Raw genomic sequence first — 144179 nt, forward strand, 5'->3', positions numbered from 1 at the left:
ATCAAGGATTGTGGAGCCATTACATTCAGATTATGAATTCACAGTCCTTTTTGTGCTTATAGAAGAAGTGGAAAAGGTACCGAAAAAAACAAAACAAAACAAAGAAGAGAAAAACAGCTGGGCAAGATCAAGTGTACACAGAGGAGGTTTGTACTGGTGGTGACACATTTGTGTCCCAAGTTGTGTCCCGGAATAGACTCTCAAGGTATTTTAAGGAGAAGATACCAAAGGGGTAGAAAAAAATCTCAGGCCTTATTGCCAAAAAAAAGGCAACCAAGAAAAGATCAATAACAATTTGCCCATATGCCTACTTTTCCATCTAAATAATACTTTTAGGAGAATAATCTCCATATGCACTGAGGACATCCTTGGATTGAGGTGTTAGAAGCAAACGGGCTTTCACAATTGATACTCCATAGTTGACTACAACTTTACCATTAGATAAATGACTGAAAGATTTAGAAAATACAAGTTCCCACTGTACTTGTTTGGTGACTTGTAAATAAACATTTGGTTCAGTAGCAAAAACACTGTAAATGCTCTACCACAACAAGGTATCTACCATGCAAATGGCAAAATTATACAAAATTCTTTAAAAACTGTAACAGCAGAGGTAACTTTGTTTGATTCTCTTATCATTACTGTCAAGTGAGGGATAAAACAGGGAGATATATGTTTGCTTAGCTGTTTGCTGGATCTAGCACAGAAGGATCCAGTCTCAGAGGAATTCCTGTAGAGAATGAGATTCTTCAGATGTTTCTTTCTGGGGGTCAGGTCATTATTAAATGCATACCATGTATCAGGTACTATGCTAGGTGCTAGGGCTACAAAGCTAAAGACAAAATAGTTGCTGCCATTGTAACATTTTGATGATTTCTTCAAACCTTAGGCAGGGCCTCTTAAATGTAATCCATAAAAGCTCAAAAAGAGTACAGCCTAACTATCCACACTGAAGTTACATGGATGACCTAGAGAACAGAACTGAAGAGGAAGAAGTGTGCTGAATTGCTTTTGGGAAATTTCAAAATTATTTGTTTAAATTTTTATTGGCTCTTGTTTTAAAATCACTTTCATGTCATAATATATCTTCCCCCTCCTCCTTCTATAGAGCCATTCATTATAACAAAAAATAAAAAATTTAAAAGTTTAGCAAAACTGACACTAAAGTCCAACATTATATTCTTCCCCTATAATCCCCAGCCTCCATAAAGAAGTGAAAAGAAGTACAGTCTTATACTTCTGGTGACCAAGCTTGGTTATTATAATTTCATAGCATTCATTTCTTGTTTTGCTTTGTTGTTCTTTTCATTTCCATTGTTGTTTTCATTTTGTACGTTATTTTTCCTGATTACTATGAACTTTATTTTGAATCAGTTCATATAAATCTTCCTACTTTTTTTTTTAGCAGCCCCAAACTTCTCTGTGAAACCAAAGATCATTTTTAAAATACTAACATATGATGATATGGTCATATTATTATGAGTTGTGAAACACTATAGCCAATGAAGAATTTAAATTGTGGAACACCCAAATAGCAATACAGAATTACCATAGTGGGAATGAGCAGACTATAATATCTTATGAATCAGGAATTATAAAAGAATTGTGTGAAGAATGTCATTTTAAAAAGTATGACTAAAAATGATAGGTTGGCTTTGTGGACCACTGTATAGTTAGTCCATTGAATAAATACATTAATAGATATATTTAGCACAGATACTGCACATGGACAGTGACCTGGGCCCATAACTGAATCAAAGGAAGAAAGCAGGGGCAGCTAGGTGGCACAGTGGATAGAGCACTGGCCCTGAAGTCAGGAGGACCTGAGTTCAAATCTGGCCTCAGACCAAACACTTGACACTTACTAGCTGTGTGACCCTGGGCAAGTCACTTAACCCCAATTGCCTTAAAAAAAAAAAAGCAGAGTAAGATATATTTCGAGATTGCATAGTATTCTTAATGATCCCAAGCTGCTCCCCGATACCCAAAACAAAACAAATCCCCAAATTTTTAAAATTCCATATTCTCTTGGTAATGTTATATATGGTTATGATTTTGGAACACCATAATTTCTAAAGAATCCAAGTTGTAATAATCTAAAAGACAATGTAGAGATGAATGGTTGATGGAAGTAAGCGGCAGCACATTTGAAATAATACTTTTCATAAAAGAATTGGTGTAAGGGACTTTTTGTTTTGGTCTAAACATATGATTCATCAGTAGAGGGAACTCCAAGTGAGAAATTCCCTTTATATATGCAGGTAGGCTAGTATTATGAAATATATAATTTTATAGACACCTGGAGCACTGGGAAGTTAAGTGATTTACTTCGTGTCATATAGCCAATAGTATATGTCAGAGAATCATGCTGCCTATTGGCATAAGGGAGGTAATTTATAAAATGTATGATTGCAAATGGGATTGGGCCAAACATAGATTGCAGGAATTGGATTCAGGAAGACAATGTCCAAATCTTATCTCAGACAAATCACTTATAACCTTTATTTTAAGGTATTTTGCAAACTGTAAAGGACTATATTAATGTCAGCTATTATTAGTGTTGTTGCTATTGTCATTATTATCATTATTCTGATTGTAGGATATTAGATGGACAGCCTTAATACTGGACTGGTACCCACTGTGTTAATGAAGGAGGACGAGATTAGCAGCCAGTAGACCTGGGTTCTAATTCCAGGTTCCACTTGCTACTAAATCACTGTATAACCTCGGGAGAATCTCTTTACTTCCATGGTCCTCAGTTTCTTCCTCTCTAAAATGATCTCTAAGGTACTTTCCTATTCAAACATTCTCTGACTCTAGACCTAGTCAATAAACTAGAGATAAGTGTTTTAAAATATGGACTGGATGGTATTTGCTGGTTACAAATTTATGACCTGTTATTAAAAATAGTGAAGAAGCTGAGTGAGTTGCTGCTGTTCCAGAGGAGGCCCTAAGAATTAACAGAGCTAGTTAAAGACCTCCATCCAAGTGCGATGACCTGGTTATCTCTATAATAAGGTTAGGACAAATCAAAGGCTGTCTTTCTCACATCCATGGGTAAACTTATGGAACTCATTATCTAAGAGACGGTACATACTAGAAATAAAAACTGATTCAAAAGAAGCTTAAATAAATTACTGGATGAAAGTGTTTGATGCCATTAATTAAAGCTTAGGTCTAAAGAGCAAGGGATTATTGCTACTTTCTTTAGCACTTCATTTTGGCAAATTGTTTTACTATGGTGCCATGCTGCCTGGGATTTGCTTGTCAGGTGCCTTCTGCTGGATTCTTACTCTTGTAATTTCTCCTAGGTCTCACAGATTCAGAGAATTTGAGATTTGGAAGAAATCTCAGCAGCCAGCTAGTTCAACCTATACACAAAAGGAATCTCCACTACAGCATATGTGGCATGTAGTCATCCAGATTCTATTTGAAGACCTTCAAGGAGGGTGAACCACTACCTCTTAAGGCACTGCATTCTACTTTTGGACAACCCTAAATGTTAGGAAATTTTTCTTGACATCACACCTAAATTTGCGTCTTTGAGGTTTCCACATAGTTCTGGTGTGAGTCAGAACTAATCCAATCCTTACTCCTCCATATAATAGCCTTTCCTATACTCAAAGAAAGTTATCATATCCCTCCTGAGTCTAGTCTTCTTTTCTAATTCTAAACATGCCTAATTATTTTAATTAATCAGTGTATGTCATGGACTTAAGGCCCTTCACCATGCTGGTTACTCTCTGGACACTCTCCAGCTTATCAACATCCTTATTAAATAATGGTACCCAGAACACAAAACAATATTCCAGATGAGGAGGTCAAATAAGGGCAGAGCATAACAGACCTATTACTTCCCTAGTCTTGTCCCTTATTGTAGTCCAGGATTGTATTATCTTTTTTGGCTGAATCACTAAAATCTCCAGATCTTTTTCAGAACTGCTATCTATCAATGCCTCTCCCATTTTATACTTGTGAATTCCATTTGGGGTGGGGTGGAATATCCAAGTGTAAAACTTCACATTTTGAATTTCATCTTATTAGATTCAGTCCAATGTCATGATGCTTTTGGATCCTGAATCTGCCATCTATTAGTTCTCCCTTCAGCTTTCTGTCATTTTCAAGATTGCATATCATCTATGCCTCTATAAAAGTCAGTGATAAAAGTGTTAAAAGCAAAGGACCAAATATAGATCCCTGGGGCTCTATAATGGGCATCTGTCATTGTTGGCATTGAGCCATTAATAAATACTTTCTTGAGTGCATGTTGCAGGTTTCTTATAGGACATTAGGTCTGTTCTTTTAAAGACTCTTTAATCTCTTATCCAGTCTTGGCATTGATGGTAGTTCAATTCGAGTTTTCTTGCTTTGAATCTGGCTATCCAGGATGCTTAGGCCTTTGGAATATACTTCTCCAACCCTTAATTAAGGGTCTAGAAGTCTTAGGCTTAGGTTAGTAATTTCCCCCTGTGATTGCCCAGCTCAGTCATTCAGTTCACTCCAATTCAATTCAATTCAATTCAGTCAGCTTTTATTAGGCACTTTCAGTGTGAAAGGCACTCTGCTAGGTGCTGGAAATACAAAGTTATGTATATGATTGACATAGGTCCTGTTCTCAAAAAGCTTACAATCTCATGGGTGGGGTGGGGTGGGCTATTTGGTGCAAATACACAAATAGCTATCATACAAGGGAGAGTGAGATAAGTACAAAGAAGAGGTCTGGGCAAAATACAAATTTGAGGAGGATGAAAACATTTTCACCTCGGTATATGCAGGGAATACTTCATAGACAATGCTTCATAGACATGTAGCATCTGAGTTGGGCCTTCTAGGAAGGGGAGGATTCCAGCAGATGAAACTGAGGGAAAGTTCATTACAGATATGAGGTGTGGAGTGAACAAATGGATGGAGATGGGAGACATAGTAGTCCCATAGAATGAAAATATCTGTGAAGGGGAATAATAGGAGATAAGCCTGGTTAGATAGGATGGAACAATATTCATGGTCTCATGTGCCACAGTTAAGAATTTATATTTTATTTAATATGCAATGGGGAACTGCTAAAGGTTTTTGAACAGAAGAGCGACATGATCATAGTAATGAATTCAAAAGATTATTTAGGCAGGAGTATGAAGGATGGAAGTGATAGATTGGGGGCAGGAAGACCAATTGGGAGGCTATCACATTTTTCTAGGTGACGAGAAGTGAGAGCTAAACTAGGTTATTTCCAGTGGAAATAAAGAGGAGAAACTAGAAGTATCAGGTCTTAGTTCCTGATTGTATGTTTGATAAAGGCAGCTAGGATACACAATGGATAGAGTGCTGGGTCTGGAGTGAGGAAGAATCTTTCTGAGTTCAAATCTGGCCTCAGACACTTATTAGCTATGTGATCCCTGGCAAGTCACCTAACCCTGTTTGCCTCAGTTTCTTTATCTCTCAAATGAGCTGGAGACAGAAATGGCAAACTACTCCAGTATCTTTGCCAAGAAAACCCTCAAAAGGGGTCACAAAGAATTGGACAAGACTGAAAAACGCCTAAACAACAAAAATGTTTGATAAGTTTATGAGCCTAGAAAATTGCAAATATAGTGATGCCATTAACAGAAATGGAGGAGAAGGGTTGTATTTAGGCAGAATACGATGTCTTCAGTTTTAGAAATAGTCAGTTTGAGATGCCATAAAGACATTCAAGAGGAAATATCCTTTAGGTAGCTGGAAACAGGATTTTGAGAACAGTTTGAGAGTAGAGATAAAGATTTGGGAGTCATTTGCATAAAATGATGATTAAATTGAAGGGAGTATATGAGATCACCAAAGGCATAGAAATGATAATTAAATTGAGGAAGCTGATGAGATCACCAAGATAGGATAGAGAGTGAAGAAGGATTAGAACAGAGTTTACAATCTGATATTACTTACATTGCTAGCAGTTCTGAAGGCTTCTTCAAGGCTTGGAGTATGGTAAGGCCCAGCAAGATTAGGCAGAGAAGAGGGAGGAAAATCAGAGAACTAGAAGCCCAGAAAGACAACAGGTCACATTGTTGAATGCCACAGAGAGGTCAAAGAGGATTAGGACAGAAAAAACCCATTTAGTGATAAGGAGATTATTAGTGATCTTGGACAGAGTGGTTTCATTAGGGAGGTAAAAATGAAAACCAGATTGCAAGGGGTTCAGTAGTGAATGTGGGTGTTGAGTAAGGGAAGGCAAGTAAAGGTGGACTACTTTTTCCTCTAGCAGTTTGGCAATGAAGGAGTACAAGAAGGAGAGGACAGGAGCTTGAGGAGGTGGCAAATGAAGGGAAGCCTGTAAGGCTGTATGCTTATTTAATCCCTATTCCACAGTGTTTTTGTCAGGAAAGTGCTTTGAAACTTTGAAGTTCTCTATAAATGAGTCATTATTCATTGTTATCATTATTGTAGGCCAAGATAGAAGACACTGAGCAGGATAAATTGAAGATGCATGAAAAAGATGATGAAACAAGGTGACAGAGGAGACAGGAAGATATGATATTTAAGGTAAAAATGAAGGGATGAGCTGAGAATAAAGTGAAGTAGAAGTTTGGGGAGGCCACTGAAAAGATGAGAAAAGTAGAAGAGGGAAGTTGAGGGATGTCCGTTGTTGGAAAGTTTGAGTTGGAGGTAGGATTGGTTACTTCAGGAAAGAAGAGAAGGTCTGCGGAACAGCCACAGGAAGAGATGAAAGGGTTGCCATGCAGCAATGCTGGTCATTCTTGGGATTCCTCACCCTAGACTAACTGGCTGTGACTTGGACAAGTCCCTCCTGACTCTACCAGACACCAGGTGAAATTCTTCCCTACATAGACCCCAAAGCTGTTTTCTGGTTGAGGCCTTAATTTCCATCACTGCCGTTCTGTAACCTTTTTTGCTATGGCCCTTGGGAAGGTCACTTTCTCCCTTTGTCCTTTCTTTGTCTTTTTTTAGCTGGTTTGCCTAAAATATATGGATTGTCTAGATGAAATGGTCTCTTCTGCCTGTGTCCCACAGAGGACTAGGGCTTTGTGGCCTGTGTCAACAGACTTGTGGGCTTCCATATAGTTCACTGCAAATCCTTTCCTTCCAGACTAATCTTTTCTTCTTTTATCCTGTGCCCCACCTTGTGACTCTGCCCTAGCTTCCCATTTGATAATTAAACCGACAGAAAGATCTTAGGGTTTTTCATTTATGGAGAGAATATTTATTACCAAAGGCATTGCGTATCTTTTTTTTTTGCTTCCAGATATAGGATCTAACTGCTTCCCTGTCTCAGGGTGGGGAGTCAGCCCAGGGAGGATTGGCAGAGGAGATAAAGAGGCAGAGGCTCAGTAAAGACAAGTTAAATACATAGAAAGATATTTGGATAGAAAGAGATGAACACACAGAGGTACGATCAGATTGACAGAATGGGGTCGGGGACACCTCAGACATGAGCTGAGAAGGATTTAGAGGCAGTGTCAGAGAGTGCCCTGAGATGATTCTGTTATGTGAAACTACAAGACGCTGAGATGTAGCTGGCTCCTGGAAAACAAAAACTAAGAGATGAGTGAGTGAAGGAGCCCAGTGAAGTCAAGCAAAGCTCCCTTTACTCATTAGTGAGTGCTTTGGGTAAAGAAATGGAAGATTTTTTAGAAGTCTTCTCACTGTTACTTTCTGTTTCTCCATTATTTTACCATGTCAGTTTCCTGCGGGTTACCTGTAAAAACCTTTAGAAAATGTCACAGGACTGTGTACGTTTTCCTAGGCCCAGGAAATGAGTACCACAGAGGTGGGGATGCTGCCTTTTACTTTCTAAAAAGGGCAACAGGTAAAGAGGAATAGGGGTTGAAGACAATATGGTGGATGGAAAAGAGTTGGCTTATTAGCCCCTGGGGTCTTCAGGGAAGAAGAAAGAGGGTGGCAGCCAAATGAAAAATATCCCACCCGGCACCTCGAGAGAGAGTGAGAAAGCGAAGAGTGGCAAGGAGAAAGAAGTGGGGATGAGGTAAAGCTGTGGGACAACGACAAATCTGATTTCTTTCCCACTCTATTACTCTAGCCCCACCAAGCCATATAGACCTGTCCACTCCCAGATAGAGAATTTAAACAATAAACGTTCACTCAAATATATATAATTTCCCGTGAAAATAATTTTACTGAAGACAACAGTGCACAACCAAGATTGACCTCTCATCTCTCCCAAGAAATAGATTTGAAAATGGCTTCATGGTAGGGCACTCCCCATCCTAACCAGCTCTGTGGCCCAAAGTTCAACAGTCACCTTACCAAAATAGCTACATTCTCAATTCCCAGGACCCTTAGGATAAAAGGGATCAAAGAGCCATCTATCTCTTCTGGTATTCACCCCAAATGAAATGACATCCCCTCCCAAGACACAAATCCTAAAGTGCCACATTAGCCCATACGGTGGGTCTCCAGAAGCCAGGCTTTGCCCCTTAGTGCCACAGTATTCTTCAAGTTATTCCCAGAGAGAGGTTATAGTAAAGTGAAGACCAGAGTTTTGGGGAAAGAGGAGTTTATGGTGGTATGGGACCTGGAGGGAGGTGGGGCAGGGATCACTGGAAGAAGAGGAAGGGAGTTATGTTAACTGTGAGACTGTAGGGGATATCGAATGAGCTCTTGATGTATTTAATTTCCCTCCTCAGGCTGAAGTAGCCATTTTTGATGGGAACAAACCAATTAGATCCCTAAGAGTAGCAGGGTATCACCCTTTCTTCTCAGAGGCCCCATACTAAGACTTTTCATCTCTCCTCCTAAAGTTCTGTGCTTGGCTAGGGGTGGCATCAACATGCCTGGACTTAACCTGACAGTTGACACTCCTCAATGCCTCTCCCTCAAGTGTGTGTTTGTTTTTGGTTTTTTGGGGGGGGGGGTGTGGGTGGGGGTGGCAAAGATTCATCAGGCTGCTCCTTCCTGGATCACTACCTCAGACATTTGGGTTGAATGGTGTAGAACCCCCTTCCCTAACCACTGAGAAGTGAAAGGACTGAGGGGAAAGGTGATTCTTCAGTTGGCAGGTTTCTTACAGAGTGATATTTCCCCCCAAATCAGGTGTGTGCATAGAATTAGGGGGGGTCCTGGTGACCCCCCCAGGATCTTTCACGTATGGAAAGAATAGTTATCACCAAAGCCAAAGGGTGCCCTTGATTTCACGTTCTTTCCTGAAGTGATGAGTGCCCCAAATCCTTGTTGGTGGGCAAAGGCATAGGCTGAACGTCGGGAGCTTGCGCGTCTCAATGTCATCCGGGCTGGGGGTGTTTCTGGTTTCTTCATGAGTTCATAGATCTTATTGAGAACGTAGAGTCCAAGAGCAAGGGTGAAAGGCAGGAAAGAGAGGAGTTTTTCATAAGTAAAGGGGCTCACAGGCAGCATGAAGCCCTAATTGGGTCTCAAGGGCAGCACAGACCAGTTGGACAGACACAAGTAACAGGGAAAAATCAATCACAGGTTACAGGTGTCAGGCATTGTGATACAATGAAAAGAATCATGTTTTTATAGTCAGAGGACCCAAGTTCAAATACTTCTCCTTACTACTTGTATGACACAGGCATTGCACTTTTGATTAATAAGCCACTTAATCCCTCTGGGCTTCAGTTTTTTCATGTCAAATGAGGGGGTTGTATTGGCTGATCTCCAAGGTCTCTCCCATCTCTAAATCTATGACCTTATGATCATAACACGTTAGGCATTACCTAGTCCAATCCATTTGTTTAAAGATGAGGCCCTGTGTAACCCGGGGCAAGTCACTTAACCCCATTGCCTAACCCAAAAAACAAAACAAAACAAAAACAAAAACAAAAACAAAAACAAAAAAACCCCAAACAAACAATAAAGATGAGGCCCAGAAAGGGGAATTGACTTGCCTGAGGTTACGGGATGAGTAACAGAGCCAAGATTTGAAGTCAGGACCACTGACTTCCCAATGAAATGCTCTTAAACTACTATGGCCATAGTTAGGGGACTCACAGGCTTCAGGTAGACACAGGTGGCGGTCACAGAGGAAAAAGCTATATGAAGCATGGGTCGCAAGAGCCATGTGCCATGAAGGGACATAGTGCGCAAAGAGACAAAGATGATGAGAAGAGAAGGGCCTTGGGGAAACATGAGCACCAGAGGCCACAAAGACATCTGAAATACAATGTTTCCCCTGGTCTTTAAACCAAGCAACTTTCCCTGGGCTGTCCTTTTCCAGCTACAGGGAGGCCAGGTGTTCCAGATTATGCTGCTTCATTCAACCAGAGGTTCAGCTCTAGGGCCTTAGAATCTGAATCTGCCTTTTAGAGGGAGTTGGATATATGAGGAAGGAGAAGGGGTGCCTTGAAAACTCAAACCTCTACAGTACAATGGGATCTATATGCCAACATATGCTCCTATTCTAGTCAGTCTGGGCTTCTCATTGAGAAAAATACAAAAACAAACAAAAAACCCAATCCTGTTACTTTTGCCTTAGAGCCCTACCACATTCTGTAGAACCAAGGTGCCTGCTGGGTCAATGGATAAAAGACCTGGCCTTTATGGGATGAGGGCATGGCAAATAAAATGGAGACCTGGGGTACCAACGTATCTGTCACCTCCCTACCCTTCTTTTGCTCACCTTTTCAACTTTGGTGGGCTGAAACTCCATCCGGAGGAATTTGTATACGATCACGGGCAGTGCACAAAGAGCCACAGTGAGAAGAATTGTTAGCCACACCTGGGGCAGGATCAGGGTGTTCCGAGCTGTGCCTGTAACCCCACCCCACACACACACAGAGCCTGAACCAAAGTGCTTGGGAAGGGAGGGCAGAAGTTGAGGACAGGGAATATACTGGTAGTGACAGTACTCCATGGGTAATATTTGTACCCAGTGTCAGGGCAGGGAATAACTATTCTGTGGGACATAAGATGGAAACAAACATTCTTGAGGTTTCCTTCATACTCTAAATTGAATCTCAACTGAATTCTGTATACTCATAAACCCACCATTAGCACTTATGGTTGCCTTTGTCTTGCCTGTCAAAACATAGTGCAAAAGAGAAGACAGGGAGACTTGCAACTTCTTCATTGAAGGAAGGAAGAACCCAGGAGTATCAGCTATGAAAATAAAAGTGATACAACATGACTATTATGAATATGTTTTGCATGATCACACATGTATAACCTATATTGAATTGCTTGCCTTCTCAATGGGGGTGGGGGGGTGGAGGAGGTGGGGAGGGAAGAAGGGAGAGAATTTGGAACTGAAAGTTTTAAAAATGAATGTTAAAAATTGTTTTTGCATCTAATTGGTGAAAAATAAATTATTAAGTAAATATATTTAAAAAACCCAAATAACCAAAAAAGCCTGTTTAAAAAAAAAAAGAAAAGAAAGATGATAAAGAGGTGAGGCAGGGTTTATGCTCTTGCAGAAGACTAGAATGAGGAAAATGAGTTAGTGAGAAGGAGCAAAAATAGAAACTAAAATGGACAAGGTATTTACATTCCCTTGAGTACCAGGGATGATTTAGGTCTTAAGACTCTTGAGAAACTTAGTAACTCTTTAACAGTCCTCATTGATGGAAAAGGGGGTTGCTGAATATATAGTATGAATGAGGGATAATTGATGGGTAGTTTTGGTGCTCTGTTGTGATCCTTACAATGTCAAGATCTAAAGGAAGGCTTTCATCATGGGTAGACTGCTGTGGAGGGTTTTTGGGCAGACATACAAGAGACACAGGATAAAAAAACTTGGCTGGGTTGTGATCTCCACCTACAGATTTGAGTATCCACACCAATGAGATCACAAGTACTATGAAGTAACTTTATGTTTGCTATTTTTATCCCTCCATATCATCTTCAGAAAACTTCCAAGTGTGCTTGCTTCAAGGAGGGGAAGGGAATGGTGCACTGTATTCCTTTCTACAGGGGGATTAAGAGGAGGAAAAACTGAGCAGAAGCAACAGAAGTGATAAACTGGCTAGTCTCTAGGGCAGGGCTTCTTAAACTTTTTCCACTGGCAACCCCTTTTCCTTTGGGCAGTGTTAGTTGGCGGGCATGTGCAGTGTAAAGTGCACATGCTTTGTGTTCAGACCAAGGCTGCAGTGAAGTTGCTTTGATGCAACACGGCAAGTGCTTCCAGAACCACCTCTGATTCATTACACGTTTGCTTTCTTTTTTTTTTTTTTTGGGTGAGGCGATTGGGGTTAAGTGACTTGCCCAGGGTCACACAGCTAGTGAGTGTTATGTGTCTGAGGTCACATTTGAACTCAGGTCCTCCTGCCTCCAGGGCCAGTGCTCTATCCATTGCGCCACCTTTGATTTTTAATTAATTTTTGGTTGTTGTGTGTTTAGTAACCTTTTACTGTTAAAATTTTTTGCCACCCCATATGGGTTCGTGACCCATAGTTTAAGAAGCTCTGCTCTAGGGTCCATTGGAGAAAAGGAACAAGAGCTGGCCTAGGATTCAGAACTATTTTGAGGGGGGTTGTAATACAATGAGACCCTGGAGCCCAAAGGAGTGGAGTCAATTAGCATTGAGTCTCTCTCCTTCCCTATGAAATCCCTTTTCTTTGACCTAAGGCCTGTCCCAAGCCCCATCCTGAGTTCTACCCAGGCTCACCCATGAATTTGAACGTGTGAGGGAAGAGCAGACACAGGCCATCACTGTAAAGGAGGAACATGAGGCTGAAGTATAAGGTCAAGCTGCTCCAAATGAAGAATTGGTTCACAGCTGTCCAGTAGGCTGTCTCCAGGCCCATCTGAAAATCATCCACCTGAGGGTCAGCCCCTTTCCTTCCTTTGCTGTAGGCCAGCCCCCTGCCCCATCAGCCTCCCCCCAGCTGGCACCCCTCCCTCCCCTACCTATAAGTCTCCCTTCCTCCCTTCCACCTCCACCTCTCCCATCACACCTGTACAGTCACCAACACGAGCAGGGAGGTCTGCACTATCAGGGCAAAAGACTGGTAGTCAGAGATGTCCTTCCCATTGCTTTGCACTGAGTTGTAAGTAGATCCGTAGGTGATGAAGAACAACACCAAGGAGCTGTAGATGCCATACAATATACACTTCACAAATTCCTTCTTGTTGAAGTAGAGGTTGCATTGGCCTGGTTCATAGAGCTCAGGGAATCGAAGGCTCCACAAGTCATTCACATCCTAGAAGCATGGGTTTGGAGCCATGAAGTAAGAAAACCACGTTCTGAGGATCTCTTCCAGGCCCTAAGCATCTTTCCTGCTCACCTTCCAGGGCTGAAGAGAGGTTCCTCCTCCCCTCCCAACCTTCAGGAATATTACCACCTAGGATCTAGGGATCTACATTCCAGAGTCAGACGCCTCCCTAGGGCAGAAGGCTCCTTCAAATCACGATACTAGGAATTATTCCATAAGGAGAATCTGAAGAAGCAGGAACAAGAAAACAGAAAAGTCCCCATAGTCCCTCCTTAAGCCCTGTGCCCTCAGGTCATACTGAAGATCAAAGCAGGGTTAGGGGAGTCAGGATGGGAGAAGGGCCACAATAGAGGTGGTACACCCTCAGGTCCAAATGTCACTCTGATTTTGCATTCATCTATCTGGATGAAGCAATATGGTCTTAGTAGCTGGAGTGCCTCCTGCCCTGGAGACTGAAGCTCTGGGTTCTAGCCTAAAATCCTCTCTAATCACTAGTTACGATATTGGACAAATCCCTTCACCTCTCAGTCTTGGTTTCCTTTTCTTGTCTATCTCAGAGAGTTGTTAGGTACTTCAAATAAAGGAATGTATGTGAAGGCACTTTGGGGGGAGGGGGGAAGGGGGACAACAACAACTATAAAATGGTGGGTCTTTCTACTGCCTCAAAGGCCAACTTATCATAGTCCTCCTCCCTTCTGCTGAACCCCCCACCCCCACCCCCAGTATCTCAGTGGCTTAGCAGGAATAGAATGAGGCTATTCCTGGAAACACTTCTGAGTCAGTGTTGACAGTAAGTTGGGGGCTGTTCAATGAAAGCCTCAGCCCTGGTTAGTCCTGACTAACAAAGAATAAGGGTAATGGAGCCTAAGACTGATGTAGGATCATAGGATTCAGAGCTGTCCAGGTGAGAAAACTGTGGCCCAGCATCACATAAGTGGTAAAGTAAAAGAGTTGGGATTTGAACCCAATTCTTTTGACTCTGAATCCAGCACCCTTTTCACTGTAATATGCTAATGAAGACCTAGGGTGCCAGGTCCCCTGGAATCTTCCTTCAGTTTCAATTTATACAATGCCTTCCAAGTTTGCAGAATATTTTCCTCATAATAGGTAGGAATTCTATATATGTGAGGATGAGGAAGCTGACGCTCTCAGAGGTGAGGTGATTTTCCCAATGTCACAAGACTAGTAAGTGTAGAAGGCAGGATTCAAGCCCAGTACTCTGAGGATTCCAAGTCTCGTGCTCTTTTCCCCACACCCCACACGCCTCAGTATATATTTGAGTTGTAACTCTCTTACAGAGACTCTGATTCAGCCCCTGTTGATCAGGGTTGGGGGGTGCTACTTCTGAAAGTCTTTACACTAGAATTTCCAGACCTTCAAGTTGTTCCAGAGAGGAATTCCAGGCCAAGGTAGAAGATGTAACTTTCCATTACTTATAACAAGTACAAATTTCTCAGACTATTTTTCAAGGTCTCTCACTCAACCTTCTCTGACTCATACCATCTCATCTTTATATTCCTTACATGATTTTCTACTCCAGCCAAACTCTGATGCTCTTCTGGGGAGTAGGACAATTATAGGCAGATGGAATGGGTTAAACTAGCCTGGAATATTTTTCACTTCTCCTCTTCAGTAATCCACATCCTTCCCCTCTGAAATCTCTTCCCTAGTTAACCTCACTTGTCTTCTACACTGTATCCCCTCAGCACTTAGGGACTCAGTTACAATATGCCATAATTTCCACCTTTCTTTCTAATTGTGTATTATACTTTCAGGCAACCTAGATTTACATAACAGATACATCTGGGTAGTGATTCTTACTTTATAGGAGAATTGTTCTTTTTATAAAGATTCATTAAGGTTTTTCCAGCTCACGCACTGCATTTAAAATAATTCAATTTAGAAAAATTCAGTTTACACAACTATTTAGAAGCTCATTTCGAGCTACTATGGACCTTGCTCAGCCTCACTCACCTGAAAAGCCACCCCTTCCCCCTTCCTAGTTCTGGCTTTGGTTGAGAGGACCTGGTATTGCCTGGGGATTGTGCCTGGATCTTACCTGGTCAAAGAGGCTCATGGCCAGGACAGGGAGAGATGTGTAGATCAAGTTGTAGAAAGCTATGAACCACTCATCGTAGACGGTCTGCAGAGACACCAAGGACAGAAATCAGACTAATCTCTCCTTACTTATCTCATATGGCTGTTCTCCTTTCCCTAAAAGCCTGGGTGGAGGTGGGGTGGGTGGGCATGTTTCTATCTTTAGGGTGTGACTTGGCTATATTGGCCACACCCTTAGCACAGTTCTGCCTTTCATAGATCTTAACTGGGCAGAAAGCCAAATTCCTGATCTAGGTTTTTTTGCCCCCAGCTTTCCAGACACTATGATCCTTCCCAAACTGAGAGCTTTATCCCATTGCCTGGGTGGTAGCTATGTTGAAGGTAGAAGGCAGACAGGCTTTCAGGTTTCTCAAAAACTACTAGGAGACTACATATAGATTTTCCTGAAAGTGTCCAAGGTTTTATCTATCTGGGAATAAAGGAATACTGATTATGAGGCTTATCTTTTGGGGGGAAGGGGAGAGCAAGATAGACAGGCTTTTGGAGATCTTTAGCAGTAAAGACTTAGAGCCCTCCTTCCCTCCCAATATGACCCTTGTTTTTCCAGTGCTCCAAAATTCAATCTATGCCACGTAAATGGTTGCTAACCCAGTTCCTCTTTCTTCCTGGACCATTTTTAAATTGCCGTCCAGCTCTAGCTTTGGAAGGGGTGGGAGAAGTTGCCACTAGGAAGGCAAGAAGTATGGTGCCCCTGCCTGACTTTTAAGCCCTCTCTTAAGGCCATTCCTGATCTGTCAGTTCAGCAGGTCTCCTCCAAGGAGTCGTGAAGTTCCTGTTGATAGTCATGAAGATGTGAGAACACCATACTCTGATTTAGCTTTTTCAGGACATGGAGCTTTCACAAATTCGAGTCCAGGACTGGGCAAAACAGTGGACTGAATGGCCTAATGCACCCTTTCTCTCCTACCTATCCCCCACCAAGCCCTGCTTGAACTATCCCAGAGCCTTCATCGGGGCTTCTCTGGGTTCTGGATATTTTTAGATTAAGAAACATTTCAGCTTCAAATGTAGGGAAATTGATTCCAGTAAGGAACAGGTAATTAGGGGAGAGTAAGGAAATTAGGGTAGACCATGGCAATGATACTGGTGACTAAACTGAAAGTCAAGCCCAGAGGTCAGAGAGTCCACATTAACATTTGCCTTGATCTGGTTGAAGGCACGCCTGGGAGTACTGTAACATTGGTGCCTGACTTACCTGTGCAGAGAAGCCGGAGAAGAAGCCATACCAGAAGTGCACCAATGTGAAGGCAAAATTTTTGTAGAAGAAATAGCGGAGGAATTTGCACATCCGGATATAGGACCAACGACCATGGACCAAGAGTAGGCGCTTCAGAAACTGGAACTGGGCAAAGGAGAAATCACTGGCAAGCATGGCTTGCATCCCCTCCTGGCCACTTATGCCCACCCCAATGTGGGCAGCTGCAATGAGAACCAAGCAGTTCTTTAGCTACTGCACCTATTTCCAGGGCCCTAGGCTGGTTCAGGGTGAGAAAGAGTACTAAAAGCATAATGTAGCCCTCACCTGAACCCACTAGGTACCCTCAGCCCACCTGCTGACAGGGTGTGACATACTGGATAGACTGCTGGACATGGCAGTCAGAAAAATTAGGGTTTGACTCCCCTACTAAGTCAAGTTTATTTAATAAGCCATAAATAAAATTACCCCTAGTATAATAGAAGAAAAGCTTATCTAATGCCTGCAGATGATTTTCTTTTTTTATGCAGATTTTTTCCCAATGGAAAATGAGTTAAAGGAACTTTTAAGTTCCCTTACATATTTGTAGGTATTTTCCTCTAATCACAAGCATTGAAATACCAGTTTCTGGGGAAGCTTAATTTTTTTCTCCCTGACAGGAATTGTTCGACTTTTCTGTTTGTTTCCGCTCTACACTGTCTTGTCAGTTAAAAGGCAGAGACTTGACTATGTCATTTGCTGCCTGAAAAACTTCCTACTGCTTTTGGGATAAAATATAAACCTCCTAGGCTGGTCTTCAAGGCCCCCCACAATATGGCTTCAACCTCTCTTTCCAAGTTTATTTCACATTATTCCTCTCAAGTTTTATTGCTAGCTATTTCTCATACTTGGCATTCCACATTCCACCCGCATGCATTCACACAGGCTATCCCCCAGGTGAAGAAAGCCATGCTTGCCCCCATGCTCTCGCTCTCCCCCACCCCCCAACCCCATTTCTATCTTTTAGATTCCCTATCTGCCTTCAAAGTTCAACTAAGGTGTCACTGCTTCCTATGTTAGTACTACCTGAAGAATGGTAAGGAAGGAAGGGCAGCCTGACTCCCCAGACCCCAACTTGCCTTTGATCATATTGACATCATTTGCTCCATCACCAATGGCTAGTGTTGCCACATGCTTGTATTTCTTCACTAGTTCTACCACTTGGGCCTTCTGCAGAGGTGTCACACGGCAACAGATCACTGATTTGCACATACAAGCTGTCCTTAGCAGTTCCAACTCCACGTTCTCCTCAAGGGCATGAGCCTGTGGCCCCAAATACACACATTTACTCAATAGGCTACTCAATAAACCCCTGGCCTTTACTTTTTTTGTGTCCCCCACAGGATAGGCCTCCATACATAAGGCGCTTTATTAAACACTCTTAATGTGACAGCCAAATCTCTGATCAGCCTTTGAATATTGAACAAGCCTCAAGGACAGGTCTGTGTTCCCTCATTTCTGATCCAACCCATATTAAAAAATGTTGCAGACTCATACTCAGGGTGAAACCAATGAACTGGTTCTCAGATACAGATACTTCCTGGACCTGGTGAATTAGATTCTACCTGAAGAACTAGGACATGGGGACTACAGTAGATGCAAAAATTTTAGATGGGAAGAAGCTAATTCTCAGCTGTTCTCTGAGAGAGGGTATTTTCAGAGAAAGGGAACTATTCTAAGCTCTCTCAATTACTTCTGCTTTGGGGTATTACTTGTGAAAGAGAAAGGTGTGTATATGGCAATAAGTTCCTAAATGGGCTCCCTTAATGAAAAGGAAAGGGGTTACAGCTTCCCATTACCCACCAGACTGTGGCCATCGATGACTAGGCCGTAGCTACCATTGGCCACTTCTTTAGGCACAATAAAGGTCTTCATTTCTGTTCGAGTGAGGAGGTCAGTTACTGGGTCTGTCCCCAGTAAAGAGCCAGGTTTCATTTTATTTCTTGCTGACCTGAAAGTCAAGTATAATTGATCAGAACTGCTCTGTCTATATATTCTCTCTGTAATGGCAAAAGTTCCTTCAAGATCCTAGGACCCAAGCCAACCATAAACCCATGCATGCCCACCAGTATCTATTTTTTTCAAAGTCCTTCCTTTGTACTAGTCTCCATAACACTCCAACTTCCCTCTCATGTCTTTCTAAGAACCTATTTTTTTCTCCTATTCTGTCCCCTAACCCTTCATATCTTTGCAAATGGTTAAACTTCCCCAATCTTTGTAGTAGGTCCTCCCAATCCCCCATTTCACCTCTTTTTCTCAATACCCAGGGGACCCCAGAGGTCGTAATATCTATTTTCTCTTTCATATTCCTCAACAGCTTCTCCCTCTTCCCCAGTTTTTTATCTGCTTTCTGTCAAAAGGTTCTTCTGACAGAGAGCCTTTCCCAGGCTCTACATTTGAGTGAAGACACAGGAGGAAGGTAGAACCCCTAAATGCCAATTAGCTAGGCTGACCCAAGACCTGGCCATAGGATGGTAGTAGCTGGGGCTGCCCTCCTGTCAGTACCTGAGTTGCTGCTGGACCATACTACTCTCCTTGGCATCTATAACGAACACCTCATTCATATCATCACTTAGCATATTGCAAGAGTAGCCAATGTTCACAGCAGTCTCTGTAGAGAAGGGGATTATGTAGTGAATGAGTAGGAATGCATGGAAGGTACCCAAAGAGACATCCCATCCTCTTCAGTGATCAGGCCAAGTCTATTCTTGGCCAATTATTCCCTGGCATTTAGACAATATTACCTTTGGATAATGCCCAAGTACCACCAAATGACTGAATTAACTTACCTCTTATAGACAGGTTGTTATTCATCAGTACATTCCTATCAGGTATCCTCTATGAAGCTTTCCCTAACTGCCTAAGCATACACTGATTTTTCCCTTTTTAAAAATACTGTTGTAGTATTTATAGTCTACTTCCTAGTCTAGCATTTCAATCAGCATTAAACACATCATTGAGGTTAATGGTAGGCTAAGTGGTATGGTGTGTCATATAAGGTTCTGGGGGGCATCTTTTCTCTCCCTACATTTATTTGAGGGGCCAAATCCATAAGGAAACAAATTGTCATCATTTTCAGTCGTGTCTGATACTCTGTGCCCCATTTGGTGTTTTCTTGGCAAAGATAGTAGTGTTTTGCCATTTCCTTCTCCAGCTCATTTCACAGATAAGGAAACTGAGGCAAACAGGGTTAAGTGATTTGCCCAGGTTCACACAGCTAATAAGTGTTCGAGGCCAGATATGAACTCAGGAAGATGAGTCTTCTTGACTCCGGACCAGGCATTCTATCCAGTGTGCCACCTAGCCGCTCAGGAAATAAGTAGAGACCAATAAAGTGCTAGATTATGTTATATAGACAATAGGTGTTTTAGAAATTCAAGGCAAAGTGGGTCTCAGTGAATTGGAATAGTTGATTTCAAAGAGGAAACAGGATTTGGAGTTGGACCTTAAAATATGGTAAAGAGACATTCCAAGCAGGGGGAACAAGATTGGCTAAGGTCCAGAAGTAGTTCTATGCATGTCAGTGCACAGCAAGGAAAACTGGGTTGACGATGGCAAAGAATATGTTTTGAAGGGTTATGAGAGATAAAATGGTGGGTGTCAAGGGTCCTAAAAGCTAGACAGAAAATGTAGTTTATTTTGCAGGTACCAAGTTACCTACCATCATTATGGTGAATAGTGAGCAGGCCTTGGAGTCAGGAAGATTTGGATTCAAATCATTTCTCTGACACATACTAGCTATTTGGCCCTAGACAAGTCCCTTCAACTTCTTGATGTAACTTGTCGTCCATGTAATCCATAAAGACTATTAAAGTTAAAGGTAAATTGTTCAATTAAATCCATGGAGGGATTATTTCATACTGAGAAAGCTCTGTACCAATGAAATCACAAATCCCCATCAAAAAAACAAACCCAGGTGAAGGTGTTTGAGCAGGTTGCAAGTGTCATGGGGTAGTGTGAAGCCTAACCCTGCCTTATTTTTATTGTTATTCTAGAGAGCTTGGCATTCCTGCTAAGGCTATAGGAAGACTAGGTATTGCTAATTTGAAAAAACTATAAGGAAATACATTCCCATTAGAAAGTATGCTGTATCCAAGCAGAACAATGAAAAGGCACCTGTCAATTTGTTATCATCAATAAACTGTTAAATTATTTTATCTTTTTCTGTTTTTAAATTAAATGTATTTTTTCTGGTTACATTTTAAGTTTTGAACTGTCTCCCTCAGTCTCTCCCCATCCTGCACTAGAGAAGGCCACTATTACACACACACACACACACACACACACACACACACACACAAGTGTAAAACCATACTATGCAACTTCTGTTTATCAATTTTTTCTCTGGAGGTGGACAGTATCTTCCTTCATGGGTCCTTTGTAGCTGATTTGAGTATTTATAATAATCAGAATAACTAAGTCATTCACTTTTGTTCTTTGAACAATATTGTTTGTTACCATATGCAACATTCTCTTGGTTCTGCTCATTTCACTCTGCATTATTTCATACGAGTCTTTCCATGTTTTTCTAAAGTTAACCAGCTCATTTCTTATAGCACAATAGTATTCCATCACAATCACATACCACAACTTGTTTGGCCATTCCCCAATTGATAGGTATCTCCTCAGTTTCCAGTTCTTTGCCACCACAAAGAGAGCTGCTATAAATATTTTAGAACATATAGGTTCTTTTCCTTTTTTCCTGGTCACCTTGGGAAAAAGACCTAATAGTGGAATTACTGGGTCAAAGGGTAGACACAGTTTTATACATTTTACCTTTTTCAGAATATTCAAAAAACCCTATTAGGCCCCTGAGCATTCCTGACTCTTCCAGCACTTTATACCCTCAACTGTCTCCTAATTTTGTTCCTTGTTCTCCCTGCTAACCTTATGCCATGCTCATTTGATTTTGTTTCCCTAAGATTATAAAAAAAAAAAAATGCCCTGCCTTGATCAGCAAGATGGAATTGCTTCTTCATGACATGAAGACTATGTTCTCTTTTAATGTTGCACGGTATCATAGAATTTGAAAGTTGGAAGGGACCTTCAGCAGCAACCTAGCTCAAACCATCCTTGATGGGAATCCCTCCTATGACATAGCCAACAAGTGGTCATCCAGCATGGGCATGAAAATATCAAAGGAGGGATCACTTTCTTCTGCCTGGAAGCTGTGCTCCTCATAATGCAGCCCAAAACTGCATTAGCTTTTTGGCTGTCATCTTACACCGCTGGCTACTGAGCTTTTAGCCCATGAAGACCTGCAGATCTTTTTTAGAACAACTGCTACCTCTCCTATCTCATGCTGTGAAGCAGATGTTTTTCTATCTAAGTGCAAAACTTTATACTAATTCCTATTGAATTAGATCTTTTTATATTCAGCCTAATGGTATAGTCTGTCAAGATTCTTTGGGATCCTGACTCTGTCATCCAATATGTTAGCTCTCTCTTCCAGATTTGTGTCACCTGCAAATCTGATGAGCATACCAAATATGCATTACCTAAGCCACTACTAAAAATGTTAAACAGCGCAGACCCAAGTCCAGATCCCTAAGGTACTCTACTGGAGATCTCCTCCTATGCTGATATTGAACCATTAATTTATTAATTACTATTTGATTTTAGTCTTCCAAATAAGTTCTAAATCTATCTAATACTATCATCTTATCCACATCTCTTCATCTTTTCCACAACAGTATGAGGTACTTCATAAAAAAAAAACTTTGCTAAAATCTAGGTAAACTATCTATTGCATTCTGCTCATCTACTAGGTTAACAATACTGTTTTGTTTTTTTTTGGGGAAGGCAATTCGGGTTAAGTGACTTGCCCAGGGTCACACAGCTACTTGTGTCACACAGCTAGTTTAAGTGTCAAGTGTCTGAGGTCGGATTTGAACTCAGGTCCTCCTGTCTCCAAGGCCAAAGCTCTATCCATTGAATCACCCAGCTGCCCCACAATACTGTGAAAAAAAGAAAATGAGGTCAATCAAGCATGATTAATTCTAAATCTTTGAAATCCTATCTAGATATTTGCCAGTCATCTCTCTTTAGTGATACTATCTTTTAAGAATCAAAATTAGGTTCACTGGCCTAACGTCTGCAGACTCTGATATTTTTCCTTTTATGAAAATTGAGATATTTGCCCTTCTTGAATCTTGTGATGCTACTCCTGTTTTCCATGATATTTCATGTATATTGACAACAGCTCAGTGTTCATATGTGGCAGTTCATTCAGTACCCAATGTGGGAACTGAGTGAACCACACCAACTCATGACTTGATCCTGGATCTAGCTTGGTACCCTTTCTATTCAGTTATGGGTCTAGTCCAATTTCTGTCTTGTGAGAAAACGTTATTCAGTTATGGGAATTGTGACAAAACTTTATTGTACTGTTTGAACCTATGCTGCATGGCTGAGAACCCTAAGGAACTAGAGTATGCTGACCAGAAACCCAGTCAGATCTGAATATTGATACAACGACATCTCAAGCAACTCATATGTCTTATCTGAAAACTGTCCCTGTACTGGTCAATCAATTACTATTTTCTTGTTCCTTTGATCGAATAGTCACTTGAGAGGGAATGGGGCACCTCTTTTTTTGATTTCAGGGAATTGTACCTATTTGCTGTCCTCCCAACTCAGAAAGCCCCTAATCTTTCCTCCAATTAGCAATCAGATTACCTAATTTGTATCCTGGTTTATATCTTGTTGATCATGTTCTTTTAATGCATAAAAATGTCTTTCCCTGTATCTGGGGTTGAATGCCAAGCTGAGGAAGGCCTGGTCCCAATTTGTTATGCAATTGTCATGTGTTGCTTAATAAATTGATATGCTCAGAAGCTCAATCCTCAGTTATTTCAGATTTCACCCATCACACCAAGGATATAGTTGATCTGGGCCAGGTGACTTGAATTCATCAAAGGTAGAGGGGTGCTCTCTTATTATTTCCTTATTTATCATGGAAGCATGTTAAAACATTTTTATTTCAATTGAAAATATTAAGAAATAATATTTTCTCTAGTTTAAAAAGCCTTTCCAAATGTTTCCCTTTTAGGGAAGTGGGTAAAATAGAAGTTAAGGCCTTTCTCTTAAATGGATTAAAGGTGATTACTTATCTCTAGACTTTGTCTTCTCCATTCCCTGAAGCAAAGAAGCTGTGACCAACCCTAGGGAAATGCTCTCTTCTATTATTTAGAAAATTGCCTAACAATCTTAGAGAAGAGCTGAGATAGGAATTAGGTAGTGTAGTGGCTATTATTCTGGAATGTTAACCCCAAATGATATTTTAACATATTTTAGTCTTTTCCTTGTTCAAGATTCATATAAATGTTTCAAATCATCTTGAGGTAGACATGTATGAGGGCATAGAGGGTAGGTGGGGTGGTGCAGGGACAATACCAGTTTGCTTATTTCTCTCTATAAGTTAGATATGGCTTAGATTTAGAATTAAGTTAAATTGAATAAAAATTCTTTCTGGTAGAATTGTGCCTGAAACACAAGAGTATAGGACATCTATGTGTCTTTTTTTCTTCAACACTTATCTTGACTATTAACTCCCTGTTAGTTACTTTTGTTTAGTCATTTCCAGTGTAAAGATCATCCTCCTTCGCAAAGAAAATAGAAACAAAATAAAAATTGAGCAGCATTGCCTTCTGTGTCTTGCCAGTTAATAAATTAAGGCCCTGTCCCTTTTTTGATCTTCTTTTTCCCACCAATGTAGCAAAACAAAAACCCCACCTTTTGTTTTCATTAGCTTCCCTCACCAGCTTCTGCTTTCTGAGCTATAGTATTCCTGACATTTTTATAGGACTGCACACATTCTTCTATTTCTACTCTGTTCCCTTGCCTTGCTCCCATTTTCTGTACATTTCTTTTGAAAATCTAAGTTGTTGAGGCAGCTAGGTGGCACAGTGGACAGAGCTCCAGCCTTGGAGTCAGGAGGAACTGAGTTCAAATCTGACCTCAGACACTTGACACTAGCTGTGTGACTCTGGGCAAGTCACTTAACCCCAACTGCCTCATTTAAAAAAAAAAATCTAAGTTGTCTGGTGACTTCTTTGTGCATCCACACTGGTATCTTTGGACAAATCACATGTTTCCAGGTCACTGGAACAATTTCCCTGTCTTCAGAATTTCATCCTTGAGCACCTCCCATACCTCCTGGCCTGACTTCCCCTGAAGCCCTTTTGTCTATAAATTCCTCTATCTTTCCTCTGAACCAATTGAATTGTGTGTCTTCTTTCAATTATAAGTAATAAGGAACAACAGCTTGGCTGAGCTGGAAATGTAGAGTGAGGAGTCTATTTTTTTTTTTTTACCCCAACAGAAAGCTCTGCTTTGGGAAGAGTGAAGTTGTAAAAATCAGTTAAAGCAGCCTTATACTTGTCAGGGTGTTAATCATCCAAAAAGTTTGTGATGAGGATTGTGACCAGGGTAGTGATAATGGGAATGGAAAAGAAGGGTATGGATATTGGACATTTTAAAGAAAAATTGACAGGACTTGGTGAGCAAGCTGGGCAGGATTAGAGCGAGGGAGGAGTCAAAGATAACAGATTTTTAAGGCTGGGTGATTGCAAGAATGGTGGTGGAAGAGAAAAATGAGGAGGTTATGAAGATGCCAGATTGGCGAAGGGGGGGATGTGTTGATAAAGATGATAATTAGATCTTGTATATTTTGGCTTTGAGGTGAGAGTAGGACATCCAGGTGGAGCTGTCTGACAGACAGGTAGAAATGCAGAACCTCTGCCCATGAGACCATAGTTTTATTTTCTATTCCATGAGGATGAGTCCTGTCTCCCAAATCAGATTGGGCCTTTGTTTCACCCTGCCGGTGGAATTTACAGCTGAGGAACAGTAGGCCCTTAGTAAGGATGGAGTGATTTGAAGGTTAGAGCTTTGGAGGGAGCTGGGGCGGGAAGCCACTCACTGTAAGCCTGCAGGCTGTCTTTACCTTGCTTGTCTCCAGTCAAAACCCACATGTTAATATTTGCTTTGATCAGAGTGGCTATTGTCTCAGGCACTCCATCTTGTAACTTGTCTTCAATGGCTGTGGCCCCTAGCAGCTGGAAATAAAAAAGCAGGTCTGAATTCATTCTAGGTCACTTTAATCTGTCTAAGTTCTGTTTCACTGAGATCAAGCAAGGATTCTCTTACCCCAACTCCCATAGACCAGTCTGCTTGAAAGTTTTAAATCAGTTTGCCTCCATCCTTTGACATTCTATACCCTGGTCATCTTGGTTTAAATTATATTCATTGGTATACAGCTACATGTTATAAGGGTAGGGCACTAAGATGTTCAGTTTTATTTACCAACTGAAACATAACTGTTGAAAAGGCTGGCCCACTAGATTTGGATCTCCTAGAGATCCTGCATAATGGCTACTCTGGGGAAATTGGGACACGTCCAGTGGTATAGAATTCAATTCAATGACCAATATGTACCACTTCTCAATACATCTGCTTAATAATAATAATGATAGATAGCATTTATATAGCATCTACTATGTGCCAGGCATTTTAAGATATTATTTCATTTGATCATTTTTGCTCTTCAACAAATAACATTTTCACGTCTACTTCTCAGAATGAATTGCTTAACACATACCATCTGTTCCTTAATATACATCTTCTTAAAATACATCTGTTTCTCAAAACGTTCAACACACATTCAGTTCACATCACACACATGATGGTTTAAGTGGAATGAACACTAGATTGCATTCCAAAAACCTGGTTCTGCCATTTACTAGCTGTGGGATGTTGGCCAAGTCCTTAAAGTTCTCTTAGCCTGTCTTTTCCTCATTTATTTATTTATTTTAAGTGAGGCAATTGGGGTTAAGTGACTTGCCCAAAGTCACACAGCTAGTACATGTCAAGTGTTTGGTCTGAGGCCGGATTTGAACTCAGGTCCTCGACTTCAGGGCCGGTGCTCTATCCGCTGCGCCACCTAGCTGCCCCCAAAGACAACATCTTTGTTTTTTGTTTTTTTTATTTTTAGGCAATTGGGGTTAAGTGACTTGCCCAGGGTCACACAGCTAGTAAGTGTCAAGTATTTGGTCTGAGGCTGGATTTGAACTCAGGTCCTCCCAACTTCAGGGCTGGTGCTCTATCCACTGAGCCAAGTGGAGCCAGAGGTGCTATGGTTAGGAAATAACCTAGTAGGGAAAAGGAGTAAAACTCAGAATTAAAGTGAGTAGATCATCTGAGGATTTCAATTATTCAAGAAATTCTGAAATCGTTTAGATTTAGGGGATAGTACTTTTCTGATATTTTCCCAGAACTTTTCATTGTAGTGGCTTTGTCAAGAAATAACTGAATGGGGCAGCTAGGTGGCGCAGTAGATAGAGTTCCAGCCTTGGAGTCAGGAGGACCTGAGTTCAAATATGGTCTCAGACACATAACACACAACACTTACTAGCTGTGTGACCCTGGGCAAGTCACTTAACCCCAATTGCCTAGAAAAAGCAAAAATAAATAAATAAATAAACAAAACAAAAAAGGAATCATTGAATCAGAGTGTTAGAGCCAAAAGAGATCTTAGGGATCATGTAGTATACAACCCCTTAATTTCACAGATGAGGAAATGGAAAGCCTGAGGTGACTAGGGTATTGAGATAACTCATGTAAGTAGTGACCCCTTCTCTTGTCTTCCTACTCCTGTTACACGGACCTGACAGATTACAGCCATTTCTCCCCTGACCCTTGAGCCTTCCTTCCCAGGAGAAGTCCAGTCCCTGCTCCCTCAGACCAACCATCATGTCTTTTTCAATCTCTTCATAGACTAGTCCTAATTTTTCCTCCCGATCTTCCATGGAAGTGCTGGCTTCATAGTGTTTTCGGCTCCAGCTTTGGAATACTTTCTCATCCAGCTCTCGGAAGGCCACAGCAAGCGTACGCAAGCCATCGCTGGCAAATTCCTGGAAGACATATGTGTTTCCAGAGAAGGTCAGGAAAGAACCGAGTCCTTTGTGTAGGAACGATCAAGGGCCAGGATTTCTCCTCCTCAGCCGGAGGAAAGAAAGATTGCATGCTTGATGAATAGAGTCCCTGGATTAGTGTCAGTCAGCTTGAGGATTTTAATTCTCCCTACCAACCTCTCGGGAAGAAAGATATTATAGAATCTGATGTGTTGCCACTGATATTATAATACTAATATTCAGGTTTATGGGCAACTATTTAAAAAAGGAGTGTCTATTATACACATAAGACACATTTAGATGTATATGGTTAATTATCTCAGTTGATTTGAGAATGATACTAACAAGACCAAGCTCATGGATTTAATTCCTGTGTTATCCAGTTAGACTTAATCTGCTCCTAGACTGATCCCTACCCCCTGTCAACTATTTTGCAAATGTGGGCCCTTGGTCACAAAGATAACGGGACAAGAATGGATGCAGCTCAGTGCTATTGATCCCCACCAGTGGAGCCACAAATCAAAATACGTATCCTGTGTATCATCTTTTTTTATAAGAGAACAGCAAACGTACATGAGCACATTTCTACGTTAGTTCTGTTGTGCTGAACTGGAAAACATTAACTTTACCAAAACAGGGCAAACAGAAGCACAATACGTTAATTTGCTAAGTGTACTTTCTTCTCGGTGGACATTTGTGGGTGTATGGCTTTAACTCTGTGGCAATAAAGATATGAAGCCTGTAGGCATTGAGAGTTCTCTGGCATCCCCGTATTGTTGGGTAGAGAGGTGATAAAGCAGGGAAAAAGTGCAGGCCTAGAGGAAACTTACCTGGGAAGTAAGTAATGATGGTGGCAAAAACTAGTTCTGCAATCGACCTAAATATGGGTTCTATATGGGACTGACAACATACTGATGTCTGATACAGGCATGCATATAGAGTGACATGCTGACTGCACCTCCTACTTGTGAATTTTCATAACAAATATTCAGTTAGGGGATAGAGGTGCTGCCTTGCTGCCATTCCCTCCCTGACTCACAATTTATTTCGCTATGCTCACAGCCTTGTAAAGTGCTGGCTGGAGCCCAAGGCTGTGTTTTTACATCAGGATATGAATTAACCAAACACCTGCATATGCCCACAGTGTGAATTACATGCTGTCCTTCATAATCTGAAAATGAAGTTCATTTCCTTGGAGATGATAGCCTGAGCTTTCAAATGCCTTTCATTTGGATGATGAATCTAAGGTCATGGAAACCACTGTAACTCAAGGCTCAACAATAACCTCACAATAATTACTTTCCCACAGCAATGTATGACACATCAGCTGTGGCCTTGGTACAGGCTAACCTGAGGCTCCACTAATTCTTAAGCTTCAGGTCTAGTCCTGGTTCTCACAATAACTAATAAAGAAGCCAGAGCCCTCCATTTCCTGTGCCTCAGCTTCCTGATCCATAGAGCTGAATGGAGTACAGCCCAATAGCTGCTAAAAGCTATACTCCTAATTTTGAAGGCTGGGGACTGAATAAAGAAATTAACCATGACATCTAAGGATCAGATTAAGGAATTGGGTATATTTAGTCTAGTGAAGACTATGTGGGTGGGTATTATAGGTTATAAAAATTCTGAATAACTGTCATATAGAAGAGAGTTCATATGTGTTATGTGTGGCTCAGAGGGCAAAAACAGGAACAGGGGAAAATGCCACCCTGCCAGGGAAAATAAGGCAGCCAAGTGAAGATGACTCTGCTTTGTGTCTCCCTCAACAGCTTAGTCCTGCAGAGCCAAGAACTATGACTCCTGTGTAATTGAGGTATCAGCAGCAGAAGCTACAGCAGATCTTCTGGAAAGGCAGAAGCTCAATCAGAAGGAAAGCTGCCCTTGACTGTCCTCATTCTGCCCTGTCTAGCCCTGATTCTTCCAATTTATCCTCATGCAAATTCCCCAGGAATTCAAAAAGATAGTGTCCACTATGTACTACCTCTAGATATGCAGCATCCTGGTCCTTCTAAATTTTCTTGCCCGTTTGGCCTGTTTCTGTGTTTGACTCATAAAAAAGTATATTTTTCTATTTTGACTTGCTCAGGCAGTGAAGGTACTGATGTCTTTTTGAGCTTTAGTGTGTCAGGTGAATCTTCACCTTCTTGGTCATTCTACCCACACTTCAAGCTGTGGACAGCATTCTGCTGGTGTTCCCCACCTTGTAAACAGCTGAATCCACATGACAATGAACATACACACCCTTTGATTTCAGATCTAAGCATTCTTCCAGCCCACCTCAGTCCACTGAATCTTGGCCCAGCATCTCCCTGACAAAATTTCTAGGAACTATGGGGAACTTTCCAGTTTCTTGCCTCAACTATGGTTATTTGTACTCTTCTAGACTACAAAATTCAGTACAGGTAATCTGAAAGCAAGATTCCTTCTCAGTTATTTCATTGATCAGGTAGCCTTGTGGACCATAGTGTATATTAATAAGGAAAATTTCATTAGGACATTTTGAGGACTCCCTGGAGATTTCTAGTGGGTACCTGAATATTATTAATGAAAGGGAAGCAAGGGAAAAGTTCAATAATGATTTGATAGGGAAGGGAAAGGCACAGAATTTAGAAGAGATATGGTAGGGTATTTTTGGGAATTATAGGCAGCCAGAGAGTAGAAAGAGATAGCTGGGCCCCTGAAGGAGAAGGTGGAACAGTTATATGAGAAGGACATGTTTCTCAGAGCTGGAGCTGCCTAAAGGTTTGCCTGTCCCTCAGTCATTTCTAACCTTATATCTGATTATCAATCCTATATTTGGATTCATGACAGCAGGACTATTGTGAAGGGGTGCAGGCTTAAGGAAATCAGTATTTCCTACCTCTTCATACAAGTAAAATCAGGTTAAAGTGAACTTCAGTGGTAGCCTTGAAGGGTAGTTAAGTCATAAAAAGATATCCTAAGGGAAAGCATAGAAAAGAGTGAAGAGAAGTAAAGGATTAGTTACACTCCCTTTTCCTTGCTGATAGGGATATATACACATACTCATCTATACACACATATAAGAGGCTCATGTCCTTGCTTAGCACCAACTGGGAGAAGTATGTCTCTCGTGTGTGTGTATGTGTGTGTGTGTGTGTGTGTATGTGTGTGTGTGTGTGTACCCAAAGCAGAAGTATATAGGACAGCCTTTGCGAAAATAGGAGATTGATAGTAAAATTCCCTTTGAGACTCGGTCCCTAACCTCCTAGTGGGAAGCAAGCAGAGCAAATATGACTTGGGCATACACACCTTCAGACACTACTCTTTTCCTCTACTGAAGACATTTTCCTCACTCCAAGTTTTAGTCCCAGTGCTTCTCAGTATGTGAGGGTCTGCCCTAGGAACTCAGTTACTGATGTTCTTCTAATAGATTATAAACTCCTTGAGGGCAGTAATCAGAGCTTATTCATCTTTGTATCTTCCCCAGTGCCTTCTATAATATTCTTCACATGACGCTGAAATATTTGCTGAATTGAACTGTGCTCTCACCCTGCTTTTTACAAAATTAAAGAGTTGGAAAGGCTCAGTTTGTTTGGTCTTCCTCACTCCCATAACACACAGAGAGATGTATGTATGGCTATGCAGACACAGAAGCACAAGGAGTAATGAACACAGACATACACAGAACTGCAAAAATATGCTCATATTCAGACATACACGAACAGATATATAGGTATCATACATATATGCATACATACATATATACACTTATAAATATACCTATCTATTTATACAAGTATACATGGACACAGACTCACCAGTTCCCCAAAATATGCATATGCACAGATATGTACAGACACTCAGATGCATACATGATCCATCCAGCTATACTCACATCCAAGTGTCCCATGGTCACATCTTGGAGGGGTATGCAGGATGGGTGGAGCAATTCCCAGATGATGGTGTCAGCTCCCTTGCAGAACAGCATCATCTTACCTTCGGGTGTCTGCACTATGAACAAGTAAAACAAGGGCCATCATGATCCAAGTTCTGGTGTGCTAAGGAGTCACCCTTCTGGGAAGGAAGAGGGGGAAGGCTGCTGGCTATGAGATCTAGTGCCGTCCCTCTGACACACCTATGAGAAAAGTAAATATGGTCACAGCTTTGGCCCCTGGTGGGTACCGCAGGTGCACTGCCATCTCATGGGGAGTGAATTACTTAATGGTACTAAGGAGTCTCATCCTTCAAAAGACTCAAGAATGCATGGCAAGTCTTAGTCCCAAGCCATCAATTTCAAAATCCAGAGTGATGTCTGAGTTTACTGAGAGTAGAAAGTAGAGAGCTACCCATCATCCTCCAGAATATGTGCTTCTCCAGCTTTTCTCTCTGCTTTGTGAGGAGCCTGAAAATTTGAACTTAAGGGATGACTTGCCTCTGAGAATAACAGGGCTAATGTTGCTATCTGGAGTACCAAGGCGTGGGGCAGCTCTGGAGTGTATGTGTGCGTGGGAGAGGAACAAAGACAGACCCACAGAATATATGTGATAGCGGGCCAGGGCACCTACCAATCACAGACATCCGCTTTCGTACATTGCTGAAGTCCAGGATAGCTAGGAGCTCATAGACTTTTGTGACACCCATTTCCACTACAGTGATTGTTTCAGACGTTCGAGAGCGAAACACAAAGCCAAAATTTCTGGCAGCAGTGACAAGGGCTCCTTCATCTGGAGACTGTGCCTGATATACCAGTTCTCCTAGAGAAAAGAAAGGAGAGAGCCACAAGCATTAGGAATGAGCACTGGAGACCCACCTAGGCTGAAGTGGTTTTTTTTTTTTTATTTTTTATTTTATTTTTTTGATTGGGCAATGGGGATTAAGTGACTTGCCCAGGGTCACACAGCTAGGTAAGTGTTATGTGTCTGAGGCCGGATTTGAACTCAGGTCCTTCTGAATCCAGGGCCAGTGCTCTATCCACTGCTCCACTTAACTGCCCCCTGAAATGTTGTTCTGCGTGAGCTCTTAAGGAGCACATTCAGTTTTGGAGGGCCAGGCTGCACCCCAATTCTGGGTCTTTCTCCCTCCTATATTCCTAATCTCTATGACCACCTGAAAATTAAGCCTGCTTAAGTTACTACTTTCCTAAGTACAGTGCAGCTTATTCACACAAGACATGGTAGGTATAGGCTAGACTATCAAAAATGTGATGACAAAGCCACATAATTGAGTAGCAAACATCTTAGAACTTAGGATACAGAGGCAACTTTGATCCCAGGTCATCTACCCACCAATGACGTGACTATCTCAAGCTCCAGTTCCTTCTAGTCTCAAACAGACACACAGACCAATGGGGAATGAGAAGTGGACCCTGTCCTCTGGAATACACAACATGCCTATTCTGGTTTGATGTGTTAGCAGCTGTTTCAGTGCCAGGGTAGAAAACATGATTCACAACCATATTAATTTATGCTTACACAGAATTTTAAAATTTACAAAATGCTTTCCTCACAATAGGTTACATCATGCAACCAATATGCCTATTTCATAGATGAAGAAACTGAGGCTAAGAAAGATTAAATAATGTACTAATTGTATACATAGCTAGTAAGGTCCAGAGGCAAGATTCAAACTCATATCTCCCAATTCTCAATTTAGTGCTTTTTCCATTATGTCACATGAAGGAGAGAATTGCCAGATATTAGAGGGGAAGGGTCCCTTGAGGCAGTTAATTCTGCAATAACCTGCTCTCTGAATATGGGCCTAGAATTGCAAGCTCTGAAATAACCATCTTCATACTGACTAGGCTAGCAGAAACAACAACCAAAGGGTGGGGTCCCTATGCTGATTCTTATAGTCTATGCCTCTCTCATGTTCTAGATAGAAATACATGGATCTTCCTTCACAGACCTCAGTTGCAACCACTGGTTCATAGGTAGCATAGTCAATTTCTGCTGCAAGGGCCAAGTTCAATAATGATTTGATAGGGAAAGGAAAGGCATGGAATCTAAAGGAGACATGGAGACTCAATGAGACTCTCCAAAGGAAGACATCTTTGGGGGTTATGGACAGCCAGAGGGTAGAAGGAGGTCGCAGGGCCTGGCCCCTAAAGGAGAAGGGGACCAGAAGGTGAAGAAGTTATTTGAGAGGAGGTGTTTCCCAGGACTGGAGCTGCCCAAAAGTTTGCCTGTCCCTCAGTCATTTCTAACTTTAGCTTTGATGAGCAATACTAAAGAGACCCATGAAGGCAGCAATATTGTGAGACGGTACAGGCCTAAGGAAATCACATGGTGTGCCCTACCTCCACAATCAAGAGAGACTGGACTGAGAGTCAGTTGATGTGAATTGGCTTCCTAGCTCTGTGTTTAGGCAAGTCTGTCCTCCTGCAAGTAGGGACTGTTTCATGTTTTGTATTTGCATAGTACCCGGCACCCAGTAGGTGTTCAATAAATAAATGCTTGTTGATTCATTAATTCCTTATCTACAACAGTGGAAAGATACTAATATTTGTACTACCTATTTCATAGGGTTAAAGCCTATATAAATAAATGTGAGCTGTTACCGTTTATCCTTGGTATGTAGCTGTCAAAACCCCTGGGGGGAGGAGGGGGGACATAAGTCAGAACCATGGCCAGTAATCTGCTTTATGGTTTCACAGTCTGTGTGTCTGCCCCATTACTTTGGCTAAGCAATACTTCAGGTTGGTTCCATTTTCTTTCTTTCTTTTTTTTGGGGGGGGGGTCTTTTCTCCCCAATTAATTAATTTTTAATTTTCAACATTTGCTTTTGTAAGATTTTGAGTTCTAAATTTTCCCCCTTCCTTTCCTCCCCTCCCTAAGATGGCATGCAATCTGATACAGGCTATACATGTATGATCATACTAAACATATTTCCACGTTAGTCATATTGTAAAAGAAGAATCAGAACAAAAGGAAAAACCATGAGAAAGAAAAAAAAAACAAAAGAAAGAGAAAATAGTATGCTTCGATCTGCATTCAGACTCCCTAGTTCTTTCTCTGGATGTAGGTAGCATTTTCCATCACAAGTCTTTTGGAATCATCTTGGATCATTGCATTGCTGAGAAAAGCTAAGTCTAACAAAGTTGTTCATTACACAGTGTTGCTGTTACTGTGTACTGTGTTCTAGTTCTGCTCACTTCACTCATTGGTTCCATTTTCAGCCTGCAGCAATATAGTAGATGGAACAAGATGTCACCTTTGAGCTGTCCTAGCCAATTTATAGCTAGTAATGTAAGATTCCTACGCTCTCTGACCTCAGCAATTTAAGTGATGCAGCCCACAGATCTCTGGACTTAGAGTCAGGAAGATCTGAGTTCACATTTAGCCTCAGACTAGCTGTGTGACTCTGGGCAAGTCACTTAACCTCTTGTTTGCCTCAGTTTCCTGTAAAATGGGGATAACAATAGCACTTACTCCCATTGTTGTCATGAGGATAAAAGATGATATTTGTAAAGCACTTTGTAAACCTTAAAGAATGATACTTATTATTGTTGCATATTGTTTTATTTTATATTTCTCTTAGTTAGTCTGTAAAACTTAAAAACCTGATTTTTTTCTCACATAAACCAAGACAAAGACAAATTTGTCCACATGTGTATGACCAGAGGCTATATATGGGTATGTAGAGGTAAAAGACAGAGGGAATACCACAGACAAATATGGGTTGCTGGCCTATTCTAGAATTTGTTAATGTTGTTTCTCCTTCTGAGTGATGATCTAGGTGGCATGCTTACTAAATCAGTGGGTACTTAGAATTGGAAAGAGAACTAAGATACTTAATGACAGATACAAGATCGAGAAGTATCTAAACAGGCTAAGCTGGTAGGGTGAAACTAACAAGAAATTCTGAAAATCACAGAAGACAGTAATAAAATTAAAAGAAAACCATTCCATTAATAAATAAAACTAGGAGCTGGTTTTATAAAAAAATCCAGTAAAATAGATAAACCATTGGTTAATTTCATTAAAAAGAAAAGAAAGAAGAAAACCAAATTGTCAGTATCAAAAAATGAAAAGGCTGAATTCACCACCAACGAAGAGGAAATTAAAGCAATAATTAGGAGCTATTTTGCTCAATTATATGCCAGTAAATCTAACAACCTAAGTGAAATGGATAATATTTACAAAAATTAATTGTTCAGATTAACAGAAAAGGAATTAAAATACTTAAATAACCCCATCTTAGAAAAAGAAATTGAACAAGCCATCAATGAACTCCCTAAGACAAAATCCCCAGGGACAGATGCATTCACAAGTGAATTCTACCAGACATTTAAAGAACAATTAACTGCAATACTATATAAACTATATGGAAAAATAGTTGAAGAAAAGAGTCCTACCAAATTCCTATTGCAACACAAATATAGTGCTGATACCAAGAGTCAAAATGGGGATATGATTTAGACATAAACAGTGATATCATAAGCAAATTAGGAGAGCAAGGAATAGTTTACCTGTCAGATTTATGGAGAAGAAAAGAATTTATGACCAAACAAGACAGAGAGCATTATGAAATGTAAAATGGACAATTTTGATTATATTAAATTAAAAAAATTTTATTTAGTATTTTATTTTCTCCCAGTTACATGTAAAAACAATTTAAAATTTTTAAAACTTTGAGTTCCAAATTCTCTCCCTTCCTCCGTCCCCACCCATCCTCATTGAGAAGGCAAGCAATTTGATATAGGTTATACATGTGTAGTCACACAAAACACTTCCAGAATAGTCATGTTGTAAAAGACTAACTATATTTCCCTCCATCTTATCCTGCCCCCTATTTATTCTATCCTTTCTCTTCTTTCACCCTGTCCCTCCTCAGAAGTGTTTAACTTCCGACTAGCCCCTCCCCCAATCTGCCCTCCCTTCTATCATTCCTCCCCCCACCTCCCATCCCCTTCCCTTTGACTTCCTTGTAGCCTAAGATAGATTTCTATACCTAAATGAGTGCGTATGTTATTTCCTTTTAAAGCCAATTCTGATGAAAGATTCACTCACTCCCTCTCACCACCCCTCTTCTCCTCTACTCTTAAAGCTTTTTCTTGACTCTTTACCCCATTCTACCCCTCCTTTTCTCTTTCTCCTAATACATTCCTCTCTCACCCCTTATTTTTTAGATATCATCCCTTCATATTCAATTCACATCTGTGTCCTCTGTCTATATATACTACTTCTAACTACCCTAATAATGAAAAAGGTCTTATGAGTTACAAATATCATCTTTCCATGTAGGAATGTAAACCATTTAACTGTAATAAGTCCCTTATGATTTCTTTTTCCTGCTTACCTTTTCATACTTCTGTTGAGTCTTGTATTTGAAAGTCAAATTTTCTATTTAGCTTTGGTCTTTTCTCAAGAATGCATGAAATTCTTCTATCTCATTGAGTGTCCATTTTTTCCCTTCATGGATTATACTCAGTTTTGTTGGGTAGGTGATTCTTGGTTGCAATCCTAGCTCCTTTGCCCTCTAGAATATCATATTCCAAGCCCTCTGATCCCTTAATGTAGAAGCTGCTAAATCTTGTGTTATCCCGATTGTGGCTCCATGATACTTGAATTGCTTCTTTCTGGCTGCTTGAAACAATTTCTCTTTGACCTGGGAGTTCTGAAATTTGGCTATAATGTTCCTGGCAGTTTTCTTTTTGGGATCTCTTTCAACAGGTGATCAGTGGATTCTTTCAATTTCTATTTTACCCTCTGGTTCCAGAATTTCAGGGCAGTTTTCCTTGATAATTTCTTGAAAGATGATGTCTAGGCTCTTTTTTTGATCATGGCTTTCTGATAGTCCAATAATTTTTAAATTATCTCTCCTTGATCTATTTTCCAGGTCAGCTGTTTTTCCCATGAAATATTTTACATTGTCTTCTATTTTTTCATTCTTTTGGTTTTGTTTTATAATTTCCTGATTTCTCATGGACTCATTAGCTTCCATTTGCTCCATTCTAATTTTTAAGGAATTACTTTCTTCAGCGAGCTTTTGGACCTCCTTTTCCATTTGGCCAATTCTACTTTTTAAGTAGAATTACTTCACTAGCTTTTTGGATTTCTTTTGCCATTTGGTCTAGTCTATTTTTTAAGGTGTTATTTTCTTCAGCATTTTTTTGGGTCTCCTTTACCAAACTGTTGACTTGTTTTTCATGATTTTCTTGCATCACTATTATTTTTCTTCCCAATTTTTCCTTTACCTCTCTTACTTGATTTTTAAAATCCTTTTTGAGCTCTTCCATGGCCTGAGACCAATTCATATTTTTCTTAGAGGCTTTGTATGTAGGAGCTTTAACTTTGTTGTCTTCTTCTGAGTGTATGTTTTGATCTTCCTCGTCACCAAAGTAAATTTCTATAGTAAGAGGTTTTTTTTTTTCTATTGTGTGCTCATTTTCCCAGCCAATTACTTGAATTTTTAACTCTTTGTTAAGGTAGGGCTCTGCTTCCAGTGTGGAGAGCAAACTGTCCCAAGCTTCAAGAGCTTTGTGCAGCTGTTTTCTTTTTCTTTCTTTCTTTTTTTTTTTAAGGGAATTGGAGTTAGTGACTTGCCCAGGGTCACACAGCTATTAAGTGTCAAGTGTTTGGTCTGAGACCAAATTTGAACTCAGGTCCTCCTGATTTTGGGCCAGTGCTTTATCCACTGTGCCAACTAGCTGCCCCACATGCAGCTGTTTTCAGAGATACTTCTAGGGACGTGTAAGTTTTCAGTTCTTCCAAGGTGGTATTATCAAAGGAGAGGTATTTACTCCTCTCCTGGCCTGTGCTCTGGTCTGTGAATGACAATAAGCACTCTTTTCTACCCTGGAACTGTGAGGAGGGTCCCCTCTCCACTCCTGTCACAAGCTCTGCTATGCTAGTGCTTCTCCTTGCCCCAGGACTGTCATCCAGGACTGCGACCCAGACCCAAGTATGGGCAAAGCAACAGAGTCCTGCCTCAGTGCTAGCAAAGAAACCCCTGTAATCTCCTTCTGACCAGTTGTTCAATCCCTTTACTGTCTGTGGGCTGAGAGCTCTAGAGCTGCTGCTGCCTATGTTACTGCTGATTCAGTCACTTCAAGGCCTGCTCCTGGTTTGCTGAGGCTGGGACTGTGCTGGTGTGGCCTGCTTTGGACTGCGCTCCTCTCTCACCCAGGTCTGACAGACCTTTCCTGCCGATCTTCTAAGTTATCTTTGGCATCTGTGGGCTGAGAAGTCTGGAAACCACTACTGCTGTCAGTAATTCAGTCCCCTGAGGCCTGCTCTGGGTTTGCTGGGGCCTAGTCTGCACTGTTGTGGCCTGTGCTGCAATGCACTCTTCTCTCAGCCTGGTGCAACAGACCTTTCCTATCATCCTTCTAGGTTGTTATGGGCTGGAAGTTTGTTTTGCCCTGTCTTTTAGTGGGTTCTGCTGTGCTAGAATTTGTTTAGAGTAATTTTTTAAAGGCATTTGGAGGGGTTTGGGGGAGCGCTTAGGCGAATCCCTGCTTTTACTCCACCATAAGAATACAAGTCATTTCCCAATAGATAAATGGTCAAAAGATATGAACAGGCAGTTTTCAGATGAAAAAAAATCAAAGCTGTCTATATTCAAGTGAAAAAATGCTTTAAATCCTTATTTGATTAGAGAAATGCAAATTAAAACAACTCTGAGCTACCACTTCACACCTAGCAGATTGGCTTGTATGATAAAAAAGGAAAATGATAAATGTTGGAGAGTGTGGGGAAATTGGGACACTAATGCACTGTTGGTGGAGTTGTGAACTGATCCAATCATTGTGGAGAGCCATTTGGAACTATACCCAAAGGGCTATAAAACTGTGCATACCCTTTGATCCAGCAATACCACTACTAAGTCAGTATCTCAAAGAGAGTAAAAAAAAAAAAAAAAAAAGGAAGAGACACTATTTGTAAAAGGTTATTTACAGCAGCTCTTTTTGTAGTGGTAAGGAATTGGAAATTGAGGGAATGGCTGAATAAGTTATGGTATATGGTTGTAATGGAATACTATTGTGCTATAAGAAATAATGTGGGGGGGCAGCTAGGTGGTGCAGTGGATAGAGCACTGGCCCTGAAGTCAGGAGTACCTGAGTTCAAATCCGGCCTCAGACAAAACACTTGACACTTACTAGCTGTGTGACCTTGGGCAAGTCACTTAACCCCAATTGCCTAAAAAAAAAAAAGAAATAATGAGCAGGATGATTTCAGAAAAATCTGGAAAGAACTATATGAACTGATAGAAAATGTAGTGAGGAGAACCTTGTACAGAGTGACATCAGTACTGTATGGTGATCAACTCTGAATTACTTAACTATTCTCAGCAATATAACAATCCAACAGAATTCCAAAGGACTTATGATGAAAAATGCTATCCATCTCAAGCAAACTACTTTTTTTATCTATGTCTTTTACAACATGACTGATATTTGAAATATTCTATATGATTACACATGTATAACATATCAAATTGCTTACCATTTCAGGGAGGGAAAACCGAGGGAGGAAGAGGAAAAATTTGGAACTTAAAAATTTTTTTAAAAATTCATGTTAAAAATTGTCTTTACAAGTAATTGAGAGGAGAATGAGATATTATTTTTTTAAAAAGAAAAACACCGAGGGATTATAATGCATTACAAGTTCATATTACCATCTTTAGTATGATGGGGCATCCAAAAGAGCTAATCTGATTTTAAGATACATTACTAAAAGAATAGGAACAAAAAAGAGGAAGATGATAATTCTGTAGTACTCTGCACTGGTGAGACCACTTCTGCAATACTGCTATAATGTGCCTCACTGAATCTTCTTTTATCCAACTTAAGTATCCTTGATCCTCAAATAATAACTGATTACCTTCCTTTGTCTGTATTATGATTTGTTCAGTTCTGGGCACTTTTCTTTCCTTCTTTCTTTCTTTCCTTCCTTCCTTCCTCCCTCCCTTCCCTCCTTCCTTCTTTCTTTCTTTCTTCCTTTCTTCCTTCCCCAGGCAATGGGTTAAGTGACTTGCCCAGGGTCACACAGCTAGTAAGTGTTATGTGTCTGAGGCTGGATTTGACCTCAGGTTCTCTTGAGTCTAGGGCCAGTGCTCTAACCACTGTGCCACCTAGCTGCCCCTGGGTACTATATTTTACAAATGACACTGACAAGATGAAATGCATGCAGAGGAAGGTGACCAGAATGGTAAATGAATTGGAAACTATGCCATGGTAGGACAAGTTGAAGGATCTAGGGTTGTTAGTCTGGATATAAGGTTTGATGGGGAGGAGGTACATGATAGTCTCCAAATATATGAAAGTTTATTGTGTAGGAAAGGGATTAGATTTAAAGGCAAAACAAAGACCAATGAGTGGATGTTATAGGGAGGTAGATGAGATTTCTCTGTAAAGAAAAATCTTCCTGATGATTAGAGTTGTCCCAAAAACAGAAGTTCTGAAAAGATAGTAAATTCACCATTACAAGAGATTTTCAAATGGAGGCTGGATGACCATTTGTTAAGGATGTTACAAATGTTACAAATACAGATTAAGGGTGTTACAGCTGAGATTTATGATTTGTAGAGAATGGACTAAACAAATGACTTCTGATGTTTCTTTCAGCTCTAACAGTTTATCATTTAATCCTGCTAGAAATACTTCTACATAATGAATAAAATGCAATGAGATGAATTTTTTTCATGTAATTCATAAACTGACTCTGAAGGAGTCAAAAACAGAGTTTTTAAAATTTTAGAGCAATGGTATCATTTTAATGGCAGAATTAGAGAGGCAGTGTCATGTAGTGGAAAGAGCATTAAGATCTCTAACACATATGAGCTACATTAGTTGGAGTAAATCATGTAACTTTTCGGTTCTTCAGTTTCTTAATCAGTAAAATGGAAATAATAATGCCTATCCTTCCTACTTCATTGGGCTAATATAAGAATCTCAAAATGAAATGAATGGGAAAGCATTTTGAAAATCAGGTGTTACATAAACAGAACATATTATTATTATTGTTATTATTTTTCCATGAAAACCCTACTCCAATGCTTGATCATATTACTGAGGTAACACTGTGCTCCTGAAGGCTACGCTGGTAGAACATCAGCTCTCAGGCCCTTCTTGATCGAAAAGTTTCCAATATTGAGAACAGCACTTGGAGTTGTAAGGAGTCAAGTCCAACCTTTCTGAGTTTTAGTTTGCTTACCGGTAGAATAAATGTAACAACACTTGTACTATCTACTTCACAAGCTTGTAGTGAGGAAATAATTTTAAACCTTAAAGCACTACAGCAATGTAAGCTATTATTATTATGATCTCAGCGACTGACTCTTCCTTCCCTTCCTTTCTTCCTTCCTTCTTTCTTTCCTTCTTTCTTTCTGCTTATCTATCTATCATTGGAAGACAACCTAGGTTTTTAAAGAGTTTCATTACCAAAAGGTTCGTTACAAGCTGATTATTTTTTTTCAGCCACAAAAATTCATGAAACTGTTGACTTAGGCATGGAGAAGAGTTGCTACCAGGAAGCACAGGACCTATGCTAAAGAAATCATAGATTCTTTAAATGTAGTACTTAAGTGAGTATAATTATTACTGTTAATAGTAACTCAAATTTATTTGTCACTCTAAGGTTTATAAAGAACCACATAAGCAGGTAATCTCTAAATGTGACATTTTGAAGGACAACAGTCATTTGCATGTATAAATTCTGTTGTGTTATGGAAGATTCAGTCTCATTGCTTTACAGTGATACCTTGCACAAAACTTCAGATAAAGATTAGATAAAAGATTGTTAAAATATGATGGAGACATAATGAGCTGCTATAAGAAATTAATATGTTTAGGGACATACTTAAATTGTGAAGTACTATTAGGGAAAGCAATCTTGAACCATCTTTTGGTGTCCCCACAATAGACAGGCTCTTTAACTGGTGGGATCTCCAATTGGAGGAATTGATCTCAAGGACTCAAAGCCTGGCCCAAAGCATGGACTTTGTAACTGGACATCATATGACCTCAGGTCCCAGCTCTTTTCTTACCTTCCACCTTCTCTTCTGACATCACTGTGTGACAGAGTGAGAGGGAGAGAAAAAAAAGGTGGACCATAGTATCTCCTTTTTTTACGGCTTCTACTAAAGTCTCGTCATAAAATGAAAACTTAGGGTCAGCCAGTTTGTTGTAGGAGAAGTCAACCTTCTCTGTTTCCTAGAACACAAGGACAAGAACAATTATTCCAGTCAAGGTCTCTTAGGGAAATGCCTGGATTTTTTAGTTGACCTAGACACTCTAATTTCTAGCTCTGCGGAGACATTTCCTACCTAGGGGCCTTCTGAGCACGTTCTAATTCTTTTTTTTTTTTTTGCTTTTGCTTTTTGGTGAGGCAATCGGGGTTAAGTGACTTACCCAGGGTCACACAGCTAGTAAGTGTCAAGTGTCTGGGGCTGGATGTGAACTCAGGTCCTCCTGACTCCAAGGCCAGAGCTCTATCCATTGTACCACCTAGCTGCCCCCACCCTCTAATTCTTAAAGCTCATTTCCAGGAACCAGCTCTATCATCCTGTTGCTTCAGGCATCTGCTAGGTCTTTCTCCTTTTCGTTACATCCTCTCTTGCCTTCACCAGAATTCATTCTAATAACCATCTTCTGTCTCTCTTTTGCATTTTTCAATCTTTCCTTCTCTACTTGGTTCTTCCCTTCTACAAATAAATGTGTTCAGATTTTCCTTCTACAAAACAAACACACACTTTTCTTTAACTGCCATTCCAATAACTGCTGTCCTTTCATTCTCCTATCAGTTTTTTTTGAAAGGGTAATCACTACATCTACTTCTTTTTGATCCACTCATTCTTCAACCCTTCCCGCACACTGTAAAAACCACCCTCAAGTAACCAGTATCATCTGATCAAGAAATTCCAAGGCTTTCTTAGTCTTCATTCTTTGTATTCTTTGAAGCATTTGTCATTGTTGAACACTCCCCTTCTTATAAATTCTCTTTCATTAAGCTGCTCCACTAAGTTTGTTCTCCTCCCCCCTTTCTGATTACTTTCTCTGGTCCCTCTTACTCCTCTCACCCATGAAATATAAGTTTTCATTTCAGTCCTGTCTTTGGCCTTCTCTTTTTTTCTCTGTCTTTACATATTCTTCCTGAGAGTTCATTCATCCCCTAAGCTTCAGCTATTACCTCAGTAAATCTTGCCTTGATCTCTCTTCTAGCTCTGCAGATGCATCCCCCTGCTGGACAGCTCCACTGGATGCCCTATCATCACCTCAAACTCACCATCACCTAATAAAAATTAATCATCTTTTCCCCACAAATCAGCTCCTCTTCACTTCCCTGTTTCTTACAATGACACCATCAGGCTTAAACATCTAGAGTTATGACTGACTTTTGTCTTCGCCTCACTCCTTGAGTCTTTTTGGCCATCAAGTCCTGTTGATTCATCTTTTATAAGGTCTCAGGTACCTGTCCTTTCTTTTCCACTACTACTACTAACTAAATTCAGGCAAGTTCTTATGATTTCACAGTTGTACTATTTCAATGGCCTCGTAAATGATCTTGCTTCCAGTATCCTTTCCACCCCCCACCTCCATTATCCACCCTGTTAACTGTCATCAGATTAATCTTTCTTAAACAATGCTTTGACCATATTATCTCCCTGTTCAAAAATCTTCAATGGCTTCCATTGCCAGTCAACTAAAGGGGAAATTCCTTAAACCTGGAAAACAAAGTTGTCCAAAAACATTACTTCAATCTGCCTTCCTAGTCTTATACACTTCAGTTAACTTGTGCTTATTAGTCTTCCCTGAGTAGACCTAATATTTTTATGTCTTCATTTTAGTTCATGCTTTTCCTCTGATCATTTAGAACAGTAGGATCAAACTAAAATAGAAGGGTTTTCCTTCGGGCAGCATACTGGTACAGAAAACCACAAATTAACATTATCTCTGTTGTATTGTATTTTTATTTACTTTATTAAATATTTACCAATTACATTTTAATCTAGTTTTGGCTACACAGGAAATTTAGGGGCAGACTGTGGTCAACAAGTTTGATACATCTAGTATGTTTTTCCCTTCCTCTCTAACTGTTATAAGCTTATTCATCCTTCAAAAACTAGTTTAAAAATGCTACCTTCTCAATGATATCTTTTCTGATTTTTCCCCAACAAAAAGTTATCTCATTCTCTGAAACCCCATTTTACTCTGTATTTATAGTACTAAATAACTGTCCTGTTTGTGTAGGTTCAGTCTTTCCCATTACAGCCTGAGGATAAGGGGCTCTATCTTTGAATATATAGCAGGTGTTGCATTAATATTTGTTAACTTGTTCTTTCTTCCCAATAATTTCAACACCTTCTCTTACTAAATAGGCTGCGTTATCTTTTTGTTCCATACACATTTCCATCTTTGACTTTTCTCATGCTTTTTTTTTTTCCCATTTGAAATGCCTTCCCTTCCCTACTTGTTCAAATCCTATTCATCTTTTAGGACACAGCTCATATTTTACCTCCTCCTTCCATAAAGCCTTTCTTAATTCCTCTGATCCACAGAGTAGTCTCTGTTTCTAGCCTCTAAAATTGTTTATGCTACTTATAGATAATAATAATAATAATAATACATTACCTTTTATTGTTATTTAACCATTTGATGTGCATGATTCTTCTCTCCCTAGATTATAATATCTGTAAAGTACCTATAAGAAGGTACTTTTTCTTTTTTCCTGTTTATACATTGGGCACAGTATTTGTTAACTTGAAGTCAAACATCTATCTTTTTGTTTGCTTTCCTCTTTTGTTATTCTATACTTCCTTCCTGATAACTTTTTAATCAATTGGGTGATACTGGGAGAGAAGGAAGCTGAAACAAATGCTGTTGCCTAATCACCTAAGGTCTCTAGGATTGCTATCCAGCCAGAGGGACAATCTCATTCTTCCATGAAACCTACCTATAAGGAGTAAACTGAAGCAGCCAGTGAGACTTGGCAGATGTAATGACTAACCTTCTCCAAAGTGGGACGTGCATGACCATGTCACAAGGACTTTGGCGGCTGGGGTTAGTGAGATCTAATCCCATTGTCATGGGATCCAGTGTCAGGGGTGTAGGCCTGCATTATGGAAGCCAAAGTAATATATGTGTGCCCATGTCATGTAGTTGGGTATGTACCCATTTCAGGGACTAGGCCTGTGTCAAGGGGTTATTTTGTAGTACACTGGCACAGGCCTTCAAATTTGCATGTGAATTTCTCAAGGAACCATGATGTCATCTCTTACCTCTGTGATTTCCATCTTTTGTCCAGTCATATTGTAGATATCACCTGTTGGGAAATGGATCTTGGATGTCATTCTGACACAGAATTATATGTCAGACATTTTGCAACCCAGTCCAAGAATCTAATTAAAAAATCAAGTAATAATGTATTGCAAACTGTCTGGAAGAGGGTAAACAAGTCTGAAAAAGAACTTGAAGGTCCCTCCGCATGATTTTCTCATTCCTAGATCTTCAAGTCCTTGATTCACACTTGAACCTTCCTTACAAGCTCACCAGTGAATTTTCTGCTTTTCCTCCCTTCCCAAATCCTGGTCATTAATGGGAGGAGAGTTAGGGCACCAGTTCTGCTCTCTTAAGTGAAAGTGAATGGACAACTGTGGGAAATAAGTGGCACCAGAAGGAAGTTTCTTGGTAACTTTGCAGTGCATACATGATATCAATTCTCAGGTACAGTTTATTTTTTAATTTAACTTAATTTTATTTTTTTTTGTTTTTTTGGTGAGGCAGTCAGGGTTAAATGACTTGCTCAGGGTCATACAGCTAGTAAGTGTCAAGTGTCTGAGGCTGGTCAGGTACAGTTTAGAGAGAATGTAGGTATGCACTGGAGTAGATGGCCTCCAAAGTTTGTCTTAATTTTATCATCTTACACTTTCCTCACTTAGCAAGTTTAAGCTAGTAACTGCACAATGGGTGAAAATGCCAGAAAGATATGACTCTGGATAGGTTAGTCTATAGCAGGCTTGCACAATATACGGCCTGCCAAAGCATTTTGGGTGGTCCACAAAATATATAGGATTGTCACTGCACACTCTCTTGTTGTGTGACCTGTGGCAACCAACCATCATCAGTCTGTCTCTAGTCTAACCTATCTGCAGCCCAAAGAAGCTTAGCCTATTTAATTTTGGCCCCTATGATCTATAGGATTCATCAGTGATTTAGGTCTTCAAAGGGGCTACCAGTATCCAGAGGAAGCATATAGCTAGTACATGAACAATTTAGTATAGACTGTTGGACTTGAAGTAATGAAGAATTGGGTTCAAATCTGGCCTCTGCTACATATTCTTTTGTCATTTTTTAATAAGCTGCATAACTATGGGCACTGTAAAATAGGGATAATGATTGTAGTTACCCATCTCACAGGGCTGTGTTAAGGCTTATACAATATACGTAAAGCACTTTTGTTCAGTTGTTTTTCAGTCATGTCCAACTCTACAAGACTCTATGTGGGGTTTTCTTGGCAGATACTGGAGTGCTTTGCCATTTCCTTCTCCAGCTCATTTTACAGATGAAAAAAACTGAGGCCAATAGGGTTAAGTGACTTGCCCAGGGTCATACAGCTAGTAAATGTCTGAGGCCAGATTTGAATTTAGGAATATGAGTCTTCCTGACTCCACGCGTGGCACTCTCCACTGTTCCACCTAGCAGCCCTGTGCTATCCAGCACTTTACAAACTTCAAAATGTAAAAATGCCAGTTATTACTATTTTCTTGAGAGACCATCTAGTACAGTGGAAGAGCATGGACTTGGAATCAGAAGAGCTTGAGTTCAAATCCCATTTTTGACATTTGTGACCATGGATGAGTCATCTCTGATAAGGCTCACTTCTGAGCCTCAGTTTCCTCATGTGTAAAAAAGGAGATGATAATACCATTAGTACCTAACTCAAAGAGTTATAAAGACCTGATAATTTAATAATAATAATAATGATAATAATATTTTTATAGCATTTTGCAAACCTTAAAGTGCTATATGAATGTCATATATAATTATTACATATTATCAGAGCAAAACAAAATTGTGGTAGCACAAAGAAAATGTGAGATGTGCACATCTCCATCCCAAATGTTTAATGGGACTATTTGTGCCCAACCTGTGGTACAGCTTTTCAGGCTTGTATTGGACTTGATTAATTAGGTGATGGTCTAGATATTCTTGGTATGGGAGATGGTTCATATGTTCATTACAATAATGCCCCCTGGATCTTCATCAGTCTTAACAACAATAAAATTCATTTATACAGTGCCTTAAAGTTTGCAAAGCATTTTATATACATTATTTTCTTGATCTTCATAAAAACCTTGAGAGTTAGGTAATGCAAGTATTATTCAACCTTTGATTCTGTCTGTGACACTAACTAAAGTACTTACCTCTCTCAAAATATGAAAATATCTTGGCCAAAAATGGTCCACCACAGGCAATCAGTACAAGATCTGAATTGGTAGGAATATAAGAAAATATTGGAATGCTCTGATTTGTGGCTATTCTTTTGTCATTTTTAAACTATGTCTTCCTCTTCCTACTAAAAGGGTCATTGTTCATAGACATTCATAGGCAGGGGCCATATAACACACACAGAAATACACTTTAGCTTTGGGAATATGGAATAATCCACAAAAGCCCCAGTTCATGAAATCAGGCAATGAATCTTAGAGTCACTGATCATCTTTCTACGTTCCCTTCCAATAAAAGGGAATATCCTTTTATTGGCTTTTCCCAGCACTTAGTCCATGGAGGAATTCAGAGAAGGGTGGCTGTAGTGTTTTCTTTGCCACATTGAAAGGGTTAAAGGTGGAGCTAGAGTTGGTTTGGAGCACATGCAAACACTTAAGCTTACTGATTTTAGGGTTGGATGATTTATGAAGAGTATTAACATCAATGCCAGATTTTACCATACCAGATTATAAATTGGTAACAAAAGGATTCTGATAGAAAGTAAGATGTGTATACCATATGACTGCCCGTTAATGGAGCACTTGTTGAAAATCATGATATTCTGAGTCAGTGTCCCCGTCTTGTCAGAGAACACATACTGGATCTGGCCGAGTTCCTCATTCAGAGTTGTGGTACGGGCCTGTGCTGGTGTGTCATTTGGGATGTAAAACATTTTTCGATCCCAGTTGATGTAGAAGCTGTTGGCCAATCGTATAATCTCTACACTGAGGAGAAAGGAAAAAAGGGAACTCTGGTTAGTGTGGGATGGAAAGTCCTGCTCTAGGGCTCTGTAGAACATAGCAGAGTAAACGTAAGGGAAGGAAATCTTCTAAACCTGCTCAACAAAAATTTAGAAAAATGCCCAAATCTAACAAAACCTCTAGAAACAACATGAAAAATAAAATTAATCTGAGAAACAATGAGAAAAATGAGAAAAACCTATATAACTAAATATTCTGCATTATAAGAGAAACAAAGGAAAAATTCCAACAGTTTGCAATACCTAGACCTCCAAGGAATGCTAAGTGAGAAGCTTGAATGGATAAATAAATAAACACTGAGTAATTGGGAAAACATTATGAACAAACTTACTTTAATACTTCAAGAATCTGCGATTTCATTGGTGTGTGTGCCTCCTCCACTGATCTAGATTGCAAAGTATCTATGACTTAGATGGTCTTCGAGAATTGTTGTGGCTGAAAAATTTATCACCACAAAGCCAATTTGGGGATAAGACTCTGAATCTAGCTAGGCTGATCCTCAGACAACAAAATCTATCATTAGGCTTATACATGAAATATTTCCAGTTTGGAAGGACCTTACAGAACTTCACTTCAGTGGCAGAACCCTTTGAGAACTCAGTCATCTCTATGCCACAGTATTTTTTCCCTTGAATTTAATGTTTAATGGAGGAAAGGGAAAACAGTATAGGAGAACTAAACATCATTGGAATCAGCAAAAAGCAGAATGTTGAAATTGAGTAAAGAACAGAGAATGAGGGGAATTTTAGCAAGCTGGCAGAGAAAGTTGTTGTGACTAGGCCTAGATTTCCTGTACCACCTCAAAACAAAGACATATGCAGCTTTTTTCTTTCTTTCTTTCTTTCTTTCTTTTTTTTTGTGGTAAGGCAATTGGGGTTAAGTGACTTGCCCAGGGTTAGTTAGTAAATGTTAAGTGTCTGAGGCTGGATTTGAACTCAGGTCCTCCTGACTCCAAGGCCGGAGCTCTATCCCCTGCACCACCTAGTTGCTCCTAAGACAGATGCATCTTTTTAAAAAAAAATTATTTATTTTTAGTTTTCAACATTCACTTCCACAAGATTTTGAGTTCCAAATTTTCTCCCCATCTCGCCCCTCCCCCCACTCCAAGACAGTGTGCATTCTGAATACCCCTTCCCCTAATCTGCCTTCCCTTCTATCACCCTCCCCCTTCTCTTATCCCCTTCCCCTTCTATTTTCCTATAGGGCAGGATTGATATCTATACCTCATTGCCAGTACATCTTATTTCCCAGCTGCATGTGAAAGCAATTTTTAACACTTGTTTTTAAAACTTTGGGTTCCAAATCTTCTCCCTTCTTCCTTCCCCATTCACCCTCACTGAGAAGGCAAGCAACTTGATAAAGGTTATACATGTGAAGTCATGCAAAACACTTCCATAGTAGTCATGTTGTGAAAAACTAACTATATTTCCCTTCATCCTATTGACATATGCTATCTTAAAATAAAATAATAACAACAATGAAAAGATGAAGAAAGAAAAAATCCTCACAGGACAAAATCTCATAGGAAATCCAACAGCAAAATGGAAAAAAATGAGTAAACAAAAATGGGATTCCACTGCAATGAATAAATACTACAGAGTTAAATTAAGAAAAACATCTCTAGAAGGACAGAACATGGCTACTATGACAACTATACCTCTAGAAGAGAGAATGGACACACACACTGCAAGAATCCCCAGAATGGTTTAGAATATGCTCAAGGAAGAATTTAAAAAGAACACGATAACCGACAAGGTTATCTACAAATGGTAGAAAATATCAATGAAGGAGTAGATGCTCTGAAGAGTAAGAATAGTTAAAAGAGGAAAAAAAAATTTGAAGATGCAAGAAATAAATGGAACAAAATGTATAAAAGTAGCAAGAAGGAAAGATCATACTTTTAAAACTGAAAGGTAAATTAGACATTATCCAACCATATTTCAACCACTTAATCCAACTTATTTTACAGGTGAGGGAACTGAGGCCCCAAGAGATTAAATATTTGCTTAAGGTTACTATGTAAGGCAATTAAGTGGAAGAGTCAGGATTTGAATCTAGTTTTCTTAACTCCAAATCCAGAACTTTTTTTTTTTACACTACACCATGAGAATCCCTACAAAACAAACAACAAAGCCCAGAGGACAGATCAGAATGAGGCAATATGAGGATTACTGGACATTCAGAAAATTACTAATAAAGAGTTAAAATGACATATCTCAGGAAACCACAGAAGAAATTTGCTCAGAAGTATTTTGGAGTGAGTGGAGTACAAACTGATAAACTACAGAGGATACTGCAAAAGAGGAACCCTAAATTTAGTTCATCCAGAAAGTAGCCCTTAAATTCTAGAATTTCAAAGTTGAGAGATTCTTGCAAGCAACCCAAGAAATCAATTTATATATCAACAAGCACTAATTTGAATTGTGTAAGACTATTCACATGAGAACAATATATCAAAGAGGCTAGAGTATGAAATACTAAAAAGGGAAATTGATTATATCCCAAGATTACCCATTCTGCAAAACTGAATGTTAATCAACAAGCATTTATTAAATATCAGCTACATGCCAGGCACAGTGGTAGGCACTGCAGAGAAAAGCACAAAGAATGAAACAATCCATACTGGCAAGGAGCTTACATTCTAATAGGGAGGACAAGTACACATGTAAATATGTATAGCATAAATATAAAGTGAATAAGCATAAATATGCAAATTTGTGAAATATATGGTAGTTTCGGAAGAGGACACTAGTAGTTAGGGGGATGAGGAAAGGCTTCACACAGAAGATGGTACTTGAATTGAGTCTTAAAGAATAGAGAGACTCTTCAAGGTAGAGGTAAGAGGGAAGAGCATTCCAGTTCTACAGGACAGCCAATGCAAAGACACAAAGATGAAAGATGGAGTGTTCCATTTGAGTAAGGTGGATTTTGTTATTCTTTTTTAGATAATAGTTCCCAGGATCCATGGCCATAACCATCTCTAGTTCCCAGGCTCATGGCTTATAAACAATCTCCCCACGCTTACACAGTGGTATATAATGATAAATAATATAAACACTTGTGCTTAAGTTGTAAATATCCACTGTGACTGTGCAGTGAGATATAACAATGAGATAATGTAAACTTGTGAGGCTATTGCTGGCAAATTGCCTTCTTTGTGTGCTTCTCTATAAATATATATATAATTATATTTAAATTAATTAATTTATTTAAATTATATATAAAAAATAAAAAAGAGAGCACTGGTCAGTAAGTGTGGAATCTGTATTTGCCTCCACCAGCCCCCACTGAGGCTTAGGGGGATTTGGGGCATGCATGGAGGAATCTGTGTTTGCCTCAACCAGCCCCCATTGAGACTTAGAGGGATTTGGGGAATGCATAGGGAAATGCACGTGTGTCTGCCTCAACTGGCCCCCATTGAGGCTTAGGGGAGATGTACTAACTGGAATGCTGTGCGTCCCTTGGGGGAATTTGTGAATGTGTGTGCTTATCTTAACTGGCCCCCATCAAGATTTAGGGGATCCTGTAGGAACTGGAGCTCCTACTTTGTATATTCTCGCCTGCCCTTGTGAAAAGAGTAATTATGGGTGCTGGAGGAGTTGGTGCTCCCATTATCAGTAACCCCATTGAGATAGAGTAGAATAGAATAATGTAAGCTAATTATTTATCACTTCATTATGTCTCCATTTCTGTCTTTCTGTCTGCCTGGATCAAGAGTGAACCTGCTGGAAAAGCTCCTGGTCCAAACTCCTGTGCGTCTTGTGTGACACTAAGTTGTGTTATCTGTGCGATGATGAGAAACAGAGAGGCTAATTTGGCTGGATGGCAGAGTAAGGGAGATGGAGTAACATCTAGTGAAGGTAGAAATGTAAGTTGAGACAAGGTTGTGAAAGGTATTAAAGCTAAACAGAGGAGTTCACTTTCTTATTGGAGAGGCAATAGGAAGGCACAGCAGTTGACTGAGTGTGTGGGGGTGTGTCACACAGCCACTTAAAGAAAGTTACTCTGGCAGCATGTGTAGGATGGACTAAAGTGGTGAAGGACTTGAGTCAGGGAGACCAATTAGGAGGCAGTTGCAATAATTCTGTAGGTGAGAGGAGATGAAAGTCTGAAATAAAGTGGTATATGTATGAGGAAAGAGAAAGGATCAGATACAAGAGATGTTCTGGAGGCAAAACAACAGGATTTAGCAACTGGTTTGATATCTAGGATGAGGGAGTGTTAGCTGTTGAGGATAATGATGAGGATACGAACCAGGGAGACCAGAAGGATGATTGTATCACTGATGGAAACAGAAAAATTTGGAACAGGGGAGGGTTTGGGGGAAAAGGCAATGAGTTTGATTTTGGACATGATGAGGCTGAAATGTCTCCAGGACATTTAGAAATGTCCAGTAGGCAAATGGTAATGTGCAACTGAAGCTCAAGGGAGACACAGGGGTTTGATACACAGATCTGAAATTCTTCATAGAAATGTTAGTTAAATGCATTGGAACTGATGAGGTTACCAAAAGAGAGAAGCAAAAACTGTCAGTCTATTTTCTAACTGCCTCCCCTCTACAAAGCAATTCACAACACAGTTCACCTGCCTCCTACAGCTCTTCATCTACTAGCTTCATCTGCTCTTACTCAAGACCATATTGTCAAATTGTACATTATTATGATTGGTCAGCTCTATCAGCTCCCAGGCCCTTGCTGAATTCAACAAATATTTACTAAGTTCCTATTGTATGTAGAGCACTGGGGGAAGTACAAAGCATGGAAAAGATATAATCCTTGTCCTTGCAGGATTCACAATCTTGAAGGGGAATATAACATACACAAATAACCAGAATACTAAACATTATGTGTAAAATACAAAAGATGTGTAAATAAACTACTATGTTAGGTGTGAGGGAGGGAAAAACATTACTGATAGAGGGGCAGGTTTAGCGAAGGTTTCCTGGAAGAGGTGGCATATGATTATTTTAAAGGATGTTGGAGAGGAAAAGTATTTCTGGAGCAGGGAATAACTGAGTAAAGGCCAGAGATATGTGTGGGTGATAGAGATTAGTCTGGTTTGTCTGGAACATGGTATACATTAGAGTAGAATGATATAAAGCTGGAAAGGTAAGGTAGAGACAGCTTTGGAATGACCCTGAATGCTAGGCAAAGGAATACGATTAATTTTATTTGGTAGGCAGTAGGGAGCCCCTGAGAGTTCTGAGAAAAGTGATGTAATCAAATCTCTTCATGAGGAAGAATAATCTGGCATGGTATGAAGGATGGCACTGAACAAGGAGAAGGAAGACAGGAAGAACTGTAGGGAACAGAAATGAGGGGACAAATGCAAGAGACATTTTGAGATGTGACAAGACTTGATAATACGGGGTTAGCATTGTAACTAGAGACACAGTAATGCTGTAGGAGGTAGGTGAATTGTATTGTGAATAATTATGATGTCCTTCTGCCACATGTAGGTGCTATTTAGCTGGAGGGTATTTAAGGAGAAGGAAGGGAAGTTACAATTTCCAATGAATATTAGACTCCTAGTTCTGTGAGCAGACTTGGTTTAGCAGTGGAAATAAGAGCTGACCTAACAAACGTGTAGGGAAGGATGCTACTATAGCTGGGTGGGTAACCTAGGGAATATTTCATTTTACATGAGTTCTGTGAATCCCATTAGTATGCTGGCCTACAGGGAAGACAGCAGTGGAGTGGGCATGGGGGGGGCGATGAGGGAATGGTAATGGTCGTGTGAACCAGAGCAGGAGCAGCAGTCGTGTATTTGTATTTCCTTTTCCTTCCCTTCCTGAGACACTTCAAATGCTGTGGCTGTTGAGTATCCATCCCAGAGTAGAAGACTAGGTGCAACTTTGACTAGAAATAATAATTACTGACATCTGCAATATACTTTAAAGTTTTCAGAGAACTTTATATACATTTTCATTTGAATGTCACAACAGCTTTATGAGGTAGATACTACAGGTATTATTAACCTTATTTTATAGATGAGGAAACTGAGGCCTGGAGAGTTTGTGTCAGCTAATATGTGTCAGAGGCAAGATTTTAATCCATACCTTTCTAATTCGTACCAAATCTAGCACTGTGTCCAGTATGGTATGCTGCCTGTGACACCTGAGTTGAGATTCCACTTTATTTGTCTAAGAGTAATGTTTGACAGCTCCAGATGTTACACAAGGGAAGGGACAGTATTCAAAGGAAGAGTGGTCAACAGGGTCAATTGCTACAAATAGGTCAAGGAACACAAGGACTGAAAAAGGCCATTAAATATGGAAATTGGGTTTAAAAGAGACATTTGAGAGAGCAATTAAACAGAAGTTTATGTATAAGGAAATGTATAAGGAACAGAAGTCATGTATAAGGGGTTGAGGAGAAAGTAGGTGGTAAGGAAATGGAGCACCACTTACAGACAACTTTTTTTTATTTTTAGGCAATTGGGTAAGTGAGGTTGCCCAGGGTCACACAGCTAGTAAGTGTCAAGAGTTTGGTCTGAGGCCGAATTTGAACTCAGGTCCTCCTGACTTCAGGGCCGGTGCTCTTTCCACTGTGCCACCTAGCTGCCCCATAGACAACTTTTATAAGACATCTGGTGGTAAAAGAAAGGAAAGAGACGGAATGGTAGTTGGAAAGGAGAGAATGGTCAAAGGAAGGCTTTTAGGATTGGGGAAGACTTGACCATGTTATATGCAGGAAGGTGTCAGTCAAGGAGAGATGAAGATGCACGAGAAAAGATAATTGCTGGAGCAAGGTCCTACAGGAGGCAGGTGGGGATGGATACAAGAATACAGATTTAGCCTTTGCAAAGGATTAGAGTTAGCAAGAAAAAGAAATACTTTTTCCTTAGCACCATGAGGAAAGGAGGAAATTATCTGTTACGATGCTGAGAAATTTTGAAGATTAAGAAGGATAGCTGAGGAAATTTCTGCTAGATGGCTTTAATCTTCAAAGTCAGGAGTTCTTCACCTTTCTGTGTCCTGGACCCTTTGGTCAGTGTGGTGAAGCCTCCAGACCCCTTCTCAAAATAATGTTTTTAAATGCATAAAATAAAATACATAGGATTATAGAGAGAATGGAATTATATTGAAATCTAGTTATCACAATATTTTTTAAAAACCAAGTTTGGAAACCCCAGGTTATAAACCACTGTTCTAAAAGGAATAGGAAACTAAATCATCTGCTGTAAGTGTTGCTGGGCTGGGGGTGAGTATAAGGAAACCACCAGAAAAATGAGAGGGGAAATCTTTTGGAATGGCCACTGATATACAGAATCATTAAGAATAAAGAACATCACCAAGGAGTAGTGAGGGACCACTTGGAGTTATGCAGTATAAGTTTATAGAGTAAAATGAAATCAGCTTAGTTTTGTGACTTTCTCCAGTGATTATCAGGAATCTAAGGTCAAGGTGGACGAATCAAATAGGGGCTATCTAGGCTAAAGTATTAGTGGGTCAGAGGACAAAGGGATTGTAGGATGGAGACAAATGAATGATTAGTGTCAGACCATGGAGTCATTGTTGGGTAATGAAGCAAAGTTAGGGGAGATGGACTGGGAGAACAAGTAGGGTTGGGGGACTCCATGTTGCTATTGTGTGTTGCCTGGTAAATTTCACAGATAGTGGTATGTCTGAGCCTGCTTATTCATTGCGTTCATGGAGGCTAATGGGAGCAATGACGGCATGAGTAGTTCCTAAGCAGGTAGGAGTCTGGACACATGGGTGCAACTGATGCATGGTCATGTTTAAAATTTGCATACATTTGTGCAGTCCTGAATGCAATAAATTACAGTTATATTCCCTGTCTCCTTGGACTCCTTATCTGTTCACTGCTTCTGTACTCTTTGCAAGCTGAAGTCCTAAAGGTAACTCCCACCAACTCCTTCTCAGATAATTGTCATCCTTTGGTTTTGACCCTGCTTCCATCTCTGACACTGCCTTCTGTCTCTAACCCATTTTCAGCCAGCCATATGCTTCATCTGGCTTTAAGCCCCTAAACATCATCTGCTCTGAATTTCTCTATTAGTTCTCCCTCCTGTTTGGGACAGGAGAGGTTTCTGTCCTCAGCACAGACTTAGGAGTTCTGAGATTAGAAAATAGATTTCAAAGTCCAGAATCTTACTGGTAGTACAATTCCATTAAAATGGTGAAGTAGCATGTGTGACAATGCCAGGGTTTGGTTTATGGGGAGTAGGAAAGGAGGTCTTCACAACTGAGCAATTTGAGGAACTTTGTAGTCTGGGTGTTAGAGGGTCCTCAATATGAATACTGAAGTCCCTGAGGATGCTGAGGATGTGGTTAAAAAAAATAAAAGACTTTAAGCCAGGTGTTAAAGTTTTCAAAGAAGTACAGTGCTTTGGAGACTGACTGGCAGACGATAGCATCAGGGATTGGAAGAGGATGGTATGAATAAATTGCATGGATTTAGCAAGAGGGTGGGATAAGGGATGCCTACAAGATCAGTTTAGTTGGCAGGTAGCATATATATGAAGGAGTAATATGAACTAAAGCTAGATGAGGAGGCTAAGGTTACAATGCGGAGGCCTTTAAATGACAGGCCAGAGAATTTTCATTTTATCCTAGAGGCAAGAGAAAACCACCTTTATAAGGCTTTTGAGCATTGCCAGATCTGTACCTTAGGAAGATGATTTTGATTGTTCTATAGAGGATGATTAGAGATGTGGAAGACTGAAGGTGACTACACTAGTCCAGAGAAGAAGTGATAAATTTTCCATTCATAGTGGTGATCTTGGGACAGCTAGGTGACACAGTGGATAGAGCACCAGCCCTGGAGTCAGGAGGACCTGAGTTCAAATCCGGCCTCAGACACTTGACACTTAACTAGCCATGTGATCCTGGGCAAGTCACTTAACTCCATTGCCTAGACAAAAAAAAAAAAAACCACCCCCAAAAAAACCACAGCGGTGATCCTGTGAATAAACAAAAGGGAACAGATACAAGAGATGTTTTAGAAGTAAAATAAAAAAATTAATGGATATGACAATGAAGGAGAAGGAAGACTAAAGGGCTACTGCAAGATTGGGAACCCAGGTTCCTAACCCTGGGAGAAAGGTTGTGCTCTCAACAGAAATGGGGAAGTCTGGAGGAGGGGAAGGTTAGGTTGAGATAATGAGTTGTGTTTCTTACATTCTGAGTTTGAGATGTTGATGAAATGTCCAGGTATAGATGCCCAGCAGGTAAATGACAACATAAGACTGAAATTCAGGAGAGAAGTTAGGGCTGGATATATCAATTTGGAAGTCATTTCCATACTGATGACAGTTGAAACCAGGGGAGTTAATTAATTTAGTAGGACTAAGCCTGACTGGACAAGCACGAAAAAGTGGGGATGAAGAAAGAAGATGATAAACAAAAGATACTGATAAGAAGCAGCCCAAAAGAGAAGAGTGTCATGAAATAGTGATCACTGGTATTTACATTATGTTTTGATGTTTATAAAATATTTTATATACATTATCTCATTTGATCCTCACAAGATCCTTATGAGATAGATGCCATTATTATCTTTACCTTATAGCTGAGGAAACTGAGACTCAGAAAGGTTGTGACTAGCCCCCAGTAAATTTCTTTAGTGAGATTCAAATCCAGATCTTCCTAACCCCAAGTCCAATGCTCTATCCATCTTCCTACGATGCCTCTCTCTAGGAGCCAAGGAAAGAAATAATATCTAGGAGGAGGGTGTGATCAATAATATCAGAAAGGTGAAGAGAGGTGAAGGATGAGGCTTGGGAAAAGACCACTGGGTTAAATAATTAAGAGATTTGTAATCTTTGAAGGAGGGGTTTCAATAGAAAAGGAAATAGAAGCAGCATGGATAGATGAAAAGAGAAGAGATAGGATTATATCTTGAGGGGAAAGCAGACCAAATGAAGATTTATTTAAGGATGAGAGAGACATGGGCATGTTTGTAGGCAGCAGGAAAGGAGCCAATAGATAAGGAGAGGTTAAAGATGAGAAGGGGGTAGAGGGGCAACTACTTTCTCAGAAATAGGAGTAAAGGAGGAGAGGCTGAATAACAACGTAGAGGAGTTCTGAATTGTGGAATAAGGGAGATTTGGGAATTCTCAATAGACAGCTTCTATTCTTCTCAGAAAAGTCAAAGGCAAGATCTTCTGTGAGAGAAGAGGGGCAGGAGGTGTAGTTGGCTGCTTAAGGAGATAGGATAAGATCAGGGAATAAAAGGACTACCATAAAGTTATGAGGGCACAACTGATATCAGAAAACATGAATTTGTGGTGGTAAACATGCTTGTAAGACTGCTTCCAGTGGGAGAAGTCAATGGAGAAGTTAGATGATGTGGGTGACTCAGAGTTGAGGGCTGTGACAGGATGGGAATGGAGGTGCAGGACAAGAAAGCAAGAGAATCAGAGAAGACGTTCTATCATTAAATAAGTAAACAATAGAGCTAAAACTGTAAAGGGGGGAGAGTGAGACCAGAGATGGCTTGATGACCTAGGAGAGTAGGGAAGAATAATGAGACATGAAAAGGCTTAGTGAATCCGAGGGAGAGACAGAAGGATAGGGCATTATGATCAGCAAGGAGAATTTAAAATTCAGGATCACAGAAGGCACAATTATAGGTGATAAAGAGATCTAAGGTATGACCATCCTTATGGGTGGCTGAAGTCACTAAATGATAAACAGGGATGTTATAGAATGGATTCCCATGTGGGAGGAAGTTAGACTAGAGATTTCCAATGTTCCTTCCAATGTTCCAATTCTAAGATGTTTCACCCATTCAGCCTTTCTGAAGCATTACAGACTGACTGACTGCAGTTATCCCTTTCACACTGCACTGTAATTTGGAAAATCTGCCTAAAACTTTTTGGCCCTCCCTTTGTACCAGAGAAGAAGTCGAATTTTTTTTTCTTTTATGAGGTGTTTTCTTTTATGAAATGCATATATTTTATGCATTTCTGAGTTTCTAAACTTTTTCTGTGTCATCTGCTGGACTTTGCATGTTACCTGTGGCTTCCGCAAACTCCAAAAAATTCCTATTTAATTTCTTATGCCAACCTGTGATATATCAAAACTATAATGTAGAAGGGATAACTGTACGTATAAGAGGATAACTTATCCTCTTAACTTGTCTCATGGCCCACAGTCTCTTCCTTCTCTTGTCTGTTGTGCATACTGCTCCCACATTAATATTCCTTATGCATAGTACTAATCATGTCACTGTACAGCTCTAAAGCATTTAATGGGCTCCTATTGCTTACAAAGTTTCCTGGAGAAGGGGTACTGAGCTGTACCTTGAAGAATGTTAATAGGATTTGGACTGGCAAAGAGGAAGTTGTTTTAAAGGGAGAGGAAGGCTAATCTAAGCAAGAGAATCAGCATGAGTTACAGTATAGAAGTGGGACTGAGCATGATATATGCAGAATACAATGTGCCTATGCACATTGGAGAGGTAAATGCTGAAGTGTGGAAGTCAGAAAACTAGGCCAGTTACTAAGAAGTCTTTGGATAGCAAGACAGGATTTTGTCCTAATCAATGGGGAACCAATGGAGTCTCTTGATCAGGGGAATGACATGATCATAGATCTATGCTATATACTGGCAGTGGTTGTATGAGAGATTGGGGGAGGGGGGAGGGGGGAGCAGTGTGGAGTCTGGAAGCAGGGAAACCAGGCAGGTTACTGTAGTAATTCAGGGTTTACATTAGGGTGGTAAGTATAACATATATGGAAGTACAACTTCTTGGATGTCAGTTCCTTTTTAAGATACTAATACCTTAAGAAACTGGTACTGATATGAGGAACTGTGAAATTTCTGGAAGGCTATAGTGGAAGTCAGAATAACAGGGGCGGAATGACGGTCAGTCAAATCTGTCCTAGGTTGCCCTCCAAGGTCTCAGACTAGATTACGTTCCTGAATGTGTGTCCTCACTCTGTTACATTTTTTTTTTTTCTCTTTCTAGTACAAGAAGCAATGGGTAGTCAATTAATATTCAGTAAACATTTATTAGGTAGACATGAAGCATCATGAGAAAGAAATCTGAAAATTCCTTGCCTTTAGCTAGGAATGTGATGTGAAGGTGGGGCATTCTTATCATCTCCTGGGGGGGGGGTGAGGTGTACTTCTATTGAAAATTTCAGGTATTTTTCTGGATAATTCTTCAGGAAAGACTGGGGTATGTTTCCCTTCACTATTGAGTAGATAAAACTCTTGTGGGTAATCAGTTTCTGAGAACCAGAGCAGAACCCTTGGGCATTCACTGAGCAATAAATGCCAGTTCTGTAGTCTTTTTCCCAAAGTAGAAAGAATGAGAGTAGTTACTTTACTACAGTCTAACTTTTTCCTTCCCCCAGAGTAAACAAGAAGTAGGCAGACGCACTTACCTGACATAGAGTGAAATTGGCACCACAGTGTTGAGAATGATGATGTATGACCAGAATACGAGGAAGGCAGAAACACCTGGGGAGTTGACTGTCTCTTCTGAAGGTAGATAGATCTGGAAGTAATAACCATTCTGGGTCTGCCAAATTCCATGCCCAATTGCCAGGATGGAACACATGCCAACTAAGAACAGGAAAATCTGTAAATTATTAAAAACAAAAATATTCAAAACCCCTTGCTTTGGCATTCCCAGACTGTCTCCTGAATGTCTTCATTTTAGAAGGTTTCTCCCTTCACTGCCAGAATCAAGAATAAAGGACCATGCAGGGCCATTGCAATGAAACCACTGGCACCAAAAGCCACTCACCACAGGGACATGATAAGAGCATTTCTGGGGTGCTAGTATTGAAAGATACTTTTCTAAGTTCTGCTTGAGGTCCTAGAATTTAACTTGCTATCTTCTACAGTTGATAGGTATACAGTTTTATGGGCCAGTTGGCTTTACTTCATTCCATTCACATTCTACCCCTAATCCTATCCAGCCATCCTATGAATGTGTACCTTTATTTATAAGGGGAACCAGGAGAGAGTGTAGATGGCTCTAGGAAGTTTATTTCCACTGTCCTGCTAGAGACACAACTCATATCCAGTGCATATCCTACTGCTGGTGGGTCATCTTTACTTGTGAAGTGTGGCACTATGCAGACAGAATGGTGTAGTACTATCCTGGCCTAGCCAGCAGAACCATGAGAGGCAATCAGTCCTGAGGAGCAACTCAAGTCATTTAGTACTGGTAACCTGGTATATTCTCTGAAGGAGACACTGAACACAAATGTAAAAGGTAAGAGAAAACTTAGGGCCGTTCCTCAGAGGCCTAAGAGGTAACTATTAGAAGGCAGTGGCATGATAGAAGAGGATAATCATGGGGACACAGCTGTTCACTTTGTCTTCACATAGGTGGTAATTTAGCTGCGAAAACTAGACTAATTGACTTATCTTAATTCTGGATGCTTCTATCCTAAGCCTAAGTCCAGGATGTTTCAACCTGTCTTCTTTTTCTGGTTACAAACACAGTCAACCTTGGAATTAGAAGGTCTAGTCCAACCTACTATTTAATGGAGAAATTCCTTCTACAGAATCTGTGCTTCAACCCTTTCTCTGACTTAGGAACTCAGAATTTAACCAGGCAGCCCATTTCATTACTGAACAGCTATAATTATTAGAAAGTTTTTCCTTGTACACAAATCAAAATTAGCCTCGTGGTCTGATTGTTCAATGCATCCTTATCCTGTTTCTGACTTGGGAGCCCTACAGCATGTTATTGATCCTCAGCATCTCTGTCAGCCAGTTTTTATCTTGACCTTAACTTAGTATCTATCACAACACAAGAACTGGTCACAGAAAAGAGGGTTTTCACAGAAGAGTTAAGTTTTCAGTTAAACTGCAACCTCACTAAGAGTTTCAAGATCATGAAACATGTGCTTTCTGCATCTCCGTAAGACATGGTTCCAAAAACAGGGGGGAAAATATAAGGGTGGATATTGGGAAGTTTCTGCCTCATCTAGTTTCAGGAGCAGAGGGTGCATTACATCAAATCACACTGAAAATATCACACAGAGCTGTTAAGTTATTAATGACAAAGCCAGTTTTTGAACATTCACTCATGTATTTGGTCATCTATCACCCATTCAACATTTATGGATATAAAGTACTATAGGGAATGCAAAGGTGAATAACATACAACCCCTAGTTTTAAGGCAAAATAAACAATACATAAATAACTACTGTCAAGTTTCCAACAAGCTATTAAAGGTCAGTAAGATATCGTTGTTTTAACAACCAAAGTAGGTGGGTAGTTGCTGCACAAGAAGTCAAAAAATGCTCTGGGTATATTCCTGTCAGACTATAATTTACCTCCAGCTTCTATACATTTGCCTGCATTGCCTCTAACCCTTCAAAGAAGACCTGCTCTTCTGTTCATCCATCCTGGTTTTGCTGAATTGTCACTCTGCTTGCCTTTGCCTTAGATGCGTACTTGTGCTGTCCCTTGACACACCACAACTGGGTGCGTCACCTCAAGGGAGACCTCTGGTGCCCTCTTCTGGAAACACAGAGATACAAAAGACCTGGTCTTCAACTGCTTACTGTCAGGACAGAGCTCTACCTCAGTCTGTTAACTACAACACAATGAAGTAAATAGTAAATGCTCTAAGAGTGCTATTAGTAAGATACTCTAGAAGGGGAGAGAAATTAATTCTGACTTGAGCGATCACAGAAGATTTCATGAAAGACATGGCTTTTGACCTGGATGTTAAAGTATGCATGGATTATAATAGAAATGGGGGTGTGTGTGGCAGGTGAGGGATAGAAAGGGAAGGAGATTGGTAATGCCAGGCACTGTGCTAAGTGCTGGGGATACAAAAAAGAAGCAAAAGACAATCCTTGCTCTCAAGGAGTTCACAATCTAGAAAGAATATGCAAATAACTATGTACAAACAAGTTATTTGCAGGATAAACTGGAAAAATCAGCAAAAGAAAGATACTAGAATTAGAAGAGATCATAAAAGGTTTACTACAGAACGTAGGATTTTGGCTAGGAATTGAAGGAAGTCAGAGAAGCCAGGGGGAAGAGATGAAGGAGGGCATTCCATGCATGGGGGGCAGACAGTGAAAATGCAGAATAGGAAAGTGGAATGTCTTGTTCCAAAGGGCAGCAAGAAGGCTCATTGTCACTGGATCCCAGAATAAATGGAGGTGGGGGGTGGAGTAAGGTATAAGAAGACTGGAAAGGTGAGGGTGGGCAGGTGATGAAGGGCTTTGAACACAGATAACTTTATATTTGGTCTTGGAGGTGACAGAGACCCAGTAGAGTTTATTGAGTAGGGGAGTGACACTCTGACAACTGAGTGGAGGATGAAGGGGAGTGGGGAGAGACTTGTGGCAGAAGACCATCCACCAGGCTATTGCAGTCCAAGTATGCAGTGATGAGAGCCTGCATCCAGATGGTGGCAGTGTCAGAGGAGATAACAAGGCATATGTGAGAGATGTTACAAAGGTAAAATTGACAGGCCTGGGTAACAGATTAAATATGAGGGGGTGAAAGACAGTGAGGAGTTGACAATGACAACTAGGTTATGAGCCTGAATGACTGGGAATATGGTAGTGCCTTTGACAGTAATATGGAAGTCTGGAAGCAAAGGGAGGGGAAAGGATTAGGGAAAAGATAATGAATTCAGTTTTGGACAGGTTGATTTTTTTTTTAATAGCATTTTTTTTTACTCAATTACATGCAAAAACAATTTTCAACATACATTTTTAAAAATTTTAAGTTCCAAATTCTCTCCTTCCTTCCCCCTCTCTTCTCCCTCTCTGAGATGGTAAACAATCTGATGTAGGTTATACATGTGCAATCATGTAACACATATTTCCATATTAGTCATTTTGTGGAAGAAAACTCAAACCAAAAAAAAAAAAGTGAAAAATAGTAGGCTTTGATCTGCATTCAGACTCCATCAATTCTTACTCTGGAAGTGGATAGTGTACACTCCCAGACATTGCTAACTATGGATAGATATACTGCTGTAAAAACCTAAACTTGGCTGTTCTCCAGAATCTAAGATTTGTAGTTACTAAACCTCAATCAAATTCAATAGAGCTAAACCTTGGGACACCTACAGTCAGGACAAATTAGCCAAACAGGCACGATGCTTATACAGGGGCTTCTAAATCTCTTATCAGCTGATGACAAAATTCCAACCTCAGCAAGTGAGTTTAACACTTAGGACCAGGACTATCATGAAGGTACTCTGTTGATTCAGTTCCAGAAGAGCCTTAGGGATTTTACATGAGCTTGCCAGGGTGACGATGGCCATGATGTTCTCCAGACTTAGGCACCCTTACTTCCAGGTCAAGCACCAAACTCAATACCTTGGATCACCCAACAACCACCACATCCTACAGCCATAGACATTTTCTTCATTAACTAAGTTTAAATTATCAAAGATGAGAATGTTCTGCCCTATTTTTCCCTGGCAAAAAGGAGCACTGAATGAAGTTGAATTTTTGCTTCACTAGAGACAAATGGGGCACTCAACCAGAGTGAATAATTAATGAATAGTGAATTATTAGTGAATTATTTCATTTAGGAGGAAAACTTGCCAGGATATATGTAGTGAGATATCCAATGGACTAGTCTGTCATTTGTAGTATTCACTTGAAACTTGGCACATGCCATCTGGCATTTCTGTTTATGTTTTTAGGTACACATCCTGTCTCTCCAACTAGCCTCCAAAGGCTAGGGACTCTGTCTCTATTCCTAGTGCTTAAAGTGTCCTAACAATGAAGCTCTCTTCCAATACCAGCCTTGAATAAAGAGCAGTCAGTTGTCAAGTTATGAGCAAGTAGGAACAGCTGTGTCTCAAGGCTGCCAGTGTGTGGGTTTGGGACATACCACAACCCACAGCTTCTACTTATTCCATGGTTTTATTTAGAGACTTTAGAGCTACTGTTGATATTTTTGGAGGTTGGAAGGTAATGTAGGTATGGTAAAAGAAGAACTAGCATTAATGTGAAGTTCTTGGGAGTCTGAAAGTTGGTCCTCTTTGACAAAGGGAACATGGAAATAGTAAAGGAGCAAGTGAGTGACGATGGGAGTTTAGAAAGTGAGTAGAGTAACTGAGTGGAGAAGAACATTTGTTGTGTGAAATGGGAGAGAAAGACAGTGAACTGAGATGCTGAGAGCCTGGGCAAATGTGGAGCTAGTCAGCCTTAACTTCATTGAGCCCTGATTGAAAGAGTGCTGGGCACTAGAAGCTGGGTCCTCATGTCCCTGCCCCACAGCAGGTATACAAGGCTGCAAGAGCAACGGTGGTAACGAAATTTGGTCATTCGTCTGAGTCTGACATTTTCTGAGCACTTTCTAGGCTCTTTTGGGGAAGGAAGCTTGTGGGAAGGACTGCATGCACATGGGGTGTGTATTGTGATAGCATGTAACTGACCTTTGGATATCTGTAGAAAGGTTGTGTAATTTCCTAGGTTAGGACACTGTGAGTCAGTGGAATGAATGTTGCAGGTGAAGTCAGAAGATCTGGGTTTAGATCTTGGCTCTGCTGCTCACTAGCTACTAACCTCTCAATACTTTAGTTTCCTCACCTGTAAAACGAAGGGGCTGGGTTAGATGACTCCACTTTCTCCCAGAAGCTAACCTGCATGGTGGAAAACCCAGTCCAGAGGGGAGGTGGTAGCAGTGAAGAACCATCAGCAGGGTGAGTCCTGGGCTAGTGTTAGTGAAAGAGGCTGGTCATACAAGCTTTGGGAGGGCCGTGGATGCCGTGGCACTGTGATTCCATGGCTTTAGTGTTCTAGTTCAATATAATTTGAATTATCAAAAGAACATTTCACAGAAGAAAAGGTATCTGAACCAGGTCTTAAAAGAAGAGAAAGCTTTCAATAAACAGACTGCTGGGGAATTCCAAGCATGGGGGACAGCATGAGTAACAATATGGAGGCAGAAGGCATAGAAGTTTAGGGAACAGCAAGTGGTTCCGTTTAACTGTAGCACAGAATCCACAAAAAGTAGTTTGAAATAAGGTTGAAAACCTAAGTTGGAGCTAAATTGTGGAGGACCCAGAATGCCAGGCCAAAGAGTGTGAAAGCTGTTTGGTGGGAAATGAGGAACAATAGATCTTTTTGAGCAGAATACTGATGTGGTCAGAGCTGTACATCAGGAAAATTAAACTGACAGTGTTGCGTAGGATAGATTAAAAAGACTGGATGTGGGGAAAACAGTTAAGAGGTTACTGGAACAGTTCAGGGGAAGAGTAATGTGGGTCTTACATAGTGTGGAAGTGGCAAAAGAATGACATTGACAGAATTTGGCAATTGACTACATGTGAAGGATCAAGGTAGGTGAAGAGTTATAGTTAACCTGAATAGGGAAAATCGTGATGCCACTAATAGACATAGGAGAAGGAACTGGTATGAAAGTGAGAATGATCATTTTGGAATACTGAGCTTGAAGTATTAGCACAGCACCCAAGTAGAGATTCTTAGTAGTCAGGTGGAGGTTTGAATGTCTAATCTCTTTTCCACATGACAACCCTTCAGATATTTGAACATGGCTACCATGTACGCCTTGTCCTACTAACTCTTCTAATTTCCAGGTCAAATATCTCTTTAATTGTTCCTTATATGTAATGGTTCCAGACCCTTGCAGTCCTCCTCTAGATGTAGTCCAGTTTGTCAGTCTCTTTTAAGATGTGGCATCCAGAATTGGACACATTCCTCAAGACAGTATGCCATTGATGTTGACTGGTTATTAATCTCGTCATCTGCAAAATTAGGGAACTGAGCTCCAAGTTTGCTTCCAGATCTCAATCCTTCAAATGCCTTTCTACCCCACTACTTCAACCCTCTCCCTGTACCCCAGTGTTTTTTGTCTGTTTCCCTGAGGAGGAAATTCCATCTAGCAACGCAGATCAGCAGCTCTCCTGCAACTTAGAATCTCAGTTTCCCGAAAGCACTGATACATTAAGTGATTCACCAGGGTTACACAGCCAGTATTTATCAAAGGTGGGGCATGACCTCTGCCTTCCTGACTCTGAGGTCAGAACTGTATCCCCTGTGCCATATTTGCCTTTCAACCCCCAACTGTAGGAGTTTAATAAACTCTTCCTGTCAAGTGATACATGGGGCATCAGGTCACTTTCTTGGTGGCCATACATCCCTAGGGATGGTTCTTGGCACATCTTACTTCAGTAGCCCACACTGGCTCTCAGGGCCCCTCCCCTAGTCAGGGGCTATGCTCTCCTACATAATCCTAAACGTAACCTATGCTCTCCTAAATAAAGGGGCAGCCCACACAAGCAACCAACATTAACTTAATGGGAGATCTCAACCAAGACTATCTGGTTTTTACTGGGGAACCAAAGGGCCCCCAATGAAATATTAAGGCCTACAGCAGTGCAGGGGTTATCTTTTGGTTCTCCTCACTCACAGCATAGATACAGCCAGCAGTTACTTCTCTGAGTTGAAGCTCTTCAACCATCTCCATGGGTCACTAACTTTCATCCCATCAAGAAACACTGTCTACACTGCCTGTGTCAATGGGGAACCCAAAATTCAGTTAATTACAATAGGTGGCAAATGCCACAGAAATGCAATATGTGGTTTAGACAGAACACTATGTGACATGAAAGTGGAACCAGACAGCAGTCAATTATATGTGCTATGATGTGATGTCAGGCAGGGGGTTGCCCCCTGGGGCCCAAACAGGCTTGGATCTGAATAGTGTGAAAGAATTGGGTCAATGCCTCTCATCACTTGGGGCTATAGAAATGGTGGCTTTCCTTGTCCCCTCAGGAAGTGATAAAAGTTGCACAAGATTTCAAGAACACTTGCTTCTGCTGAGCAAAAAACAAGTGCTGACAGGAGAGATGCTGCCTACGCCCCCCTTTTCTGAAAAGGTGGCAGTCCACAGGTGTGAAATACTGCATATTGTGTCAGATTTTTTCAATGTTTTGACCAGTTTTGCTGAATTTTTTTTAAAACCAGTGACCTGCAAATTACTAAATTAGAGAGATCTGAGTTCAAATCCCACCTCAGATTCTTCGTTATTTGACCCTGGGCAAGTTACAACCTTTCTCAGTGATTCCTCATCTATAAAATTAGGAAAATAATAACTGAATCAGTTCTGCTATTAGTGTGTCAATATGCATTTCTAAAAAATATAGAATTATGAAAAATAATGAAATTTTAAAACCACACTACCTATGGAAAAGATGGAGTTGGGGCAAAACTCAGAGACTTTTGTTGATGATACATAAAAAACAGATTGAAACCTAATGAAAAGGATAGCACCATTTTTACACATTAAATGGTTACGAAATACACAAATATTAACAATAAATAGTGGCACTCTCTGCTACCTAGGGGAGCTTGATCTGCCCCAAATACAGGCTGGCAAAGTTGACAGCTGCAAGAGAGAGGGGAACCTTTTCTGACCACAACTCCAGGATCAGGGGGCTGGGCTGTGGTGATGGCAGAAGGTGGGGATTGGGTCGTGGTGGAGGGAGTTCAGGTCAGCCCTCCTCTGCCTACATTCCCTCCTGTGCCTTAAGATAGATAATAAGCATATCATATCACTTTGAAAAATGCCTGAAGTTTGCTTGTGGAAGTAGGCATCACAAGGGCTATAGCTTGGAAATTACTGTGAAGTGGTGCAGTTTTCTGTTGTGTTCTTGTTGTTTCTTAAGGATGCAATTGAAAATAAGCAAACTCAAAATCTGTGTTATGCTTAAATTGTTCCCTAATACATCAATTCTACTGAAACAAATTAAAGTTTTATAAAGAAGCATAACAGAAGAACCCCTCACAGGGTTGTTGTGAAGATCAAATGAGATAATTTATGTAAAGTGTTTTGCAAACCTTAAAGCATTCGCTATAAATGCTTTAACTGTGGTACGAGAAGAATTTTGAGAGTCCCTTGGACAGTAAGAATATCAAATCAGTGAATACTTATAAAAAATTAATTCAGGCTGTTCATTGGAAGGTCAAATACTGAAGTTGAAGCTTAAATACTTTGGCCACATGATGAGAAGATGGAACTCACTGGAAAAGACCCTGATGTTGGGAAAGATTAAAGGCAAAAGGAAAAGTGGACAGCAGAGGATGAGACAGACAGTAGCATGAAATAATAAACATGAACTTGGACAGACTTCTAAAGACAGTAAAAAATAGAAGGGCCTGAAGTGCTACAGTTCATAGGTTCATGAAGTGTCAGACATGACTGAACAACAACAAACAAAAATAAATGCTAGAAATTTTGTATCTAATGACTTTTTCTCATCCTTCATCCTTCTTAACTTCTCTGCAGCATTTGATGCTGTTGACCACCTTTTTCTTCAGGATACTCTCCTTTGGGTTTTTGTGACACCACTTCTTCCTGGTTCCCTTCCTACCTGTCTTTCCAGAATCTTTTGTTTGATTGTAACACATATCTTGCATCTTAACTTTGGCTATTTCCTAACCCTCTGTCCTGGGGCCTCTTCTCTTTCTTGATCACCTCATCAGCTTCCATGGACTTAATTATCATTTCTATGCAGATGATTCACATATCTATATATTTAGTCCCAGTCTCCAAAGTGATTTAGTTCCACATCACCAACTTCTTACTGGACTTTTAAAATTGTATGTCCTGTAGGAATCTCAAATTCAACATGTCCAAAAACAGAACTCATCATCTAATCCTTAAGCTCAGATCTGACCATCTTATTCCCTCAATAAACTCCAGTGGTTCCCTCTTGCCTCTTGGACAAAACATAAACATTTGGTTTTTACCACCCTTCACAATCTGGCTCATTATGCATCACTCACCTTTCCACACTCCATGGTGCAGCTAAACTGTCCTGTGTCTGCACTGGATGTCCCCCATGGCTGGGATGCTTTCCTTACTTCCTTCAGACTCACTTCAAGCACTACTTTCCACGTGAAACCTTTGCTCATTACTCTGAATGCTAGTGCCCTCCCTCACTAAACTACTTCATATTTGTTTTATATTTATGTTACATATGTATGTGTTGTCTTTCCTGATAGACTGTAAGCTCCTTAAGAGCAAGGACTATTTCAGCTGTGTGTATCCCAAATTTGTGAAGGATGCCACCATTCTTCCAATCACCCTGTTTCACAACCAAGGGGTCATCATGGCTCCTCATTCTCTCACCCAATATGTCTAATAAATTACCAAATCTTGTTTCTCATATGTCTTCTTTCCTCCCACATGGTTATTACCCTAGTTCAGGCCCTTATCACCCATCTCTTCTCTGTAGAATTATTCAACAAGCATTTATTAATCACTTACTATATTGCAGCCACTGTGTCAGGGGATAGTAATACAAAAAGAAAATCTAACAGTCCTTGTTTTCAAGGAGCATTCTATTGTTCCATTCTATTCCTGCAGACTATTTAGTAACATCCCACTTGGTCTCTCCCAAATCTTCTCTAATTTCCTTCTACATAGCTGCTAACGTGATTATAAACTCCAGTGGCGCCCTATTACCTCTAGAATCAAAGAAAGTGTTTTGTTTGGCATTTAGAGCCTTTCACAACCTAGTTCTAACCTACCTTTCTAGATTTATTTTACATTACTCCCCTTCATGAACTCTACAGTCCAGTCAAAATGAACTTCTTACTGTTTCTCAGACACACCACTCCATTTCCTCTCTTTGCGCCTTTGCGCCTGCTGGAATGCACTCCTTCCTCAACTTCTACATGATGCTTTTCCTGATCACTCCAATTGCTAGTGGCCTCCCTTGTCACATAGTATGTGCTTAATAAATGCTTATTAATTGATGGATTCTGGGCCTATAGTTCCTTAGCCTCCAGATGAGGGGATCTAATAAAATATCCAGGGAAGAGGGTGAAGGGTAGGGTGCTGGTAGTATAAGTAAGAACACGTGTAGTCCAATGTATGATTCCAGAGATCCAAGAAAACAACTGGCAAGCAATCTCAAAGTCAAAAGTCAGAAATCTACAAGAGTAATATAACACCTACTTAGTCAGTCTTATCTTTTCCCTTTTTTGTGACGTCATTTGTTTGTTTTGGCAAAGATACTGAAGTGGCTTGCCATTTCCTTCTCCAGGTCATTTTACATATGAGGAAAATGAGGCACACAGGGTTAAATGACTACCTTCAGCGTCCCACTGCTAGTGTCTGAGGCTGGATTTGAACTTGGGTATTCCTGACTCCAGGGCTAGCTGCTCTATCCACTATGCCACCCAGTCAGGTTCTTTTTATGGCAGAACTTTTTGGCCATCCTCCTTAGACTTACTTCTGACTTGTTCTTTTCCCAGAATTACATTCCTTTTTATATCCTTTATATCCAATCTTATCATCACATTCTATTGTTTCTGGTGTGACCAGGAATTTCAGAACTCTATGGATTGATATTTTTTTAAATTTAAATTTATTTTCCCCAATTACATGCAAAAACATTTTCAAACATTTGTTTTAAAAATTTTGAGTTCCAAATTCTGTCCCTCCTCCTTACCACACTCATTGAGAAGGCAAGCAATTTGATATAGGTTATACATGCATAGTCATGCAAAGCATATTTTCCTATTAGTCATGCTATAAAGGAAAACAGACCCCCCCCCCCAAAAAAAAACCAAGAAAAAGAAAGAATGTTAAAAAAAAGGATGCTTTGATCTGTATTCAGACTCCATCAGTTCTTTCTCTGGGGATGGATAGCATTTTTCATCATAAGTCCTTCAGAGTTGTCTTGGATCATTGCATTGCTGAGAATGCTAAGTCATTCATAGTTGAAAATCTTACAATATTGCTATTGCTGTGTACAATGTGTTTCTGGTTCTACTCATTTCACTTTGCATCAATTCATGTAAATCTTTTCAGGTTTTTCTGGGAGCATCCTGTTCATCATTTCTTTTAGCACAATGTATTCCATCACAATCATATATAACATCTTGTTCAGCCATTCCCCAACTGATGAGCATCCCCTCAATTTCCAATTCTTTGCTACCACAAAAAAAATTGCTATAAATAGTTTTGTACATATAGGTCTTTTTCCTTTTTTGTTTTTTATCTCTTTTGGGATAAAGACCTAGTAGTGGTATTGCTGGGTCAAAGGGTATGCATGATTTTATAGACCTTTGAGCATAGTTCCAATTTGCTCTACATAATGGCTGAATCAGTTCACAACTCCACTAACAGTGCATTAGTTTCTCAATTTTCCCACATCACCTCCAACATTTGTCATTTTCCTTTTCTGTCCTATTAGACAATCTAATAGGTGTGAGGTAGTACCTCAGAATTGTTTTAATTTGCATTTCTCTAATCAGCAGTGATTTAGAGCATTTTTTTCATATGACTATAAATAGCCTTGATGACTTCATCTGAAAACTGACTGTTCATATCTTTTGATTATTTATCAATCAGGGAATGGCTCTTATTTCGATAAGTTTGACCCAATTCTCTGTATCAGACCTGCACAACTTGTAAACTTCTTCAGGCCACAGATAGGTTAGACTAGAGACAGACTGATGATGGTTGGTTGTTGAGGGTCATGTGACAAACAGGAGAGAGCACAGTGGCAGCCCGACACTTTTTGTGGGTTGCCTGAAATCCTTTGGCAGGCTGCAAGTGGCCTGTGGGTCATATGTTGTGCAGGCCTGCTCTATATATTTAAGAAATAAAACCTTTATCAGAGAAACTTGCTTCAAAAATTTCTGCCATCCATCCTATTCTCCTCACTTATTCTATTCTCTCTCTCTTCTTTTACCCTGTCCCTCCTCAGAAGTGTTTTGCTTCTGACTACTGACTCCTCAATCTCCCTTCCCTTCTATTAAGCACCCCCTTTTCCTCTTATTTCCTTCTCCTCCTATTTTCCTATAGGGTAAGATAGACTTCTGTACCCCATTGAGTGTGTGTGTTATTGCCTCTTCAAGCTACTTCTGATGAGAGTAAGGTTTAAGTATTCCATCACCTCCCCCATCTGTTAAAGCTCTTTTATGCTTCTTTTATGAGATAATTTACCCTATTCTAATTCTTCCTTTCCCTTTCTCCCAGTGCATTCCTCTTTCTCACCTCTTAATTTTATTTTTTAAACTATCATCTCATCATATTCAATTCATTCCTGTGCCCTCTGTTTATATATATTCACTTTATCTGCCCTAATAATGAGAGAGTTCTTATAAGTTATAAGTATCATCTTCCCATGTAGGAATGTAAACAGTTTAACCTTATTAAGTCTCTTATGATTTCCTTTTCCTGCTTTCCTTTTTATGCTTCTCTTGAGTCTTGTATTTGAAAGTAAAATTTTCTATTTAGCTCTTTTCACCTAGTCTTTTCATCAGTAATATTTGAAAGTTCTCTATTTCATTGAATATCCATTTTATTCCCCTGAAGGATTATGATACTCGGTTTTACTGGATAGGTGATTCTTGGTTGTAAATCCTACCTCCTTTGCCTTCCAGGATATCATATTCCAAGTCCTCCAATCCTTCAGTGTAGAAGCTGCCAAATCTTGTGTTATCCTGACTGTGGTTCCATGACACCTGAATCATTTCTTTCTGTCTGCTTGCAATATTTTTTCCTTGACCTGGGAGCTCTGGAATTTGGCTAGAATATTCCTGGGAGGTTTCATTTTGGGATCTCTTTCAGGAGGTGATCAGTAGATTCTTTCAATTCCTATGTTACCCTCTGGTTCCAGAACATCAGGGCAATTTTCCTTGATAATTTCTTTTCCTTCTTTTTCTTTTCTTTTTGTCTAGGCAGTGGGGTTAAGTGACTTGCCCAGGGTCACACAGCTAAGAAGTATTATGTGTCCGAGGCCGGATTTGAACTCAGGTCCTCCTGAATCCAGGGCTGGTGCTCTATTCACTGCGCTACCTAGCTGCGCTGATAATTTCTTGAAAGATGTCTATGCTCTTTTTTTTTTTTTTAATCATGGCTTCCAGGTAGTCCAATAATTCTTAAACAATCTCTCCTGGATCTATTCTCTGGGTCAGTTGTTTTCCCAGTGGGATATTTCATATTGTCTTTTTTTTTTTTTCATTCTTTGGACTTTGTTTTGTTTCTTAATGTCTCATGGAGTCATTAGCTTCCACTTGTTCAACTCTAATTTTTAAGGAATTGTTTTCTTCAGTGAGCTTTTGTACCTTCTTTTCCATTTGGCCAATTCTGCTTTTTAAGGTGTTCTTCTCTTCAATGAATTTTTGTGCTTCTTTTTCCATTCAGTCAATTCTGCTTTTCAAAGCATTCTTCTCCTCATTGGATTTTTGTACTTCTCTTACCATTTGACCTATTCTGTATGTGGGTGTTTTGTTTTTTTTTAAGGCAGTTTTGGTTAAGTGATTTGCCCAGGGTCACACAGCTAGTAAGTGTTAAGTGTTTAGTCTGAGGCTGGATTTGAACTTTTTTTTTTAAGGCAATTGAGTTTAAGTGACTTGCCCAGGGTCACACAGCTTGTAAGTGTCAAGTGTTTGGTTTGAGGCCAGATTTGAACTCAGTTCCTCCTGACTTCAAGGCCGGTGCTCTATTCACTGCCCCCCAGTCTATTCTGTTTTTAAGGTGTTATTTTCTTCAGTATTTTTTGTGCCTCCTTTATCAAGTTATTGACTTGTTTTTCATGATTTTTCCTGCATCATTCTCATTTCTCTTCCCAATTTTTCCTTTACGTCTCTTACTTGATTATTTAAATCCTTTTTGAGTTCTTCCATGGCCTGAGATCAGTTCATATTTTTCTTTGAGGTTTTGGATGTAGGAGTTTTGATTTTGTTTTCTTCTTCTGAGTGTAGGTTTTGGTCTTCCTTGTCACTATAGTAACTATGTATAGTCAGAATTTTTTTTTTCTGTTGTTGCTCATTTTCCCAGACTATTTCTTGACTTTTAATGCTTTGCTAAAGTAGGACTCTGCTTCCAGGGTGGAGGGTGCACTGTCCCAACCTTCAGAGATACTTCTAGGGACCTGTAAGATTTCGGTTTTTCCAAAATGATATGATCTAAGGAGAGGTGTGTTTGCTCCTCTCCTGGCCTGTCCTTTGGTCTGTGAGTGACCTCAAGCGCTCTTTTCTCCTTACTCCATTGTGGCCCCAAGCTCTGGTGTGCTACTGCTCCTTCTTGCCCTAGGACTGCCACCCAGGACTGGGACCTGAATCTAATATGGGCAAAGCAACAGAGTCCCCCTTCATTGCTAGCAAAGAGATCCTTGTAATCTCCTTCTAACCAGTTGTTTGACTCCCTTACTGCATGTGGGCTGACAGCTCTGGAGCAGGGTGGATGCTGCTGCTGATTCAGTCACTCCCAAGGCCTGCTCTTGGTTTGCTGAGGCCTGGTCTGTACTGTGTAGCCTGAATTGAACTGCACTCCACTCTGACCCCAGCGTGACAGACCTTTCCTGCCAACCTTCAAAGTTGTCTTTGGCTGGAGAATTGTTTTAGCCTGTCCTTTTGTGGATTATACTGCTCCAGAATTTGTTTTAAGGCATTACTTAAAATTGTTCAGAGGGTTTTTCGGGAGAGCTCTGGTGAGTCCCTGACTCTTCTCTGCATCTTGGCTCCGCCCACTGGATTGACATTTAAGGAACAGGAAGAGGTAGAAGAGCCAGGAGTAATGATGGAGAAAAGGGAAATCAGAGAAATAGAAGTACTAGTCTGTGTCATGGTGTCCAAAGAAAGAGAGTGGTCAGCAATACTAAATGTTGCATAGAGATCAAAGGCAATGTATACTGAAACAGATGTCACTGAATTTAAAAACAAAAAGGTCATGAATGACTTTGGAGGAGCAGCATTAGTAAAAAGAAGGCAACCAATATGGAGATGGGTCTTGAGTGCAGGCCAAATGAAGACTAGCTGAAGGAACTGGGGATGTTAAGCCTGAAGGAGAGAAGTCTTAGGGGTGGCTTGACTTCATCTATTTCAAGTACTGTCCTCCAGCATAGAGATTAGACTTGTTCTTTTTAGCCCCAGCAGGCAAAACTTGGAATAACAGGTGGAAGGTGAAAAGAGGGAAATTTAGGCTCTATGGCAAGAAAAACTGCCTAACAGAGCTATCCAAAAGTAGCATAGGCTGCGTTATGAAGAAGTAAATTCTTCCTCACTGTAGGTCCTCAATCAAAGCCTAGATGATCACTTGCTGGTTATGTTGTAGTGGTGACAACTTTGAAATAACCCTAGAAAGCAGTCTGGTAAAAAATAGGTATATCCCCAATTGATAAATGGTCAAAGGATATGAACAGGCAGTTCTCAGATGAAGAAATTAAAGCCATCTATAGTCACATGAAAAAATACTCTAAATCACTATTGATTAGAGAAATGCAAATCAAAACAACTCTGAGGTACCACATCACACCTATCAGATTGGCCAACATGACAAAACAGGAAAATGATAAATGTTGGAGAAGATGTGGGAAAATTGGAACACTAATGCATTGTTGGTGGGGTTGTGAACTGATCCAACCATTCTGGAGAACAATTTGGAACTATGCCCAAAGGGCTATAAAAATGTGCATTACTCTTTGACCCAGCAATAGCACTTCTAGGGCTATATCCCAAGGAGATCATGCAAATGGGAAAAGGACCCACATGTACAAAAATATTCATAGCAGCTCTTTTTGTGGTGGCAAAGAATTGGAAATTGAGAGGATGCCCATCAGTTGGGGAATGGCTGAGCAAGTTGTGGTATATGAATGTAATGGAATACTATTGTGCTATATAAGAAATGATGAACAGGCTGACTTCAGAAAGACCTGGAAAGATTTGTATGGTCTGATGCTGAGTGAAGTAAGCAGAACCAGGAGAACGTTGTACACAATAACAGCCACATTATACGATGACTAATATTGATAAACTTAACCCTTCCCAGCAATACAAGGATCTAAAACATCTCCAAAGGCCTCGTGATAGAAAATGCTATCTATATCCAAAGAAAGAACTATGGAAATTGAATTGCTACTTTTTTTCTCTTCTGTTGAGTTTTGTTTCCTCTTTCTGGTGGTTCCTCCTATTGGTTCTAATTTTTATTTATAACATCACTAATGTGAAAATATATTTAATACGAATGTACATGTATAGCCTATATCAGATTGTGTACCATCTTGGGGAGCGTGGTGGGGAGGAAGAGGGAGAAAAATTTTAAACTCAAAAGCATATGGAAGTGATTGTTGATAAATCAAAATAAATAAAATTTTTTTTTAAAAAATTAAAAAATATAAATATAAAAAAATAGATATAGACCAATATCTTACACCATTTACCAAGATAAGGTCAGAATGGATACATGACCTAGATATAAAGGGAGATATCATAAGTAAATTAGAAGAACCCAGAACATATTATCTATCAGACTTATAGATAGGAGAAGAATTTATGAATTAACAAGAGAGAGAGCTTTGTGAGATGTTAAATGGATGATTTTGATTACAATAGCTTAAAAAGCTTCTGTACAAACAAAACCAATGTAGCCAGAATTAGAAGGAAAGCAGAAAATTGGGGAAAAAATTTTATAGACAGTTTCTTGGATAAGGGTCTTATGTCTCAAACATCTAGAGAACTTTGTCGAATTTCTAAGACTATGAATCAGCCCCCAATTGATAAATGGTCAAAGGATATGAACAGGCAGTATTTGGATGAAGAAATCAAAGCTATCTATATTATATGAAAAAATGCTCTAAATCATTATTGATTAGAGAAATGCAAATTAAAATAATTTTGAGATATCATCTCATACCTATCAGATTGGCTAAAATGATCAGAACAAAAGAATGTTGTATACAATAACAGCAATATTGCTCAGAGAATAACTGTGAACAACTAAGTTATTCTTATTATTATATATATTTTTATCAACTACAAAAGACCTATGAAGGAAGATGCTATCTTTTTTATATTATTAAATTGCTTATCTTCATCAGAGAAAGAACTGATAAATAGAAGTATGCATAGTATGGTTTTATTTACATACACACACATACTATTATACACACACACACATACATACATACATACATATATACATACATACACGTCAAATGGTGACCTCTAGTGTGAGGTGGGGAGGGAGGGAGACAGTTTGGAACTAAAAATGTAACAAAAAAAATAAATTTTTAAAAATCTAGTTCAATTGTATAATGCCAAAATCACCAGAAAAATGGCCAGTGAAGCTGAAGATGGATAGCATCCTGATATTTTGAAGAAAATAACTGAAGACAGATACATTGATCAACAAATTTTTAATGTACAAGAAACAGTCTCATTCTGGAAAAGGATTCTTTTTATAACTTACATTTCTAAGAAGGAAAAAAAACTGAACCTAGATTTTCAGTGTCTAAGGACTGTCTAACACTTTTATTGGAATGTAATGCAGAAGAGGATTTTAAATTAAAATCCATACTTTTTATTGGTCTTGAAATCTTTGGGTTCTGAGAGACTACAACCATCAAACACTTCCAGTTCTTTAGCAGTAAAATAAGAAATCATAGGTTACTAAAGCAGTTTTTGAAGATGGGTCTTCAAGACATTTTAGTCTGAAATATATTGCAAGGACAACAATGTTGCATTTATTGCATTATAATTTTAGATAATGTCCGAGGTCATCCAACTACAATTGGTTCAAGTATCAAAATGCAAACATGCAAATTAATGAAAATGTGACTAAAGCTCTCGGCAACTACCACTATGTATTAAGATTTAGCAAAAGGGGGCAGCTAGGTGGTGCAGTGAACAGAGCACTGGCCCTGGATTCAGAAGGACCTTAGTTCAAATCCGGCCTCAGACACATAACACTTACTAGCTGTTCAAATCTGGCCTCAGATACATAATACTTACTAGCTGTGTGACCCTGGGCAAGTCACTTAACCCCACTGCCTAGCCCCCCCCCCCAAAAAAAAAGATTTAGGAAAAGAAGACAGTTTGCTGCTAACATAATATAAATCACAATAATGACACTGTCATCATATTGTCAATGTAGGTTTTATCTTTAGATTACATAGTAATTTTTTAAGTTTTTAAACTTTGCTTTCTATAACTACTTTATTGTTTTGTGATAAACTTGAATCAGAAATACATTTTTCTTATCCTTTCCTCTTATACTGATAAATTAAAAACTAATTAAAACAATTTCCATTGCATATTTCCAATGGGCTGGAATAAATGACCATATTTTACATGTACATATAACTTCAATTAGTGCAAATTCAAACAACGTGACCCTTCATAGGATTCATTATTCACATTAATTGGGACCTAGCTGTAAAATGAGGACAATAATACTTGTACTACTTACTTCAAAGGGGTTTTCTGAAGATATCACGTTATAAACTTTAAAGTAGCATAAAAATCTGTTAACTTTTTCTTAAATTTACCTCTCATAGTTGCTATGAGGATCAAATGAGATAATATTTATAAAGTACTTGGCATAGTGCCTGGTACATAATAGGTGCTATATAAATACTTACTGCCTTCCCATCCTCCACTCCCTTACTACGTGCCAGGCATTGTGCTAAGAAGCACTTTACAAAGATTATCTCGTTTGATCTTCACAGCAACTCTGAGAGGTAAGTTTAAGAAGACCTTAATGTTAACACATTTACATAGCACTGTAAGGTTTATAATGTGCTCCTTCCTTCATTTTTGACATATATGTACACTAGAAACATTAGTTACTCTTACACAAAGTCTGCCTACTTGTAAAGGAGGGAAGAGAAAATTCTTTGACTTACCCAGAACACAAGGATATTCATGAGATGATCTATGCTTGTCCGTTTAAAGATGTTCTTTCCACTGTTCTGCATTAATTTGGTGTCATGACCTAGGTCAAACACAGGCGTATTTTGGGGGATAACCAGTTTTATTCAGAATCAAGCAAAAGCAGCGTAAGAGGACAAGGCCTTGGAGAAAGGTCCTTGTCCCCCAACACACACTATAGAAGTCGTATTTGTAAGTTGAGTACCTGCTATGTCTTTAGATAGTGGAAGGTAGAAGCACTTGGTGTGCTAGGATTCCTGGGGTCTGAAGAGCTGGACATGACTGAATGACTGAACAACAACAAATGTCTATAGAAACTTCACACCACTTCCTTTCTTGAGCTCTCAGGGCCCGGTGTTTTCCACAGACAGGCACTTCTAGAACAGCTGGACATTTTTTTGTAAGAAAATTTCCTGACAATGGGAACCACAGACTTTTGGGAAGTATCCTCCGCTACAAGGGCAGTTCAGTCCATAAGTTCTAAACCAGGGAGATAGCTTTCCCGCAATAAATGAAGAAATAGGGTGGGAGTATAAGAGCAAAGTTGTTGGGAGGGGGAGAATGGGGGAACTGAGAGTAGTGAGGAAAAGCTTGTTGAGCATAGAGGTGATAGAGTTGAGACCGCTCTGGTGAGGAACAACATGGTAGCAAACTCTCCATGGTTAACAGAAATAACTCTGAAAACCATCCACCAGAGATTTTAGCTGGAAGAACCAACATGGGAAACTCAGAGTAAAAAGCTAAAAAGAAGGCAATTTATTTGTCCTTTCACTATCTAACTGTTATTCTTCCTGGTCATCAATTATGTGAATTGTTGTTTGTCTTTCATTTTCAAAGTGGGCCAGCAACATCATGGGTGATGTCTTGACTTTTGCATGAATTGGATTTGTGAGCCAATAAAGTCTTCAGCCTCACTCCTTCTTCCTGAGTCACTGAAATCCAGTGGCAGGACAAAAGTCAAGATGACTGGTGATGGCCCAGGATGCAGTGCATGACCTTGGAGTCTTTAATGCTTGACCAAGCTCTAAGAGCTCCATAATGCCTGCTTCAGGCACTTTTATGGCTGCTGGAACACACTGTTCTCATCTGCCTATTCCATTGGGGAAAGTCTTCATGTGTTTAGGGTAGACATCCCTCTAACTCACCAACAAATTTGAGCCTGTTGGTTACACTCAATTGGGTTTGGCCCATCTGCCCAGATGGTTTACTGGGATGTGGTCACTGTGCATGCTACAGCTTCTCGGAGTCACAGGAGAGTTGGGTGAATCAGGTAGACACCAAAGGTGAATAACCAGCCCTGAAAAGAGCTTGGCAAGCCCTCACATCTATGGGTTGAACACCAAAAATACAAAACTTCCACCATGCAGTACTGTTCTTTTCATTCAGGTGTTAGCCTGAAGACATAGCACTGCAATAGAAATGTGGCTAAGTCTGTAGGAGGCAATTTCCCAAAAAGATCTTTAGAGATGTATGCCTCCCCCCACCTGCCTTGGAGGACAGATATAATTTAAATATCATGCCAGACAACAAGAGACAGGAACTCTATTATATTAATATGGTAGTAATATCTTTTCAGTCAAAAATCAGAACATATGGTCTGACAAAGGATATTATTCTTTTTCCAAAGCTTCATTAAAAGTACATTTTCCTTTCTTGACATTTGAGGCTCCTAAGCTCCATAGAGCTTCTCACATCCCAGAAACCAGAGCCAAATGAGAGAGCGATGCAGAAACTGTGACTCAGTAACACCAGTAAGGCTGCTTCTGTCTTCTTCCAAATTATTACTACTTGGTTAATGAGGATATTGGGGGTAGAGAATATGTTTATTTCACATCTTTTTGGCTCTCAGATAGGGACCTTGGAGAAGGCCCTGCAGACTAAGATTCAACTAGGAGAGTGGTCCCAACTGTTTGACCTAGGTTGTGACTGTCTTACTGAGCCTCTTTACCTTCCTTTTCAGCTGGTGGGGTCCTATGAGAAAAGGAAACAAGAGTATAGGACCACATGGGTCTCTAAAGCTATGTTACTCCGAAGAGCATGAAGACTCTTCCTTTTAATAAATTCTCTTTTTTATCTCATGGAACTTTAACTCCTGCTCCCACTGTGTGAAAGAAGTGACAAGTCCAAGTTGTCCCATTATCCAGCTGAAGTCAATGGTCAGCCCACTGACATGAAGCACTGAGGGGAAGAAAGGGACCTCTTACCTTTCTCTACCACTACTTCATGGCCTGGGAAAATCCCGGCCTCTGCTTGGAAGAGGATGCTACTGATAGTATCATATATCAGATGTATTCTCTCCCCATGTGACAGACAGTTGGATGAATAACACTGCAAATGGACAATAATTAACTGGGCCCAAAATTGAAAAGGAAAGTGGGCTGAATTGCCTTTGAGAAACTGAAGTTCTTTAAATGACCTCAAGTTTCTCTTAGGAAACAAATGCCCACTTTTTTTTTAAACCAGTCTTCCAGTGATATATAGCTGAAAGTCAAGAAATATGATAATTTCCAAAGAAGTGAAGTTAAAGATCACTCAATGGGCAACAGAAAAACACACGGAGCTTAGGAAGGCTGAAACATAATAAAAATAAAAAAAATTTCACAGAAGTAACATAAAGGTATATTATCAGAGAGCTGTATAACTAGAAAAAAAAAAGATAAGCAACCTCAAGGGATAACTAATAGAGAACTCACATATTCTACTGGTATCCAAGAAATATCAAGATTTCTAGAGATAAACCTTTAGCATGTTGAGTGGACCCCTACAGCAGATTTAAGGGGAGACACGGACAATACATGAACAGGATGGGCAGGCATAGATGTACTATGATTTGCATGATTTGGATTATCCAAATCAATGAGATCACAAATCTATCAAAGAACTGAGGTCAGTATCATGTCCCCTCTTGATATTCTTTATTTTCTTTCTTTCTTTCTCACTCCTTGTGAATACTGGTGATGTAGGTGTTATCCCCAGTCAGGTACTCTTCATGGGAATATTCTGTGTACGTACACTCCACATGAATGTGCCACAGAGATGTGTTCTTGCCCCCACCTTATGACACTGTATATCCCCTCTATGTATATGCCTCTTCAACATGTTTACTTTTCCTCACATACCTAGGAATAGTTGAAAAGATTAATGTGTGGGCTGTAGGCTCAACACAGAATGACTCTAATGTAGATAGCGAGAATGCTGGGGAATTTTTTTTAAGACACTTGAAATTTCAGACCTCTCACACAGACACACATGAATGGCATAGCCAAAGTACTCTGTTTTTGCCATTTGAAGAAAACAGTACTGACAAAGTTGGCCACATTTTAATGGTATCCTGTGGGTTACAGCTTCGGCAAAGACGTTTAGTGAAACTTACCAGCATAAATCACAAGGCCATAACACCAGTCTGTGTTCCGGATGGTGCAGCCTCTCAGCAATATGTTCTCATTGTTCAAAGCATGCTTTTCACCCTCATAGATCAATATCCCTGTGAATTCGTCCAATCTGTTATTAGGAGGCTCACACCTGACTTCACCTGAAGAAAGATAAAAGATAAAAGAAAGATAAAACTCATGGAGGAAATCACATGCACGTCCTGGGATGTGGAGACGAAGCCCATAGGCAGTAGAGAAATAAATATTTCCTTTCCTAAGTATGTACTGGGGTAGCTATGTGACATGGTGGATAGAGTGCTAGACCTGGAGTTAGGAAGACCTGAGTTCAAATTCAACCTCCGACACTGTGTGACTAGCTGTGTGACCCTGGGCAAGTCACTTAACCCTGTTTGCCTTAGTTTCCTCATCTGTAAAAGGAAATGGCAAACCACTCCAAGACATTTGCCAAGAAAACTCCAAAAGGGGTGACAAAGAGTCAGATGCTACTAAAAATGATTAAACAACAAAAAGTAAACATTTCCCACCCCTTTTCCCAGCTTTTCTCCTCATCACATTTCTGGGTATTTACAATTCCTTATCCCATTACAGAAAGACAATGCTTTCTGGATATTGGAAGGAATGAATTTTGCATGTGGCATTGATCACATACACAGAGAAAGAACTGAATAACAAACAGTTCACGAAACACAATTTTACCAATTTATAAAAGATCTAAATTTGAAATGATAATGTAGCCTGACAATTTCCAAAAGCAATCTAATTCTTAACGGACCTTTAAAGGTGGTCAGTTTCTCCAGGTTATCTCCCAGGTTACTGGTGACAGTCAAGGCTTGCTTCACTTTCAAGTTGGTCTCCCTGGAGTCAAAATTATACATACATATATATTAATGCATATAATTATATTTATAATTAACCTATGACATATAAATAAAATTATGTATACAAGCTATTATCCATCTGTGTGTCTATATATGTATATATACATAAATATATATACATACACACACACACACACACACCCCGATGCACTCACACTCACCTACAGGGGTTTCACAAAATATGCTATATTTAAAATGGAATTGGGTCATGCTCCTCTGCCCTAAGAAGACCACAATCTCGGCTCTTTCCTGAGAGTAAATATACTTAGATGGTTCTGAAGAGCTAAGCATTGATCCTGAAGTTGTAACTCCACTAGTAAGCTTCTCTCTATATGTTCCTAGATTCAAACTGAGGTAGATGACTAGAGATCCTAAAGAAATAGCAAAGAGAGCCTTGGAGATGAGGCTTAGAAAAAGATGGCAGGGTTCCTAAGCTCAGCAAATGCAAGGGCTGAAACTCCTGCATATCTGTGACTTCACACAAACCCAAAGGTAACCTTGCTCAGTGATTAACAGGCATCTGAATAAAGAAATGGTAATAGAAGTAAAAACTACAGATGCTTTATAACAACAAATGGGCACAGAGAGGACTGGGGAAATAGTTTGGACAGAATTTTAAATGTTAAAGGAATGTAAATGTAGACTCTCTAAATGATCTCAAAACTTTAACATCTAAGCTCTATGAAAACAATTCCAAACTTTCCAAAATATTTTGCACACCCTTCAGAATAGAAGTCCTGCTGTGATGCTACCTCTTGGTGCGGAGGTGACTATATTTCAAGACCACGTTAGGAGAGCACAAGATTCTACCTAAGGAGGAAGAGGCCGTAGAGGCCATTCAGTCCAATCCCTACCTGAAGCATGAATATTCTGTACAGTTCTCTTGGCCAGGGCACCTGGAAATACAACCTGTTTATTCTTAAACGTTGCAATATTTTTTCCTAATGAAGAGCAACTTTTTCTTGTCACATATCAAGCAAACACCTGTTGGAGTTACTGATACCTGACATTGTTGGCTTTGTTAACCTAACCTAACCACAGGCTGGAATACTCACCCATCTAGTTCTGCAGTTTCTATGTAGGTCAGACTACTGGGTTCACTACTGGAGAGTAACAGCACATCTGCCTTAAGTTAAAGAAGTTAAAGAAGATGAAGAATGATGCTAACAAGAATAATCCTTCACATATGTATAGATCTTCACAGTTTTACAAAGTAATACCCATATATACTTGGTTTTTATTTGATTCTCACAACAACCCTTTATGAAGTTAAGCAATTTACCAACATCATATAGCTAATAGCGTCCATGGGAGAAAAGCTGACAGCGAGATTTTCAGAAGGATGCCATGACAGAGATGGTGACTGCAACTCAAGGACTTGACAGAGATGGTGACTGCAACTCAAGGACTTGATATATATTACTAGCTTCCTTAGACTGGGATTCAACTCAAATTCTCTATAAAGTCACCTCCTTGCCTCCCCTTCCCCTATAAAAACCTCAAACTTGGTCACTGATATTTGAAAGACTGTGGGAAAGGGCAAATGTCCCAAATGGACAGAGATGGAAATGGGAAGAAAATAGTTCGCACACTGTAGACCAGTGATCTTGATTTGGATTGCTGACAGAATTCTTGAATGTATTATTAAAGTTATGGCTAGGGAACATATAGAAGAGGAAGCAATAATCACACAGACCTAGAATGGCTTCAGCAAGAAATGGTCATACATTGTACACAGTAACAGCAACATTGTGTGATGACCACCTTTGACAGACTTGGCTCTTTTCAGCAATGCAAGGATCTAAGATAATTCCAAAAGACTCATGATGGAAAGATCTATCCACATCCAGAGAAAGAACTATGCAGTCTGAATGCTGATCGAAGCACACTATTTTCTCTTTTTTTTTCTTTCTCGTGGTTTTTCCCTTTTGTTCTGATTCTTCTTTTACAACACAACTAATGTGGAAATCTGTTTAATATGATTGTACACATATAGCCTATATTAGACTGCAGGCCATCTTGGGGAGGGGGAAAAATTTAGAACTCAAAATCTTATAAAAATGAATGTTGAAAACTAAAAACAAATTTAAAAAATAAATTAACAAAAACCCTCAAATTTGGCCTAAAGCTGGGAACAAAATGGGGAGAAGCCAAAGCTTCCTTAGAGGTGCGTGCATTAATCCTTGTTCGCTACAAGGCAAGGCTACTATAACCAAGGTTGATAGAAGCAGCTGAGAGCCCACTGAAGCCAAAAGATACTAAGTTACAGGGAAATAAGGTACTCACTGTGACAGAACTGTTATTTTGTAGTTTTATTATATCCCCCACTTTGATGTTCATCCACTTTTCTTCCTTTACCCTGCAGGAAAATAACCTTTTAAATGGCTGCTCTGAGGCCCAGTTCTTGGGCCAGCTGGAGGCCAAGAAACTAATAATGCTAGAAGTAGGGCTGAGACTGTCCCAGAGTACAGTACCAGCTGCAGGAATGGATTCAAAACTCTAGTGGAGTTCTGATGAATAATGACTCACATTTATACTGTAGTTTAGGCAGTACTTTCCTCACAATGTTAAGGGCTGTTAAGGGGTCCCCTGCACTTGCCTTTCTGAGTTGCGACATTTTCCAGAAACACTAGATCTGGAGTATGCAGGAGGCCCTGAATGGGTCAATGACGAAGCCCCACCCCAGCTGACATAATTTGTTGTTTGCACCCCAAGCTGGATTCCCTCTGTGTCCTTGGGAGGCAAGATAGGTCCCAGCTAGTCTGTGCCAGACTGGGAAAATACTTGTGAAGCTGGAATCCTTTGCAGATAAGATCTTGCTATCTTCATAGTCTAGGGGTTCCCATAGAGAAAAGAATTTGTCTCAGTTCCCTACAACACTTCCTCTTTCTGCTGTAGCTATTCAAATACTGTCCATAACTGAAGATCCATTTGGACTTCTATCTCCTCTGTGAAGCTTTTTTTTTAACTACTCTAATTATCATTAATCTCCCTCTCTTCTGAACTCTTATGCCACTTACAATATATACCACATAATTTAGTACTTATATATTGTTTCATGTACCTCCCTAACTAGACTCTAAGCTCCTCAAAGGCAGAGACCACTTCATCATTTGTCTTCCCCATAGCACATGTAAGATAGGCTGTGCATATAGTAGATGTGATTGATGTGTTGAGTGGGGAGATTGTTGACAGTTCTGATGAGTAATTGCTCTTGACAACTGTGGATGTTCATACAACATCCTTTACATGCTACTGTAATGGGGACCAACTGAGAGACTGAGTCAAATATAGAGAACTGAGTCAAATTTACAAAAAAGACATTCCCCAATTGATAAATGATCAAAATATAGGTACAGTTTTCAGACGAAGTAGCCAAAGCTATCTATAGCCATATGAAAAACTGTTCTAACTCACTACTGACTGAAGAAATGCAAATTAAAACAATTCTTAAACAGTACCTCATACCCATTAGATTGGCTAATAGGACAGAAAAGGAAAATGACAAATGATGAAGGGGATGTGGGAAACATGGGGCATTAATGCACTGCTGAGGGAGTTGTGAAATGATTCAACCATTCTATAGAGCAATTTGGAACGATGCCCAAAGGGCTATAAAATCACGCATACCCTTTGATCTAGCAATACCACTAGTAGCTCTATATCCTAAAAGACATAAAAAAGCAAAAAGGAAAAGGACTTATATGTACAAAAATATTTATAGCAGCTCTTTTCTTGTGGCAAGGAATTGGAAATTGAGGGGCTGCTCATCAATTGGGGAACGGCTGAACAAGTTGTGGTATGTGATTGATGGAATACTATTGTTCATTGGGAAATGATGAGTGGGATGCTCTAAGAATAGAGTGGAGAGACTTGCATGAGATTATGCAAAGTGAAATGTATAGTGTACAAAGTAACAGCAGTATTGTAAGCTGATCAGCTGTGAATGACTTAGCAATTCTCAGCAATATAATGATCTAAGACAGCTCTGAAGAACTTTTCATCTGTTTTCTTTCACAACATGACTATTATGGAAATGTTTTACATGACTACACATGTGTAAACCTATGTTGAACTGCTTGCCTTCTCAATGGGGGAGGGTGGGAAGGGAAGAAGGGAGAGAATCTGGAACTCAAAAGTTTTAAAAACTAATGTTAAAAATTGTTTTTACATGTAACTGGGGAAAAAAAATACTGAACAAAAATAAAAAAACTAGTTCACATTTTCATATCCATCCTCTCATCTTTTCCCAAATAAATAGCCTTACATTGAGATCCCTTCCTCATTTTGTGCCTCAACTTCTCTGTTATCAAGCAAGGTTAATGAACCCTCTTTCCCAAGGGGTGTGTAAGGAGGATTTCTATATACTTCATTGTCTAAAAAGCACTTTGCAAATAGAAGCAGTTATTGATCAGATCACCATACAGATTCCCATTGGCAAAGATAACCGAGACCACTTCATCATTTGTCTTCCCCATAGCACATGTAAGATAGGCTGTTCGTATAGTAGCTATGAATAATGTGTTGAGTGGGGACACTGTGTTGACAGTTCTGATGAATAATTGCTCTTGACAACTGTGGATACTCATACAACATCCTTTATGTGCTATTGTAATGGGGACCAAATTGTGGCAAATAGTTCTTTCCTCACCTTCTATATTTCAAAGTTATCTAGTCCTCTCCTTGGCAACTACAGTTACTATCTCGCAGACCCTGTCTTTTACTGTTTGGTTCTTCTAATGCATTTGCTCAGAGGTCCTACTATCTCTTAAGTGCTGCTCATCAGGTTAATTTTTCTGCTATGGGAGTCTTCAGGATGCCACAACTATGCAGCATCATTACATGTTGCATTTCAGAATGTGATCCATACATCTGTCTCTCTCTTTCTGATGTGGTTACTGCCCATCACCTCCCTACAAGAGGCATCTGAAGTGCCTGATGTAATTTACTTCTGTGCATAAGAGTGCTACCACAATTGACATGTTGTTGTTGCTGTTGTTGTTCATTCTTCATTCTTACAGAGGACCAAATGTTGGAAGATTGAACTCCATTGGGAGGCCCCTGTCCTTTCCTTCAAGTTCTTATTCAGGGAGTCTTAGAGGTGATAAAGCCTGTTCAAAAAGTCAGATAAGCTGTTTGCAGCAAGATTAGATCCCATTATGTAGGTCCTAATAATATGGGAACTTTAGAGTTCTGTGGACCTTCAATTTCGTCTCAAGTTCATTGTATTAGAGGTCAGTGACTCAGTCTACCAACTACTTTAAAGATGCATCCTGATCCATTTTACATATAAAACCCTATCCCCAGGGGAGTCTGGTGTTCCCCTGACAATACATATTATATATATATGTATATATTACATATTATATATATATACATTTATATATATATACACACACACACACAGAGAGAAAGAGAGAGAAGCATGTGTGTCTGTGTGTGTGTGTGTATGTGTGTGTGTGTGTGTGTGTGTATACAGTTATCCCTACCACATTGTGACTTTTCCCAGTGCGGTTTAGATATATCATGGGTTGGCATAAGAAATTAAATGGGAATTTTTTGAGGAGTTTTGCAGAAGCTGCAGATGACACATGGCCAGCAGATGACAGAGAGCCTATGACCAAATACTTAACCCAAATTTTCCAATAAGGTACTGGAAACACCCCATAAAAGAAAAAGAAAAAATTCAAACTTCTCTAGTACAAAGAGAGGGCCAAAACATTTTATACATATTTTCCAGATCACAGGGGTGCTGTGCTGCTAACCCTTGCAATGTGGAAGGGATAACTGTATACACACATACGTATGTATGTATGTATGTATGTATGTATGTATGTATGTGTATATACATACATTCTCAAGAATGTTGAGATACTATCAATGGTCATTCACCTGAAATGTACCTCTTCCAAATCTCCATCTCCGTGTGTGTGTGGCGGGGGGGCTCCTTGAGACAGGCTGACCCATAACCTCCACAGAATGCTGAAGCTGGAAGTGATTTTAGAGATCAGTATCTGGCCTTGTCCACCTCATCTTAGAAACAACACCAAATCTCAGAAAGGTGTAGTGACTTGCTCATGGTTATAAGGCTAGTACCTGACAGATCCAGGACTAGACTCCAGGGTAAATGACTCCTGGGCTAGGAGTCTTTGCACTGTACCATGCTGCCCTCTTCAGCAGAACCCTCAGACTGCTCTCATTATTATGCATCTGAAAATCAGTCACTAGATTCTGGTGTAACTTCTTCCTGAGTGCTATACAGAGGCCTTGCCTGGAATATGAGGTTCCTGAATATCTGCTTTGGGAGTTTTAGGTGTCTTCTATACTTGTTGAACTGAAAGGAATTTCCAGGAGGAATTCTAAGACCAACTTCCAGGGTCAGTGTTATTACTTCCATTTTGGCAGTATCAAAGACATGGAATAATTTGGGACCCACTTCCTAAGGCTCTTTTCCTCCAAGGAAATTAGCATAAGAATCAAATGGCCTGACCACTAGGAAAAAGCCCAGAGATTTCTCTAAGTGTCTAGAAATCTATATTGGATAAGTGGCTGGGAATGGAATTCAAACCCTGATGATACTTAGAATGCTGTAACAAAATGACACAGGACCAGCTAATTAACACCAACCCCTTCTAAAGACTGCTGAGATACTACCAAAGGTGTTTACCTGAAATGTACCTTCTCCAAATATCAACCTGTTAAAATTATATTTCTCTTTCATAGGTCAACTCAAATGCCACTTTTCCATGAAGCATTCCTATACTCCTTTCCACTTCAATCAGAAACAAATTGTTTTCTCTGGCATCCCATAGTGCACTATATTTTTTGCTCTCAAAGTATTTAATCAGGGTACTACAAAAATCTTAGTGCTGTTTTAAGCAATTAAAGCTTAAAATGGCACTAAGACTTTTGGAACATTCTGTATTTGCTCTACATTATAGTTATTTATGTATATGTTTTATTTCCCCTTTTACACTATAAACTCCATGATGGCAGGAGCCATGTTGTAACCATCTGTCTATTCCTGTAGCTTTAAGTATAATGCTCCGTACATGTATGTGGAATATTACTGCTGAATGAATGGATGTTAAAAACTGCTAGGTATCATTACTGGAGTGAATTATGCTAAGGATCATAGTTTTAGAGTTAGAAGGGACCTTAGGGTCCAATTCTTTCATTTAACATGTGAGAAAAAAGAACACAGAAGTTAATTGATTTGCTGAGGATTACACAGCAAGCAGCTGAGGCAGGAATTGAACTCACATCTTGAAGACTCCAAGTCCAATACTTTATCCAATATTCTACCTACCTGATTGTACCTGTTATTTCTCTAATGACAACCCCACTAAATATAACAAACATAGTCATCTTATCCAAGATTGTCACTCTTCTGAGAAATACTTGTTCCACTCTTCCCACCCCTCAAGCCCCCAATCACAAGTACTTACATGCCATTTACTAGCACTAGAACAGGTTGATTGTTGACTTTCTTGTCATTGTTGTGCCGATACTATAAACATAAAAGAAAAATATTCAAAAAATAATAATAAAGTTTTAATTTAAAAAAATGAGAGGGGAAACTATCCAGAAACATTTGCATGGGATGGAAAAATGTTCTGGACACTTGCCCAAACTTAAAAAAAATTATATACATACATATATATATATATATACACACACACACACACACACACACACATATATATATATATATACACACACATTCTCATACTGCTACTGTCAAACTTGCTGTGTTTCTAAACTTCTTGTTTGAGAAAATACTTACCTCAGGAAGGCTGATCAGTAACAAGAACTTAGCAGTGAAAGGGTAAAGCAATGATAGCACCCTCTTCTCATGTGCTAGGTCAAGTATGATGATGACATGGCTCTGCTCTTTACCATGAGGGTCCCACGGGGTATTCCTGTTAGCCCCAAGCCCCACACACCAATGGAAAGCATAAACATAACTCTTAGGCCTAGAATGAACTACGTAAGTAAGATACTTCAGATGGCCAGGGATGGGTCAAATACTGGAAATATCTACAGAGGGAGGAGAACAAGAGTCTTCACTGTGACTCAGCCCCCTCCATCAATGATATTGAGACAGATATACCAAACCCAGTCTTGATGAATCTCTTACTGAGACTCTTACTGAGTCTCTACTTAATCCTGGAACCTAATCACAAAACAATCTATATACCTCTTCCCTAAAAACTGTCTGATAACTCCTAGATATAGTGCTTCTGGTCAGGAGGATGGCCAAAAGGGAGGTAGAGAGGAAGGACAAGACATCAGAAACACATAGAATTTGAGATCTAGAAGGAGCATAAGAGCTCATTTAGTCCAACCCCTTCATTTTCCATAAAAAGAAACAAAGATTGGAGAGGTTGTGACTTATTTAAGGTCATATAGTTAGTTAGTGGAAGACTAGAGACATCTTTCAGCTTTCAGACTAGTCTTTTTTTCCACTAGACCTTACAGGGAGGAAGGGAGAGAGAGGATAGGTATTAAAAGGTGAGAGGAGGAAAGGAGGAAGAAGAGGATCTAAAAGGAAGAAAACTGGAAGACGATGAAATAGGGGAGAATAGGAGATGGGGAGAGAGCAAATGGAGATGTAGAGGCCTGGTGAAAAAACGAGAAAAAGAGTTAGATAGAATAACAAGGAACAGATACAACAAAGTCTAGAGAAAAATTTCAAAGGCAGGAAAAGGGAGGCACAAAGGGATTAGATGTTGAGAGGTGGTAGTTGGGAATGCATCCATGCATTTTGCAATTCACTTTAGATCTTCAACACTGTCACAGGTTGCTTGTCTAGTTCAACACTGCCTTAGATGGTAATAGTAGGTAAAGTCTAAATTTGACACTTTTGAGCACATACACTTAGTGAGTAGAGCCTAAAATCATATCAGATGGTGGTTTCCTCTGTGATCCAAGAAGCACATGTGTGACAGAGTCCCAGGGATGCTGTTGCCTCTAATATATTTACACAGGAAATATATTCTGGGTTCCAAACCCTATGGAAAGAAATCCTAAGTAGTTACAATCACTTGCATACAGGGATAAAGAAGGTTATAACCTCTAGACCACTGCTGGTACAGGAGCTCCCCTGGATCTCTGACTCTGTCCCAGTGTCCTGAGCTATTAATTCAATACTATGATAATACAACTAGTATGCCTTCCATATAACTAAGTGAGCCTGTATAAGGCCTAGCTCTGACATTGTCTTAAATAACTCTGTTCCTAATGAATAATATGAAGCTGCTTCACCTGTACCCTGGCTCTCAATGTGTCTCCAATTGTAGCTACACTAACTTCTATGGGCATTATCTTTTTGCAGTGCTCCTGTTGAGGCAACCGGTTGACTTTCATGTACAGAAATCTCCTTCACTCTCTACCTGTTTCATTGCTACGAAGGTTATAACTTTGGCTGCTTTTTCCATTTTTTGGAGGCTGCTTCTCTTTCTGTCATGCCTGCAGTCCTCTTCCCCCTGCCAACTTGGTGACCTTTCTTCTCTTGGTTCCAGATTGCTGCCTGTTGCCACTTCTTCTCAGTCATTATTACATACTAGTATTGGGGAGGAATAACACCACCTTGTCCCTCTCTACCTCGAGCTAGGCCATAAACATTCAAGCACACAGTCTTAAGAGACTGTGAGCTGACTTTCTGATATAGTGGAGTTGAATTGGCTCATAAGGACCATCCCATGGAGTATGCACAGAATTAACATTCCCAGTTCTGGGCTCGGAATTTGGGGGCCTGCTATCAGCCATGTGTGACTCAGTGCTAATGGACCCCAATTTGAGGGGCATAAAGAGTCCTCTTATTGTCTGTGGAGCTGGAAGAGATGATGACTCAATGGATGTACAAAGGAGATTGCTTGGCCCCTTTGCCTCTGTCTTTACCTCTAGTTGTAAATCAAGTGGGGACAATTTCAAGCTGCTACCCAAGAGGGGACTGGGGAGAAGGGTAAGGTACCATCATTCTCCTACCCTGGCCTCCAGCTGGCTGAGAAAATGATAAATGACTTGTCACAGTTGGAAAACTGCCATCCAAAAGCATATTTCAAGCCTGGGCGAGCAAGAGCCTGGATTTGGCTGCCTCTTTTATGTTTATTCTCTCCTGATATTAAGTGAAAGAGTAGCATGAGATGCACATATGTAGTAGGCTTGTAGACAACCTTGTGAGTTTGAAAAGTATGGATGCCATGGGTCCTATTAAGTTGTATCTGGCTGGTAGTTGGAGAAACTTCTGCACCAGAGAGGCTGGCCACCGACAAGAATATTAGCCTGAGCTTGCATATTTTAGCAGCAGACATGTAGTACGTGTTTTTGGACAATGCAGAGCGAAGGTAAAATGTAAAATGCTTAATTAGCAGTCCCACAAATTGCTTCATGTTTCACGAGGCATAAATATCAGCCTCCCAGCATACTGTAATGGCAGTGATAAGTTATTAAATTCTGTTACGTTAATACATACTTGTGAATCTTTTAGGATTAGTATTTCTTGTGTGTATAGGAATACATTACCTGTGCCATACCTGAATCATATTGTACATTGAGTATCTTTTTCAATACCCTATAACCTAAGCTACAAGTAAAACCATCCCTGAGGTGCCAGAGTAGACGATTTTAAACGAGCTAACGAGGGTGACAAAAGAGGGCCAGGCTCCCCAGGACTTCACCCAATCCAAACTACATGCCCAGGTACAGTACAGGGAGTAGCACAGTACCCCAGCTCCTATGGGTCTCAAGAGCCTAGGAGTGGAAGTTTCCCCTAGAGGAGGAAGTAGCTGAATTTTAAGCTAGTTTTTCCTCCCCCCATAACAGGTTGGGAAATTCCAAAAAGTATTTCTTGCCCCACCTGACATGGAAAGCTCAAAAGAAAACAAAAGGCCCAATAAGTCACCTCACCATGTCATCAATGGCATCCTTCACTCCTGTCATTGAGAGCACTAATGCCAGAGGGACCACCGTTGTATACCAAGCCAAAGATGATATCTGTGGAATGAGCTGCAAGAGAAAAAGGGAGGGCACCTAGTGTTAGAAAGTAAGAGAGAGTAGGACACATTCTGGGACACCTTTTAAGATAATGGATCAAATCATATTTTTCTAGGAGCTATGGAAATTCTAGGCTCATCAACACAGAGTCCTTTAATTACATACAAATACAACTCCAAGGAATAAAGAAGAGAAAGTATTGTAGGTGGCCGCTAAAACTGTTGTATGGGCTCAGCTGCTCCTGTTTTGGCAGCTAAGTGTTAGCTCCTTTCATGGAGGACCTCTTACTGATAAAAAACAGTGAGAAGGGAGGTGAAGCACAGGGGAAAAAAAAAAAAAAACCTCAATCCTCTAGGCCAAGTTTGAGGTATACTGCTGGGCTGATAAGGATTAGGGGGAAAGTTGAAGAAATTTGCCACTGGTTTGCAGAGGACTCTAACTTTTATTTTTTGTCCTTTTCTCTCTTGTCTCCCCCACCTAGACAGTTACCTTGTGCCTACCTAGACCTATCCTCCTTGGCATTGTCAATGGCTTCAGGGCCTTAGCAGGCTACGGCCATTAGGATATATTGCAGGGTCACATGGAGGAATTGTGTATTAAAAGGGGTCCAGAAATATTTATGGATACATAAAAATGTAAGAAAGGGACTTTTAACTGCAGAAATCCCCAAATGGAACACTTCCACCAAAGTCTCAATGTGTTTATGGCCTGGAGGCTAAACTTTCTTACTCTTATAGGCCTGGAGCTATCTGGTCAGTGACTGGAGGCTCTGCTTTATTCACTTCAAGTGTGGCCAGACTCATGTTAGCCAAACCTGATCACAGCTGCTCAAGAGAACTGGCCTTGAACCCATGCAGATCACCTGGTTCCCAGTTTCACCCTGGCTAAACTTATCCAAATAGGAAAGATACCTTTTGATTTTTCTATGAAGATCTTGTTGATAAAATGTTATTTGAAAAAAAACAAAACACAAACTACTTAAAAAGCATTCACCAAATACCTGGAGGAACAGCAAGAAGAGGAAATATGCATTTGCTGCTCTCTGAAATTGTTCAAATAGATTCATGGGCAGGAATGTGAAGAAATTGTATTTTGACGTCTTGATGGCGTTGTTCTGAAAACAAAACAAAACACATGCTTTGTATAAAAAAGAGAGACAGTGCCTCAGGGATGGATTTTCCCTACAGAGATTCCCCCCTACCAGCTCTACCTCTTCTTCTTGCCAACTCCCACAGAAGTGCATATACCTTCCAGGCCATAACAAAGAGGAAATGGAACACAGGAGTGACAGAATTTATTAAATCCCTGCCCCTAAATCCACCCAGCCCCAAGCCACCTGTTGCCCAGATCCCACTGGGTACCAAAGAGCCCAGCAGCAACAGCTGCCTTGAGAAGCCTTTTCCTCTAACCTTCCTGCCAATGCCATCATCTCTTTCCCTCTTCCCAACTGGAAACTGACTCCCCCTCCCCCACTGAATCCTCATCCTCATGGGAGGCAATCCAAAGCCTCTACTCCATTTTAACCCTTCAGTTCACCCTTCCCTTCCCTACAGTCATGGGCTGACCCTTTCAGGTCCTCCCACCTGACTTGTTGTAGGCAGACAGAGCTGGTTACACTGTTTGGATAAGCAGAAGAATCATTAACTACAATCTCTCTGATAAGATTAAATATGAAGGCCAGCCTGCCTTTCCATCTGACCTTCCAATGCACCCTAAAAACCCCTGGACTTTGCTAATACACCTTGAGAACCTTTCCATCCACCTTACAGGTAAACCTCTCTATGCTGTCTTTCTGAATTAGAATGTATACCCCTAAAGAGCAGCAACTGTCTTGTTTTTCTGTTTGTATCCTCAGTGCTTAGCACAGTGCTTGGTACACAGTAAGCACTTAATAAATGCTTTTCATTCATTCATTCATTCATTTATTGTTTCTTCCTAACTTCCCCATTTCTGTCCAAAGTACACCATCTGTTCAGTCACCCAGGTTTGCAACTTCAAAGTCATCCTCAACTCTTCATTCTTACTTATCCACCCCACCCCCTCATCCAATCAGTTGCCAAGTCTATCTCCAAATATTTTTCGTATCCTTCTCTTCTTCACTTATATACCACCACCACTCTAGTTTAGGCTCCCATTATATCTCACCTGGACTATTGCAACAGCCTCTTAATAAATCTCCCTGCCTCCAGTTGGTCCCTTTTCCAGTCCATCCTCCACCTAGCTACAAAAGGGATAGTCCTAAAGCATAGGTCTGATCTGTTACTCTTCTGCTCAAGAAGTTCTAGTACCCCCTTATTATCCCTAGGCTCAAATAAAACTTCTCTGTTGGATATGTAAAGCCCTTTATAATATAACTCCAGGCTACCTTTCCAGACTGATTAACAATTATTACCTTTTACGAACTCTATATTCCAGCCGCACTGGCCTGCTTGCTGGCTCTCCATCTCTTATCTCTGTGACTTTGGATAAGCTGACTGTCTCCTCATGCCTGGAATTTCCCAACTCTACACAAGCCTTCTTCAAAGTTCAGTTCAAGAACCACCTCCTACGGGGCAGCAAGGTGGCGCAGTGGATAGAGCACCGGCCCTGGAGTCAGGAGGACCTGAGTTCAAATCCGATCTCAGACACTTGACACTTACTAGTTGTATGACCCTGGGCAAGTCACTTAACCCCATTGCCTAGCTTAAAAAAAAAAAAAAAAAAAAAAGGAACCACGTCCTACATGAGGCCTTTCCTGATCCCCCAGTTGCCAGTATCTCTCCCATTACATTTCATTTACTTAGAATATTTTATCTATTTATATGTGTATATGTTGTTTCCCTCATAGAATATAAGCTCCTTGAAGGAAGGAATGGTTTTATTTATCTTTGTATCCCCAGTACTTAGTATGGTGCTTGGCAAATAATAATAATGCTTGTTGACTCATAAATTAATGGTTCCCCTCATCTTCCAGGACCCAGTCACCCAAGTAAAGGGTCCTGGCAGGCTAATGTCCTGGTCTTCCTGCCATCACTTCAGATTGCCCTAAGGTGTACACTTACCACATATTCAAATTTTTCATTGAATTCTTTGTTGTTGGCTTGCAAATGCCTCTCTTGCTCTGTAAAGGAGAAAAAAAAATGAATGAATATTCTTCTGTAGAAACAGCCCTAGGCTGCTAGGTTCCTAATCTCTTTGACACAGGATCCCTAAGTATAAATGTGATTTTTCTCTCCCTTAACTTCTTAATACCAAACCACCTAGTATAGATGTTACCAATAAGAAAACTAAAACTTCCAAGTGTTCATATCTGCAGAATGAGGAAGAGGGTAAAGTCAAAAGAAGCGGAAATTTCCTAATGGAACCCCTCTACTCAACTACCCTAACATATCTCCCTTCCAAATGCACAGAGTCAGCAGCAGGTACTAACATTTTTGTGGAACAGATCAACTCAATCTTTTTGGATTACTGTACCTTCCCATGGCAAAATTGCTGAGGCTGTCCATTTTCCAAAAGTTTATGTTCAGTCCAACTTTTATGAACTTATCAGGACACAGACCTGGCAACTACCTTTGCAGGTGCTGCAGCCCCCTGCTGCCTCAACAGCCACAGCTACTGAAGATCAAGAAAAGAAAGTTTTTCCCTACCAAAATTTTTGTCATTATCAAATGGTTCAAGATCAGAAACAAATATGGTTTTATCAATGAAAATAATATTAAAGAAGATGCATTACCACTGCCTTTGCTATTGTATCCTAACCTGACTGGGTAGTTCCATCTGATCTGCAGATGAAACCATTTATATGTGTTGTCTCCCATTAGAATATAAGTTTCTTGAGAGAAGGGACAGTTTTTCTTTTCTATTTTTATCCTCAGCTCTTAACATAGTGCTTGGCACATAGTAAGCACTTAATAAATGCCTTTTCATTCATTCACAGAGAAGAGATCCATGGCACTAACTATTTAAATATAAGCCACCTCCTCTATTAAACTGTAAGCTACTTGAGAGTAGGATCATACAATCACAGAACAAGAGATCTCATGATTGGCAAAGGGAACTCATCTAATCCAAACCATAACCAAAAGGAATACCCACAAGTGGTTTCTGCTTAGAGATCTCCAAGGTGGGAGAACCTCTTCAGGTAACCTGTCCCACTTTTGGACAGCTCTAATTATTAAGAAGTTTTCCCTAACTTCTAGCCTAAATTTATCTCTTCACACTTTCACCCACTGCTTCTGGTTCTGCCTTTTATAGTCAAAAAAAGTCTAATCCTTTCTCTACATGACCTCAGCTACTTGAAGAAAATTATGTTCCTTTTGAGTATTTTCTTCAGGCTAGAGCATTCCCAGTTCCATGGACTCAAGATCTTTCACCATACTGGTTGCTCTCCTCTGGACACTATCTTATCAATGTCCTTCTTAATTTGTAGTGCCCAGAGCTTAATGCAGTATTCCAGATGATGTATGACAAGGACAGAGTACAGTGAGACTATCATAGCTTTATTCCTGGAAACTATACTTCTGAATGTAGGCAAATTTGGTTTTACCTACATTTCCATATTACTCTACTGATTCTTACTGAGCAAAAAGTCCACTTAAATCTTCATATCTTTTTCAGACAAACTTCAATCTAGCCAGGATAATCTCATCCCTACTGAATTTTTCCTTTTTAATTTCAGCCTACTGCCTGTCAAGATCCTTTTGGATCCCAACCATAATCCTTTATGTTAGCTAGCCTTCCAAGCTTAGTGTAATCTACAAATTTGATGAGCATGCCATCATCTTTTACAGCTTCTTCCATCTGACCTCATCATTCAAATAAAACTCGTGTCTCCAAAATTAAGAAGGATTCATCTTATACCTTTTCTCCATCCCCCTCTTCTTCCCAGAAACTCTCTCCCCTCTAGGTTTTTATGACAGTACTCTCTCCTTGTTCTCTTCCTACCCATATGACTGCTACTTCTCAGTCTCCTTTGCCATGCTCTCTAATGGTAGGTACACACCAAGGCTCTGTTCCTGGGGTTTCTCTCTATACCCTCTTCGTGATCTCATTTACTCTTGTGAGTTTAGTTATCTCTGTGGTGCCTGGAATACTCCATTCTAACCACTACTTCTTAGAATTTCTGGCTTCCTAGAAAACTCAGCTCAAAGACTACCTTCTGAATCAGGCATTTCCTAGTCCCCTTGATACCAGCACCAACCTCTCTAAAGTTACCATGTAGCTACTCTATATGACTCTTTTATATACATACATACATACATATGTATGTATGTATGTATGCTGTCTACTCCATTAGAATGTAAATTCCTTTGATGATGGTTTTGTTTTTGCTTTTTTTTCTTTCTATCTCCAGTACTTAATACAATATTTGGCACATTGTAAGTGCTTAATAAATGCTTTTTGACTGATCAACCAATGCCAGCCATGTTCACGTTGAACCATTAACAACGATCCTCTGAATCTATCCAACTAACTTCGAATCCATTTAATTGTATTCCTATCTAGGTCACATCTCTTCATCTTCACAAGTACATGTTTCCCTAACATTATCTTAAACATTTTTGTACTCAGTGGCAAATCTCTCCCATTCCCCACCGCACAACCCCCAACACACACAGGACTTGATACACAGTAGGAAAACAACAAAGGTTTGTTAAATGAATGAATTCTTCCCTGACTACTCATAGATCCATTGATATTTCTAAAGACTTGAGTATAAGTGAGGAGACTTTCCTGTTGTAAGCAAGTAAAACTAATAATGAAGTTAACCTGCTATATCTAATAAGATACATCATGGTTGCTGTTGTGTATGGTTAGTCAAAAATGGCAGAGTTTATGTAATATGATAGAATCACTAGTACTTTTACACAACCAAACTCAAGTATTTCTGGAGTCAGTTGGTAAAACTGTAAGGATTTTGAGAGAACAAATGAGTATTAAGTCATCAAAGAGATAATGTGTCATGTCCTACCACAGCCTCCCAAGTAAAGGGACATTTAAATTCCTGCTAGAGGGACAGCTAGGTGGTGCAGTGGATAGAGCACTGGCCCTGAAGTCAGGAGGTCCTGAGTTCAAATCCAGCTTTAGACCAAACACTTAAAAAAATCCTGCTAGACAAAGCCAGCTTTAAAAGGAAAAAGAGTGAAAAGAAATGATAGCAAATTGTGAAGAATATCCAATGCATTTATTTCTAGTAATTTTGACCTTGATATATCAGCTTTCTTCTTTAGCTCAGGAGCTCCTACTCTGGCACAGGATCCTCATATATATAGCTTTGTGTACCCACCCAGTAATGTCTGCTATTTGCACTGATTTTTGATCTGGACTCCTGTACCTGCACAGATTATGAATGCATTTTGATTTAGTCCTTTACTACACCTCTAATTATGCTATCCTCTCCCAGACTCTGGACATATCTCTTCACTATTCTTTGAGGAATTCTGAACTTTCCTTGGCTGGGTTCCCTATCTTCAATGTTTCCCAACACAGTTGCTTAGAGAGTATAATCTGATCAGCTGTACTTGACTCTCAGATGCCACATAGTGGCCAACTGCAGCACTATCTCACCTACACTAGATAATTCCTTTTGGGTTAGAGACAGTTGTTTGGTATTGGCAGTTTGGGAAAGTAATCTGAGCTAGGAAATCAATGATCATTTATTGGCTCTGGGTATGCCAGTCATCTCTATTCTGTAAATGAGCTGAGATTAGAGTTTTTTCCCAAGTAGGATAATAGTAACTTAGTAGATGGTTCTATAGGAAGCTAAAGGTTTAAAATAAGAGAAAAGGTAGACTATTTCTGGCCCCTTGAAGGGAGCTGAAATGAGAGAAACAGGTTCTTGGAATGATGACATCTGTAATCCAGGCTATGCAGCCTCTAAACCTAGATGCTATCCCAGAATAAATGAATAAACAAATAAATAAATTCACATACCCTGGTAGGATTACAGACTAGTGCAACCTACAAAACATAGTAAGGTTATGTTACCTTTTGCCAATTATCTTTAACATTAGCTCCTTCTTCAGCATGTGGAGGGTTTTCTTTAGTAATAGCTTTAGGAGATTTAAATGAAAGTGAATCCTTATTTTCCACTTGCTGAGGATTGCTAAATCTAATGGTTGAACCCTATATCACTAGTTTTGAGTTGTGTGTCATGCTTTGGGCCAGGACTATTGATACTGGTTCAAAGCACACGTTTTATACTCCATGTACCTGAGAGAGTAGGTTTCACTAACAAAATTCTGTTGGTTTGTGAGGGGCTACAGGGAATTAGAGTCTGGTCCTTGGGCAACTGAGCCATCAGGGCTGGGTGTAGGAATTTGCTCTTGACAATCTTTTATGGTTTTTTAAAAAAATTTTTAAATTTAATTTTTATTTAAAATTTTTATTTAAAAAATTAGCAATATCTTTTGTTTTTATTATCATTTTCTAATATATCTGTCCTATTTACCCTACCTACAGTTATCTCTTATAAAGAATAAAAAAGAAAGAAAAAAAAAGCTGTTCCGCCAAACTAGCCAACATATCAACTGAATCCAACAAGACATAAAAGGTTCCATAGCCATTGTCTCCCACTTCTGCAAGGAAGGGAGGGAGGTGAAATTTCAATTTCCTTTTCAGGGTCAAACTTGGTCATTATAAGTATACAATGTTAGGTTTCAGTTTTTGTTATTTCTGTTTACTATATTGTTGCAATCATCATGTATACTGTTTTTACGGTTCTGGTGTTTTGTTTTGTTTTTTTTCATTTTTTCATTTCACTTTTATGCTAGTTTTTTCTTTAAATTTCTACCTAAGTTCTAACCTTATTCATCAGTAAACCAGAGGAAAGATAGCTGTAAAAGAATCAGCAACTGGCTTCTAGGCAATTTACCTCAGGCAAATTAATAAGGACAGAGAAAAACAAATCAGGGGATAGGATACAGGAGTAGGGAACCTATGGCCTTGAGGCCACATGTGGCTTCTAGGTCCTTGAGTGAGGCCTTCTGACTGAGTCCAAGTTTTACAGAACAAATCCTTTTATTAAGGGGATTTGTTCTGTGAAGTTTGGATTCAGTCAAAGGGCCACACTCGAGGACCTAGAAGGCTACATGTGGCCTTGAGGCCACAGGTTCCCCATTCCAGACAGAACTTCCAAGGGCCAGAATCACTGATACCTGAAGGATGAAGGCGGCAATTTTAAGATTAGTGTTGGATGACATGAATGTCAGAAAAGGAGTCTTGGGGAGTGGAATGGGAAGTGTCTTCTTCAACCATGGAATCCACAATGGGAAATTAGACTAGAAAGCAGGTTCTAGAGGAATTTTAAATCCTAGTAACTATGGCAACACACATCTACATCGGGCTTTAAGAAGCCAAAAGAAATACCCTGGATTTGGAATCAGTAGAGACCTAGGATGAAATCACAGCTTATAAGCAACACAACAAGGGGCAGAGCCAATATGGTGGAGTAGAGGCAGCAATGCAGCTACATTCTCTCAACATTCCCATCAAAACAACTTTAAAATAACACCTCAAATCAAATTTTGGATTGACAGAGCCAACAAAAGGTCAGGATGAAAAATTTTTCCTAAGACAACTTAGGAGGTCAAGAGGAGGGGTCTGTGATACTGGGGTGTGGGCTGACCAGGAGAGCACATAGTAGCAGCACCGCTGATGGCCATTTGAGGTGGTTGCAAAAGCAGCAGCAGCAGCAACTTCAGGGGCTCTCAGCCCAGAGAAGGTAAGGCAGTTGAACAACTGGTCAGAAAGAGATTATAAGGGAACCCTTTGCTGGCACTGGGTACAGCTGGTGCTAATTGGCAACTCTATTGCTCATGCACAGTTCTGGGTTGCAGTTCCAGAGCAGAGATGAGTGCTTGTGGTTGACTACTAGGGAGCAGGGGCCCTGGTTGCAGTACCAAGGCAGAGAGGAGCACTAACAATTGTGGCTACAGGAGAACAGGGCACCTGATCATAGTTCCAGGCCAAGAGAAGCACTAGCACTTGTCACTATAGTGGAGCAGGGGCCCTTCCTGGGTAAAGACCAGAATACAGACTAGGAAAGCAGTGGTTCCATGATATTTGAATTGTTTCTTTCTGGCTCCTTGCAATGTTTTCTTGACCTGGGCAACTCTGGAATTTGGATATAATGTTCCTAGGAGTTTTCATTTTGGGATCTCTTTCAGGAAGTGATCAGTAGATTCTTTCAATTTTTATTTTTCAGACCACCTTGGAAGCACCAAAAACTTGCAGATCCCCAGAACTAGCTCTACAAACAGCAGTATGAAAAAGCCTGAAGTTTGGGACAGTGCCTCCCCACTGCCAGGTGAGCAGAGCCCAACTTTAACACAAAGTTTAAAGTCAAGAAATAGGCTGGAAAAATGAGCAAACAGCAATAACAACAAAAAGAACCTGACCATAAAAAGGTACTATTGTGACAGGGAAGTCCAAGATACAAACTTAGTAGAAGACAACAACATGAAAAGAGCTGATACAAGCAAAGCCTCAAAGAACAATGCTAACTGGACACAAGTCCAAAAAGAATTCCTGAGTTAAAGATATAAAAATGGTAGAGGAAAAATTAGGGGAAGAAATGAGAGTGATGCTAGAAAACTGTGAAAAGAAAATTAACAGCTTGGTAAAAGAGGCACAAAGAACCTTAAAAAACAAAATTGGCCTAATGGTAAAATGGACACAAAAATTCACCACAGAAAAGAACTCCTTAAAAAGCAGAGTTAGTCAAATGTCGGCTAATGACTCCGTGAGACTTCAAGAAACAAAACAAAGTCAAAAGAATGAAAAAAAAAATTGAAGAAAACATGAAAGATCTCTTTGGAAAAAGAAGTGACCTAGAAAATAGAGAGAAGTGAGGTAATTTAAGAATTGTTGGACTACCTAAAATTCATGATCAAAAAAGTAGCCTAGCTATCATATATCAAGAAATTATCAAGGAAAACTTCCCCAATATCTTAGATCCAGAGGAAAAAATAGAAATTGAAAGAATCTACTGATCACTTCCTGAAAGAGATCCCAAAATGAAAACTCCTAGGAACATTATATCCAAATTCCAGAGTTCCCAGGTCAAGAAAACATTGCAAGGAGCCAGAAAGAAACAATTTAAATACCATGGAGCCATAGTCAGGATCACACAAGATTTAGCAGCTTCCACATTAAAGGAGTGGAGGGATTGGAATATGATATTCTGGAAAGCATAGGTGCTAAGATTATAACCAAGAATCACCTATCCAGAAAAACTGAGTATAATCCTTCAGGGGAAAAATGGATATTTAATGAAATTAGAGTATTTTCAAGCACTTCTAATGAAAAGAACAAAGCTGAATAGAAAACTTTACATTCAAACATAAGACTCAAGAGAAGCATAAAAAGGTAAACATGAAAGAGAAATTATAGGGGATTCAATAATGCTAAACTGACTACATTCCTATATGGGAAGATGATACACGTAACTCCTAAGAACTTTATCATTATTGGGACAGTTAGAAGGAGTCTACATAGACAGGTTCCTACACAGGCATAGTTGTGAGTCAATTATATTGGTCTGATCTTAAAAAAAAAAAGAGGATGCACTGGAAGAATGGGAAAGGGAAAGGTAGAATGGGGAAAACTTTCTCACATAAAAGAGACATGCGAGGAAGAGCTTTTATAGTGGAGGGGAAAATTAGGGAAGGTGGGCAATGCTTAAACCTCACTCTCACTGGAATTGGTTCAAAGAAGGAACACCACACACACACACAATCAGCTGGGCATAGAAATCTGTCTTACCCAGTAGAGAAAGAGAAATAAGAGGGAAAGGAGAATGGGGAGGGAGGGGTGATCAAAATGATCAAAGGAAGGGTGGATAAAGGGTGAAGGTGGTCAGAGGCAAAACAGATTTCTGAGGAGGGACAGGATAAAAAGAGAGAGAAAGATAAGCAGAAGAAAATAGAATGGAGGGAAATGCAGAGTTTGTAATCCTAACCGTGAATGTGAGTGGGATGAGCTCAACCATAAAATGGAAGTGGATGGCAAAACAGATTAGAACCTAGAACCCTACAATAAGCTGTCAGCAAGAGACACTCTTGAAACAGAAAGACATACACACAAAGTTAAAAAACAGGGTTGGAACAGAATCTGTTATACTTTAGCTGAAGTAAAAAAGGCAGGGGTAGTAATCATGACCTCAGACAAAGCAAAAACAAAAATTGACCTAATTGAAAGAGATAATCAGGGAAACTGCATTTTGCTAAAAGGTACCATAGACAATGAAATAGTATCAAAAATTTTTGAAGCAAGTTTCTCTGATAAAGACCTCATTCCTCAAAATACAGGGAACTGAGTCAAATTTATAAAAAAAAATAAGAGCCATTCCTCAATTAATAAATTGTCAAAGGATATGAACAGGCAGTTTTTGGGAGGAGAAATCAAAGCTATCTATAGTCATATGAAAAAATACTCTAAAAATCACTATTGATTACAGAAATGAAAATTAAAATAACTTTGAGGTACCACCTCATACCTATTAGAAATGACAAAATCCTGGAGGGGATGAGGAAAAATAGGTACATTAATGAACTGTTGGTGGAGTTGTGAACTGGTCCAACCATTCTGAAGAATAATTTGGAACTATGCCCAAAAAGTTATAAAACTATGCATACCCTTTGACCAAATAATACCACTACTAGTTCTGTATTGCAAAGAAATCAAAGATAAAGGAAAAGGAACCATGTGTTAAAAAATATTTATAGCAGCTCTTTTTGTGGCAGCAAGGAATTAGAAATTGAGGGGATGCTCATCAATTGGGAAATGGCTGAACAACTTGTGGCATATGATTATGATGTAAAACTATTGTGCTAAAAGGAATGATGAGGGGGATGGTTTCAGAAAAAAATATAGGAAGAGCTACATGAACTGATGCGAAGGAGAGCAGAATAACAACAATATTGTAATGATGATCAACTGTGAAAGACTTAGCTACTCTGATCAATACAATGATCCAAAATTCCAAAGGACTCTTGATGAAAAAATGCTATCAAACTCCTGAGAGAACTGATGAACTTGGTGCAAATTAAAGGATAACTTTCTCACTTTATGTTTCTTGCTTTTTTGTTATATGGTTAATATGGAAATATGTTTTGCATGATTTCAACATGTATAACTGATATATTTGCTTGCCTTCTTAGTGAGTGGGGTAGGGCTGGAAGGAGGGAATTTGGAACTCAAAATTTAAGAAAATTGTTTAAAATACATTTATATAACTAGATTAATATTTATATAATATATAATTATGTATAATAAATTATATATAAATTTTTATATTACATATATATTTAAAAGAACAATATAGCTTGGGCAAGTGACAACTTTACTGAGTCTTGGTTTTCTCATCCATAAAATGGATAACAAAAATTGTTCTACCTACCTCACAGGGTTTTTGGGATGAAAGCGTTTTGTAAATATTAAATTGCCATATAAGTGAATTATTGTTTTATTATCATCTCATCCAAATAGAATTGGGGTGGGATTGACTCTAGAGGAAAGAACTAAGTGGAAGGTCTAAGAAAGATCAGGTTTACCTCTATTTACAATTCTAAAAGACCAAAACTGTACTCCTATAGTATTATAATTCCTTCCAACTTTTTAATTTTCTCCTGATACTTAGGATTTAAAACCCATTTTTGTTTCCTTATATTTACTAGTTTCAAAAAACTTTGAAAAACTCTGTTTTTTTGGTGTTTTTTTTTTATTTTTTAAGGCAAGGCATTCAGGATTAAGCGACTTGCCCAGGGTCACACAGCTAGTGAGTACCATGTGTCTGAGGTCGGATTTGAAGTCAGGTCCTCCTGACTCCAGGGCTGGTGCTTTATCCACTGCGCCAGTTAGCTGTCTCTAAACTTTGAAAAATTTAAAATAGGTTTATATGGTTTATTTTACAGAAGGCAGAACAAAAGAGGAATTATAATCTTGGTTCTCTTTCCATATAGAGAGAGTAGTGAGAAGTATTATGGTAGAAGAAAGGGTGGTAACAGTAAGAGAGCATGTGGTTGTAAAATCAGAGCTAAAGGATTAAAAAAAAAAAATCCAGATAGAAGGAATTAAACAAACGCAGAATCACAGAATTTCAGGGTTAGAAGGAACATCAGCAGCCATCTAGTTTGACCCAAACTTGTACAAGAATCAGCTTCATAACACAGCTGACAAATAGCCTTTGCTTTAAGACTTCTAATTAGGGAGAAACCAATACTTTCCAAGGCAGTCCATTACATTCTTGATAGTTTTAATTGTTAGGAAGTTTTTCCTTACATCAAACCCAACTTTGGTCTTTGAAACTTTCTAATTCTGCCCTTTAGGATCAAGGAGAAAAGAAGTGATGGCGGAAAGGAAGATGGAAACAATTTGCCTTAGCAGGATCTAGGACTGGGTCACCAGGAAGAACCTTCTCATGCCAGATTTCAAGGTAAGAGTTGTTGCTAAGAGCTCTCAGCACCCTGGGAGTCCCACAAGGATCAGTTCCTTCTCTTTTTAACTGTGTTACCAGTGATATGGAGCTGCTACACCCTCTTCAGCCAAGGAGAAAGAAGACGTCTAGAAACCAACAAGATGGTTTAGAAGGGAGGGAGGGAAGAAAGTAGAAAAAGATAATAGGACTGGGTAAGAAATGAATGGTTTGCAATTGAAGGACATAGTATGGCCTCCTACTTCTTAGGCATAGTTCCAAATGAGTTGCTTGCCTTCAGGAGGTAAAAGAAATACAATGTTGCCTCAGGTAAACACTTAATTGTTTAGACTTAAACATTTCCTGTACAGTTTGCAACTCAAGTAGTACTGAATGGCCCAGACTGAACCAGCCAAATGTAATTTATTTGTTTGTTTGTTTTGTTTTTTCTTTAGGCAATTGGGGTTAAGTGACTTGCCCAGGGTCACACAGCTAGTTTAAGTGTCAAGTGTTTGGTTTGAGGCCTGATTTGAACTTAGGTCCTCCTGACTTCAGGGCCAGTGCTGTATCCACTGCGCCAAATGTAATTTACTGTCCTATCTGACAGCAGAGCTAACACAAACAGGAGGAAAAATTAAGGAAAATGACATACTTTAATTACAGTCTTTCATTTTACATAGTTTAATGCCACTTTGGAAGGGATACTTCCCTTATGTTTGATGGCAGTGTTGACAGGCCTGGAAACAGTGTTGACAAAGCAGTTCCTTGATCAGTTCTCCCTCAAAACTCCACCCACCCACTAAGGACCACAACACTCAGTGTTAAACCAATGTTAGCTTTCTATTTTCAGCTGCTGGACATGCAACTTGTAGGTACAAGTTGAGCACAGTAACACCACCCTATTCCATAGCTGGCTCATATTTCAGGCCCCAAAGACCAATAACCCCCCACAATCAGACAATCAAAAAGTCCTTACCAAACCCCTGCTCTGTATCCAGCACTGCTCTAGGCCACTTGGGGCACACAACAGAAAAGGATAAGAGGAGCTCATAGTCCGTTTTGGAGATGATTTGCATAAATTAAGTATAGAACAACATATGATTGCATAATTACTAAACTTGACTGCCATCTCCTTAAACTATCATCTTATAACTCTCTTCACTTTCACAGCCAAATTCCTAGAAAAAGTTGTCTATTTTCATTGTCTCCACCTTTTCACTTCTCATTCACTTCTTAAAACCCTTGGAATCTAGCTTCTGATCCCACCTCCCTACTGAAATTGCTCTCTCCTGTACTTCTCATACCCAGTAAACATTTTTTTCTTTGTAGCACCAGTGCCTAGCATAATGGCTGGCATATAGCAGGTGCTTAATCGATGTTTTCTGAATAGAATTAAACTGGCATACATTCTACATGCTATAGGAATTCATCTGTGCATCCTGATGTTAATTCATGGTGTATATGTTCAAATCTCAACTTATCATTTTCTCTTTTTCAGCTAGGCGGTATACTGGATAAAGAGCTAGGCCTACAGTCAAAGATCTGAGTTCAAAACCAACCTATGTGAACTTTGTGACCTTTAGCAAGTCACTTAACTGTCTGACTCAATTTTCCCAACTATAAAATGGGGATAACAATAGCAACCTAACCAGCAGGGTTGTTGAGAAGATCAAATGAGCTATTTGTAAAGCCCTTAGCACAGTGACTGGCATATGGTTTTCTGTTATTGTTGTTCAGTCATTTCAGTCATATTCGACTCTTTGTGACCCCATTTGGGGTTTTCTTGGAAAATAAACTAGAGTGATTTGCCATTTCCTTCCCCAGCTCATTTTACAGACAAGGAAACTGAGGCAAACAGGGTTGTTACTTGCCCAGGGTCACAGAACTGGAAAAGTGACGCCTGATTTGAACTGAGATCCTCCTGATTCTAGGCCTGGTGTTCCATCCACTGCACCTCCTAGCTGGCCCACATATTGGTTTAGTGTTTTAAAAATGTTTGCTTCCTTCCATTTTTGTTTTCTTCTAAACATGACCCTTCTCCCAACTTTCCTGTATCTGTCTATTGGTGGCCTCCTCATTATCAAGCCACCTAGGATCAAAACCTCACAGGTATCTTTGGCTCTTTCATTCCAAAATATATGTCTTGCCAACTCCTGTAAATTCTACTTACTTAACATCTTTCACATCAGAATCCTCTGTTCCAGTCACATTACCATCATTCTAGTTAAGACTCTCATTAGCTATTACCTGGATTATTGTAGTAGTCTCTTAACTGGTCTCCCTGCCTCTAGAATCTAGACTGAGTCTAGACTCTTCTTCTTCCAAATCACAGCTACCAAAATAATCTTCTTAATGCCCAAGTCTGACCCTTAAGGTTGCTGGCCAAAAGATAAACAATTATATTTACATTCACTCTGAACCTGAAAAGTCCAAAAAATAACCAGTAAGTGGTCCTTGGGCAGGGACCTATTGTTGTCCAATCAATGAGATATAGAATGAACTGTGTTTAAGTCTTGGTCTTTGAGAAAGAAATCTAGCCAGTAAACCTCAAGTTAACTACATAGGTTTCAGCCATTAACATGTACCCACAGGTACATGGCATCACACCCTCAGGTAAGGGCATGATGCAAGAGGAGAGGAAAAAGGAGGGGAGGAGAGGGGAAAGGAGGAGAACTTCCCTACAGAAGTGTGGCATAGCCCAGCACTAACATCAAGTCTGAAGGAAGTAGGCTTCAAGAATGGCAGGAAAAAAAGTGGCAGGGATGCTTAAGATACAAACCCAGAAGAGAATGACTCCAAAACATCTAAATGCAAAGTCTCAGAATAAAACACAGCTTGGACACAAACTCAACTGGAATTCCTGGAAGAGATGAAGCAAGAGGTTGTCTGTTGGTTTTTTTTTTAAAGGGCTAAAAATGCTTTTATAAATGGAATAAGATAGCAGCTCTTTTTGTGGTGGCAAAGCCTTGGAAATTCATGGGATGCCCATCAATTGGAGAATGGCTGAACGAGTTGTGGTATATGATTATAATGGAATATTACTGGGCTGTATGAAATGATAAACAGGTAAATTTCAGAAAAACCTAGAAAGACTTATATGAACTGATGCAAAGTGAAGTGAGAATAACCAAGAGAACATTGTACACATTAACTGCAATACTCTATGATGATCAACTGAATGACTTAGCTATTCTCAGCAATACACGATCCAAGACAATCCCAAAGTATTTATCAAATTATCCATTTCCAGAGGAAGATCTCATGGATTCTGAATGCAGATCGAAGCTACTTCTCATTTGCTGTATTTTTTTTTTCATGTTTTTTTTTCCCCTTTGGGTCCATGTCTTCTTTCACAACACGATTAATATGGTAATATGTTTTGCATGACTGAACATGTATAACCTATATCAAATTGCTTACTATCTCAGGGAAGGGGGAGGTAAAGCAGGGACAGCAAAAATTTGGAATTCAAAATTTTTTTTAAATGAATGTTAAAAATTGACTTTATATGTAACTGGGGAAAATACTATTTTTAAAAATTCATTAATTTTTAGTTTTCAACATTTACTTTTATAAGATTTTGAGTTTAAATTTTTCCCCCTCCCCAAGACGGTATGCAATCTGATATAGCCTTTACATACATGCAATCTGATACAGGCTATACATACACAATCATATTGAATATATTTCCACATTAGTCACGTTGTGAAAGAAGAATCAGAACAAAAGGGAAAAGCCACGAGGAAGAAAAAAAAAGAGAGAAAACAGTATGCTTCGATCTGTATTCAGACTCCATAGTTTTTTCTCTGGATGTGGATAGCATTTTCTGTCATGAGACTTTTGGAACTGTCTTAGATCATTGCATTGCTGAGAAAAGCTAAGTCTATCAATGTTGCTCATCCCACAATGCTGCTGGTACTGTGTACAATGTTCTCCTGGTTCTGCTCACTTCACTTAGCATCAATTCATATAAGTCTTTCCAGGTTTTTCTGAAATCCACCTGCTCATAATTTCTGAAAGAACAACAGTATTCCATTACAGTCACATACCACAAGTTGTTCAGCCATTCCCTAGTTGATGGGCATCCCCTCAATTTCCAATTCTTTGCCATGACAGAAAGAGCTGCTATAAATATTTTTGTACATGTGTATCCTTCTCCCTTTTTTATGATCTCTTTGGGATGTAGACCTAGTAGTGGTATTGCTGGATCAAAGGGTATGCAGTTTTATAATCCTTTGAGCATAGTTCCTAATTACTCTCCAGAATAGTTGGATCAGTTCACAACTGGAGAGAAATATTATTAAAAAAAATAAATGGAATGAGAGTACTGGAGGAGAGAATTGGAAAAAGCAGCTTAATACAAGAGGTGCAAAATCTTGCCCAAACAACAAACTCTCTGAGAATTAGAATGGACCCAATAGAAGCCACTGACGCCATGGGACAACAAAGAATATTAAAACAAAATCTTAAAAGGCTTAAAAAATAGAAGAAAATATAAGGAAATGTAATAGAAGAAAATGTAAACAAAAACAACTTACACAGAAAACAGATCAAAGAGAAAAAAATTTAAGAATCATTGGACTACCTGAAAGCTATGACCAAAATGAGAGCCTAGATATCATATTTCAAAAAATTATTAAAAAAAAAAACCTGCCCAGATCTCTTAGAACAAGAGAGCAAAGCAGAAATGAAAGAATCTACCAGTCACTTCCTGAAAGAAATCCCAAAATAAAAACTCCCAGGAACATTATAGCCAAAATCTAGACCTTTCAAGTCAAAGAAAAAAACAAAACAAAACTGCAAATAGTCAGAAAGAAAGAATTCAGTTACTGAGGCACTACAGTGAGGATCACACATGATTTAATAGCCACCCCTATAAAGGGACAGAGAACTTGGAATTCGATATTCCAGAAGGCAAAGGATTACAGGCTTAGAGTCAAGAATAATTTACCCAACAAAACTGAGTATAATGCTGCAAGGGAAAAAATGAAAAAAATGAAAGAGAGGACTTCTAAGAATTCCTGATAGAAAGACCACAGCCATGCAGAAACTCTGAAGTTCAAATACACATCAAAGAGAAATATAAAAAAATAAAGATGAATGAACAATGATAAGGGACTAAACAAGGATAAATCACTCATACTGAAACATGGGGAAATGAGGTATGTGTCTCTTCTGAGCCCTCTAATCATCAGGGGTCACAGAGGTGGTCTAATTAGATAAGACCTCGAAGTGATTCTGTTATGTTTTTATAATCTTAAGAAAAGACTGGAAATGGGGCGAGGGAGGGAAGAGGACAGGAAGGGTGGGGAAAATAATCTCACATAATCAGACATCCATGCAAACAAGGAGGAAGGGGTGAGAGAATATCTGACACTTGAACATCACTCTTGTATGAACTGGTCAAAAGAAGGAAGAATACATACATATAATTGGGTACAGAAATACATTTCATTCAGTAGGAAAATAAAAGGGAAACGGAAGAAAGGGAGAGGGAAAATTAGAAAGAAGGCAGGTCAAGGAAGGGATTAGTGAAAATTTAGTGATCTTTTGGTGAAAAAAGAAACATGAATCACAGATATCTTACAGAGCTCCAGACTAAATCACCGACAAGTATTTAATAAGTGCCTCCTGCTTTGTGCTAGGTAATAAGCTAGGGGGTAGGAATACAGATGCAAAAAAATGAAACAATTCCTACTCTTAAGGAGCTGTTTAATCGAACATGAGAAGCCATTGTATGCATTACCAAATTTCAAAGCCTCTCTCATCTCTGCAAAATAAACGAGGGGTTGAGAAAATAATATAGGGTGAACCAACATTTAAAAACTCTGTCCTTAATTCATGACGGAGTCTCCAACAACAAATTCTGGTAGCACTGGAAAACTGCTTCCACCCAGACACTTTGATTAATGGATCCTTATCCTAAACATTATCTCCCATGATTTCAATCTCGGTCTTGTTAAAAGTCAAAAAGAGAACTATCAGTGTTTCAATAAATTCATGCAAAATTAGTTCCATTATGGTTTTCCTGTTTAAGACTTTTTAAGTAATACTGTAATAAAGAAAAAAGTCCCTAAAATAGAAAAATGTAAAACTTTTTTTAAAAGCTTTTTATTTTCTTTCTTTTTTTTCCATCAAATTTCATCAACAGGTCTGTTTTAGATGTCAACTTCATTAGGAAAGGCGCCATTCTCTATCCAAGAACCTAAGATAGTACTTAGGAGAGGCTCTCTCCTGGAAGACAAATATAATATCAAGGGACTAAATTTGAAGATCATTAAGTATCACATTATCATGCGCAACATGCTAATAAAAGGACAATCATTCTAATCATTAAACACTTCTACCTATAACCAAAGCTGTCCAATTCTGGCACTGAAAATCCCTGTTGAAGACTTATTAAAACTAAAGCTCGACAACTTCCTGGAGGGGTTTTGGGCAGAACAGAGAAAAGGACCTTTATGCTCTCCAGGCAAAGTTTGAAAATTACATGGCCCTCTCCCCATAAGAAAATTATGCCATTAAGTTACTGTTCATCAAGGCTTCAAGCCTTTACTTACAACTTGACTTATTATAAAATAAACACATATGTACCACATTTTTGAGGATTAAGTTATTTTTTTAAAAAGTAATGTTAAATAATGTCCCTCATTTTCCCATCCCCATCCACTGCCCCTTCTCCTCCACCCCAGAAAGTTTACTCTTGATGGCTGCCTACCTTTCCTAGCCCTAGTCAGACCTCTAATGTTAGGAGGTCCACTTTCACCGTCTTCAGGTACTTTGGGGGAATTGTTATAAATCAGAGAAAAGTTTAGAAAGAAAAATGTTAAGTAGATTATTTCTTGCTTGTCGTACTATCACAGTAACAATAAGAATAAAACATATTCCAAGCAGAATAAAGTGACCTCCTGGCCTAAAATTCATCTGCTTTCCCCATGCTTGGTTTGTATAGTTCTGTTCCTAAATGTATCTACAAATTATTTCTCTAATCTCTGATGGTTGCTTTGAATTGTTTCCTCAGGTTTTAGCAACCTCACATAACTTATTGGACACATACACAATTTTGAGATGCTTAATTGAGTTCTATATCACTGTATAAAATCTTACATGCCATTAGGCCCTAGGTTTTTCATAGTGAGTTGCTAAGGGTTCTCTATAACTCTAAAATCAGTTGTGCATCCAGCTCAAAGTACTGTGATAAAATATTTAACTTTGAAAAGTAATATAACAAGTTTCTGACTTTCAGGCAAAAAAAGGGGGGTTAAGGAGACTGTACACATGCTACCATATCTTGTATAGGCCTTTTTGGCTGGCAAAAGCTTTTGACAAGGATCAGTCAGCACTACTAGTAATCAATTGCATGCCAATTAAAATCAGCCCATGTGACAAATTCCCTACCCTTGACCAGTTTTCCCTAGTGAGTAAGAATGTTCTGGGTGGGTGGATGCAAACAAATGACATATTGAATCTAGCATCTCCTCTTTACTGATAGGACCATTCCCTCTGAAATAGAAAGTAACTTTTATGGCTATCTAGAACATATTCCTCATCCAGATGTTTGTAAGCTGATTGGCATTTGCTTTGTCCTGACATTTTCTCAATACAATTACTTAGGTTTTAGCCCTTTTTGCAAATTACTTACCCTAAGTCTCAATTTCTTCATCTGTAAAATGAGAGGACTGAACTATTTCTAAGATTCCTTTTAACTCTGAGATTCTATAACTCTATGGTTTTCATGATAAGGTCTCTCTCTGCTCCTTCTAAGTCTATAAGTACCTTTCCATGTTTTCTGAGAAACTCCATGAGATACCTCATCCACCACATTATGAGGTTCTCTATCCTCTCCTTCTTTCAGAAATTCCTTCCTGAAGCAGATCCCTGGGGATGATAGTGGAGGAAAAAATTACTTCAAAGAATGTAAAGGTACAAACTGAAACCTGGATTTTTATCATAGCACAGGGTAGGAGAGAGAGTATAGGAAAAAATTCATCTAACCTTTATAAGTCTCATTTTCTTCATCTGTAAAATAAGAAGGTTGGACCAAAAGATCTCTAATATTCTTTTAAGTTCTAAACACTATAATCTTTTGAGACTGAAGAATCAAAGTCATGAACAAGACTGGGAATGATAGGGGTGTGTACATCGTATGCTGAAGGCCTATGTGTTAGAGATGGAGGGCCGAGGAAGGGAGCGGGAAGTGGAAGGCAATTTCAAATTCATATTGGTTTCTCACAGTATAAGCATGTGTATATGGCATTTCTGTATATTCATGAAATTCTACCAGGAATGACACTACAGGCTTTCAACCTTACTTGCTGATATTTGAGCAAGAACAGCACCTACCTATTGACCTATGCTTTGGAATCTCAGAAGATAGAGAGGATGCAAATACTTACAACAAGGACGTAATTTCTCAACTGAAAAATTGGATGAAAGAAATTTATCAATTAGCCATGAGTTCAGCTTAAAAGAGTTCCCAAGGACACAGACAGTGTGATGCTCAAGTTCACTGTCAAAAACTCCAGCAAAGGAACAGACTTTTACTCAACAACAACCACCACCTTGGTCTTCAGGGAACAAACAAATTAGAAGACTGATGCCAAGGTACTACACAGAAGGTAGTTATAAGAGGCTGGGCAGCTTGCCTGTTTTCAAAGAGGCCCCAGAGAGTAGTGGAGTATCTGCAAAGACCAATGTAACCAACTACTGCACAAAGGGGAAGCAGTCAGGGTTCAAGAGAAAAGAAATGATGGAAAATTTGCTAAGCCAATTGAGAAAGACTACCTACCAGTTGTACAGAAATTGAACCAGGTAATACCTCTTATTGTTATATCTGTACCTGTCCTGTCTATAAGGCATTATAAACCTGTGAGGAGCTTCCAGGAGAGCTCTCCTCTGGGGCAGGGAGTGAAGTATGACTGACTCAGTCTGAAGAAATGGGTGACAGCAGGAGCTTTGCTATAATGCAGGCCTGATTATATCTGAAAACAGTGACCCTAAGAGTTAGTGGAAAGAGTCAGATGAGGTTCTACCTTTGGAATAGAAGAAAAACTACATTTCTTTGAAAGAAATGCCCCTAAAGTCATTAAACTGTGACTTTTGACCCAGCAATACCACTACTAGGCCTATATTACAAAAAAAGAGGAAAAGGACCCATATGTACAAAAATTACTTATATCAGTTCTTTTTGGAGTAGCAGAAATAAGCAAACAAATAAAAAACAAACCCTAGAAACTAAAAGGGTGCTCACCTATTCCCCTATTGGGAAACAGACAAAACAATTATGATATATAAATGTGTAGCAGATTATTTTTGCACCAATAAGGTACAATAATAATAAAATGGTTTGCTTCAGAGGAAAATGGGAATACCTGTTATGAACTGGTACAGAATAAAATGAGTAGAACTAGGAGAATAATTTATACAATAACAACAATATTTTAAAGAAAAACAAATCTGAAACACTTCAGGACTCTTATCGATTTTGATTAATAAGCTACAATTCCAGAAGGCCAAAGATGAAACATGTTACGCTAAACATGACAGACAGGTGATTGCCTCAAAATGCAGAATGAGATATATATTCTAGACACGTCCAAAGAGAGGTTTTTGCTTTATGCAATTTCCTGATGTCCTCATAATGCTAGTGCTTTCCTTCTATTAATTATCTTAAATTTATTCTATATGTATCTTGTTTGTATGTAGTTATTTGCATGTTGTCTCCCCCACTGGATTGTGAACTCCTTGAGAGCAAGAACTGTCTTTTCCCCTTCTTTGTATTCCCAGCACTTAACACAGTGCCTGGCATATAGTAGGTATTTATCAAATGCTTATCCACTAACTGACTCTCCCTCTCTACCAACTTCCCTGTTGAGTTTAATACATTTCTAATGTATTTTCTTTGCATATATGTGTAAAGATGTTCTTCTTCCCTTTGTCCGGTTCAGGAGAAAACCACCTCCAGACCCTCTGTTTATCTTACTTACCTTTCTCTATGACCCTTAAAGACATTTGGGCTCTGAGAAGATATCCGTTTCTTCTCCCTCATCAGCATGAAGACAATTTATTCTGAGTGCCTTCAAGTTGATCAAGTGTCTGTACATTTCTATGCTTTTCTTCTCTCCTGCTTTCCCATTTCAAAGTATCTACTCAGTTATGTCCTTTTCATCAGGAAAGTTGGAATTACTCTATTTCATTAAAGATCCATTTCCCCACACCTGTTAGATTATACTCAGTTTTGCCACATAGGGATATTCTTGGTTATACACTTTTATCTGTTGCCTTTTGGAATATACATTTCAAGTTTTCTTCTTTATCTTAGCAGCTAACAAGTCTTGTGTGATCCTGATTGTGGCTCCCTAGCACTTGACTCTTTCTTTTTGGCTACTTGCTTGGAAACTCTGGATTCTGACTGTGACATTCCTAAGAGTTCTCATTTTGGGGTTTCTTTACAGATGTAACTGGTGGATTTTCTCTATTTCACTTTACCCTCTTGTTCTAAGAGAGCGAGGCAGTTTTTAGGTATAATTTCTTGAAAAGTGGTATCCAAGATTTTTTTCCTAATGATTTTCAGTTAATCCTATGGTTTGTTTTTCTCTCTCCTTGTTCTGTTTTCCAAGTCAATTGTTTATATTTTCTTCTGGTTTTTTTTCTTTCAATTTTTAAAAATTTTGCTTTAATATTTCTTGCTATCTCATAGTCACTGTTTTCTGTTTGCTCCATTCTAATTTTCATAGATTTTCAATTCATCTACTCTAAGAAATTAATTTTTCTTGCCATTTTTCCTCCTCAGTTATTAAATTTTGTATCTCTCAATTTCATCTCTTTCAGGCACTCTTGTAGTCCTTGTGGTAAGAGTATTCCTTTCTCTAAGACTCTACTTGGATTTATTTTTTTCCTTCAAGTTTCCCTCTTGAGCTTCTCTCATTTCAGAGTAATTCTTCATTGTCTTCTGTGTTTTCTTCTATTTACTCTCATATCTTAAGCCTCAGTTTTTGTACCAGGAGCTTATGCTTTGGTTAAACTTCATTCCCATACTCCTACGTGGGGTGGGTAGGCCCTACTTGATTCTGCATTTGGTGGAAAAAACTAGGCCCTGACTTATTTGAAAATTGTCTGGTCTTATCTCTTGCTATGGTTCATTTCTAAGCCGCCTAGATGCTGAGTTGAGCTGGGGTTGCCTGAATGTTTGGTTGTACAGTCTGCCTGGATGCTGGCATAGCTCTCTTCTGTATCTAATTGTGGTTCTAGGTTGGTCTGTGCTAGGTGCTGGTCTGGCCCTGTCTCCTGCTGTAGCACCATACTGTTTCACATTTTCCCTTCTATGGACCCAAGTGTGTCTCTGCTGCATGCTTCCTTTTTTGGATTCCTGTACTTGATGGAGTTCAGAGTTGATTATTATTTTTTTTTATCATTGTTACTTCTAATTCCTGAAAACAAGGGGGAAATGCTATGCACAGTGAAATACTATGTTGAGTGCAGGAAAAACTTCCTGGACTTGTCATATTGTCCCTCTGCTAGAAGGTATTTAGCCAGTGGGTAGTAGGGGCAGACCAAGAGGAAGAGATCAAGCAGCTGGGTAGGTCAGATAATACATTCAGAGAATTAAAATGTTTCAGATGGATTTTACCTATGACATTGCACATTCAAGTCAATACTTCAAATGAATACCACACCACAAGTTTTACTTACTGTCCTTGTGTGTGTTTGTGTGTACATATACATATATACACAATATATCATACATACATACATATATACACACATATATCACAGTGCAGTAGTAACAAGGTAAACAATCAAAAGCATAAAGCATTTGTTAAAACAAAACTTACCTTTTTGAGTGACACACTTCAATAAAAAGGTCAAGAAAACGGCATACTTTGTCACTCTGTGCTTTTTAAAAATACTTACCAATTTCTTTCTGTTTTCTAAGTGGCACTTTTAATAGTGGCATCCCAGATACTTGCAGTTATACTCCCATGAAATTTCTGAATTGAGAATAGAAAAAAATCCAAATTAGAATTCTTTATGCAGACATTGTCCAAATCATACCTGTGCTTAAGAAATTTAATACCAGACCCCTAAAAAAGAATACAGTATATTTTTAAGTAATACATGCTAACATTTAAAAATTATATGCCTGTAGTTAGTATCTTTAAACAGAACAATAGAAATGTTAATGCTTAGAAGTACATACTTAGAAATATATGTCTTCCAGGAAAACTTAAGGATCTCCTCCACATTAACAAAAAGTTAACTCCTTTGATTTAAACCATGATACACTGAGACAGTTCCTTTAGTTGACAAAGGGATATTCCCTCTTTAACCACTCTCTCAATCTGGTCAAATGTGAGCAAAGAAATGAAGCCATTGTCATTACTAGTTGAGTCACCACAAACAAAGCATCTACCAACTAAACTTTTTATCTTTGCCTTAGCTCTTTGTAAATTTTGTCTTTGTTTCCTGATCAACAAAAAATAAATAGTTCTTGTGGCAGAGAAAATCCCGACAATAAAGAGGAAACTCTACCTTTTGGCATTCTCTCTCTCTTAGCAACACTGCTAAGATAATTAATAAACTGTCTTTGACAGGACTGTATTAAAAGTGTTGAACAATGAGATTTTCTTCCAAAGATAAATGGTATTATGAATCATATTCCAATGTCTAATAGAAGCCAGCATGGCTCAGGACCCCTCCTCTTAAAAATAAACAAACAAAACTACAGTATCTTTAAACATCTGTAATGGAAGTTTTTTCAGAGTACAGCTGCTCAAAATTGCTAACCCCTGATTTAGGTTTATGGAATCTATCTTTAAGAGAAAGGCCAAGTCCGTTAGATACATTAAGAGGTATTTGTATATGTTCCTATTCATGTTCAGGTCTGTAGCTGCCTAATATGCTTTACATTATAAAGCCAAATCCACACTACTTTACATCTTTCCAATAATGTTATGTCACCTATCCGGTCTAAGCCAATGTTATGTCACCTACCCAGACAAAACCAATTTCAGCTGCATCTGAATTCCATTAGAATTAATTAATTCTAATTCCATTAATTCCATTAGAATTAATTAATTCCATTAGCAATTCCATTAGAGAGAGAATCAAGTGTTTTCTAAAAGGAAGAGAGGAAGTGAACTCAAGATGGTGGGGTGAGAGGAGAAACAATTTTGTCTACTTCATCCAGCATACTACCTCCATAATAACCTAAAAAAACATGCCAGACCAAATTCTGATTAGAAAAACCAACAAAAAGTCAGTGGGTAATTTTTCCAGCCCAGGGCAGTATAGGAAGGCACATGGATCTTCTGACACTAGGGTGAGAGACTGGCCAGGAGCACCGCACCCTGGCAGTAGCAACAGTAACAGGAACCTGAAACATTCCAGTGCCTAGGGACAGAAAGAAGCCAGGATAGAGCACCAGGGCAGCAAGCGCTAGGAAAGAAAGAGATCCTGAGGTATGCTGACCTATCTCTGAGAGCAACACCTAGCAGTTCTGTCACCCATTACCTAGTTCGGGGTCAGAGATCTAACAGGAAGAGGAACAGCCATGAGTGAGCTGGTATACTGAATAAGTAAGAAGCGCAAGAAGCTTAGCTCTATGACTCTGAGTCCAGGAACTGAGCAGCAACTCAGTTCTAATATTTAGCCCAGCACTTAAGCCTGCAGTGCAATAACCAGGGCAGGAAACTAAAACCAAGGGAGAGCCAACAGTTCATTCACTCTTAATCTATGGAACTACTCAGTAAGCTGGGTCCAGCAGCAGTCAACCACATATAAGCCATCAGACCCAAACCTGGGTAAAGTATTTGTAGAGCTCTGACCAGGAGGGCAGTGAACAGACTTCTCCCTGGATCATACCACTTTGGAAGCACTGAAAACTTGGAGGCGTCCAGACTGAGATATGAAAGAAAGACATAAAATGGCAGAAGCTTAGGTCAGACATCCCTCCCAGAAGAGAACAGAGCCCAACTTTAACATAAAGTCCATAGTCAAGAAGTTGTCTGGAAGAATGAGCTAACAACAACAACAACAACAACAAGAACCCAACCATAAAAAGCTACTATGGTGACGGGGAAGCTCAAGACACAAACACATAAGACAACCAACTAAAAACAAAAATGTTACTTTATAAATGTGAATGGCCTAAACAGAAATCCAGGACTCTGAGACAACAAGAAATATGAGAACAAAATCAAAAGACTGAAAAATTTGAGGAAAATATAAAATATATCCTATAAAGAATGACCTAGAAAAGAGGTCAAGGAGAGATCATCTAAGAATTATAACACTATTTGAAAACTACAACCTCCCCAAAAGGGTGCATACCATATTTCAAGAAATCATAAATGAAAACTGCCCAGACTTATAAGAACCAAAGGGAAAAGTAAAAATAGAGAGAATCTACTGGTTACTTCCTAAAAGAAAACCTAAAATGAAAACTCCTAAGAAATTTCGGCCAAAATTCAGAGCCTACAGGTTAAGGAATATGAATGAGATGCCACCTATAAAATGGAAGAGGACAGCAAAATGGATTAGAAAACAGAGTTCAATAATATATTCCTCACAAAAAAATACACTTGAAACATAAAGATTCCTGGTATCATTAAAGGGCTAGAGCAGAATTTATTATCCTTCAGGTAAAATGAAAAATCAGGAACAGCAATCTTTATTCCAAACAAGGTAATTATAAAAACAGATATGATTAAGAGATAAAGAGGGAAACTATATGATATTTAAAGGAACCATAGACAATGAATTAATATCAATGCTTAAGATATGCATCATATGATGAAGTATCTAAATACTTAAGAAAAAGTTAACCTTTTTATAGGGAAAAACTGACAAAATTATAATAGCTGAGGTCCTTGATTTATTTCATTCAAGTTTAGACAAATCTAGCAAGAAGATAACTAACCAACTAGAATTTTATATAATTTAGATATAAAAAATCTCTGGCAATTACTAAACTGGAACAGAGAAGAATACATACATACATACATACATAAATGCAAAGCCAGAAATGGTAAATACATTCTTTACTTACCACAGCATAATAAAAACTCTGAAGAAATAATCAAAATTAATTGGAGACTACAGGCAGAGTCCAGAATTAGCTAGATGGCTCACTGGACAGAGTGCTAGGTTTGGAGTCAGGAAGACCTGAGTTCAGATTCAGCCTCAGACACTTACTAGCTGAGTGACCCCGAGGCAAGTCACCTAACCTCTGTTTGCCTTAATGCACTGGAGAACGAAATCGCAAACCACACTAGCATCTTTACCAAGAAAACCCCATGGACAGAATGGTCCATGGGATCAAGAAAAGTTAGACATGACTGAACAACAACATTAGGCAGAGTCAGGATTGTGGAGTGAAAGGAAACATTTTTTGCCTAGCTTGCCCAGAACACCTCTTCAAAAATAATCTGGAAAATGCACTAGACTGAATTATAATTGAGAAAGCCAAGAAAAAGTTGCAGCAAGTCATTTTTCTAGTCCATGGCAGCTTAAGGATTCAGATAAAGAAGTCCAGGGCAGGAGTCTTAGACCAAGAGAGAGTCAGCAGTTCAGTCACTCTAAACCTGCATAACCACCCAGCAGGCTAACAATGACAGGGTCCAACAGCAACCTGCTGAGACTCTACCACATATAAGCGAACATTCCCAAACATAGGTTATTAGGAACTTTTAGAGTTCAAACCAAGAGGTTGGTGAACAAACCTCTCCCCGATCACACTACTTTGGGAACACTGAAAACTTGCAAACTTCTAGTCTGACCTGTAAAAGTAGGACACAAAAAGACAAAAACTCAGGCAAGACAAGATTCCCTACCCGCTTCACCCCAGAAGAGCACAGAGCCCAGCAGTCCAAACTCAGGAAGTAGGCTGGAAGAATGAGCAAATAAAAAAAAAAAAAAAGACTACAACCATAAACAGTTACTATAGGCAACAAGGAATCTCAAAACACAAATGTAGAAGACAATGCCTTGAAAATATCTCCAAGCAAAATCACAAAGAAAAATGTAGATTGGACATGGGCCCAACAAGAATTCCTAGAAAAGTTAAAGAAGAAATTTTAAAAATGATTTTAAAAATCAAATGATAATTATGCAAGAAAGATATGAAAAGAAAATTAACAGCTTGGTAAAGGAGGTAAAAAAACTATTCTGAAGAAAATAACTTCTTGAAATTAAAATTGGCAAAAAGGAAGTTAACAACTCCATGAAATTATAAGGAATTATAAAACAAATACTGAAAAAAATAGAATATGTGAAATATCTTAAAGGAATAACAACTAAACTGGAATACAGATCAAGTAGAGATAATTTAAGAATCACTGGCCTACCTGAAAGTCATTAAAGAAAAAAGAATCTAAACATTGTATTTCAAGAAATTATAAAAGAAAACTTCATAGAAATCTTAAAACCAGAGGACAAAGTAGAAACTGAAAGAATCTATTGGTTATCTCCTGAAAGAAGTCCCAAAATGAAAGTCCCAGAAATATTATCAGCAAAATACAGAGCTCCCAGACCAAGGAAAGAATACTCAAGCAGACAGAAGAAAAAGAATTCAAGTACACAAAACTTAGCAGCCACCACTTTAAAAGAAAAGAGAAACTTGGAATACAATATTACAGAGGGCAAAGGATTTAGGATTAGAACTAAGAATAGCCTACCCATCAAAACTGAGTATAGTCCTACATGGAAAAAAAGGGACCTTTAATAAAATAGAGAACTTTTTAAGCATTCCTGATGAGAAGACCAGAGCTGAATAGAAAATCTGACATTTAAATATAGGATTCAAGAGAAGCATAAAAAAGTAAACATGAATAAGAAATTATAAGGGGCTAAATGAAGTTAAACTGTTTACATTCTTATACCAGAGAATACTGAATAGAAATAGAAATTGAGTGGAAATAGAAAGGACTTACGCATGACAACTTTGCAAAAATTGTAACTGCTATGCATTATAGCAGAAAACCTCATAAACAATGCAAAAAGCATAAATATTAAATGCATCTTTTTCCAACCATAATACAATAAAAATTATATTCAATAAAAGGTATTTGAATTATAGATTAAAAATTAATTGGAAACTAAATAACAGTCCTAAAGAAATAGAAAAGATAAATTCACAATCAATGACAAAGAAAAGCAATTATTAGTATCTATTTTGTTTGACTATATCACAATAAAATTGAATATCCAAGTGAAATGGATGAATATTTACAAAAATATAACTTACCTAACACAGACTAACATAAGTAGAATACTTACATAACTCCATCTTAGAAAAAGAAATTGAACAAATCATAAATGAGCTCCCAAGGAAAAAAATCTCCAGGAACAGATGGATTTACAAATGACAGTAACAATTAATTCCAACATTATATAAATTATTTGGGGAAAAAAAGTAAAGAAGGGTCCTGCCAAATTCTTTCTGTGATACAAATATGGTCCTGATACATAATCCAAAGAAAGTCAAAGCAGAAAAAGAAAACTACAGATCAATTTCCCTAAAGAATTCTGATGCAGAAATTTTAAGTAAAATGCTAGCAAGGCAATTACAACAACATATCACAAAATCATACACTAGCTGGATTTATGCCAGGAATGCAGGGCTGATTCATTATTAGGAAAATTACAAGTATAGCTGACTAATTTACTAATGTTACTAATAACAAAAACAACACAAATCATATGATTATTCCAACAGATGCATAAAAGGCTTTTTGACAAAATACAACACCCATTCCTGTGAAAAACACTAGAAAGCATAGGAATAAACAGAGCTTCCCTTAAAATGATAAGTACTATCTATCAAAAACCAAGAGCCAGCATTATCTGGAATGGAAACAAGCTAGAAGCTTTTTCAATAAGACTTTAGGAATGAAATAAAGAAGTCTATTATCACTGTTAGCCTTCAATATTGTATTAGAAATGCTAGCTATCAAAATAAGACAAGAAAAAGATATTACAGGAAAAAACATATGCAAAGAGAAAACAAAACTGTCACATTTTGCAGATGATATAATGTTTCATTTAGAGAATCCTAGAGAGTCAACCAAAAAGCTAGTTTAAAAAATTAACTTCTGCAAACTTGAAGGATGCAATATAAACTCAAATAAATCATCTGCATGCCTTTATATTATCAACAAAATTCAACAGGAAGAGACAGAGAAATTTCAATTAAAATACCTTAAGACAGTATAAAATACTGTCTACTTACCAAGATATATACAGGAACTTTATTAACACAATTATAAAATGCTCTTTATGTAAGTAAAGACAGATCTAAATAACTGGAGAAATATTAATTGCTTGTGTGTAGACCGAGCCAATATAATAAAAATGACAGCACCACCTAAATTGATTTACTTATTCTCAAAGAAGAGTTTATCTCTCCTTTGATTTTATTTGTTTATTCACTGAATAAATAAATACCAATCAAACTACCAAAGGAGTACTTTAAAGAGCTGGAAAAAATATTAACACAATTCATCTAGAGGAATAAAATATCAAGAACATCAAGGAAATCACTGAAAGTGGGGAAAGAAGGGAATCTAGTGGTACCTGATCTCAAACTATACTACAAATCCTTAATTGCCAAAGCAATTTGGTATTGGATAACAACTAGGTTGATCAGTGGAATACCTCAAATACCCAATATACAGATGTGAATGAGCACAATGTTGTTGTTGTTGAGTCCTTTAGTCATGTCCAACTCTTTATGACCCCATGGACCATAGCATGCCAGGTCCTTCTATCCTCCACTATCTCATGAAGTCTGTCCATGCTCATGTTTATTACTTTCATGACACTATCTAACCATCTCATTCTCTGCTGTCCCCTTTTCCTTTTACCTTCAGTTCTTCCCAACAGCAGGGTCTTTTCCAATGAGTCCTGTCTTCTCGTCATGTTGCCAAAGTACTTAAGCTTCAGCTTCAGTATTCGATCTTCCAGTGAACAGTCATTAGTTTAAGTATTGACTGATTTAATCTCCTAGCTGCCCGAGGGACTCTCAAAAGTCTTCTCTAGCACCATAATTTGAAAGCATTGATTCTGAAGTGCTTTGCTTTCCTTATAGTCCAACTCTCACAGTCATACATTGCTACTGGGAAAACCATAGCTTTGAATACATGGACCTTTGTCAGCAAGAGGATGTTTCTGCTTTCTAGTGTGCTGTCTAGATTTGCCATAGCTTTCCTTCCAAAGAACAAGCATCTTTTAATTTCATGGCTGCAGTCACTGTATGCAGTGATCTTTAAGCCCAAGAGTATAACATCTGACACTGCTTCCATTTCCTCTCCCTCTATTTGCCAGGGAATGATGGGACCAGTTGTGAAAATCTTAGTTTTTTTATGTTAAGTTTCAAGCCAGCTTTTACACTTTCCTTTTTCATCCTCAAGAGATTTCTTAATTCTTCTTTACTTTCTGCCATCAAAGTGGTGTCACCTGCATATTTGAGATTGTTGATATTTCTCCCAGCAACCTTAATTCCCGAACAATGACCTTGTTGATACACCCAATCTCAGCTATTAGGGCAACAACTCACTATGTGACAAAAATTTATGGGAAAACTAGAAAATAGGTGTAGCCCAGCATCTCATACTCTATTCCAAGATAAGTCCAAATGGGTACCTGATTTACACATAAAGGATGATATTACAAGTGAATTATAGGGACATGGAATAAATTAAGTGTCAGATGTATAATATGGGAAGAGTTCATGACCAAATAAAAGATAAAAGAAATCCACATAAGAGAAAATGAACAATTTTGACTACATAAAATTTAAGATTTTTTTGTATAAACAAAACCAAGGCAGCTAAAATTAGAAGAGAAGCAGGAAACTCGGGGGAGGGAGGAAATCTTTGTAGTAAGTTTCTCTAATAAAGGTCTCATTTCTAATATTGGATATGTAGAGAATTGTGTCAATATATAAAACCAAGACCTATTTCCCAATTGATAAATAGTCAAAGGACACATATAGGCAGTTTTCAGAGGAAGAAACCCAAGTTATTGATAGCCATATGAAAAAGTGCTCTAAACTGCTAATAATTAGACAAATGGTAAAACAACTGTGACCCATTTTAAAACAATTCAGACCCACCAGATTGGCTAAGATGACAAAAAAGAAAAATGACAAATGCTGGCAGGGTTATGAGAAAAGAAATTATTTGGTGCATCCTTTTTAGAGCTATGAACTGTTCCAACCATTTTGGAAAGCAGTTTGGAACTATGATGCAGCAATGTGGCTTCTATGTCTTTACCTCAAAGAGATCAAAGAAAGAGGAAAAGGACCCATGCACATAAAATAGTTCTAGCAATTCTTTTGTGGTAGCAAAGAATTGAAAACTGAGGGGATGCGCATCAACTGGCAAGTGGTTAAACAAGTTATGGTACATGAATGTCATGGAATACTATTGTGCTGCAAGATGGGATGGTTTCAGAGAAACCTGGGAAGATTTATATGACTTGATGCAGAGTGAAGTGAGCAAAACCAGGAGAACAATTTATATAATAACAATATTGTAAGGACAATCAACTCTGAAAGACTTAGTAACTCTCATCAACACAATGATCAAACACAGTTTCAAAGGACTCATGATGACACATGCTATTCACTTTCATATAAAGAAGCAATGGTCACAGAATGAAGATTGAAGCATATGTTTCTTTCTTTCTTTCTCTTTTTTCCTTTCTTCCTTCCTTTCTCTCTTTCCATGGTTAATGTAAGAATTTATTTTGCATGACTGAACATAAATATTTGTAAAGGAGAAAGAAGAGAATTTGGAACTGAAAATAAAATAAAAATTTTAAAATTAATTACAGACTAAATTAATCCTAAAGAATTAGTGAGTCAAGTAATAAATCACAGAAATAAGAGATAATTTCATAAAAGAAAATGATAATGATGAGACAAATGTATACAGTTAAAACATTCCTTAGGGGAAAATTTATATCCATAAAAACCTTCATCAACAAAAGAGAGGAAAAAAAATAAATCAATGAATTAAGCATGCAATTAAAAAAAAAAAACTAGAAAAGCAACACATTAACCCCAATTAAACAACAAAACAGAAATCTTGAAAATTAAAGAAGAGATGAACAAAGTTGAAATAAAAACACTCCTGAATTTTTTTAACCTAATAAAATGAGATAAACATTTTGCTAATCTGATTCAAAAAGAGGGAAACCAAATTAGTATCAAATATAAAAAGAAATTCACAACAAATAAAAAAGAAATAAAGAATATTATCCAAACTCTTGTTGCATAATTGGATCCAATAAAATGGATAATTTAGATGAAAGGGATGAAGCCTTACAAAAATATAGAATACTTAGAACAACAAAGAAAGAAATAGGGAATTTAAATAACTCTATTTTAGATAACATAAATGGAAGAAATAAAAAATGAACTCCCAAAGGAAAAAATCTCCAGAACAAATGGTTTTATAAGCGATTTTATCAAACATTCAGAAAATAATTAATTCCAATATTTCATAATCTGCTGAAAAAAATAGGAAAAGGGATCCTTCCAGAGACATTTTATGATATAAATACGGTCTTTATATCTCAGCCAGGTAGATACAAAGCAGCAAAAGAAAACTACAGACTAATTTATACAAAGAATACTGATGCAAAAATATTAAATATTAGCACAGAGCCTACAACATATTAAAATATTATGCACTATAACCAGGCTGCATTATAACCTAGTATAAATATAAGGAAAATAGAGTTCAGTTAACATAAAGAAAGCTATAAAGATAATGCACTATTATAAGTAACAATAAAATCATTATATCAATAGATGAAAAAACTTTTGATGAAGTACAATCACCTTTCTATTAAAAACACTAGAAAGCATAGAAATGAGTTGAATTTTTCAAAACATGTTAAATTATATTATATTAAGACATCTTTCTCCATCTTTAGGAAGAGAACTATGAAGGGGTTGGTTTCTTTCCCAGCACCTGAATCCAAAGGGGCTATAAAAACTGATGACAATAGAGATACTAACTGGGATTTGGTTTCCAGGTAGATGAGATGATCTTTCATAGGCACTATTCCTATGGCTCTCCTTCACCTCTCTAAGCCCCACTCACACACAACAGGAAGATACCAATGAATTACCCCTTTCAGTATCTCAAGAGAGAAGGTCGTCTTCTTCCCTGCAATCAGACAAATCCTTGACTACTGAAATCTCATTGTGCCAATTAGTTCCAACTCCCTATTGAGAGTTTTGTTCACTTCCTCCCTTTTTTATGCTCTAATTCATCATCCTTGTTGCATACAAACTATCTTTACCACACTATCTTGGAATACATGGTCATTTGGGGAACACTGGATATGGTGAGAGACAGAACTAGTCTGATTCAGCACTTTGTGTAGGGGACAACCCATGAAGCTAAAGCAGTCAAGTGAATAATGAGCTGTCCTGACACAACCATGTTTTAAGCCAATCAGCTCTGGGTTATTACCCAGAGAATATGCTATATTTGAACTTGCCAAACCCAAAATTATAAGCCTAAGAAGAGAAAAGGCCAGTAGAGGGATTATGCAGCTTGGCCTGGCTCCGAGTCCCTCTACCCCTGGCACTTGACCTCCATTAGCCACAAGGGAGCCACTTAAAGCTTCGTTATATTTTGTGCCATATGTAGGGAGATGCAAAGATCCATCAGATTTATCTGATTACATGCTGTATTCCTCTAGTAGAATATAAGCTCCTTGAGGACAAGAACTGTTTCATTTTGGTTTTGTGTAATGGGGCCCTCCCCACAGAGCATTCACAGATAGTCTCTGCCTGCTTCTAGTGGACCATATGGGAGATCTAGGAGGGCTGGCTTTTGGCTATGAACGACTCATTATTAAAGACCTCCTGATTGGTTGGTGAACCTGTGTACCCACCTGTACCTAGTAGGAGAGGTGGTTTATAAATATAAGTCTCCTTGGATGCAACCCTCCAGGTGCCAAGATGTGAGTTCAGTGGCTTCAAGAAGGATGGTTCTATATCCCATCTATGTCCCAATACAATGGCAATGCAGGCCATTATTCCCCTCATGGAATGTTGATTCAACCAACTGGGCTTGTACCAGGAACTCTGGCTGCCTTTGCCTCTTTTTTCTATTTCTTCCTTAGCATCAACCTTGTGAACATCAAAAAATTTGCAGTAACACCAGCTGGCACTTTCTCCTTCACCAGCAACTAAGCAGCAATGGGAAGAGTACTTAAGCAGTAGTAAGAGTAACCTCAGAGTAGCAAGGTTAGCACTCGGGGAAGCGATGGTATCACAGAAAGATCACAGGAATGATCAAGCTCAGCTGTGTGATAAAACCAATGTCCAGTACAAAGTTAAAATGTGAAATCACTAATTAGCAGAAGTGCTAACTGTGGTATGCCTTGATAAGGCTTAACTAATAGCCTTCCAGTAGACTGCAACAGTAGTTATGAGTAAACTACTAAAGTATGTTCTAATCATTTATTAATATATGATGTGATTCTTTTATGTTTAGCAGTCTTTTATCTTTAGCATTCCCTTTTCCAAATGGGAATAAAAGATCTAGTCTATATGTGATTCATATTGTTTACTGAGTACCTTTTCTTCCCTCCTTTTTGGAGAAACCCTAGGTTAGAAACAAAAGTACAATTGTCATGTAACAGCTGGGGTGGTGGCTATAAGCCAAAGAAATGTGAAAACAAGGAACCTACCTTCCCTGCTGAGAAATCATGCTTCCCCTAAGCTGAACCCAAGCAAATCACAATTGCAGGTCACCAGTCCCAGGGTCAAATGGTTCCCTCTAGCCTCTATGCCAGTTTGTATCCCCAGAGCTTATTTGACTGCCTTGTACATGGTATGTGTTAAAAAAAAAAAAATACTTGTTGAATTCAATTGAATTGGAAGGAAGAAAGGAAATAGAAGAGTGAAAGGAACAAAAGAAGAGTGAGAAAAGTATTCCACAACAGTTGGAAAAATAAAAGCTGCCTAAAAAACTTAAGCTTGGTTCTCATCTACCCCTGTCTTAGTCCTGATTATTCCTCATAAGCTTCTTCCCAGAGGCCTGGTCAGGAAGAAATGGACTTAAGACTGCAGTAAGAAATGATACAGACAGACACAAGAAGTGATTTCTTGAATCCTGAATTGACAAAAGTGAACTCTCCCTTAAGAGATTCTCATGAAGAACCACAATCTTTTGAATTCCATATTTTTACCTACTACCTGGTCTGGGAAGGATGAATGCAGTAATACACACAGTGTTGTTTTGACAGGTGATTTTAAACTCAAGAAGTTCTGAGTAAGCCAGTCAATTTTTAATATAAAAAAATTTTTACTTTTAAAATATTATGCTGCATCATGTTATAATTAAAATATATGTGGAAATGACACAAAAATAGATAATTTTTAAATAGTGCTTCTGGTCTATCATTTTAAAACAGCAGTCCTCACAGCTATCTTGGTGAGCTAATGTAGTACAATGGAAGAAGAAGGTTTGGATATGGGAGCCAACTCCATAAATGACTTGCTATGTGACACTGGGAAATTAACTTCTCTTCTAGGAGTCTCATTTTCCTTATGTGGAATATGTGGAGTATGGAATAGGGTATGACAGTGAAGTGAATGGTGTTGAACTTTGGAGTAAGGAAGAACCAGGTTGTTGTGCTTATTAGTTGTGTGATCCCTCTCTGATCCTCAATTTCCTCATCTGTGAAACGGAGAAAAAAACAGCACCTACTTCACATGATTGTTCTGAGTATCAAATGAAATAATGTATTCAAAGCACCTTGCAAACCTTAAAGAGCTATATAAATGGAAGTTATTATTATCAGATGATATCTAAGATCCTTTGTAGCTCAAACATTCTATGATTCTAATATTGTGGGTAAGTAAAACAAGAATGAGGAAGACTAAGGCTAGGTAATTTGCTCTGGTAAGTAAGGAAATTAACAGAACTTTGGAGAGATCTACAAAACTATGTGGGCAGCCCAAAACCCTTCTTTTGGAATCACTACCCAAACCCACCAACCTTGACCAGTCACTGCTTTGATTTTTCAATGGATGAGGATTTACTTCTCAGAGTGAGATGCATAGGGAAAAGCATAAATACATATGTATGAATCTGTCAAAGACAGACAGACAGACACACACACACACACACACACACACACACACACGGAAAAAAGGAAAGGAGCAAAGGTAATAACTAAAAAGTCATGACAATATATTTGGGATACTGGTACAATTAATGTCATTCTTTACTGCTAAGGTATCAGTGAATGTGTCCACACAATTAATAAGTGTTATTGACCTACAAGAGTATTGAAAACTAAGAAGACTTAAAAGAAATTCACCTGGGCAAACTGCAGATCATCCTTAGCATTTCTTAAAAGCTTCCTAGCTTCCTTAAAAGCTGAAAAAGATATATTGTACACCTGATAATTAAAATGAGATCATTTTTCAGAAGCCTAAAATCAAAATGGTTCCTTCTCACACCACTCAGATTTTTTTGGTTATTTTATCCCAATGCTTTTCATATAGGTCCTGATTTTAGGAGCTAGAAAATCTTCCTAGTTAAGCCTAACCAAGTGTTAAAAAATGCAAAAGAAACAAATAAAAGTAAATCTTATCCTTAAATGATTTTAAAAGCACACCTTCAACATACTCCATAAAACTCCTATGCATTCCTCTGTCTTCTCAGTTACACACCATGGCCATCTCCCCTCTCAATTTCAACCACAACTTCTTTCGGGCAATGGGGGAGGGAAATTCTCTAAAAAAAACAAAGATCTTCTAAATGGGAATCTGAAAACTTAGAGAGAGATGGGAAACTGTTGAAATACTGCCTAGTCTATAATGCCATTCAAATAACTAACTCTGCTTCAGTTTCCTACTTCTAACATAATTCAGGGATTTGGGAACTTGCCAAATTCCTTTGTAATGGATTATTTTGTATGTTTCCCCTAGATATGGAAAACGAACTGATTCAAAAACCTCATTCACAGTCTAGTACTATTCTAGGGGATTTACAGACTCTATACTAACTGCCTTTTTTCTCCCTCAATTAGATATTTTAAACAATTTCTTTAACATTCTTTTTTAAAAATTAGAATTCCAAATTCTCTCCCTCCCTCCCTCTTTCCCTTCCCCACTCCTTGTGAAGGCAAACAATTTGATGCTATTTTTTTCCAAGCAATTTGATATGACTTCAAAACCTATTTCCATATTAGCCATGTTGCAAAAGAAAACACAGAACCAACCCCCCCCCCCAAAAAAAAACCCCAAGAAAAATAAAGTTTAAAAAAGTATTTTTCATCATGGGTCCCTTGGAATTGTCTTGGATTGCTTTCGTGATCAGACTAGCTAGGTCTTGAGAGTTGATCATCATACAATACTACATACAATATTTTCCTGGTTTTGCTCACTTCACTTTGCATGAGTTCATATTAGTCTTGCCAGGTTTTTCTGAAACCATCCCACTTGTCATTTTTTATAGCACAACAGTATTCCATCACAACTTGTTCAGCCATTTGCCAATTGAAGGGTATCCCCTCATTTCTAATTCTTTGCCACTACAAAAAGAGCTGCTGTAAATATTTTTGTACACATAGGCCTATTCCTTTTTCTTTGATCTCTTTGGTACACAGACTTAGTAAAGGTATTGCTAAGTCAAAGGACATGCAGTTTTACTGCCCTTTGGGCATAATTCCAAATTGCTCTCCAGAATAGTTGGATCAGTTCATACCTCCACCAACAATGCATTAGTGTTCCAATTTTTCCATATCCCCTCCAAATTTCATCATTTTCCTTTTTTCCACTGACTGCCTTAATAAAGCCATTCTTTGTTTAAGTTTCTTTGAAAACAAATATGAGGGGTAGTTAGGTGGTGCAACAGATAGAGCACCAGACCTGGAATCAGGGAGACGTGAGTTCAGGTGACCTTGGGCAAGTCATTCAACCCTGATTGCCTCAAAAAAAAAAGGTAAAACAAATATGAAAATGTAAATAGAATAGTACAACAAATGTAAAAAATAAAAGGAGGAGGGAGAGCTTGGAAGGAAAATTTCAGAGCCCTTTCACTAATGATTTCTGGTTTCAAACTTAAAACCTCAACAGTTATCTTTCTGACTCCAGTATAGAATTTCAAGTAATTATAGATCTTCATATTTTTCCAGCCAGAGATGTGATTGTATTAAGATCTTTTCAACTCTGAACTAAAATGAAGAACCACACAATTTTATCAGTTTGTAATTTTTTAGACCTTTAGACTATGTTTCTAATTGGATGGTCTGATCCTGATAATCCTGAATTACTTATTTTCACTTCTATAATTATGTAAAAGTTATACATTATCTACTAATGCTTTTTGATTCTATCTGGAAGTTTTTAAATTGTTTTTGTTTGTTTTTAAATCAGGAGTAAAGTGTATACTAATGACTAGTATAAAAAATTATTATAGATCTAGAAATCTCAAAAAGAGAGAGCAAGTAATTCCAAAATAAGTACAATCAGAGATTCAAAGCAAAAAAATTAATTTTCCACAAGACTAGAATGAATACCTAGAAGAAATGAAGCAGATTTTAAAAAATGAAATAAAAGACCTAGAAGAAGAAATGGAAGGAGTATCAATAGTTTAAAAGAGAAAGTGGTAAACCTTACCTAAGAAATGGTCTCCCTGAAACTGGAAATCAAACAGAAATGAATGACTCCCTGAGATATCAATAATCTACTGATCACATCCTAAAAGGAATCCCCAAAAGAAAAGTTCCAGGAATGTCACATCCAAAATCCAGAGCTCCTAAGTCTAAGAAGAAATATTCAAAGCACCCAGAAGGAAGTAGTTCAACTATTAAGGATCACACAAAACCTGAGTTTCTAACAGAAATGAAAAGAGATCTTGGAATATAAAACTGCAAACGGAAAAAAGAAATGAGGGAACTGCCTTGAGAGAAGTTTGACTAAAACTTGGAAGTAGGTCCAGCAGACCTACTTGGAAGTAGGTCCAGTCTAGCAGACTTCAAAACTTGGTAGAGAGTCTACCCCTAGTCCTCCTGGTGGTTTCATCTCTTGATCTTTCAAAATTCACAAGATCATATCACAAGGTCAGTCTTTTCTATCTAACATTCAGAAGAATAAATCCAAAAGAGCAGGGGTCCATCCACATTGCTAGGTCACATGTTAGCCTCAGATGGAAAGGTTCCAGCACCTCTCCTCTTGGAGAACTGCCTCTCTTTTCTCACCAAAATGCAGCCAGGGAGGAAGGAGTCAGAGCAAAAGAGTTGTGATCCAGGGGCAGCTAGGTGGCACAGTGGATAGAACTCTGGCCCTGGAGTCAGGAGGACCTGAGTTCAAATCCGGCCTCAGACACTTGACACTTCCTGTGTGACCCTGGGTAAGTCACTTAACTCCAATTGCCCCACCAAAAAAAAAAAAAAAAAAAAAGAGCTGTGATCCATCATCAATGTCAAACCCAGAAGTGGATTTTGTACCAACCATTTTTAAATTTAAGCCCACTGTCCCCAGGGACTAAGGCAGCAGAGAAGAGTGTACTCCAGATTTGGGATGTTTTTGTTATGTCAGTGCTTGCTATACCTTCTCAGCAAGCATCCCTTTTCAAAAGTTAATTGATGTTAATTGGTTAAGTGATACTAGAAAAATGCTAATTTGCATCTGATAGTGGGGTAATAAACAGGGTAGGGGTTTGTGAATGACTACTAGAAAAAACCCCAACTCCTCAAGGTTATCACTAGAAACTTGAGAAGATGTAGTCAAAGATGCTCTGGGGCCCCTATCTGTTAGTCTGAGTAACGGTTAAAATGAGCTGGGCTACACTGAGTATGATTACTGTCTGACAAAGTTTCTCTCATACTTTCTCAATGAATTCTATTCTATTTGTCAAAAAGCATATTTCCTCCACCTTCACTATGAGGAAGTTGCTACAGCTGCAAGTCAAGGCTACAGCCTTGGTTGCTTGCTTTATCAGAGTAAGACCTCTAGCAAATATCCATATAGTTAAAAAAAAACCCCTCCTCCATCTTTGTATCTTGCACTGTTCCTGCTTTGTGATGTTGTAGTAAACTGTACAAATGGGGACTGTGATCTTTAGTTATGTTATTTATCTCTGTGCATTCTAAAAGAAATGCTAACTTATAAACAGTGGAGTTAACGATGTTGAACAGTTTATTCACTGCCCTATTTATAACTGCTCCTACAGAATTAAAAGCATCTGTAATGTGGTTTCACTTACCATTTTGTTTTCACAGAACTGCCTAATCTTACCCCTGAGTTCATAAGAAATTATTTCCACAAATCAAACAGCATAAATGCCATCACAGTCCTCAGGTTTATCACTCTGGAGCCCTCTGTGACTCATCTTTTTTCTTGTTTCTTTTTCTTACTTTCTTTAAAAAATGTTTTTTTTAAATTAATGAAAATCCACAGTCAATCCTCAACTTTTGCAGGGGGTAATGTTCTTAGAAAATGGCCAGAAAGTAAAAAAAACACAATTTTAATACACTGAACCTATGGGAAATAGGGGGTTAGGTTTCCATGACCAGTAAAAACTGTAATCTTTGGTTAGAGATTGCTGAAAATATACTTTTCTGTATGCAATTCCTTATAACAAAATACTAATTTTCATAATATGGACTTTTCCTAACAGTAATCATGAAATAACCTATAAAATGCAGAGGAGAAGAGAGGCAATACAGGACAGGGAAGGGCAGGGGCTGTGATGACTGAAGAACCCCTGAGGTAAAAAAGGGGAAAGGACAATCTGCTACCTTTAATCTCCTTTTCCACTTGGTGGCTGAACTGTTCCCCAGGGGCCTGCTGTTCTGGGAGCCCAGTGGGGCAATGAAGGAGACTGGATGCTTGCTCAGCCGCATGAGAGCACTGAGAAGGCAGAGGTAACCACCATTTATCTCTTCTACCCCACAAACTTAGCTGCTTTTCCATTTTTTTCAATTCCCTCATCTGACACTTAAGAGGTTATTTTAACATTTTCTGGCGTGGATTCACGAACATTTTTATGAATATTTTCCTCCTTTTTCCAGATATAATGAATCACTGATTAGTTAATACCAAACTTTTTGCAAACAGCAGCTGGAGACATTCAGGCACAAAGTTTATCTAACACTTTTATTTTCTCACTAAGCTGCATCACTGACTTTGCAGCTTGGGCTTAGAGCCCAAAGGATTCACACTACACTTTGGTGACATAACTGCAACACAAAACTTGAGTTTTAAAGGCAAACAATGAAAATATGCGACAAATGCAAGGGATCTCTTTACAATGGAAAGGTAAACAAGACCAGTGAAGCTCCTAGTAGGATACCAGCCACTCCACAAACTTGAGCATATTGGCTTCTCATTTTTTTCTCTAACTGTGCATAACCACAAATGCACTTGGTTGCCAAAGGAAAGTGAAAATGAGGTTACTAATAAAATCACTGACTCCACCTTCTTTCCCTCCTGCCTCACTCCCCCTCCTACCCCCCTGCAAAAAAAAAAAAAGAAAAACAGAACTCATAACAAATACGCATAGTCAAGGCCCTGTTGCAAAAAAAGTACGTCTCTATCTGCTACCTAAGTTTATCACTTCTTTGTCGGGAGGCGGGTAGCATGTTTCATCATGGGTCCTCTGAAATTGAGGTTGGTCACTACACTGATTAGAGTGCTTAAGTCTTTCAAAGTTATTTGTCTTTACAATACTATTATTATATACATTGTTCTTTTGGTTCTTCTCAATTTCATTCTGTATCAGTTCCCAGGTTTCTCTGAAACCACCTCCTTCATCATTTTTATAGCACAATAGGATTATATCACTTTCATATGCCATAATTTTTCAGCCATACTCCAATTAATGGACACCCCTCGGTTTTCAGTTCTTTGCCATCACAAAAAGAACTGCTATAAATATTTTTGTACATATGGGTTGGACTTTCTTTGACTTCTTTAGGCGTATAGACCTAGCAGTAGTATTGCTGGGACAAAAGGTATGCATAGTTTCATAACTTTGGCGGCATAGTTTCAAACTGCTTTCCAAAATGGCTAGACCAGTACAGAGCTCTACCAACAGTGCCTTAACGTACCTACTTTCCCATAATCCCTCTGACATTTATCATTTTCGTTTTTTTTGTCAACTTTGCCAATCTGTTGGGTGTGAGATGAAACCTCAAAGTTGCTTTAATCGATATTTCTCTGAATTATTAATGATTTAGGGCATTTTTTTCATGTGTCTCTGAAAACTGTGTATTTATAACATTTATCAATTATCTCCTATTCTTGCAAATTTGAATCAGTTCCCTATAAATCTCAGAGATGATATCTTTATCAGAAAATCTTACTGTAAAGATTTTTTTTCACATTTGCCTGCTTCTCTTCCAATTTTAGCTATATTGGTATTGTTTAATCAAAACCTTTTAAACCATATATTATCAAATATGATCCTCTCTATACCTTGTTTGGTCATGAACTCTTCCCTTATCTATAGATCTTACAGGTTACATCTTCTTTGCTCCTCTACTTTGTTTATTATGTTACCCTTTCTAAGTTACATAACCATTTGGAGTTCACCCTCCTATATGATGAGATATTTATTATTTCTATATTATGCAGCTTGGTGGTAGAGTGGATAGAGCACCTGGAGTGGAACATAGGGAATGGAGCCAGGAAAACCTGAGTTCAAATCAGGCCTCAGATACTTATTGGCTGTTGTGACATTAGGTAAATCACTTAATCTCTCTTTACCTTGGTTTCCTCATCTTTAAATTGGAGATAATAATCGCACCCTCCTCCCAGGGTTATGAGGATCAAATAAGATAATAATTGTAAAGTGCTTAGCATAGTGCCTGAAATAGTAATTAAGTGCTATATAAAATTAGCTAGAGATAGTTGGAAATACACTTTTCTGGATGCAATTCTTTATAACTTACTGGTCTGATCTTAATAACCCTAATTACTTATTTCACTTCCATAATTATGTAAAAGTTAAAGATGGGGGAAAAAATTACAACATGAGTATTTTTATGGTATTTATCAATTTGGTTTATAGAGCATTATTCATGGCTCAGAAGAGCATGTATCATCTTATGAACCCAAAAACTAAACTCTGTAGAATAATCATTGCTAAATGATTAATGCTAAAGGGAAGTACATTTAGGAGTGCCTTTGCTCTCATATCTAAATACATGTACCCACGTGTTAAATATTTATATAATTTCAATGCTGATATCTCCTTAGTTTTAAAGGAAGTAAGCCAAATTCACTGTCATAAGACCAACACTACCTTTTATGATCCCAATAAGCAAAAACAGTTAAATTCTATAAAGATGTCAGCAGTTACCTCTTCTTACGAAGTTTCCCATCCCTCTAGATAATCAAGAACATTTTTCTATTCTTGTTATTATTCTTGGTTATTTTTAATTCTTTATTTAGATTAATTGAAAGATGTGTACAGAAGATGGCAGCAAGGACAAGTAATAGAGAATGAACAAAAGCACAGCAGGATCCTTTAAGAAAAGTATCAGTAGAGGTAAAACTCAAAATGGACTGAGACTGATGGGAGGGTGGTATCTATGCTGCTCTTTAAGGGGAAGTGGTAAGTTAGTAAAAATGGTAGATGAAAAAGAAAGCATCAGCAAAACATCTAAAATACATAGAAAGGAAAAAGTTCAGAAACAAACTGGGTAATTTTATTACTTAACTCTTAAATGTAATAGTCTGCCAAAAAAAAAAAAACAAAACCAAAAACAAAACAACCAAACTGTACATAACAGAAGTTTAGTTTCACTTACAATTCTTCTTTTTTGTTTTTCTTTATGTATTTGTTAATGATAGATTCCATAATAAAAAAATACACATTTCATAGCACTTGGATTATTCATCTGTTATCCCTTGCTTCTGCTATATAACTTGCCTATTTTTTATGATTATAAGTTTCTTTGATAATATCTTTTATGACACCTTTTATACATAAGTCACTATTAGTAACATACTACAACATACTATATAGATAACTTCATTACCTTTCGAACTATCTACAGTTTTGATTCTTTGTAGATCACAGCATTTCATTTATTGGTACATAGTATCACCTGCCCTCCAGGATCACAGCCTTGTTTTGGCACAGGGGCTTGTATAAGCTCCATGAAACCATGAGCTATGCTGTGCAGAATTATCCAAGACGGACAGGTCATAGTGGAGAGTTCTGACAAAAAGTGATCCACTGGAGAAGGAAATGGCAAACCACTCTAGTATATTTGCCAAGAAAACCCCATGGACAGTATTAAAATGATAAAAGAGATGATGTAGGAAGATGAGCCCCTCAGGTCCAGAAGTGTCTAATATACTATTGGGGAGGAGTGGAGGAGTATTACAAGTAACTTCAGTACCAATGAAGTGGCTGGGCCAAAGAAGAAATAGCCCTCATAGTCAATAAAAGGATGAGAAAAGCAGTACTGGGGTATAATCTCAAAAATGACAGAATGACATCTATTTAAATCCAAGGCAAACTGTTCAGCATAAGAGTAATACAAGTCTATGCTCCAAACACTGATGCCAAAGAAGCCAAAGTTGATTAGTTCTATAAAGGCCTACAATATTTTCTAGAAATAATATGCCCCCCCAAAAACCAAAAATCAAAAGATGTCACATTTATCATAGGGGATTGGAATACTAAAGTAGGGAATCAAAAGATAATTGAAATAACAGGTAAGTTTGGCCTTGGAGTATAAAATGGAACTGGGCAGAGACTAATGGAGTTTTGTCAAGATAACTCACTGGTCACAGCAAACACTCTTTTTCAAAAACCCAAAAGGCAACTCTATACATGGACATCACCAGATGGTCAATCATATTGATAATATACTTTATAGGCAAAGGTGGAGAAGCTCTGCAGTCAGTTAAAACAAGACCTGGAGCTGACTGTGGATCAGATTACGAACTTCTTATTGCAAAATTCAGACTTAAATTGAAGAAAACAGGAATTCAGACCATATAGGTCTGACCTAAATAACATCCCTTATGAATATGAAGTGGAGATGAAGAATAGATTTAAGGGATTAGATCTGGTAGAGTGCCTGAAGAACTATGGACAGAGGTTCACAATACTGTGTAGGAGGCAGCAACAAAAAACATTACAAGAAAAAAAAAGAGCAAGAAAGCAAAATGGCTGTCTCACAAGGCTCTACAAATAGTTGAGGAAAGAAGGAAAGCAAAAGGTAAAGGAAAAAGAGAAAGATATACCCAACTGAATGTGGAATTCTAGAGAATAGCAAGGAGAGATAAGGTTTTCTTAAATGAGCAATGCAAAGAAATAGAAGAAAATAATAGAATGGAAAGGACGAGATCTCTTCAAGAAAATTAGAGATGTCAAGGGAATATTTCATGCAAAAATGGATATGGTAAAAGACAAAAAATAGTAGAGATTTAGCAGAAGCAGAAAAGATTAAGAAGAGGTGGCAAGACTACATAAAAGAATTATACAAGAAAGATCTTAACATCACTGATAACCATGATGGTGTGGTTACTGATCTAGAGCCAGACATCCTGGAGAATGAAGTCAAGTGGAATTTAGGAAACATAGCTAACAATAAGGCTAGTGGAGGTGACGGAACTCCAGACGAGATATTTAAAATCTTAAAAGACGATGCTATTAAAGTGCTGCATTCAATATGCCAGCAAATTCAGAAAACTCAACCTTGGCCACTGGACGGGAAAAGATCAGTTTACGTCCCAATCCTAAAGAAGAGCAATGGCAAAAAATGTTCAAATTACTGAACAACTGCATTTGTTTCACACGGCAGCGATGTTGTGCTCAAGATTCTATAAGCTAGGCTTCAGCAATATATGAACCAAGAATTACCAGAAGAGCAGGCTGGTTTTTAAAGAGGCATAGGAACTAGAGACCAAATTGCCAATATTCGCTGGATTATGGAGAAAGCAAGAGAGTTCCAGAAAAACATCTACTTCTGCTTCAGTGACTACACTAAAAAGCCCTTGACTGTGTGGATCATGACAAAATGTACCAAGTCCTTAAAGAGATGGGAGTACCACATCATCTAACTTGTCTCCTGAAGAACTTGTATGTGGGCCAAGAAGCAACAGTTAGAACCGAACATGGAATTACTGATTGGTGTAAGATTGGAAAAGGAGTATGACGAAGCTGTATGAATATTGTGACCATATTTAACTTATATGCAGAATACATCATGCAAAATGCCAGGCTGGACAAATCAAAACCTGGAATTAAAGTTGCCAGGAGAAATATCAACAATCTCAAATTCTAATGACAGAAAATGAAAAAGAATTAAGAAGCTTCTTGATGAGGATGAAAGAAGAGAGTGTTAAAAGCTAGCTTGAAGCTTAATATAAAA

The 144179-nt window shown here is 38.9% G+C and overlaps 1 protein-coding gene across 1 annotated transcript; it reads right to left on the reverse strand.

Annotated features, from left to right (window-relative positions):
- Positions 1 to 8149: 8149 nt before the first annotated feature.
- LOC114025871 (phospholipid-transporting ATPase FetA-like) lies at positions 8150 to 120791 on the reverse strand. Its single transcript, XM_027839390.1, has 27 exons — positions 120717 to 120791; positions 98452 to 98510; positions 96411 to 96524; positions 95324 to 95422; positions 91861 to 91922; positions 86699 to 86771; positions 85468 to 85538; positions 84307 to 84389; positions 83516 to 83674; positions 80118 to 80206; positions 60891 to 61087; positions 48289 to 48497; positions 45564 to 45607; positions 42333 to 42498; positions 31910 to 32098; positions 31240 to 31355; positions 27219 to 27383; positions 25418 to 25529; positions 18976 to 19081; positions 18274 to 18421; positions 17550 to 17733; positions 16432 to 16655; positions 15178 to 15261; positions 12861 to 13106; positions 12572 to 12710; positions 10589 to 10719; positions 8150 to 9291 (listed from the first exon to the last, which is right to left on the reverse strand). The coding sequence occupies exons 1-27, from the start codon at positions 120757 to 120759 to the stop codon at positions 9094 to 9096; spliced, it is 3510 nt and encodes a 1169-aa protein (XP_027695191.1). The 5' UTR covers positions 120760 to 120791; the 3' UTR covers positions 8150 to 9093.
- Positions 120792 to 144179: the final 23388 nt, after the last annotated feature.

This window comes from Vombatus ursinus, unplaced genomic scaffold (genome assembly GCF_900497805.2).
Source record: "Vombatus ursinus unplaced genomic scaffold, bare-nosed wombat genome assembly UNPS02014832.1, whole genome shotgun sequence".
Lineage (NCBI taxonomy): Eukaryota > Metazoa > Chordata > Mammalia > Diprotodontia > Vombatidae > Vombatus > Vombatus ursinus.

What these genes read in the sequence shown, in the direction of transcription:
- LOC114025871 (XM_027839390.1), bottom strand. Translation starts at nt 120,759, where the DNA reads ATGCCACTATTAAAAGTGCCACTTAGAAAACAGAAAGAAATTG. An exon ending in TCTTCTTGCTGTTCCTCCAG is followed by an intron (nt 95,423 to 96,410) that starts GTATTTGGTGAA and finishes TTTCTCTTGCAG; the next exon opens with CTCATTCCACAGATATCATC. An exon ending in TGAATATCCTTGTGTTCTGG is followed by an intron (nt 61,088 to 80,117) that starts GTAAGTCAAAGA and finishes AATAATTTACAG; the next exon opens with ATTTTCCTGTTCTTAGTTGG.